This window comes from Mauremys mutica, chromosome 12, assembly GCF_020497125.1.
Source record: "Mauremys mutica isolate MM-2020 ecotype Southern chromosome 12, ASM2049712v1, whole genome shotgun sequence".
NCBI classification, from domain to species: Eukaryota; Metazoa; Chordata; order Testudines; family Geoemydidae; genus Mauremys; species Mauremys mutica.
The window spans coordinates 5,888,447-6,025,230 of record NC_059083.1 but is presented as its reverse complement, the minus strand read 5'-3'; the positions used below and the strand labels follow the sequence as shown (position 1 = coordinate 6,025,230).

The window sequence follows — 136,784 nt, the reverse complement described above, 5'->3', positions numbered from 1 at the left end:
CATAATTAAAATAACCCACCCTGAGTGACCATTTCTGTTCCTTCTGGGTAGATGGAGACACAGCAGTCTTGGTGCTGATTGTCCAGTAAATGGCAGAAGAGAGAGCTGAAGCAACAACTGATACCGGTAAATACTAAATACTTTGGCCTTAATTAAAAGGGAGCCTGCAGTGTGATTGGCAGAGGGACAAAAATAAGGAGGGTGGGTTGCCCCCTCTTTTTTTATGAGGGATAAAGACAGGAAACGAGGAGTTTTTGTTGCTCTTTGGTTCATATTTGTTTTTTATATTAGAAATTTGGGTCTTTTCCACCCTGAAGGACTCTATGGCCAACAGGAGAACTGGTGGAGTGAAAGGCTGAAAATCTGGAATACTGTGTGCACCCCATCTCAGAAAGGATATTGTAGAACTAGAGGGGTTCCGAGAGAGGTGACGAGAAGTCTCAAGGGCCTGGGAAAACTCTCCTGTGAAGAGAGCTTGAAAAGACGGAGATTGTTACCTTGGAGAGGAGATGGGTACAAGGGACAGGATAATGGATGGGATAGAGAAGGTAGATCTGTGTCTGGCACAAGCACAAAGGGGACAGTCAATGGAATGGAAAGGTGGGAACTTCAAACTGAAAAAAGGAAACAATTTTTCACGCACTGGGTAATTAGATAGTGGAACTTGCTGCTAGGTGACCTCAACCAATGATGTTAAGGCCAAGAAATTAGCAGAATTCCAAGAGGGATTGGAGATTTCTATGGAGAACACGAAGTGCCAGAGTTGTTATAATGCTAACAAAAATGTTGGCAGAGATATTATCCTCTTACCAGTCACTAGACGGGGACATGGCACACAATTTGTCAAATGCGTTGCCATCCTCTCTAATCCGCTTGGAGCCCCTCAACCAGGCCAAGGGCGGGCTGTGTGGAGTGAGCATAGCAAGATCTGGGGACTGCCAGTCACTTTGGGATACGCAGGGGGAGGGGAAGCAGTGATGGACGCATTCAAAAGGCCTGGGCTTCAGACACAGAACTGGGCCCTGCATTGAGGGGACTGTGTGATCTGACCTTAAATGACAGTTTCTTTTGCTTTTTGGTAGGTGGTGGAGTGAATGTCTCAATGCTGCCGGATCACGGACCAGTGGCAGAAAGGAGAAGAGAAGTCGGTAAATAATTATATTATTTATTAGGTATAATACGGTAGCACCTAGAGACAGCAGCTGAGCCCCATTGTGTGCTGCACAGACACACAGGGAGAGACAGTCCCTGCCCCAGCTGAGATCAGGGCCCCATCGTGCCGGGTGCTGCACAGACACAGAATGAGAGACAGTCCCTTAAGGTGCTGTTCCTTTAGCTCGAGTGGTAATGGCTTGTGCCTTTAAATCCAGAAATCAGGAGTTCAATTTCTACTGCTGATGATTTTATTCCCTTTCTAAAGGCAAGTCCTGGGATATCCTGGTAGCCCCCAAGTTAGCCCCAGTAACTCTGGGCAACCATGAAAATCTCTCTCCCAATCAACCAGCTCATGGCGGCAAGGTCCCTGATCTAGCGATCTGGGAAGTAAGAAGGTCCTCCAAAGCCGGTGAAGGGAGCTCAGTGACATTTTTTAACCTGTTTGGTTTTTTAACTGAAAAACAAATAATTTTTCACCCAGAATTGTCAGAGTTGTTCGGCTTTTTCATTTTTGGTGGAAACAAAGGTGTTTCTTGCTTTTTCTTTTTTCGTTGCTCTTTTGTGACATTTTTATTGAAAATACATTTTTAAGTTGTTTGGGAAAGTTGTAAACGTAAGAGCTGCCACACTGGGTCAGAGCAGGGTCAGCCTAGCCCCGTCTCCCGTCTGCTACAGTGGCCACTAGCAGAGCTTCGGGGAGGGGACAGGGCAGGGGAATTACTGAGCGATCCACCCCTGCCTTGGCTCCTGGCAGTCAGAGGAGCAGGGATTGCGTCCCTGACCGCCTTGGCTAATGGCCATCGATGGACCTGTCCTCCAGGAACTTAGCTCATTCTGGTTTGGAGCCTAGTTATTTTTGGCCATCACCACATCCCGTGGCAGGTGGACTATGCGCTGTGTGAAAAAGTATTTCCTCTTGTTTGTATTAACCCTGCTTCCTGCTAATTTCATCAGGGGACACCTGGTGTTTGTGTTGTGGGACGGGTAAATAACACTTCTCTGTTCACTTGTTCCACACCGTTCATTGTTTTATAGACCTCTGCCCTATCCGCCCTTACTTGTCTCTTCTCTAAGCAGAACAGCCCTAATCTTTGTTGTCTCTCCTCGTGGAAGCTGTTCCATGCCCTGGATCATCACCAACTAGATTTATCCACTCGTGGAAGCACTTAGCAAAACGTGACCATTTTCTCGCTCTGGCAGCATTTGCTGTTAATACGTTTGCCCACCTTCATCTGCTTTCATGTCATATTTTTTTTTTATTTTGCAGATTTCAGCCTAAAATGCATTAAAGATAAATGGATCCCAATTACCGTTACTGTCGTCATCACAGCTTTGATCATCACTGTAATTGCACTGGCGGGTGAGTGAAGGGTCATTACTAACCCGGCTGATTCTCATTCCCTTGTCACTGATTCTTCATTGACTGCTTGTCCTAGCCCCAAGGTCACGGTGCCCACTTGTGTGTCCCACGGCCTCTTCTCACCCCGTCTTTGCCCTGGTCTGACTCCTCCATTGAAGCACATTCCCCTTTTCAGAGGGGAAATCTCTCTGCAGACCCTTTTCCCCAAAGAGGAAGGGCCTAACCCCGTTCCCTGCCCCCTCGGAAGCAGCCCCACTAGATCCCAGGCCTGGGTAGCGGTGTAGGGATGCAGTGGGTGGGTCTCCCTATCCCACTCCCTGTGTCATCCAACGCCCAGTCTCACCTTAAATTGTTGTAGGTTTGGGTGCCACGTGTGGCCATGGCTCACTGCGCATCTCTAAAATTGTTTCCAATCCATTTATCATTGTTCTTCCTCCTCCATCCGTCATACTGTGTGTAAATGCAACTGGGAGTCTCAGGCAGAGGATTCAGTTCCCTGATCCCAACCAGTCTCTCGTGGCTTTGGGAGCATTTCTGAATTTCTTTTCTGTGCCAAAGCTCCTCCATAAAACTCACATGACACAGAGAATCTGTCACACTGAACGGATTCTTCCCATTCCTGGCTGGGTGTCGCTGGCGCAGCGGAAAGGGGTGTGTTGGGGTGTGTGCGCCCTGCCCCCGGGATTCCTTAGAGAAGACACGTGTGGTAGGGAGTGTGCGGTGACAGCTGTCAGTGCTGGAGCGAGGGGCTGGCTGCTTGGCCTCACTGGGCAAACAGACCTTCACAAGGAAATGGCTACAGGGAGGAACCCACTGGAGGGGTCGGGTTGGACTGTGTGGAGAGTGGGAGACTCTGGGCTGGATCCTTAGACCACTTTACATCACTCTGGGGACTCAAGGTAGATCCAAAGAGCCCTCTGAGAATCCCCCCAATTCAGAGGGCCTCCCCAGCTGGTGCGAAGCCGGTATATGGACTCTGCACCCAGAGTGGCCCCGGAATACAGGAAGTGCAAAGCCTGCATCTCTTCACATGTGCCAGCCATCCACCCGTGCTGTTTTGCTACAGAGCATGTGCCAGCATTTCTGCCCATAGTTAATGCGTCTGTGCATTGGGAAATCACATGGCTGGTAAAAGTTTCCATTGACCCGAACTGAAATTGTTTTCCGCATCCCTCCTGTTAGGCTCCTTTGCCCTCAGTTTTAGTGGCTGCTTCGCTCTCCTGAGTGGAAGGCCTTGGCGAGTGTGTGTGACAGGCCGGCCTATGGCCCAGCCACAGAGAATGTGAGTTGTTCTAGCCCCACCTAGGGGCTCTCGGCTCCGATATTACGGGTCTCGCTCTTAGCTCTGGAGGGCCCCAGTTCTAGCCCTGGTGTGGCAGCCATCACGTGTGCACTGAGGACGGTATGTCAAGGAGGAGTCCATGAAACCCCTCCCATTTTTCACCCCTTGCCTGGCAGAATGGGTCCACCTTTGATGGTGCCGGAAGTTAAGATGGCCGACGGGCCCATTTGGATGCATGGTTACAGTGGGTCATGACACCATCTTAGCTCCACCCCGTCCTCCCCAGCCACCCCATGCAAATGGCGGCCGTACAGCCAGGATGGGGGCTCTCTCCAAGGAGCAGGGACTCTGACAAAGGTTTGGGGGTAATGGGGGATAATCCGCTGAACACGAGCTCCCAGTGGGACGCTGTGGCCAAAGGCTCTAATGCGACTCTGGGATGTATAGCCAGGGGAATCTCCCGCAGGAGCAGGGAGGTTATTTTACCTCTGGATTTGGCCCTGCTGTGACCGCTGCTGGAATCCCGTGTCCAGTTCTGGTGCCCACAATTCAGGAAGGATGTTGATAAAATGGAGAGGGGTCAGAGTGGAGCCACAAGAAGGATTAAAACCTGCTTGATGTGATAGACTCAAAGAGCTCCAGCTATTTACAGGAGAAGGTTAAAGGGTGACTTGATACCAGTCTACAAATACCTACGTGGGGAACAAATATTTAACAATGGGCTTTCAGTCTGACACGATCCAGTGGCTGGAAGTTGAAGCTGGACAAACCGAGACTGGGAATAAGGCAGCAGCTGTTAACAGTGAGCGTTAGTCACCCTCGGAACGATTTACCAAGGGGTGCGGTGGATTCTCCATCACTGACGGTTTTGAAATCACGATGGGATGAGGACGTAAAAGCTCCGCTCCAGGGATTATTTGGGGGCAGTTCTAAGACATGTGTGATGCAGGAGGTCAGACAAGAGATTGGTCCCTTCTGTTCTTGGGATCTATGCAAAATGACAACCCAGGCCCGAGCCGTGTGGGTCTTAGTGCCCTCTCTGGCCGGGGTTTGCACGCAGAGACAGACATCCGGGATAGGTCCATCTCTCACCACTGTGCCACTTGCTTATTTTCAGCCAAGAAGCCTCCCCCCTGCCCACGCAGCCCACCCCACGTCACTGCTGCGTGCCCGGACCGCTGGGTGGGATACCAAGGGAAATGCTTCTACTTCTCAGAGATTGAAGGGAACTGGAACAACAGCCAGAGCAACTGCTCTTCCCTCAACGCCTCCCTGGCTTCCATTGATTCCCTGCCGAAGCTGGTAAGGAAGAGACACAAACCTTCATAACCACAGCTAGGGACATGCCAGAGCCTGGCGCCCCCGCCTAACGCAGCTCCTAGATTCAAGGAACTGAATCCCCTGCGGAGCTGGTTGTAAAATGGAAATTCAGGGGCAGGATTTGCCATTTTTAAATAGAAAAAAGTTGATTTTTTCCCCCCAAAAAATTTTCATTTCATTTTTAACTTCAAATGTCATTTTTGTTTGGGTTTTTTAACTCCAAAATCTCATTTTTTTTCAAAATTTGGGGTTCCCTCCCCACCCCGCCACCCTCCTTTTTTTGTTTTGTTGTTTTGTTTTGTTTTTGTTTTGGGTTTTTTTGCCTTTTTCCACATTTTATACTGGAAAAAGGGAAGGAAAGTAAAAGGTGTGGGAAAGAGGTGTGGAAACCCTCCTTTATATAGATACAGGTATTCCCCAAACTGTTTCCAGCAGGAAAACAGTGCAAAGGTTACTCTGAAAAAGAATGGAACATTTTCATCTCAACAGTATATGCCTCACTTTTATATATCTATATCTAGCCATATCTATATAATTTAACCAGCAATAAAGGCAAGTACAAAGTACTTCACCCAGGAGGGAAAAATCAAATGCATGAAGGCAAAATAGGGAATACCTGGTTTGGCAGTAGTGCTGCTGAAAAGGGTCTGGAGGTTGCAGTGGACCACAAATTAAATATGACTCGACAATGGGATGCAGCTGAGAAAAAGGCTAATCTCATCCCGGGGTGTATGAACAGGAGTGTTGTATGTAAGATTTGGGAGGTGATTGTCCCGCTCTACTTGGCACTGGTGAGGTCTCAGCTGGATGCTGTGCCCAGTTCTGGGTGCCTCACTTTAGGAAAGACGTGGACAATTTTGAGAGAGTCCAGAGAGAGCAACAAAAATGATCAAAGGTTTGAGAGGACCTGACTTATGAGCAAAGGTTTAAAAAACTGGGCGTGTTTAGTCTTGAGAAAAGAAGACTGAGCGGGGACCTGATAACAGTCTTCCAGTATGTTAAGGGCTTTTATAAAGAGGACACTGATCAGTTGTTCTCCGTGTCCACCGAAGTCAGGACAAGCAGTAATGGGCTTAATTTGCAGCAAGGGAGATGTAGGTTCGATATTAGGAAAAACGTTCTAACTCTCACAGTAGTTAGCCTCTGGAACAGGCTTCCAAGGGTGGGGGGGAATCCCCATCACTGGAGGTTTTAAAGACCAGGTTGGACAAACACCCGTCAGGGACGGTCTAGATTTATTTTGTCCTGCCTGAGCACAGGGGGGCTGGACTTGATGATCTCTTGAGGTCTCTTCCAGCCCTGTGTTCTTTGATTCCCCAAAGTTGGGAAACTGTAAGAAAATGGGAGGAAACCTCCCAGGTATGAAATGGAGGGGGAAGGGGATGCATGTGTTTTTTTTGTTTGTTGTTTTTTTAAAATAAATTTTCTGGTGGAAAAAATCATTTTGGATGAACCCCGTTGCCCTGTGTAGTTTGACTGGCAGCTCTTTGGGCGAGGGACCAGCTTTCTGTGTGTGCAGCACCCAGCGCGTGGGGGCCCTGATCCCCGTGAAGGCGGCTGTAATACAGCTAAGGATATAATGTGTGTGTTCTTATCCACAGGATTTCATGCTGCGCTATAAAGGGATCCCTTACCACTGGATTGGCCTCTGGAGGGAACCAGGCGAGGGCCAGCCGTGGAAGTGGACCAACGGTACCATATTCAACAACCTGTGCGTCCCTTTTCCTCATTTGCTTTCTCAGTATTAGGGCTCAGAGAAATGCAACAAAAAACTCTGGGCTGGGTGGAGAACAGGGATTGGAAGTGAGACCTCAGGATCTTAAAAGCCTGATCCTCTACTGCCTGAACTACAGGGCTAGTTCTGGGGAGGTTGCACCTGTAGGAGACCTGTAGACCTCTTCCATAGCGTAGGCACCAGAGGACAGAGAGCCCCACTCAATGTGGATGACACAAGTGGGACTGGTTGGAAAAATTCCAACTAAAAGTTTTCCCTTATGGAAAATCTGGTTGTGTTGAAAGAATTTCCTGCAGGGAAAGGTCACTTTGGATGAATTTTTTCCCATTGTGGAAATTCACTCAAATGTTTATTTTCAGTGAACTCAGAATAAAACATTTTCATTTTGGTTTGCCTGTGGGGCTGCTGCAGCACATCATGGGAAATTGTAGTTCTGGGTCCTTCCAGTCCCATTTGTCCCTGGTCTTTGACCAGAAAACATCTCCCATGATGCACTGCAGTGTCTCACTCATGCGTGTTCTTATGTGGTATTTTGGTGGTAGGAAAACACTGCAGTGCATCATGGGAGATGTAGTCAAGCTGGGAATCAGGGCCTATAGGAGAGAACATGGGTGGAAGAACCAAGAACTACAGTTCCCATGATGCCTGGCATCAGCCTCAGTCTAATAAAAATGTTTCATTTTGGGTCAACCTAAATCATTTTTGGGGGGGGAGAGGGGAAGAGAATTTCTGTTCTGTAGGAAATTTAAATATTTTGACTTTTTGTCCCAAAACATGAGAATTTCCCTCAGGATGGAAATTCCATTTGCCACCCACCTCTGTGTAAACGGTTCCCCCCTGAGGCATTCACGAGCACATCCCGTCGTTCGTGCACAGTGACACCCCACCGAGGGGAATCGCTATGGCTACGGGATGCGGCAGAAGATGTGGCAGCTCAGTGGGGGAGCAGCTCGGTAGCCGCGTTAGGGCCTTGCTGAGCACAGCTGGGCTCTGGCTGCCTGGGGCAGACGGGGACACAGAGGAATGGATGGGAAGTGTGGGGGAGGGCTTGGGAGACCCAGGGGGAGAAGATAATGCGAGGGGGCAGGTGAGCAGAAAAAGGATATTGGGAGAGAGAAGTTGTTGCTGGACGAGGCGAGTCTGAGAGGCAAAGCAACCCCATGCTCTGAGTGTCCCTAGCTCCAATTGCCAGAAGCTGGGAGTGGCCAACAGGTGATGGGTACTTGAGAATTGTCGTGTTCTGTTCATTCCCTCTGAAGCACCTGGCATTGGCCACTGCCAGCAGACAGGATACTGGGCTAGACGGACCATTGGTCTGACCCAGCACGGCCGTTCTTATGAGGTTTGCTTACCCTGAGGTATTGCCTGATTTCCAGTCTGGCTGCACTAATGCATCCAGTTCTGGTCACCTGTATTCAAGAAAGACGCACTGAGACTGGAACAGGTGCAGGGAAGTGCAGCTAGGATGCTCGTGGAATGGAGAGTCTCTCTTATCCGAGGAGACTGAAAGAGCTTGGCTGGTTGAGCCTAGCAAGAGGAGAGGGTATCTCCTTGCTCTGTAAATACCTCGGGGGTAGACACCTGGGAGGGAGACGAGCTACCGAAGCTACAGGACAGTGTTGGCACAAGATCACACAGGGATAAACTGGCCAGGAATTAATCTGGGGCTGGAAATTAGCAGGTTTCTGCCCATCAGAGGAGGGAGGTTCTGAAGCAGCCGCCCCATAGGAGCCGTGGGGCGACCCACCTAACTAGATAGAACACGGAGCCTGAGAAGTCTGTGAACAGGACGATATGCCGGGGTTGCCTGCCATAGCAGGGGGCTGGACGCAGTGACCCAGAAGCTCCCTTCCAGGCCTACGTCCCCTCACACACTAGAAAGACCTGCAAGAAACTTCACAACCTCTGTTTCCTGTTCTCTGTGAGCCTGATTTTCAGGCGCTCAGCGTCCACTGTGACATTTACAGCTAGAAGTGACTAGCTCAGGGTTGATTAGTAGCAAAGCCTGGTTGAGAACCCAGTTCCCCTGCGTCGTACACCACTGGACCACATCGCTTCTCCATACGTGAGCAGGAACGGGAGCCGGCTGCATCTGATAACCCCACACCGCTTCTCATTGCAGGTTTCAGGTCAGAGGGGAAGGACAGTGCGCCTACCTGGATGAATATGGGGTCAGCAGCACCAGGTGCTACTCAGAGAGACATTTCATCTGCAAGTGGCCGGATGATTGCTCTAGAAGGAAGCCAAGTGCCGCAGGAGGGGACACAATGTCTAAGATCACGTAAAGGACCAATGCAGCCTCTTCAGTGGATGCAGAACTTACACATTCATCATCTCTTGTGCAGCATCCGACTTCTCCAGCCATTGCTCCCTCCAGATCCCGGCTGAAAAAACATCTTTACAATGCTCACTGCACTAACTCTACTGCACAATAACACCATTGCCATGGAGCTACCGAACAGAGGTTTTAGGGGCTTAAATTTAATATTCCCTTAATAGGTGGAGTGGATAAATTATTTAAATTATGAAGAATCCCTGCTTTTATTTATTTAAAAAAGAGTATGTTTCTAGCTTCCTTGGTTTTGAATATACCCTGGCAAATCAGAGTCAGCAGAGAGCTTGAAACAATAACTCAGAAAAGTGCCCCGTTTAATTAATTGACTTGTTAACTCTGGAACCTAGTGATGACACCAACGTCTTTCTTTCTTTTTTCCTCTACGCTGCTTTTCCTGGTGAGGGTCGCAGCAGCAGCATGGAGAGTAGGGAGGACCAGACCTCCCTTTCCTCCACAACAGATTCCAGCTACTCCTGGGGGATTCCCAGGCCAGCTGGGAGATATAATCCCTCCAGCATGTTTTGGGTTGGCCTCCCAGTGGTACATGTTCAGTAGAGTTCCAAAGGAAGCCTACCGGGGCATCCTTATTAGCTGCCCAAACCCCCTCTGCTGGCTCCTCTCAATCCTCCTCTGATTCTGGTCATCACAAAGCTTGATCCAGTCCACCTTGCAACGCCTCACTCCATCTACAAGCTGACTCTGCCAACCGGCGTGGCATTCTGCGTTCCTTTCCCAATCATCCAGAGAGATTCCAAAGGACACTAAGCTTTGCAAGCATCCCGGGATCTGTGCAGCGGCCTGCCTCTCTTTCTAGACCCTTCGCAAGTGTCAAAGTACTGCAAACTCTTCGGGATCCTGTAATCCGGCATTCACGTGACATGACCAAGCTGCCTGAGCCCTTTCTTACTAATTAACGTTCCTGTAAATGACATGCCACCACGATTTAGCACTTCCACATTTGTCACCCCGTGTTGCTGCCATCTTTGAAGAATTTTACCCAAGCATCTGACATGGAAGCTAGTTAATCTCCTGGTATGTTTGGCGTAAGTCATCCATGTTTGAGTCCTATAGAACAGTGGATAACACACACATCTTATAAATATGGATTTTCACTTTAATTGACCATTTGTTGTTCCAGGATCTATCTTGCAAAAGACAAAAGTTCCCGGCTGCTTTGCTGATTCTGCTAGTGAGCCCAGCATCAAGATCTACATGGCTGGTAACGTTAGAGCCAAGGTAGCAAAATTGGTCCACACCATCCAGATGAATACCCCCTACGGTGATATCTGGAACTGGCTCTGGGGCGTGATAACTGTCTTCTTCAAGCTCCTTCTAGCCCAGAGATTTGGCATGAATCAGAGCACTTGGTAATAAGCTGTTGCAGGACATCAACACGGTGAGCCACAGGGGCTGCATCCTCTGCAAACAGCAAGTCCCTTCTGATGATCTCCTTCACCTTCGTCTGAGCTCTGCACTGTGCAGTGTTAAACCCCGCTTCGTCCTGCCTGGCGCTAGTACAGACACCCCCTCGGACATCATGGAACGCACGTTCAAGCGGGAGTGGGAAGTAAATACTAAACGGTGTAGGAGCCACTACGCAGCCCTGCTTCACTCCATTGGTGATGTTAAGCGATGTTAAATGACTGGGGATAAGTGTCACTTGAAATACCAATAACCAATAATACACTAACATATAACAAAGAGCTGCCCCAAAGACTTTACAATCTAGTGTAAGACAATAGTCAGGGAGAGAACCAGAGAACAACGAGAGGAGATTGTTGCAGGACTTTCATTCTAACTGTCTAAGCCAGTGGTTTCCTGTGCTCTGCGGACCCCTGGGGATCCACAGACCATGTGTAAGATTTACAGAGGGGTTCGCACCTCTATTGGAAATGCTGTAGGGCTCTGCAAATGAAGAAAGGTTGCAAACCAATGGTTTAAGCCAGGGGCTCTCAAACTGGGGGTCGGGACCCCTCAAGGGGTTGCAAGGTTATTACATGGGGCGTTGTGAGCTGTCAGCCTCCATCCCAAACCCCACCGCCAGCCTTTATAATGGTGCTAAATATATAAACAGGTGTTTTTAATTCATAAGGGGGGGGTCACACTCAGAGACTTGCTGTGGGGACGGGGTCACCGGTACAAGAGTTTGAGACCCACTGGTCTAAGCCATGGGGCTTGGGGCATTTGCATCTTTCACAGTGACCAGGGGACCCTCTCGTTCTGCTTCTCTTCTCTGGGTGACCCCTGGACTGTCCCACGATAGATGCCCAGTGTGACCCAGGGACCCCTTAGTGCCACCTGGCAAAGGGGCCAGCGAGGGTGCCTGGGACATGAGGTCTCATGTTCAAGTGTGTCACTGGTCACCACTGTCATTGTGAAACACACGTGTGGCTGCTGTGCAAGTAGTTCTGTGTAAACACCGACTGTCATGATCCCAGTGTCTGTGTCTAGGCGGATGGTCACTGGCAAAGGTGTGAACCGGGTTTTCTGTCAGACAAAGGCTGTTTGTGTCTCTCTGGCTGTCGGATGGTTCACCGTGGGGCTCCTCTCCCGCGTCTGAACCAAACGCTGAGGAAGGACGAGGGGGAACCACACGGAGAGAAAAGTAACAGGATGGAGCAGTGTCAGTTACGCTGCTTCTACCTCCATTTATAACTGGAAATTAAACCCTGTCGCTGTATCAGGAACGTAAATGGCCTGTTGCTACTGCAGTCCCTGAGTGTGTAGAAATTGGCCCCAGCTTCTGGGCAAATGCTCTGAGTGATGCATTTGGTCTGTAATAACGTGTATGTACCGTGTCTGTCTCACTTGTGTCTGAATTCTGTTTATATTTATATGTAATATATTAACCGACTTTTGTTGTTGGTGGTTGTTGTTTTTCTAAGTAGCATGGGGGGAATCTGTCTCACTTGTGGGATTTGCAGGATCTAAGGTTTTCCTAAATCTTCCTCACCCAACGAATGTGCTGTTTTGTCAGATGCTACTTCGCAGTGTGCGAATCCCCACCTGACTCCTGGGGATGGGCCTGTCCTGCACCAGTCCCTGCATTCAGAGCTGGGTGTTTATTGCCGCTGGGTGTCCCAGTGGAGCTGTGACAGCCGCTGGCTTGGCTGACCCCCCAGGAGTTCAGCCAGGGAATGTTCATGTAAGCAGAGTCAGGATGAGCTCTACCCTGACATCTGGTATCTGACATCTGACTTATGGGGAGTGTGGAAAGGAATTTCAGTTATTTGCATTGGCATTTCAGTTACTTGCATTGGCACTCCCACCCCACTTAGCATAGCCCACAGATGCCTGGGATGATTATTTTGACAGCTTTGGGATCCCCAATTTCTTTGTTATCGGGGCAGGAGGAATAAAGTGGGGTCACCCTGATTATGTGACTATGAGACGGCTTTATGACAAAGAGTCTTACCATCAATTAAGTAGCACTTGCTAGACAAGGGACATGGGTGCCAAAACCCAGTGAAGGGAGAGAGGCTGGGGACTGGTGTGTGTACTTGATGGTATGGGCCCCTTTTGAGGGCCTGGAACACCAATTGCACAGCCTCCTCTCTTCACTGTTAAAGAGCAGAGCTAATTTTGTTTCCATTAGGAGTCTATCTAGAGGCTGCTGAGCTGAATTCACATTGGGCCAGTAGTGCACCAGCACTGGGGCTCCTCTACTACAAGCTGAAATCACTAAAAGAGCTACACTTACTGAGCTGAGATCACTGAGTGCTGTGTTAACTAGTGGGGGAGGCTGAAGATCTATCGCTATCAGCTGGCAGAGCGGAGCAGTTTGCAGCGTGTTGGAGCAGCCCATGGAACAGTGAGCGGAGTGGAGCGGTTTGTGGGGACGGCTGGAGCGGCTCACGGGTCGGCTGGAGGAGCGGCACAGCTGGTGGAGTGGAGCCGGTCGTGGTGAAGGCTGCAGCAGAACTCCACAGAGAGGTGGAGCAGTCAGCCCTGGCCCATGTAAGGTGCCCCTTAACACCCTGTGTGTGTGGCGCCCCCCCCCATTTCCACCCATGCTGGGGGGCGGGGTAAAACTGCAGATAAACTTTTGAACTCTGGGGTGGCACTGACCAGAGACTTTCGGGTTGTTGGACTCTGGGGTGATTGGACTTGAGACCCTAAGGGGGAAAGGACATTGCCAAACGTACTTGGAGGTGCGTTTTTGTTGATTATGGTTTTGTGTTATAATCCTGTTTGTGGTGTTTCTTTAACGTGATGCCGCACTGTTTCCCTCCTTTATTAAAAGGATTTTGCTACACTCGGACTCCGTGCTTGCGAGTGGGGAAGTATTGCCTCCTCGAGGCGCCCGGGGGGTGGTGGTATGTAATTGTCCCAGGTCACTGGGTGGAGGCTCGAGCCGGTTTTGCATTGTGCTATTGAAACGGAACCCCTGGATACTGAACCCAGCCCTTGTTGCTGCCAACTCAGAGGGGCAGAAGGGTTACATTCAGAACAAGACGCGTGAGCTGCCCTGGGCTGGAGCTGCAGGGCCAGGCTTTGTAGCGACGGGTGTAACAGACGTCGATCCTCTGTGGAGCAGGCGCAGGCAGCGACCTGTGACCCGCACTGACCAGTGGGTTACAATCGCTAATGGATCTGGGCAGAAATTTTTCGACAGCCCGTTTTTCCTGTCAGGGAAAATGGTGATTCATCAAAAATCAAGACATTCTGCAGGGACGTGTCTATTTTGACAAAAGTTTGGATGGAAACTTACCTGCTACCCTGCCTGCCTGGCTCCTCAGCAGCCCCCCTTGTGGCCTTCTCAGGAGCCGGAGTTGTCAGACTTGCAGGTCCTCGGTATCCTAACAGGGGGGAGCTGGGTCTCCCAGCGCTTCCTGCCTGTTTGGAAGTTTGCTCCCAGTGGGATGCCAGGGAGCTGGAGAGGTGGGACTGGACGTTTTTGCAAAATTCTTCCAAAATTGAATTTTTTTAAAACAATCCCTTCCGTGTAAAGTATCACAGAGCTGACCATTAATTCCTGTTTGGAACAAACACACACACACTCACACCCCCACAAACTCTCTCTGCAGGAAACGTTTATGGTACCATGGCCGGTATGGAGCTGGCATAGGGCCCTGCACGTGCCCTGCTTCCAGCCCCTTGGTGTAGGGGCTGGATTGAGGATGTGGCCGGAATGCACTGTGCTCCACCTATTCTGTGCTACCTAAGGCCAATAGAGAACAGACTGTAGGTTAGAGCAGCCTTGAAGCTGCTCCGATCTACACCAGGCAGAGCTCTGCACAGACCCGGAATAGGGGAAGCAAAAAGGGGGCTTAAAACTACTTAAATCCCAGCCTGAGCTGAGGAACGTGGTAACGGGCTCAGGCCCTGTATCTCCAAAGGGGAGGTGTCGGCACATCCAGATCTATCTACGTATCATGGTAAATACTGACTATGTGCTGTGGTGCAGACAGCAGAGGGAGCCAGAGTTCACTTCACTGTCACCAGCTCCCCAGCTGCGGTAAATCAGCCCGAGCTCCACTGAGTCCTTAGAGTAGGGGTGGGCAAACTACGGCCCGCGGGCCACATCCGGCCTGCGGGACTGTCCTGCCCGGCCCCCGAGCTCCTGACCCAGGAGGCTCACCCTTGGCCCCTCCCTTGCTATCCCCCATCCCCCGCAGCCTCAGCTCGCTCGCTCCGCCGCTGGCGCAATGCTCTGGGCGGCGGGGCTGCGAGCTCCTGGGGCAGCGAGCTGCGGAGCCCGGCCTGACCCAGTCTCTGTGCTGCACGGTGGCGGCGGCTGCGTGGCTGTAGCGCCGCCAGCCAGTGGTGCTCCAGGCAGTGTGGTAAGGGGGCAGGGGACAGGGGGGGTTGGATAGAGGGCAGAGGAGTTCGGGGTGGTGGTCAGAGGCGGGGGTGTGGATAGGGCAGAGGTGGGCAAATTACGGACCGCGAGCCACATCTGGCCTGGGGGGCCATCCTGCCCAGCCCCTGAGCTCCCAGCTGGCCCCGGCCCCTCCCCGGCTGTCCTTCCTCCCCCACAGCCTCAGCTTGCTGTGCTGGCAGCGCGGCATCCTGGCTGGCTCCGGGGCTGGGCGGCGCGGTGCAGGGGCAGATTTACAAGTGAACACAGGGTGCCCTGGCAAAGGCCCCCCAACAACAGGGGGACCCAGGGCCGGGCACTCGGGCAACTCAACACTGGCTGCACTGAAATCATATGCAGGCGGGCGGTGCAGATGGCGGGAGCACAGGGAACGCAGGCGGAGGACTCAGGGGGAGCACTGGGAGGCCACGCAGCCGGCCAGAGAGAAGCGGCCCTTTGAAGGGGAAACCGCCGCTTCTCTCTGGCTGTGCGGCTGCCCCTGCTCCTGTTGAGTCCTCCGCCCATGTTTGCGGGGCCACATTCTGAAAGGGGCTGGGGGGGGGGGGGAAGATGGATAAGGGGTAGGGTCCTGGAAGGGGGCGGTCAGGGGCAGGGGGTCCTGGAAGGGGGTGGTCAGGGGGTGGGGGGGGTGGATGGAGGGGGGTCGGTTGGGGACAAGGAGCAGAGGGGTTGGATGGGTTTGGAGGTTCTTAGGGCACAGTCTTCCCTACCTGGCCCTCCATACTGTTTTGCAACCCCAATGTGGTCCTTGGGCCAAAAAGTTTGCCCACCCCTGCCTTAGAGCCAAATCTCCAGCTGGTAGAAGCCAAAGGAGCTGGGCCAGTTAATGCTGGCTGGGGCTAGGGCAGGGGGTCCCCAAACTTTTTCAGTCATGCACTCCTCCTGCCCCCCTTTACCTGGTCCCTGCCCCGCCGGGATTGGGGCTGTAGCTGGGGCCAGGAGCCAGTGGGGAGGGTGGGGCTGGAGCTGCAGCTGGGGGTGGGGCAGCGTGGGGCTGTGTAGCACTTCCTGCCTGCCCCACATGGGGGCTGGCCCAGGCCCCCATACATGTTCCTCTGTGCCCTCCGTAGGGGGGCCCACCCCACAGTTTGGGGAGCACTGGGCTATGGCCTGGTAATTGTAACTCTAATTCTAATGAGCATTTAAGAGACGCATTTCACACATGCCGCGGAATCCTGCCAGGAGTCTTTTGTCGCCTGAGGAAAGCGACAGCTGCTCTTTTGTGGTCAGCTGCGCTCCAGAGGTGTCGAAGATCAACTGCTAACTTTGAATCACACTTTAAGACGAGCGAGGTTTCTTTTTTAACCTGCTACCTCAGGTGGTCAGAGCTGTCTCCTTACAAAGATGTTGAAGAAATTGCAGCTTTTTCAGAGAACTACAGGGAGGATTTGGGCTCTTCTGTCAAACATGCCAGGCAGTGGGTGACATTAAAGAGGTCGTTCTACTTCGCTCATCACACACAAGGTTCGGGGGAGACTTGTTCACAGTTTGCGCGGGAAGAGGATTCTAGTCGAGATCTCGAGTCGGACACACTGAGGCAGAAGAATCCCATGGCTGGAAGGTGAAGCAAGACAAATTCAGACAGCAAATATGCTCCCCCCTCCCCCTTTTTAACAGCGAGGGGAACCGGCCATTGGAGCCACTTACCGAGGGACATGGCGGATTCGCCATCGCGTGAGTGGTTTGACTCACGAGTGGGTTGGTCTAAGAGCTGTGGCTCAGCCACGCGGATTGGGCTCTGGGCTGGCATCACCAGAGAGGAGTCTCTGGCCTGTGTTACGCAGGAGATCAGACACAATCATCGGACCGGTCCTGTCTGGCCTTAAAAATCTACGGCCTTTTTCCTTCCGTTTCTGGAATTTATAGTTATTTTGGTTACTTTGCTCATTTAACTGCACTTTGTATAACGGCCAAAATCTGCACCATAGTCCAGTGCCCCTGTTTGTGCATCATTCATATGCTGAGACGAGAACAATCATTTTTTTAAAACCACAAAAATTGGCAGGTACGGTGCTGGCTTCCTCATTTCCCTGGGGGTGCCCAACCCCCACTCCCCCCATGTCTTAAATGTAGATAGTAATGTTTGCTCTGTCCATTCAGGCTTCGATTTTCAGAGGAGCCTAAGAGTTGTATTTCATTAGGATTTGAACACCTGACACCCTTAGGGGCCTTGGAATCTCAGACTCTGATTGTAAATTCTCTGGGGCAGAGAGTGTCTCACACTGTGTCTGTGCAGCACCCGGCACAACGGGGCCCTGATCTCAGCTGGGGCAGGGACTGTCTCTCCCTGTGTGTCTGTGCAGCGCCTGGCACAACGGGGCCCTGATCTCAGCTGGGGCAGGGACTGTCTCTCCCTGTGTGTCTGTGCAGTGCCCAGCAGAAGGGGGCCCTGATCGGAGCGCTGCCATAATGCACATAACGTCATCCCAGGAATCAAATTATTTTTATACACTGAAAACAATTTTAGAAGCGAAGTGATTTTATAATTTTGTAAATCCAGAACCCTTCCAAAGAGCCTGATCCCCAGCTGGTATAAATCGGGGGAAGCTCCACTGGAGTCAATGAGGCCAGACCCCCGCTGGCTGAAATCAGCCATAGCTCCATTTGAATGAGTGGGCCCAGGCCCCTGGCTGGTGTGAATCAGTCTTGCCCCACTGACTTTACTGGAGTGGTCCAGATTTCCCCCAGCTGAGAATTTGTTAGTGGTAATAAAGACAGACACACAATATTTTGCATTCCACCTCTTCAAACAGAGTCCCCAATCCAGCCGGTTAAATGAGCACAGCTTCCTTTTGGCAAATCCATTTATAGTCAGTGTTGCAGATTTCAGACTTGATCTGAGTCTTCTTGACTGCAGCACAGCTGTTCTCTTCCGCAGGACCCGATACCGTGAATCTAAGGAGTGAAGGAGACAGTCACTATCAGTGTGTTCAGAGGTGGAGCAGGGCAGCTTTTCTCCTTCCTCCCAGGGTGCTGGGGTTCCAGCCGTCTTTCCCTAGGTAGGTTAATACGTAAAGCAAGTTGGTATGTTTTGGAGAGATGTGCATGGTACAGAAACGTGCAGCGAAGTTAACGCGGGTGCTCCTTCAGAGAGGCCAACCTTCAGAACCCTGCAAATCTTCCGCTTTTGAAACGTACATGCAAAGTTGAGTCAGTTTCAAATGTCAGTTTAAAACATGGGGAAGTTTTGATGAAATTTGTGTGACTTTTTTTCTAGGATTGGGGTTTTTTTGACCAGCTATTGAGGTAGTTGGAACTTTCTCAGTTTTGAAACTGATCAGCTTTGGAATTCTGAAATCTCAAATGTTGATAAAAAACAAGAAAAGACTTAAAAAATTGTTTCCCCGGTTTTGCAATCAGTCCCGGGGCTGTAGCACCTATGGAAAAAAAATAGTGGGTGCTCAGCATCCACCAGCCACCCGCCAATCAGCTGTTCAGCGCCAGGCAGGAGATGCTGAGGGGATGGGGCGGAGCCTGGGCAGGAAGAGATGGAGTGGGGGTGGGGCTATGGGGGAGGGGGCAGGCCCTCAGGGTAGAGCAAGGGTGGAACACCCACCCAGAAAGAAGGAAGTGACCACTTTTGCCAAGGACCAATGAGCCTAGGGTTGCCAACCCTCCAAGATTGCCCTGGCATCTTCAAGAATTAAAGATGTCATGTGATGAGACCTCCAGGAATTCATCCAACCAAAGTTGGTAACCCTAGATGAGCCCAGGCAAACAGAGACCCTGATTCATTTATGTATTCGCTTAGCTTCCCTCCCCTGGGTACTGCCATTCACTGCAATGAGACAGTCAAACCCACGTATGTTTGCCAGATTGAGGCCTTTACACTGTAAAATTAATGGATGAAATCCTTCAACAGCAGATTTACCGTTGACTTTAATGGGGATTTCACTCTATATACTTATTGCAGACTGATGTCAAATACTAATCAGGAAACACTCACAGTGTTTGATTTAACGGGGAACCATCCACCCAGGTCCACTTCCTCCCTGGGGAGGTGATGTTGAGTCCAATCCACGCCGGAATACGATTTCCTGTAAGATTCTGTGTGAACTCCTGTGAAATGGACATAGGGTCAGAGAGAACAGAACATGGTGGATTCTCTGGCTCCTTTGCTCACGATGCAAATGAGACCTGATCTCTAGTTTGGGTTTTGATCATTAATATCAGTGACAAATCAGGACTAGCTGAAACGCCAATTGAAAGTGCTGTAAACATAACAAATAACTTACACTACTAATTAACAACTGAGTCAGTCCTGTTCCCCTCCACCAGGATTTTGATTAATTTTATTTCAAATTTTCAATGAACTTCAGTAAACATTCTCAATTTTTTGGAATGAAAAAATTTACAATTTTTTTTGTGCTGGCTTTTTTTAACACAGCTCTAATGAATAATTAGTAACATTTCAGCCCTGGGCAAACTCTCCACTGTTATCCAGCTACTGCGCCTCTTTCCATATAGGGCATGATTCTGTACTGAGTGAACAAACCCTGTGCAACACTGTTATACAGCTGTTACCCAGCTGCCCCACCCCAGAGGTAGCCGCATCCCAGTGATAGCTGAACAATCCTTGTCTCCAGTTTGCACTTCATCATTTTAGGACCGTAAAATGCTTTGGGATCTACTATTAATGTATTTATGTAATATATTTAGGCCTGGAAAGATTAGATTTTTATTGGTAAATGTCAAATTCACTGTAGACACACAAACCGATGAAAAAATATTTCCATGGATGATGATAATTTACAGAGAGGTAAAGTAAGAAAAACCCTGGTTGAGACATTAGCATTTGATTTAAGGAGTTTTACTTTGTATATTTTGATGGTTACAAAACGTGACCATTTTGAATCTCAACAGCTACTGTCATTAAATAGTTATGGTCGGACCTCTCTGCCCAGTGTCTGCCCCCGCCCCGTGATTTCCCACAACTGTGGAAATATAAAGCAATAAAAATAGATAAAAAATACTTATAACCCATAATTTTGCACCACTGAAAATATAAATTTAAAAGATATCTGTCAAAATTCTGAAAAAGATGAATAGCTCTTTTCACTGTAAAATTTTCCAGTGAAAAAATAGAAAAATTGTGAATGAAAATTTTGCTTTCAAAAGTTTGTTGATAGAAAAATAAAAGAGGGTTTCTTGACCTGCGCTCATTAACAAGGACACAAATATGTTAGGTGAAGTTTAGCACATTCTTTACCAGCTCCTCCCGGTCCTGGATCATGAGCAGGTGAGATCCCCTCCGTGAGCAGTCATCACGGCCCCAGCTCCAGTACTGATTCTCTTCCGACAGCCAGTAGCACTTGTCCATGTGCGGCACCCAGTGCCTGGGGCAGAGTTTGCACCCGGAGCCCTCTGGAGGGGGAAATGGAACAGTTCTCAATAACGAGTCTAATCATGCTACCAGCTCTGACCAGCTTCCCCCGCAGAGTCGCCCGGAGCCTTCCCACTCAGTGTGTTAGTGAGACAACGTGCAGCGCGTTGGCACAGCTCTGGGGAGCGTGGCAACATCATACCAGCATTGGGTGCTCTGTGTCAGTGCTGACCCCAATACCTCTGTGTGGTGCAGGTTAGTGGAACGGGGGGCTCAGTAGGGGGCATTCTCCCTTCACAGCCATTACTGGCTCCAATGCCCCAATGTGGCACTGGGGGGCGCTGTGCTAGGCCATCAGAGGCTCAATAGGGGGCGCTCTCACCTTGCAGCCACTGCTGACCCCAATGCACCAGTGCAGTGCTAGGGGGCGCTATGCTGCAGGGCTCAGTAGGGAGTATGCTAATGTCAGTCAATGCTGGCCCTGATCTCAGCTGGGGCAGGGACTGTCTCTCGCCGTGTGTCTGTGCAGCCCGGCACAACGGGGCCCTGATCTCAGCTGGGGCAGGGACTGTCTCTCCCTGTGGGTCCGTGCAGCACCTGGCACAGTGTGATCCTGATCTCAGTTAGTGCCTCTAGGTACTACACATGTAATACACCTATCAACCAAAGAACTATAAAATCTTATTACGCTATTATGGCTCCAGCTGCCTGTCCAGGGCTCTGACCATCCTGACTGGCCACGAGCTGTCACAGCTGAGGCTGTAGATTCCTGGCAATACTATAGGCAGGGGTTGGCAACCTTTCAGAAGTGCTGTGCCAAGTCTTTATTTAGTCACTCTGATTTAAGATTTCGCGTGTCGGTCATACATTGTAACGTTTTTAGAAGGGCTCTTTCTATAAGTCTATAATATAGAACTAAACGATTGTATGTAAAGTAAACAAGAGCCCTCCGGACTAGTGACCAGGACCTGGGCAGTGTGAGTGCCACTGAAAATCAGCTCGCGTGCCGCCTTCGGCACACGTGCCATAGGTTGCCTACCCCTGTTATAGAGGCTTATGAAAGGAGGGATGGGATAGAGGGGGTGGGAACAAAGATGTCTCGGCTTTATGTATGTAAGCAGAGTCAGGATGAGCTCTACCCTGACATCTGGTGGTAAATTATGAGGAGTGGGAAAAGGAATTCCAAGCATTTGCATTGGAGCGGGAAAAGGAATTTCAGGAATTTACATTGGCACACCCACCCCACTTAGCATAGCACACAGCAGCCTGGGATGGTTATTTTGACAGCTGTGGGATCCCCAATTTCTTTGTTATTGGGGCAGGAGGAATAAAGTGCTGTCACCCTAATTATGTGAATGAGGAACTATGAGACTGCTTTATGACAGGAATGACTCAACCTAAATTAAATAGCACTTGCTAGACAAGGGACATGGGTGCCAAAACCCACTGAATTGAGAGAGGTTGGGGACTGCTTATGGTAGGGGCCCCTTTTGAGGGCCTGGATCACCCACTGCACATCCTCCTCTCTCCACTGTCAAAAGAGCAGAGCTAATTTTGGTTCCCTTAGGAGTCCATCTAGAGGCTGCTAAGCTGAATTCACGTTGGACCAGTAGCCAGCACTGGAGCTCCCCTACTAAGAACTGAAAGAGCTGAACTTACTGAGCTGAGATCCCTGAGTGCTGTGTTAACTAGTGGGGGAGCCTAAAGATCTATCGCCAAGCAGAGCGGAGCAGTTTGCAGCGTGCTGGAGCAGCTCATGGCACAGTGAGCAGAGTGGAGCGGCTCGTGGGGACGGCTGGAGGAGCGGCACAGCTGGTGGAGTGGAGCCGGTCGTGGTGAAGGCTGCAGCAGAACTCCACGGAGAGGCGGAGCAGTTGGCCCTGGCCCACGTAAGGTGCCCCTTAACACCCTGTGTGTACCCCCCATTTCCACCCATGCTGGCGGGGGGGGGGAACTCTGCAGATAAACTTTTGAACTCTGGGGTGGCACTGACCAGAGACTTTTGGGTTGTTGGACTTTGAGGTGATTGGACTTAAGACCCTAAGGGGGAAAGGACATTGCCAAATGTACTTGGAGGTGCGTTTTTGTCGCTTATGGTTTGTGTTATAATCCTGTTTGTGGTGTTTCTTCAACGTGATGCCGCATTGTTTCCCTCCTTTATTAAAAGGATTTTGCTACACTCGGACTCCGTGCTTGCGAGAGGGGAAGTATTGCCTCCTAGAGGCGCCCGGGGGGGTGGTAGGTAATTGTCCCAGGTCACTGGGTGGGGGCTCGAGCCGGTTTTGCCATGTGTTATTGAAACAGAACCCCTGGATACTGAACCCGGCCCTTGTTGCTGCCAGCTCAGAGGGGCAGAAGGGTTACATGTAAAAATCTGGGTGTGTAACAGTGAGAGTGAGTGACTGGTCGGATACAGGATGTGGGGGGAACGGGGGGGGTGTTACCTGCTGAGCTGTTTTCCACCCCACACAAATTCCGCTTCAGGCAAGATCGGAAACCCTCCAATGTATGGTTGCACGCTGGTGTGTTTTCATTGATCTCACATGAATTGCTCTGCTGAGCGGTCTGCTGGACGACGGCTGCTGTTGGGCGAGTCTGGGATGGGCACTGACCAACTGCAAGATAAATAGAAGCGAAAAATTGGAAAAGACAAAGCCAGATTCCAGCTGGGGTAGATCAGCCGTATCTCCATCCCCAGGCGCTGATTTCTGGATTTCCCAGAGGGTGATACACCCCCGCTCTGTCCTGAGGCCCCGCCCCTGCACTACCTCTCCCCCAAAGCCCCGCCCTCACTATGCCTCTCCCCCCGAGGCCCCGTCCTTGCTACGTTCTTCTTGCCCCCACTCCACCCCCCTTCCTCCAAAATCCCCTTTCCCATCCCATCCCCTTCTCTTCCCCCTGTCCCCTCCCCCTGCCCTCCGAACAGCTGATCAGCAGCCAGCCCTGGGGCCAGGCCGAACCACTGTGGCTGGTGGGTGCTGAACCCCTATTATTTGTCTGTGGGTGCCTGAGGCCTAGAGCACCCCTGCCATAGGTGCCTATGGCTCCATCGGAGTCAATGGGCCAGATCCCAGCTGGTGTGACTCAGCCATAGCTCCATAGGAGTTGATGGGCAGATCCCCAGGCAGTGTAAATCAATGACCCTAAGGCAATTTATTGCAACTGAGAACCTGGCACAGTTGTCCCAGAAGCACAACGTTCAAGGCTAGAAGAGACCATTTGGCTCATCTAGTCTGAGCTCCTGTATCACCCAGGCCAGAGGCCGCCGCTCAGCGATTCTCGCATTGAGCCCCAACAAGGTGTGTTGAGTTCCCGGAGCGTTGCTGGGCCGCAGCCCAAAACCCACAGCCGGGGGCTACTCACCCAGGACAGCCAGCGCTATCACAGCTCCCAGCAGGACGATGTTCCCGGCCCAGCCCACCCGCAGAGCGATCCGATGCCAAAGCGGGCACTGCGGACAAGCTGCAAGAATCAATGGGGGAAATGCAGAGCCAGTTTGCATGCACTGGGGGAGATAACTGCCTGTGGTGCACCCACACCCATTGACATCTGCAAGGCAACATCTCTGCCCTTTAACGCTCTGGCCTGGCCTGTTTGCAGTTCTCACCTGTCGGTGGAAAGAAGCCCCCTTGTTTGACTGTGGCTAGCTGAGCAAATTTCCTGCAAAAGTCTCTGAGAAGGAGGTGGATCAGACACTGCTCTTCTCAGCTCAGCAGATCAGGAAACCCACTGCCGGAAGTGTGTGAGGGGGGAGGTGAACGTGTGTTAATGATCATACAGAGAGACAGTAAACTAGTGTAAACCATCAGCTCTGAGTGGATCTAGGGAGGTGGTGGAATCTCCTTCCTTAGAGGTTTTTAAGGTCAGGCTTGACAAAGCCCTGGCTGGGATGATTTAGTTTGGTTTGGTCCTGCTTTGAGCAGGGGGTTGGACTAGATGACCTCCTGAGGTCCCTTCCAACCTTGAGATTCTATGATTCTATGATCTCTAAACTGAGGCTGGACGGGACGATTCCAACCATCTCAACCCATCTCCTGCAACAGCCGGGGCTGGGAATTTCACCCAGGATTTCCTGCCTCCAGCCCAGCAATACGTGGTGGGATGAAAGCGAGACGCAGAACACATCGCTCAGTGACACACCTTGCAGAAGGTGTCATCTCCTAGGGATCCCTTTGTGCTGCGAGCCCGATTCAGAGAGGGGGAGGAGCTGTCAGACCCAGCACAGAGAGACCAACACTCGTCTTGGTTGTGAAGCCCACAAAAAAACTTGACAATGGCTAGGCTGAGGGTGCAGCCACCACAGCTCGTCACAGCGACTGTTATGGGCTCGTCGTTCTCCCCATCGTCTGTCTGTAACCGTCTGTCGTCTCCTGCCTTAGGCCCAGATTGGAAATGCCATAGGGCAGGGCACTGCCTTTTTATCCCGGGTTTGTGCAGCACCCAGCACAACGGCGTCCTGGTAAACGACTGGGGCTGCTAGAGGCCACGATAATATAGATGTAAGCAGAGTCAGGATGAGCTCTACCCTGACATCTGGTGGTAAATTATGAGGAGTGGGCAAAGGAATTTCAAGCATTTGCATTGGAGTGGGGAAAGGAATTTCAGGAATGTGCATTTGCATTGGCAAACTCACTCCACTTAGCATAGCGCACAGCAGCCTGGGATGGTTATTTTCACAGCTGTGGGATCCCCAATTTCTTTGTTATTGAGGCAGGAGGAATAAAATGTTGTCACCCTGATTAAGTAAATGAGGAACTACAAAACTGTCTTATGATAAAGGGTTTCATTATCAAGCCTGGGAGGGGGCCGGCATGCTCAGCGGAGGAGGCGGAGCCGAGGTGAGCTGGGGTGGGCTCCCCAGGCAGGGTTAGCTGCTGCTGGGGGAGGGGGAGGGAGTCTCCCCAGACGAGGTTAGCTTCCATGGGGGGAGGTCTCCCTGGTGGGGTTAGCTGCAGAGGGGGGTAGCTGCTGCAGGGAGGGGGCTCCCGGGGGGGGGTTCCCCAGCTGGGGGGCTGGGTTATCTGGTGGGGGGATGGTGCAAGGTGGAAGTTTCGCCTAGGGCGTGAAACTTCCTTGCACCGGCCCTGCCTCTGGGTGGTGACTCAGCGAAAGCCCTGCTCCCGGGGCCGTAGCTGATTGGTTTAGGGACTAAAAATTCGTTGCTGTGTTTTATCCCCTCCAGGAGTCAGCCCGACTCTAGAAGGAACTGGGGTCGGTAACAGAATTCTGCCCTCCCAAGGAACTCACCTGGCTCTGTTTCTGTAGTTTCTGGGCTGTGATGGTTCCTCACAATATTTACCCTCTCTGCTCTGCTCTAAGTCCCTCTGAAGCCAACTTGCTCAGGCACCTAAGTACCTGTGGGGGTCTGACCCTACGTGCCCGGCTCAAGGCGACACAGGGAGTGTGCAGAAAAGGACCTAACCCCAGGTCCTCCAAGCTCTGGGCAAGTGTCCTTCCCCCCGGGCCTCCCTGCTCCAACGTGACGGCACAGGAGGGCAGAGCTGTGCAATATACTGTGACCAACTGGGTGTTGCTCTCACTACGCCCACAGCCTGCATGAAATCGTTTTCTGTGCAAAGCAAAGCACATTTTCCTCACCACCCCCAATCCGGGCTTGATGGCTCAGGACACAGCTTTCCAGATGGCCCCAGTCCAACAGCACCTCCGGCTGTGGGGTCTATGGGCAGATTTCCAGAGATTAGCACCCAATGCGCTGGGCTCCCCTGGAACCTAGCCACTGAGCTGGGTGCCCACCCGAAAGCCGAGAGCCCCTGCAAATTTGGTCCCCGTTGTGGTGCTGAGCATTGTGGGAAAATGAATAAATAAATCCAGGCATAAAGGCCAGATGCTCAGCTGGTACAAATCAGTGAAGCCCTGTAGACGCCGGTGGCGTCACCGCAATTTACACCGGGGCCAACCTGGCTCTTAGACTGTCGCTGGCTTGGAAGAGTTCACAGACTGTCACTGGCTTGGAAGAGTTCAGAGTCACTGTCTCATTTACCTGTGCAGAAGCGAGTCAAAGCCTTACGCTGAGCTTCTCCTACGGGCTAGAGGAACCTAAACCCAGACCCCAGCTGGTGCAAAGCTGCTGAAAGGCCACCACAGTCTACAGAGCTGTTGATTCTCTGGCCTTGCATAATGATGCCCAGACAAAAATCTGTGTGAAGGTGGCGTGTAATTTAATGGCAAAAGCTTTCCAGGGGTGTTAGAATCCTCCTACCACCAAGCACTGCCCCAAAATTGAGAGTTAAGGTTACTGTGAAAAGGAATCCAGGTCTGGAAATGCACAATTAAGGCGACCACACAACTTAAGAATGCCCTGTAGCGATGCCATGAAATACAGATACAATTTTAGCGTTTTGGATGCTGGGTTTGATGAAGCTGATTTGAAAGAGACATTCAATGGTCTTCAGGTTATTTTCTTTCATAGAATCAGGGCTGATTTCAGATCTCAGTGACCCTGTGCCAAATCCGGACTGACTCCACTGCAATGAATTGTGTCTGGGCTGGATTCAGATCTCAGTTACCTTGTTCCAAATCCAGAGTGACTCCACAGCAACGAATGGGGTCAGGGCTGGATTTTGAGCTCAGTGACCAGAGGTAAATCCAGAGCAACCCCACTGAAGTCATTGGAGTTAGGACCAAATTCTGATCTCTGTGACCCTGGTGTAAATCCGGAGTTAATGCACTGAAATCAGTGAAGCTGTGCCTACCTACACCAGATGGGGATCTGACCCCTCGTGCATTGCTAGACCTGCTATTTATCAACATTACAGCAGCAAAAATGGACTCCCAGCCTCCCAAAATCCACCCCCCTGAAAAAACGCCACAAAGTGAAGTGCACTCACTGTGATGCTGATCCGGGGCCGACCTGTCGCTGGGCAGGGAGCCTGCCGGGTGGGTTAGATAAGTGTAGATCGCTCCCCCCTCAGCCATAGCCAGCAAAGGTGACAGGCAGGGAGCTGGGTGTGAAGGCACCGTCCTTGTGTCTGAGGTAAAATGACCGACACCTCTTCTATCAGGAAATATTGTCTCCGTTGAACTATATCCACTTCTGACCACTGCATGGGCTTTGGCGAATGGCTGAATAATTTGCACCTTCTGCCCCAGCTGCTCTCTTTTTTTTGGAAAAGTGTCAGGAGAGTTGGGTGCTCGACCCGACTCCGATTCAGTGCAGATCCTAACTCAGTTAGGCAGCAAATTCCAATCTGGAGCCAGGCAGAGCCAGTGCAAGTGGCCTTGTGTCTAGATCCTGCCCCTCTGCTTTTGTCTGTGCTCGGAGAATAAAGGGTCTATGAGTGGGCTGCCCATGGTGGTTAGCGGTCGAAAGCCTGTGTAGCTATTTTAGCTGAAGAGGCGGAAATGAGCACGAAAAGAGGGCGTGTGGGGGGGGGGGGGGCAGTTTTCCATCAAAATGTTTCACTAACATGAATTTTTTTATTTTTTGTCAGAAAAGTTTGGAATGTTTGTCCCCCAACTAAATATCCCCCAACCCAGAAAGAAAAGGTTGCAATTGAGGGGTGGGTGGCAAAAGATTGTGTGTGGGGAGGATGCACATAAAGAGGAAAGTTTCCACTGAAAATGTTGATTTAAAATGGTGGCACAAAAATCGCTTCCCATTAACATTTTCTGTGGGGAGGCGGGAAGAGGGGCGGGGGAACCAGCATTTCCCAACGTTTGAAATCCAACTTCTCTGGCCTGGTTTAACTGCGTGGTCCAAGGGGCGGGAAGTTGGTGTTTTTATTATTAATTATTTGCCTTGGGGCAGTTGTTTCGTTCTATGTGTAGCTAGACAGACTTTCCCTCCCTTAGCACCCTAAAAATGGCAGCGTGGGTGTTGGCTCAGGCTCGCAGCTCACAGCCAGGCCTGTCGCCTGCCTTCCTCCCGGTCTGAGCTCAGGGCATTAGCCTAAGTCACAGCACCGTCCCAGCCACCCTGCCAGTTTTCGCATGCTAGCGCCGGCGACACTAGCCCAAATCTTTTCACAAGTAGCCCTGCTACGTGAGAGCAGAGCGTGGTGTAAAGGAAAATTTGGGTGGGGCCCTTAGGACTCTAGTCAAGCTTACAGGCCTAGGCCTGACCGAGCCTGTTTTTGTCTGGAAAGTCCCCAAAGCAGAACAATGGCTTTGTTGTGTATAAAGGCTTGAGGGGACAGAGTGAAAAAGCATAATTTGCCATGGCCGGGCTTATGTAATATATAACCGCAACAGTTGTGTTAGAAAGACTGCAAAAGAACAGACAGTGAGTAACAGAAGGGGCCTAGCGGGGGGGACGCCTGTTTTTCCTTTTGGCCTGTATTGATTTTGCAATGTATTCCAAATAAGGTAATTAATATGGAAATATGTGTAATTTGTCTGTGGTTTTAGGCTTTAAAAAGCTTGTGTGTTCCTGGACTCGGGGGCGGCTACTTAGAGCTGTTACCCCCCTGTGCTTGTAATCAATAAAAGTGCCTCAGGCTGATCTGATCCAAAATCAATCGTGTGGTCGATGTTCCACAACAATTTGGAGGCTCATCTGGGATCCACAGAAGACTTCCCCGGATCGGAGGACTGTGGACCGTTCCCCACCGTACCCGGGCCCATCTGAAAGGTAAGAGATCCTTTTAAAATCTCTGTATTGGGTTCCAGTGGAGGACTGCCCATAGGGTCTGGGTTTGGGTGAGTTGCACGCTGGATCTGAACCTTTTTGCTACCAGATAAGCCTGACGCCCTTCTGTTCTGTTCCCTGGGAAGAGCCTCTGGGTGTGGCTAAATAGGCCTCTGTACTGCTTCTGTGTGCCAGTGTGAAAGTGAAGGTCAGTAGACTGGTGTGAGTGGGGGCCACAGGAAGACGCCCTGAGCTCGTGACCAGAGATGCCTCGAACACAAGTCCTGTGATCGCACCTTGGTGGGTCGGTAAAAGGCCCTGACCAGGATAAGGCTTCCTCTGCATGGCATGACCGGCGAGGGGCCTGTCTGGGTCGAGGATTGTGTGATCCTGTCCTCTACCATCTGTGAACGGTCTGGTTTCCTCACTCTCTTTCCCTCTGATTCCCCTCCTCCGCCAGTAAAAGGCAGTCTGAGGAGCCACTGACGGGTCCCAACGCCCCACCAAAGCAATAGAGTGAGCGGTGTCGTTCTCTCTGAGGCTAGTCGACGCTCTTTGCTGGACGGGGTTGTAGACAGTCGTGGACGTACCTAAACAAGCCTTTCCGGTGTGAAAGTATTGGGTTCTAGGGCGGCAGGCTCAACGGGAGCGCCACCCCGCCAGGAAAGTCAGGATACTGGGGGCCGGAGGATCCAAGGTGATCCTCGTCTCGCCGGGAAAGCTGTAAAAAAAAATGGGGCGGTGTGGGATCACCATCTCACCAAAAGGGCACACCTGGCTTGTGTTTGTCTGTGTCTGTCTGTGTATAAATTGTCCATAAAAATATGGGGGCCGGTGAGTCAAAAGGAATCACCGTCCCGCCAGCAGTGTACATGTACCTAAATTGTAGTCCTTTTACTTGCAAGTTTCTGAAAAAATGGAATTGGTATACCAGGGATAATCCAAACTTACAATTTCCCTTAGAAGGAAGCTTCGACCTTGACAAGATTGTGCACCTCAGAGGCGCACTTCTTGCCAACAAAGTCGGACAAGGTCAGTTTGATGCATACTTTTATTGGTATCAGGGCCGGCTCCAGACCCCAGCGCGCCAAGCACGCGCTTGGGGCGGCGTCCCACGGGAGGGCGGCAAGCAGCTCTGGTGGACCTCCCGCAGGCATGCCTGCGGAAGGTCCGCTGGTCCTGTGGCTCCGGTGGACCTCCCTCAGACGTGCCTGCGGAGGGTCCACTGTTCCCGTGGCTTTGGTGGAGCATCCGCAGGCACGTCTGCGGGAGGTCCACTGGAGCCACGGGACCGGCGACCGCCAGAGCGCCCCCCCACGGCGTCCTGCCCTGCTTTGGGCGTTGGAAATCCTAGAGCCGCCCCTGATTGGTGTAAGGAAACAGTAAAACAGCGCCATAAATCTCAAGTAGGGAGACCCAAGGACTCCCAAGAAAAGCTTAAAACCCAACTAAAAAGGACAAAAAGGAAATTGACTCTTTCCCGTAACCCCGCTGGCCAGCAGATATTCCTCTACCCATCAAGACCCCTTCAGGAGGCAAAGCCCCTCTGGAGTATCCCCTCCGCCCCTCCTGACGATCTTATAGACCTGTTCCTAGAACGCAGGCAGTTTGCTGCTCCAGCACAGCCTATGCAAGCAGCTGCTGGAGCACCTCACCCAGACGGAACTGGAAGACCCAAAGAGTCTGTTCTGCCACTGGAAATTTTACCTGTACTGAAAATTATTCCCGTAACTAATTATTTATCCTGTACCCTATTGCAATATACCCCTTCCTTTGCCATTGATGCTTCTCTGCCCTTTGTGAAGGTGTTTGGCCAACAGATGTGGTATAATACTTCGCAGAGGAGAGATGTGTTAGGACATCGGTGGACTGTAATTAATGCTACATTAGGGACCATGAAATTTACACTGTCCTTATCCAGTTTTTAAATTACCTCTACATATCCAAATTGCTCTAAAGGAGCTGCCGTTTGGCTAGCTCAGCAAAAGACCTGGATTTCCCCTAAAAAGAGAAGAGACTTGGCTGGACACCTATGGGATGGTGCAAATGGCGTAGCTGCAATCTGGAGTATCCATAAAGGCCGGCAACATGAAAAGTAATTAGGACAGTTGGAAAAAGCCACAGGTCTTATTCCTGGAGCACAATTGACCCAAGTCCAGGCTGGTGTTGGTGAATTACATGTTGTTTCTGCCTTTAGTCCAATGACTCGCAAGCTGCCGGCAGAGATGGTATTAAGTACCAGCAAGTCTGGGAAGGCATTGCAGTGGGATCTGGCTTGTTCAGAAGTTCGGGATTTTCTGAGTGACCAGCTCACGGCCATTCAGAGCAATCTGAAACATCGGGGGTGGCCTACTGCCCTTACAGACTCTTCGGAAGTACCATCTAATCTGTGGTTATGAAAACATACTTGGAAATTTTCTGGGTGGGAGTGCAGACGTTCACAGTGCTCCTTCCAAGCATACAGACTGGTAGGAGGGATGTGGGCTCCCACATGCCAGGTCCATAAGGAGGATACATATGGAATTGAGTAATTCACCAAGACATTTGGGAAATTAAACAAACCGGTATGCCTAACCAATTTATAGTCAGTGCTTCTGAAATAACGCCTGATATCTGGATAGGAATAAAAAATCAGTGGACACTCTGGTCATTAAAACCCCCACACCTTCAGTGTACACGTAAACTGAAGCCAGGAGAAGTTGTCTCAATTTATAACAGCATTTGTTGAGAGGGTGTAAAACAAGAAACTACCATGACAGGACACCTTATCTTTAAAGCTAATAACAGCTGTGTGTTTGTCAAGGCTACCATTTTGCAGAATGTACATTTAAATCTTACCACTTCTGCAGGAAGCCATATCATATATTGGCCTGCAGATAGAATTTGGCAATCGGCCCTTCAACCTCAAATACCCTTTATTTGAAGTACCCTAGTACCTGACCGCTTCCCAAATCTGCTTTCAATTTTACCAAAAGTCCAAAAAATTTCCAGCCTACAGGGACAAATACCCATCCTCCAAAATATCTATCAAATTGAAAAAAAATACTTTTCATGCCGCCCATAGAGTATCTACATTATGTACTAAACCTGATGCAGTGTGTTTTGTGACTAAAGCTATTCAACAATCTCAACCTCACTATTGTGTTAACATAGGAATGTTAGTGTTTTTATTGTTTAGTGTAGGACTATGTTATTGTTGCTGTAATAAATGTGTGTATCATTGCCTGCCCGGCTCTAGACCTGTTAAGCTTAATGTAAAAGAAAAAGTAGCGTTAACGGTTGTCAATGAACTTTATACTAACAGATGGCCAGGAACAGTAATGAACGTTTATAAAAAAAAAAATGCAGGTAGAGGGTGTAAGCTAAGGTGATGCCGAAGAGGCAACAAAGGAGGGATTGTAAAGGAAAATTTAGAGGGGGCCCTTAGGACTCTGGTCAAGTTTACAGGCCTAAAGAGTTGACCGAGCCTGTTTTTGTATGGAAAATCCCCAAAGCAGAGCAATGGCTTTGTGTGTTGTAGCAGGGAGGATCCTTGCTCCTGCCCTGAAGGGATTAAAAATAGCCCTGGGAAGGGGCGGTGGCTGGAGAAAGCAGCCTTTAGGCTGGGCTGACTGGGGGAAGTGGCTGCAGCTGGGGCCACATGCCCCAAACTGAGCAACAGGGCCTTATAAAAAGGCCAGGGACGCCAGAAGCCCAAGGAGTCTCTCTCTAGCTGTAGAGCTGGACCTGGCTGCAGGGAGCTGGACACAGGGTACCTGATGGGAGCAGGGCTGGGGAAAGGCTGAGGAGCTGGGGAGCTCCAGCCTGGAAAGCCCCAGGCTGTGGCCTAGCACAAGGCCAACAGGTACTGGGGGTTGCAGAGGCAGCCCAGGGGTAGGCCAAGGCAGCAGGTCCAAACCCTCCTTGCCAGTGCTGAGTGGCTGATACTGCAGCCTGCCCCGGGGCATGGGGCTAGACAATGACTGGCAGTGGTCATACACTGAGGTGAGGTGGGGATAGAGGGTGGGGGTTCCTGGGGAGGGGAGACCCTGAGAGAAAGGGGTTACTGACAGGGGGTACTGACAGCACCCCATGTGAAAGGGCACCGGGTCCAGAGAGGGCCCCGGGGGCCAGAGCACAGGTGTCCTCATTTTGGGCCACACGGGACCCCTAGGTCATCTAGCCTGAAATCCGGTACAATGCAATATCCAGAGACGTGCCGATAGTGGAGGGAGCAGAGCGAGGGCGGCGGCTTCGGCAGACATTACTGAGCATGCTCAGTTATCAGATCATAAGAACGGCCATAGTGGGTCAGACTAAAGGTCCATCTAGCCCAATGTCCCGTCTTCCAACAGTGGCCAGTGCCAGGTGCTTCAGAGGGAAAGAACGGAACCGGTAACCATCCAGTGATCCAGCCCCAGTCTGTGTGAGCATGCTCAGTACAAACCGAGCAGCAAATCTGGGGATGGGGGCACGTAACCCCGCATGCCCCCACCCATGCATCATCTCTGGTAATATCTTTTATTGGATCTGTTGGGGAGAGAGACAAGCCTTTGAGGTCCACCGAGCTCTGCTGCCTGTCTGGGAAAGGTCCTCAGAGTGTCACAGCTCAAAACAAGGTGGAAGAGATGGTGAAGCATAAGAAGTTACCAAGAAACCACTCCAAATAACACAGGCCAGAGAATCTCACGCTGTTACCCCTGTACTGAGCCCAGTGACTTGTGTCTGACTAAAAGCCTCTTTCCGAAAAGCAGCAAGAGATGGAGCATCTACCACTTCCCTTGGGGGTTTCTTCCAATGATTAATCACCCTCACATGTGCCTTGTTTCTAACTGGGATTTGGCTCTTGTTCTGCCTTTCTTGGCTACGTTAAAGCACCTTCAGTGCCCAGTATTTTCTCCCCATGAAGATATTCAGTTAGTATCTATTTAATGCCAGGTTCAGCCTGTTAGAGCCAGTCAGGAAACGGAGGAGGAGGGATTCTGAGGAATAATTTTGACAACAATGAAAAAAAATCTATTAGCAGAGTTTTCCGAGGAGAACTGAAGACTGGTTTTCTTAGCGCAAAACCAAAACTTTCAAGAAATGTGACCATTTAAAAAAGGTTGGCATAACGATGACACCGTAACCTCATAGCTTAGATGCAACCTATGCCAGTGCATGGAGTTTTTCCATTGTAGGAACTCCACACTGTGAGGTTAGCTACACTGATGGATGCATTCTTCCGTCGTCTTCGCTATGTCTGCAATAATGGTTCGGCTGGAATAGCTGTGTCAGTCAGGGATGTGTGCTCGTCAGAAGAATGGCCACACTGGGTCAGACCAAAGGCCCATCTAGCCTCAGTATCCTGTTGTCTGACAGGGCCCAGTGCCAGATGCTTCAGAGGGAATGAACAGAACAGGGCAATTTAGTGAATGATCCATCCCGTCGTCCAGTCCCAGCTTCTGGCAGTCAGAGCTAGGGACACCCAGAGCACGGGGTTGCATCCCGGACCATCTTGGCTATGGAGAGACCTATCCACCATGAGATTATCTCATTCTAGTTTTTCACACCTCTTAACTGATGTAGCTACACCAGCCTGAATTTATGAGCTAGTTTACACTAGTGGGTTCGAGTAGAGGTGGGGATAGAAATCAGGATAGAAATTTCCCCATCGCTAAATCCTATGTAAAGTGCTTTGAGCCCTATAGCTAGAAATTAGCCTGAAATGCAAGGAGATGACTGTCCAGTGGTGTTGTTCCTAAATCTGTTAAATCGCTCTCTCCGTGAACAAAAGAGGAATCGAACTGGGGATAGTGACCAGGCGCTGGCTTCAGGAGTTCCAGTCATTGCACAGACTAAAAAGGTTAAATACATCATAGCTGCTTCTGTTTACACACCAGTATGGTTGTGTATTTCATTACAACGCTGGCCATGCTCCCTCCATTGGTGCAGAGTCAGACCCTGCCCCCTAGGGGTGACAAGCAGATAAAACAGTGAACGAATCCTGCAGGTGATTCGCTCCAGTGGAGGTAAAGCTGAATTGTCCTGCTCTGAGTTTTGTGCTATACAATGTGCTTAGTGAATTTTCTTGTCACTTTAGCATGTGGCTGGGGGTGGGGAGGAGGGGAAGGGATGGAGAAATGGAACGACATTTGCTGGGGTTTGAAATGACACTACTATAAATACATCTTTTTAAAAAATGTTTGGCCTAAATTTTTTTTTCCAGGGAAGAACAGCTTTTCAACCAAATCAAACATGTTCCCAGCAATTTTTTGCCTTGGTCAACACTTTCTGGCTTTTCATTGAAACGACAGAAAACAAAAGCCAGTTTCCCACAAAAATTGTTTTTTTTCCCCTTGAAAGAGTGGAAATCAGACATTTTTTGGAAAACTTTTCCATTTTCAATAAAAATGTTCAATTTTCTACCACAAAGAAAGTTCAGATTCAAGAGAATCAATTTTTTTTTCTGAAAATGGAAAACATTTTTACAGAAGAAAAATTCTGTTCCTGAGCAGGGACTGTCTCTCGCTGTGTGTCTGTGCAGCACCCGGCACAATGGGGCCCTGATCTCAGCTGGGGCAGGGACTGTCTCTCCCTGTGTGTCTGTGCAGCGCCTGGCACAACAGGGCCCTGATCTCAGCTGGGGCAGGGACTGTCTCTCCCTGTGTGTCTGTGCAGCGCCTGGCACAACAGGGCCCTGATCTCAGCTGGGGCAGGGACTGTCTCTCCCTGTGTGTCTGTGCAGCGCCCGGCACAACGGGGCCCTGATCTCAGCTGGGGCAGGGGCTGCCTTTCCCTGTGTGTCTGTGCAGCGCCCGGCACGACGGGGCCCTGATCTCAGCTGGGGCCTCTAGGTGTTACCATCATGTATACAATAATGTCCCAGGAATCTTTTAATACTCTGAAGACAATATTAGAAGCACTGTGAAAAAAATTATAGATTTATTTATCTTTTAAATAATCAAAGGGCCAGATTCCCAGCTGGTGTGAACTGGCCGTAACTCCATTGCAGGCAATTGGCCCAGACCCGCAATGGGTGTAAATCAGCATTGCGCCATTCACTTTATAGGCATTACCCGGATTTACGCTGCTTGAGGCTTTGTTAGCTGAAACAGAGATGAGAACCCAGGATGTTCTGCATTCCATATATGCAGACAGAGTCCCCAATCCAGCCATTTAAATGAGCACAGCTTCCTTTTGGCAAATCCATTTATATTGAGTGTTGCAGATTTCAGACTTGATCTGACTCTTCTTGACTGCAGCACAGCTGTTCTCTTCCGCAGGACCCGAAACCGTAAACCTGTGAGAGGAGTGAAGGAGACAGTCACAATCAGTGGGTTTAGAGGTGGAGAAAAGCAGCTTTTCTCCTTCCTTCCAGCATGCTGGGGTTCCAGCGTCATCTCTAGTCCTTCCCCAGATAGGCTAATACATGAAACAAGTTGATATGTTAAGCCCAGACCTGGTGGAGAGGTGCACAAACTGCACATGGTACAGAAACTTGCAGCAAAGTGATTGATCAGAGTGCTAGTGCAGAGAGGCCAATCTTTAGAACGGATGCAAATGTTCCGTTTTTGAAACTTACATGAAAAGTTGAGTCAATGTCAAATTTCAGTGAAAAAATGGGCAAGTTTTGATGAATTTTAAGTGGCTTTCTGATCTAGTTTTTGGACCAACTATGGAGGCAGTTGGGACTTTCTCAGTTTTGAAACTTAACAGCTTTTGAATTCTGAAATCTCAGATGTTGACAAAAAACAAGAAAAGATTGAAAAAAATCCCGTTTCTCCCCATTTTGTAACTAGCTGTGCCCAGGAGTGTGGGGCCGAGCAAACAGAGACCCGGATCCTGCAAACCTTTATGCACTTGCTTTGATTTCCTGCCATGCATACTGCCATTCACTTCAATGAGACTTACCCCAGGTGTGTCTGCAGGATTGAGGCCCTTACACTGTAAGATGTAATGGATGAAATCCTTGCCCCATGGAGGTCAACAGCAGATTTGCCATTGACTTTAATGGGGCCCAGGGTTTCACACTACGTATTTATTGCAGATTCATGTCAAATACTAATCAGGAAACACTCACAGCGTTTGATTTAACGGGGAACCATCCACCCAGGTCCACTTCCTCCCTGCGGAGGTGATGTTGAGTCCAATCCACACCGGACTTTGATTTCCTGTAAGATTCTGTGTGAACTCCTGTGAAATGGGCACGGGGTCAGAGAGAACAGAACATGGTGGAATTCTCTGGCTCCTTTGCTCACGATGCAAATGAGACCTGATCTCTAGTTTGGGTTTTGATCATTAATATCAGTGACAAATCAGGACTAGCTGAACGCCAATTGAAAGTGCTGTAAACATAACAAATAACTTACACTACTAATTAACAACGGAGTCAGACCTGTTCCCTCCATCATGATTTTGATGAATTTTGTTTAAAATTTTCAATGAACTTCAGTAAATATTCTCAAGTTTTTTGAATGAAAATTTGTTTAAAATTTTTTTGTGCTGGCTTTTTTAACACAGCTCTAATGAATAATTAGTAACGTTTCAGCCCTGGGCAAACTCTCCACTGTTATCCAGCTACTGCACCTCTTTCCATATAGGGCATGATTCTGTACTGAGTGACCAAACCCTGTGCAACGTTGTTATAAAGCTGTCACCCAACTGCCCCACCCCAGAGGTAGCCGCATCCCAGTGATAGCAGAACAATCCCTGTCTCCAGTTTGCACTTCATCATTTTAAGACTGTAAAATGCTTTGGGATCTACTATTAATGTATTTATTTCAATATATTTAGGCCTGGAAAGATTAGATTTTTATCAGTAAATGACTTCACCGTACACACACAACCTCATGAAAAAATATTTCCATGGATGATGATAAAAATTTACAGAGAGGTAAAGTAAGAAAAACCCTGGTTGAGAAGTTACAAGGTGATTTAAGGATTCTTACTTTGTATATTTTGGTGGTTACAAAACTTGACTATTTTGAATCTCAACAGCTACTGTCATAAAATAGTTATGGTCAGACCTCCCTGCCCAGTGTCTGACCTCGCCCCAATGATTTCCCACAACTATGAACATTTAAATACATAAAAATTGATAACAAATGCTTAAAACTCATAATTTTACACAACTGAAAATTGTGATAGATACTTTTTAAAAATGCTTTAGAATAAACAGATAATGTCTCTCAAAATTATTTAAAAATATATAAGCCTAAATCTATATTTGTATGGAGTTTTGTCTATTATCTAGGTTTTTATATTTGGTCTCTGTGATATCACTGCACCTAATGTTAATCCAGCTAGAGTTCAGGATAATGTTCTCAGAAAGTAAAGGTAATATTTACAATAAAGCCAGTGGAAAATTTTCAGTCAAAACGTATTTTTTTCAGTGGAATTTTCCTCCTCCTTGTTTAAGAACATAAGATCGGCCATACTGGGTCAGATCAATGGTCCATCTAGCCCAGTATCTCATCTTCCAACACTGGCCAATGCCAGATGCTTCTGGTGTTTGGAAGTTAAGGGACGCCCACAGCTTCTTGACTAATAGTCATCGCTGGACCTATCCTCCATGAATTTACCTAATTCTTTTTTGAACCCAGTTATACGTTTGACCTTCACAACATCCTCAGGCAAGGAGTTCCACAGGTTGACTGTGCATTGTATGAAGAAATACTTCCTTTTGTTTGCTGTAAACCTGCTGCCTATTAATTTCATTGGGTGACCCCTAGTTCTTGTGATAGGAGAAGGAGTAAATAACACTTCTTTATTCGGTTTCTCTGCATGATTTTATAGACCTCTATCATATACATCCTCAGTTGTCTCTTTTCTACACAGAACAATGTCAGTCTTTTTAATCTCTCCTTTTATGGAAGCTGGTTCATACCCTTAAGCTTTTCCATTGACCATCTCTGAACCTTTTCCAATTTTAATATATCTTTTTTTGAGATGAGGCAACCAGAACTGCATGCAGTATTCAAGATGTGGGCATACCATGGATTTACATAGTGGTATTATAATATTTTCTGTTTTATTATCTAACACTTTCCTAATGGTTCCTATCACGCTGTTATCTTTTGTGACTGCCGCTGCACATTGCATGGATGTTTTCAGAGAAATATCCACAGTGACTGCAAGATCGCTCTCTTGAGTGGTAACAGCTGATTTAGAACAAAATATTTCCTTTTGCCTCTCTGAAGTTGAGGACATTTTGAAAAGTTCCCTTTTTTCTGCTGAGAATATGGAATAAATGGAAAAATATCATTATTCATCCCATCGGATTCAGTGGTCAAAAAAAGGGGGGTGAGAAAAGTTTGAAGTTTTAAAAAGAAGTTTGGTTTCCAAAAATCAAAGTGAACATCTCATTTCACTCTCAAATTTTCCAGTGAAAAATAGAAAAATTGTGAATGAAAATTTTGCTTTCAAAAGTTTGTTAATAGACATAAGAGGAGGGATTCTTGACCTGCGCTCATTAACAAGGACACAAATATGTTAGGTGAAGTTTAGCACGTTCTTTACCAGCTCCTCCCGGTCCTGGATCACGAGCAGGTGAGATCTCCTCCGTGAGCAGTCATCACGGCCCCAGCTCCAGTACTGATTCTCTTCCGCCAGCCAGTAGCACTTGTCCCTGTGCGGCACCCAGTGCCTGGGGCAGAGTTTGCACCCGGAGCCCTCTGGAGGGGGAAACGAAACAAAGACGTCGTTCAGGGGGTTGATTGTTCTGAACAGGGCTGACCCCCGCTACAGAGATACTGGAGACTTCACACTCTGTGTCATGCAGGCCGGACGGAAATACAAAAGGGTGCTCTGCCTCGATGACACTGATACCCCAGTCTGCCGCTAGGGGGTGCTGTGCTGCTGGGAGTAGGTAGGGGACTCAATAAGGGGTCTCCTCTCTACACCGTTAATGCTGGCCCCTGTGTGGCACTAGGGGGTGCTGCAAGGAACAGTGTGGGGGGCTCAGTAGGGGGCGCTCTCCCCTGGCAGTCAGGGCTGACCCCAGTGCCCCAGCATGGCACTAGAGGGCGCTGTGCTGCCAGATGTTTCATCTCTCTCAGGACGTCAAACCAAGGTCCTAACCCCTCCTAGTAACGAGAGATCCCCTAGCAGGTTCCCCATGAGCTGGAAAGGTTAACCCCGATCTCCTGGCTTAATCCAACCTCAGGTGATTCCATTTTGCCTCCAAAAATCCCCCCCTGGAAACTTCAGCTGGATGATGAATCCTTCACTCCCTGGCCTAAACCTGTGCACTGTTGAGGAGATGTCGCCACCCACCCCAGAGGTGGCTGCATTTCAGTGCTGGGTGGCTTGATCCCCACAGGCAGTTTGGCAGGTACTTTGGGCCTGAAATGCTCCGAGTAGGAGATTATTATCCTGTGTCATGATGACGCTAGTTCAGCTTAGACCTTCCCGGGCTGGTCACTAGATGTTGCTGCTTCAAAACCACAGCTGTTTCTCGACATCCCCAAAGTGCACAGCAGCTCAGAGGCAGCGGGAGCTGAGGTTACCTGCTGAGCTGCTCTGCGGCAGCCCACACAGACTCTGTCTCAGGTGAGAGCGGAAATCCTGCAGGCTGTAGCTGCATTCTGTTCCATTTCCTGATCTCTGGGCATCGCCAACATCCTCTGCGCCACGCGAGGCCAGCATGGTCTGATGTTCCTGGGAGTAGCCCTGGAAACCTTCCAAAGAGTATCTGCATTAATGGGAGTTAGGAACCAACCTGGCAGTGTCTGAGTGGGACACCGCATGGAAGGACACAGCTCAGATGCAGGGGACTTTTTGAGCAGGGGGTTGGACTAGATACCTCCTGAGGTCTCTTCCAACCCTGATAGTCTATGATTCTATGACTCAAGGGCAGACGGGGATGCGGGGGGATCTGGATTCCCCAACACATGGCACAAGTTGCAAGCCAACGGGGTTTCACAGTGAGGAATTGTCACATCCCTATAGAAAATTCCATGTTCAATCTTTTCTATTGCAGGCAAATTCTGCACCCACGTCCCCGTCCTGCTCCGATTGCTGCCATTGACAAAACGTGCCACCAGCTCTAGTGGAAGCATCGACACTGCTCAGGCAAACCTGCCCCGATAGCCAGGAATCGTTCATGGCTGTAGCAGCCACCTCCCGCAAGAGGGTTGTTGTGAAGAGCTGGGAAGTTTGCACCTCTGTGCTAGACAAGTCCGTAGTTAACTTGGGCTCCCCTGCTGCCTGGATGTGGAATTGCAAAGCAACAGAGCTGGGCAAAAATTTTGAAGTTGTTTCCATTTTTGCAGGGTACAAAATGGACCCAATTTTCAAATTTTTATGAAATGTTTGTTCCTTGTAGTTTCTCTACAAGGGGTTGAGGGGCAAAGGTCTTCCTTTGTTTTCGCTGGGGTATTCTGTATTTTGGGATTTTTTTGTTACTCATTTTTTTTTGGTTGGTTAATTTTTTCTCCTTTGTTTTTAGATATTTGGGGGGAGATTTGGAGAGGGTCAAGGTTTTTTTTGTTTGTTTACTTAATTTTTTGAGAGAGGGTTGATTTGTGTTTTGTGGAGGAGTTGCTCGGAGGCTTTTGGTTTTTTTCATTCTATCGATTTGAAAGTGTTTTTAAAGGGCTTTTGTGGTTTTATTTTAATTTGCCATTTTGTATTTTGGTGCTTCTGTTTTTCTTTTTTCCCATATATTTCATTCCCCATCTTTCCCTTTTTGCACGTCATTTCCAAAAAGAAACAGGGATTTTTTAAAAAAAGGGGGGGAGTATTGAGAAATTATATTAAAAAGGAAAATAAGGAAAAAGTGATAAACAATAAAAGAAAAAATTCCAAAAATATTTTGATAAAAAGTTTTGCCAAAAGTTTCAGTTTAGAAAACAGGCCATTTTTCTATTAAAATACTTATTTCCTGGAAACATGTAAACCAGAGAGCACCAACACCAATCCTGCTGGGTGCTGCATTAACCGACCGAGAAGTGAAGTATGTGGAACACGCCCCTGTCAGAGTGAAAAATCTCACCCCTGGATGCTCTGAGTCTCTCACCAGCGTTGATGGCTGGATCCGGTGTATGGGACACTTCCCCAGGCCGTGACGCGGGCGTGCGACCAGTGATTACAGGGGACGCTGGGGGAGTACAGATCACACAGGGCCCGATCCTGCGTTCCTCAGGCAAAACTCGAGGCGGGGGTGTGGGGCGCACCAGATTGGGGGTAATCTCTAGGCCCAGAGACTGGGACGCAGGGAGTCTGTTCCCAGGCACTTACCCACACGGCTCAGCACGATCACAGCCAAGGTCAGAGTGACCCACCCGGCGCCCAGCGCCACTAAGTAGTGTCTGTGCCTGCAGGGAGCTGGAACAGAGAGACGTGGGGACGCAGGGTCGGCAGCTGCGGGGGGAGGATCATGGTGGTTTATTTCACTGCTAGCATTAGAGGCAGATCCTCAGCTGCTGTCAACCGACCATGCTCCACAGATACACATTTCCTAGCCTAAAACACTCCTTGCCAGATCACAGTTGCTGTCAACCAGCTGTAGCCCCACTGCAGTCCATGGGACCAGATCCCAGCTGAGAGAAATACTCCGAGTGCATTGACTTCGAGAGAATTTCTCCTGATTTACACCACGTGCAGATCTGCCTCTTTTAAATTGCAGGGGGGAAACAAATCCCATTATTACAACAATGAGAGACCCCAGCTGAGATCAGGGCCCCATCGTGCCGGGCGCTGCCCAGACACACAGCGAGAGACAGTCCCTGCCCCAGCTGAGATCAGGGCCCCGTTGTGCCGGGCGCTGCACAGACACAGGGAGAGACAGTCCCTGCCCCAGCTGAGATCAGGGCCCCATTGTGTCGGGAACTGCACAGACACACAGGGAGAGACAGTCCCTACCCCTGGCCTTGCACAAACTGGCTAGATGAAGGAAGGATCTTTACCCCCATTTTACAGATATGGATCTGGAGTCCTGAGAAATGAAGAGACTTGGCCCAAGGTCACCCGGGGTGTGTGGCTCAGCCAGAAAGGCACCTGTAAGTCCTGGCCTTGTGCTCTAACCACTAATCTTCCCTTCCACACACACAGCTGCTCATCGGCCATGAACTCAGGCTAGTTCTGCAGTCCCCACAAACAGCACCCCAAGTCTCACACCTCTGGATCCCAGGATCCTGCAGCCCTGACTCCTGGGAGTGATCCCGCTAATTTCAATAGTGAGAGCTGGTGGGAGGAGTGGGATCTAGTGGGTAGAATTGGAGGAGCCGGGGGGGGCTGCGTTTTATCCCACCTCTGGGGGAGGTGTGGGGTGCAGTGGGTTAGAGCAGGGAGGGCTGGGGGGCAGGAGCTCAGAGGGGAGCTGGGATCAGTAGGATCAAACCCCATAATATCCCAGCTCCATACAGACCCTCCTGCCCCCTCACCCTGCGACCCCCCCTTGGGGTGGCAGCCCAGCCCTGCCCCTGCTGCTGGGACACAGATCCCATGGTGGGGAGGGAAGACGCGGGGAGGGGGTTACAGTCACTACCTTGGTTCCCAGCTGCAGACAGGCTGCCCTCGTGGGGCCGGGGGGCCAGCCCCATGTCGCCCTCCTCATCCTGCATCGTCCCCAGGCAGAGCAGCAATCGAGCTCCCCCGACAGCAGTGGTGGGGCAGGGCTGCCTTTCTGCTGGAGCCGAAGTGTCCACACCTCTGAGAGGGGCCCAAGTGTGAGACTACACAGGAAACTGAGTCACTGCCCCGGACACGTGTGGGCGGCAGGGGGCCGGTCAGCCCCACCGGCCTCAGCTCCGCCCCCCTGCTCGGAAGGATACTGCTCAGCCACACCAGCGCTCCCAGCCAGCCACGGATGCCCCACCCCCCTTCAGCTGCAGCCGCCCTGATACCGGGGTGAGGGGCACAGTCTGTCTAGGGGCTTATCTGGGGTCGTCACTAAAGCCTCTGAGCCCATCCCCCCACAGCAATGGCCTGCGCCTCTGCCACCCAGGGAGGGATCCTCGGCCCCGTTACACAGCAGCGGGGCAGATTGTCTCACGGCAGCCCCCCCACATCCCGAAATCTGCCCTGTCCGAGTCCTGCGCCTTTCAGAAACCTCCTTACGGTGGAGCGGAGGGTTGCTGGTGCCCCCAAAGCCTGACCGTGCTCAGTGCAGCTGCCCCCACAAGGGTGTTAACGTGGCCAGGAAAGCAATGCCCAGACCTCCAAAGGTTGGAGGGTGTAACCAGGCGTCCCGTGTGGCCCCGAGCCCAGGGCCCCAGCTCCTGTGGGCCATTAGCGCCTCAGCCTGCGGCGAGCCTGAGCCAGTCACCCTGACAGGTGTGAGCTGCCCCGAGCGGAACTGAGCCAGCAACGCTGCCTGAGTCTGCCGAGAGCCTGAGCCAGTGGCCCTGACAGGTGTGAGCTGCCCCGAGTGGAACTGAGCCAGCAACGCTGCCTGAGTCTGCCGAGAGCCTGAGCCAGTCGCCCTGACAGGTGTGAGCTGCCCCGAGCGGAACTGACCCAGCAACGCTGCCTGAGTCTGCCGAGAGCCTGAGAGAACAGCGCCGAGAGGGGGCAGCTGCCCCATTGTTCCAGTAGGAGTCTATCCCCCGCTCAGGGAGGGGAGTGGGGGGTCTAGTGACTCAGAGCTGGGGGGATGGGTTGTCTCCTTGCTCTACGCAAGGGGTGGGGGATTAGAGCAGGGGGACTGGGAGTCTAGTGTTGGGAGCATAATTCCTAGCTCTGCCACTGACTCTCTGTGCAACTCTCCCCAGGTCAATTCTGCTATCGGTGCCTCAGTTTCCCCATCCATGCGGTGGGGATGATGAGTGTGGCTGAGCGCTGGGAGGTGCTTTGAGGTCCTCACATGACAGGCGCTAGATAACGTGTCAAAGCTCACTCGTGATGCTTTTATTGATGAAAGGCTCCTTGCCATTATTAACGGGCCACAGATGCCCCGCTCAGAGCGGGACGGCGTCTCTCTGGCAAATCCACCGACGTACAGAGCTGCAGGTGTCAGAACGAATCCGATTCCTGTTCACCACCCCACAGCTGTTCTCCTCAGCCGGGCCTGACACCGGGAACCTGCCGGACAAAGGGGAGGGCCCCTGTCAGCGCGGTTGGTTCCAACGGGATCCGCAGCCGTCATCTCCTCCAGCCAGAGATGGCTCCAGACCCCAGCACGCCAAGCACGTGCTTGGGGCAGCATGCCGCGGGGGGGCGCTCTGCCGGTCCCGGGAGGGTGGCAGGTGGCTCCGGTGGGCCTCCCACAGGCGTGCCTGCGGAGGGTTCGCTGGTCCCGCGGATCCGGTGGAGCATCCGCAGGCACATCTGTGGGACTGGCGACCGAGAGAGCGCCTCCCACGGCGTGCCGCTGTGCTTGGGGCGGCGAAATTGCTAGAGCCACCCCTGCCTCCAGCTCTGCCCTGGGGCCTGCTCCCTCTCCCCACTGGCAGGCCCTGGCCAGGGTCTCGAACGGCCTTTCCCTGCCCAGAGCCCAGGGACCTGCTCCAGCCTCCTCCTCCCTGCCGGGCTAGACCCTGTCCAGCTCCCTCCCCTGCTCCGCGTCTCCTCCCCACCGGGCTGGGCCGACGCTGCCCCCTCCTGGTCCCCTCCTGCCTCTGGCTGCTCTGTGTCTCCCCCTCCCCCCTGCCCCATTGTCTGGGGGGTCCCCAGGGCTCTGGCCTGGCCCCTTTGCTCTTCTCCCTCCACATCCCGTCTCTGGGCCACCTCCCCCACCCCCAGGGCTCCAGCCACCATCTCTGTGCTGGGGGATGGGCAAATCTCTCCCTGCCCCATGGCCCTGTCTGCTCCCACCCAGCCCCCCTCTCAGCCGGGCTCCCCAGCCCCCCTCCTGGGGTCTCAGCATCGTCTGACCACGGCCGGCTCTAGCTTTTTGCCGCCCCAAGCAAAAAAAAATTTGCTGCCCCCCTCGTCCCAGCCCTGGGCTCCCGCCCGCCACACCTGCACTCTCCCGCCGCAGCCCTGGGTCACTGGTAACTCCTCCCAGGGCAGGTCATTCAGCAGGAATTTTGGATGTGCACAGAACACAGACAGGATTGGTTCCCATATGGTTACAGAGCTGCAGTAAAGTGGAACAATTTTCAGCTGGTGTGATTGGAGGATATCTGATCCATATTGTAAGACTGTCCTCCATAAATGAGGAAAAGTTGAGGTGCCTTTATTATTCTTCTGTTCCACTCTTTCTTTCTCTGGGGAATTTGCCAATGCAATATCACTGTCTTCCTTTTAAACAAACAAACAAACAAAAGGCAATGGCTTTTGAAAATAGCAATTCCTGTCCTAAAAACCACTGGGAAGCATTTCTTGCTCAATTTTATCCTACTTTTCCTACAGCAAGTTACAGTGGATCAGTATATTTGATTTGGGAGAAATGAAGTAACAGCTGCCCAAACTGAGCTTGAGCCCTCCTGAACTTTGAGGTGGTCAAATCTGGAAGGCAGGTGCTGGGTGGGTGTGTGTGTTGGGGGGGCTGTGGGCTCCACGGGGGAGCACGGCAGCATGTATGCAGCAGCGTGTCTGGTGCTGCACGGAGCCAGACACGCTGGTCTGAGTGGCACGGTAAGGGGGCTGGGGGGTTGGAGCAGGGGTAGGGGGTTCCGGGGGGGCAGTCAAGGGACAGGGAGAAGAGGGGTAGGATGGGTCAGGGGTTCGAGGGGACAGGCAGCAGTTGGATAGGCTGGGAGTCCCAGAGGTTTGTCAGGGGACAGGTAGGGGGTGGGGTCCTGGGGGGCAGTTAGGGGCAGGGGTCCTGGGAGGGGGTGATCAGGGAGCCGGGGAGGGGGGGTTGGACGGGTTGGGGTTTCTGTGTGGGGCAGTCGGAGGGAGTGGATGGTGGCAGGTTCGGGCTTCCCTCCCCCTGGAGTGTCCTGTTTTTTTAATGTTAAAATATGGTCTCCCTACCATTCACAGCACGCTGCCGCATGAGGTCCTCCCCTTCCTTTCCAGTGGGTAGTGGCCAAGGGAATGCTGGGAAATGTAGTTCTTTCCCTTCTCCAGGGCTGGCTCTATAGGCAGGGAGCTAACCAAGGAACTACAGCTCCCAGGGCCCCCTGTTGGTTCTCAGCTCCCAGGCTGGATCCCTGCCGCCCCTGCAAATGGGCTGCCCCAAGCAGGTGCTTGCTTTGCTGGTGCCTAGAGCCGCCCCTGCATCTGACACTGAACACGGGTCCCCCTGAGCTCCCGACCTGCCCCCCAAACCTCCCCCAGCCCTGGCCCTGGCCCCCTCTGCCCACGGAGGGGAGGGAAAGGGTTTACTCAAGGAATCACTCACTCGGTCTGATCCAGCCAGGAGCCGTCCAGCCAGGTCCAGGCCTTCTCCGGGGTGGACACGGACAGTCCGACCCAGAACTGATTTGAGTCTTGTGTCAGGTCCTGTAGGGACTCCTGCAGTGAGTGTGGGACAGGCAGCTGGTGACCAGATGTGCGGTCGGGCTCTTTTCTTCCAAATCCGGGTTGTCAGCAACTTCAGGACCAGAATGTCTGTCTGTCTGTCTGTCCATCTATCCCTATACACACCCAGTATCCAGCCCCATACATCTATCCCAATACACACCCATCTATCTACCCCCCATAGATACGGCTCTCTCCATCCATCCATCCCCATCTATCCCCTGACTCTCTGTAGCCCCCATCCTCAACACCCCCAGCCCCTCTCTCCAGCTGAGCTGTGTCGGGCACACCCCAGAAGGGGGAGGTGCCGGTGGCTTTAAGCTGCCTTTGTGTGCCCCTGATCCTGGGGCTAGTGATTTAGGCTGGGATTGTCAAAGCTGCCTAGGGGGTTTGGACACCCTTTTATTAACAATGCAAACAGGGTGTCCAAATCCCCTAAGCAGCATTGAAAATTTCAGCCCTACCATGTAGCCTATACGCCCTTAGACTCTGCACCCAGGGCCCAGCCCTGCAGGGGCAGCTCCAGCAGGAAGGTATCGTCCCCTTTACCAGCTCCTCCCGGTCCCGGATCACCAGCAGCTGGGAGCCCCTCGCTGAGCAGTCGGCGTGGCTCTTGCTCCACAATTCACCTGTTCTGGAGACCCAGTAGCACTTGTCCCCGCGCAGCTGCCAGTCCGTGGGGCAGAGTTTGCACCCGGAGCCCCCTGCAGAGAGACGGGCGTCATTAATGCTCTGAGCCCTCTGGGCCTCATTCCTGGCTACTCCCAGCCTGCGACTGGGGCAGGAACGGGGTTCAAATGGGTTTGAGTCCCCTTTGTGCTCCCTGAAATCTGGGGCTGGGTCAGGCTCTGCCTGGCTCCTGGCATAAGTTACAGCAGCCTCGGGGCTGCTCTGCCTTATCCAGTGCTCCCATATGGGCCCATGGTAGCAGAGAACACCCATAACGCACTGCACTCTAGCCACACCACCAATCTGCCCCCCATTTTGGGGGTTGGGAGAAAGGCCGGGTGATCCCAGCTCCACACTAGCCAGAGAGGCCCCCCAGGACAGGGGAGATTCTCAGTGGCCTATGGACCCACCTTAAGGCCCCTTTACAAGGCCAGAATGGCCTAGACGGGCCCTGGAGGAACTGGGGGGAAGGGGTGGTGTTAAGCTGGGAACAGGACGGGAGGCTGGGACCCAGGGGCGATGGGGACTGGGAGGGGACATGGGGCCCAGATGCCAGGGAACGGGAGGGGTGGGACCATAAGACAATCTCACTAATAAGAGGTGAAACACCCCCCCACACACACACACACAGAAAAAAAATTGGACAGCTTTGTATTACATTGTGTCAAGTATCAGGGGTAGCCATGTTAATCTGTATGCACAAAAACAACGTGGAGTCCGGTGGCACCTTAAAGACTAACAGATTTATTTGGGCATAAGCTTTTGTGGGTAAAAACCCCACTTCTTCAGATGCATGGAGTGAAAGTTACAGGTGCAGCACTGTTATACTGACACAGGAAGAGAAGGGAGTTACCTCGCAAGTGGAGACTCAGTGTTGACAGGGTCAATTCGATCAGGGTGGATGTGGTCCATTCCCAATAATAGATGAGGAGGTGTCAATTCCAGGAGAGGCAAAGCTGTTTCTGTAATGAGCCAGCCACTCCCAGTCCCTATTCAACCCCAAATTAATGGTGTTAAATTTGCAAATGAATTTTAGTTCTGCTGTTTCTCTTTGAAGTCTGTTTCTGAAGTTTTTTTTGTTGCAGGTTGGCTACTTTTCAAAATGTCCAGGGAGATTGACGGGTTCTCCGACTGGCTTTGTATGTTACCATTCCTGATGTCTAATTTGTGTTCATTAATTCTTTTGCATAGAGACTGTCCGGTTTGGGCAATGTACATGGCAGAGGGGCATTGCTGGCACATGATGGTGTATATCACATTGGTAGATGTGCAAGTGAATGAGCTCTTGATGGTGTGACTGATGTGGTTGGGTCCTCTGATGGTGTCGCCAGAGTAGATATGGGGACAGAGAAGGCAACAAGGTTTGTTAAAGGGATTAGTTCCTGAGTTAGTGTTTTTGTTGTGTGGTGTGTGGTTGCTGGTGAGTATTTGCTTCAGGTTGGGGGGCTGTCTGTAAGTGAGGCCTGGCCTGTCTCCCAAGGTCTGGGAGATTGAGGGATCATTTTCCAGGATAGGTTGTAGAGCATTGATGATGTTCTGGAGAGGTTTTAGCTGGGGGCTGTACGTGATGGCCAGTGGCGTTCTGTTATTTTCCTTGTTGGGCCTGTCCTGTAGTAGGTGACTTCTGGGTACCCGTCTGGCTCTGTCAATCTGTTTCCTCACTTCCCCAGGTGGGTATTGTATTTTAAGAACACTTGATAGAGATCTTGTAGGTGTTTGTCTCTGTCTGAGACATTGGAGCAAATTTGGTTGTATCTTAGAGCTTGGCTAAATTTGGTTGTATCAGACAGGGCCTGATTGAATTGGCATTGTCAATGCCTTGAGGTAACTCCCTTCTCTCCATGTGTCAGTATAACAATGCTGCATCTGTAATTTTCACTCCATGCATCTGAAGAAGTGGGTTTTCTACCCATGAAAGCTTTTGCCCAAATAAATCTGTTAATCTTTGAGGTGCCACCAGACTCCTCGTTGTTTTTTTGTATGACATTGTTATTAAAACCTTCGTGGCTGGGTATTACCCTGAACGGCCACTAGATGTCGCTTCCCCAGGCCCGGTCCCAGCTGAGGCAGGTACATTCACGGCCTGGCACCGAGCGGGGCTGGTGGCAGATCGGTGCAGCCAGCAGGGGGCGGCGTGTCCCTGCCCTGCAGGATCCCCAGGGGCTGGGACGGCAGCTGGGTTCCCACTGGCCGTGCCCGGGGCGGAGGGCGGTTCAGAGACACACGCGCTGGGGTTACCTGCTGGGCCGGGCGGGGCCGGGGGGCACAGTTGGGATCGGAAACGCTCCAGGCAGGCGCTGCATTCTGCTGTGCTGGGGTCTCTGCTCCCGGCTCCGTCGCTCCCAGGGGGTGTCGCTGTATCTCTGCTCCCGGCTCCGTCGCTCCCAGGGGCTGCCGGGGTCTGGCCCTTCTCGGACACCAAGTGGGAAACTGCAAAACAGCGTCGGTGGGAGTGAGGGCGACCGGTCAATGTTGTGGGAGTTGCTGGTAAAAGCACCAGCACCGAGCGCTGGGGACACACAGGGGCTGCCCCAAAGCCTGTTCTGCCCCATCGCCACTGACTCCAATGAGCTTCGGCGCAGCCCGAAAGGGACACAGTCTGATAAGTGCCCGAGATTGAAAATCACTGGGAATTAGGTGCCTAAATCCCTTGGGCTTCTTTGCAAACCCAGCCCGTGTTTCCACCCATTCTCACCCTCAAAACATCCCCCAAAACTGGCTGCATGGGGCTGGCCAGACTGAGTCAGACCTGGGGCCCATCTAACCCGCTCTCCCATCTCCAAGGGTGGACAGACCCAGCTACCTCTGAGCGAGGAGCACGACGCCCCCTAGTGGACACTCAGAACTTGTCCCCCACGTCAGACCCTTCCTGCCCCTCAGTTAGGGGTTGATTGATGCCCTGAAGCAGGAGGGTTTGTAGCCTCTGCCAAAGCACTTGGTACTTCCTGGCCCTCTGCCTGGTCTCGTTCTCATAAATGAGTCCTGAACCTTCACTGAGCCCTGCTAAGCTCATGGCCCCAGTGAGATCCTGTGGCAGGGAGTTCCACAGGCTCATTGTGACTAAGCATCCGTTTTCAATGTGCTTTCTCTCAATGTCCCTGCCCCGGTGTCACATCCATGCCACAGACTGACGCACCCGGACAGATAAAGCTACAGCCTTTGGTGACTCACCACACACTGCCAGCAATAGCACAGCCACTGCCAGGATGAGATTCCCACCCCCTAGAGCGACCTGAAGCCAGCCAGGACACTGACGGGAACCTGTAAGGAAACACAAGCAGAGCCAGGCTGAATTAAGGCCCAGCCACTCTAGATCCTGGCCTCAGGCCCCAGCTCCAGGCGTCAAGTGATTGTACCAGGATCTCAGCTTTCATTTAGAAGAGAAAGGCAGTTTTCAGCCCTCATGGTAGGGGAGAAAAGATTGAAAATGTGACCCCCCAAGTGTTACTGATACAGCAACACTGCCTGAGGTTGCAGAGAGCCTGCACCAACAGTCAGAGCAGAAGGGGCTGGCACCTAGGACACCTGGGCTCTATTCCCAGCTCAGGGAGGGGAATGGGGTGCAGTGGGTGTGTCCTTGTGAAAGATTTCCCCCGATCTGTGCCTCAGTTTCCCCCATTTGACCCCCCTTTTTGGCTTCCAGAGGGGGAAGCTCCCCAGTCTCGCCCCCACTCTCGCTCTGTCACTTGGGGGCTCCCCCAGGCTCTTTACCTCTGTCCGCAGCGCTACCCCACCCTGTGATAGAAGCACATGGCCAGACTCTGCCGCCCCCTGGTCCATCTCTGGGGTCCCAGCCCGGCTCTGCCCCTGCTGCCAGGACATGGAGCCCGTAGGTGGGAGGAGGGGGCTGAAATCGTTACCTGGGTTCCCGGCTGGGGACAGGCCGCCCGAGCCGCCCCACTTAGGCCGCAGGTTCAAAGCCGTGTAGCCCTCCTCGTCCTCCATCGTGCCCGAGTGAGAGGCGCTGGCGAAGGCGCAGGCAGGGGGTGAGGGGCTGGGCTGAGATCGCACAGGAAGCTGAGCCGCTGGGCTGCAGCCGCGTGGTCGGTGGGGTCACAGTCAGAGGCTTCGGCCTGAATTTCCTCTCTCTGCTCTGGCAGATGTTGGCTCAGTCACACAAAAGCTTCCAGACAACCCCGAATGCCCCCATCCTCCACTCCCTGAGGGGGCTCGGCTAGGGTGACCAGACAGCAAGTGTGAAAAATCGGGACGGGGGTGGGAGGTAATTGGAGCCTATATAAGAAAAAGACCCAAAAATCGGGACTGTCCCTATAAAAACGGGACATCTGGTCACCCGAGGCTCGGCTGCCCTGACACCAGGGTGAGGGGCGCAGTGTCAAAAATCTGAGCTCTGTGAACAGGGTCAGAGCCTCGGCAGGTGCCGCTCAGAATCAGTCCCACTGATCCACCCCAGGCCGGGATCGGGCCCAGCGAGTGCCTGAAAACCCCTTATAGCCAGAGGGAAACAGCTCAGAGCGCTGGGGTGAGCCCGATCCCCTCCTGGGCCTGCAGTTCCCAGCTCCGCCCCTAGGTGGCAGCCAGCCGTGGGGAAGGGGAGAGCACGGGGTGTGCGGCTCCGGTGTGACAATTCGCATGGGATCCCGGCGCCAAACGCCACCCGCCGGTCAGGGGGCCATGACACCTCCCTGCATCACCAAGTGAAATGACCAGGGCCAGAATAGCCGTAGCCAGGCTGTGCCCATCACCCTGGCATCAGGGCAGCTGCAGGCTGCATTAGGGTGGGACGGGGGCGCCCATCATGGGCTGTGACCAGCCCCTGCCTGCCTGAGCCGACTGCTGCAGCAGCGAGCCCCTGAGGCCGGACGCTCTGAGCCTCATCCCTCCCCCACACCCCCAGCTGCAGCTTCCTCTGTGATCTCACACCACAGCCCCTCGCTGCCCTCCCCCCAGCACCTGCCCCCCAGCTCCTGGCTGCCCCCCCCCGCCGTCTCCTCTCTCTCTGGCATGAGGCAGGACAAGGAGGGTCCCCAGCACTGAACCTGTGGCCCCAGAAGGGGCACGCGGACGTCCTGTCCCCAGCCTGGAACCAAGGAATCAAAATCCACCCCCTCACCCCCACGGGCTCGTGTCACAGCAAAGGGGCAGGGTGGGGGCTGCCACCCCAGGGCGGGGAACCGGGGGGAGAATCTGGCTGGAGCCGGGATAGCACTGGAGATGGGCCAGCCAGGGCCGGGGGAGGGGGAGCGGCTGATTCTACAGACCCCTGCCCCGGGGCGTGACCTGACTCCAGATCCCAGCTGGGGGGAACTGGCCGTAGCTCCACTGGGGTCAATGGGGCAGGATCCCAGCTGGGGGGAACTGGCCGTAGCTCCACTGGGGTCAAGGGGGCCGATCCCGGCTGTGGGGAACTGGCCGTAGCTCCACTGGGGTCAAGGGGGCAGATCCCGGCTGTGGGGAACTGGCCGTAGCGCCACTGGGGTCAAGGGGGCAGATCCCGGCTGTGGGGAACTGGCCGTAGCGCCACTGGGGTCAAGGGGGCAGATCCCGGCTGTGGGGAACTGGCCGTAGCTCCACTGGGGTCAATGGGGCAGATCCCAGCTGGAGGGAACTGGCCGTAGCTCCACTGGGGTCAATGGGGCAGATCCCAGCTGGGGGAACTGGCCGTAGCTCCACTGGGGTCAAGGGGGCAGATCCCGGCTGTGGGGAACTGGCCGTAGCTCCACTGGGGTCAAGGGGGCAGATCCCGGCTGTGGGGAACTGGCCGTAGCTCCACTGGGGTCAAGGGGGCAGATCCCGGCTGTGGGGAACTGGCCGTAGCTCCACTGGGGTCAAGGGGTGTGTGTAATGCAAACCTGCTTTTATTTCTTTTCCCCTAAGGGTTTCTGCTGCGCTCTAAAGGTCCCTCTGACCAATGCATCGGCCTCCGGGCCAGTCCTGGAAATGAGCCAACGGCACCACGTTCAGCAACTGGGGGGGTCCCTTTGCTTCTATTAACTCAGTAAATTGAAAACAGGACACTGGCCTTCTGGTTACCGCCCGGGGCTCTGATTTGGGAAATCGGGGCTCAGTGCCTGACTCTGCCATAGATTTGCCGTGTGACCTGGGGTGAATCGCTCGGGGCTGGATTTTCACGGCTAGTCGAAGCTGCTCTAACAGTTGTCGGGTTTTTATTACTTGTTGCTGTTGCAGGTTCCCAATAGCGGCAGAAGGACCATGTGCGTTTCTGAACCACAAGGGTATTGCCAGTTCAGGCTGCTCCAGGGAGGGACACTGGATCTGCAGCAAAGCAGCGGAGAAACCAGAAAGCAGAGCAAAGTGCCTGTGCCCTGGATGCAGCAGGCGCTGTCCCTTTAACGGGGCTAGCCCAGGTCTCTAGCACCCATGGGCCCATTTTGGAAGATTTACATAACGTGGTGTCTCCTTTGGCTCCTTTCCAGCAACCCCACCCTGCCCACCCTGAACTGGGAGTGGGCACCTGGTCTGCTGGAGGCGTCAGGGCTGCCCCATCGGGGGTCAGGCAGGAATTTTTTCTTCTGTATGAGCAGTTAGAGGGAAGAGACCTGGGATTTTGCTGATGGGCCTTGGGCTCCCGGGATGGGGTGAGGCACCGTGGCCCTCCCAGGCTGAGGGCAGCCCCTGTGTTCAGGTTTAATAACATCTGGCGCCTGCCACGTAAAATCCAGCCATGGGCCTGTGCTTCCTTGGCTGCTGTGTCCTCATCAGTGTTCCTTCTCCTGCCCACACGCAGCTACCCCCGGCCTGAGTGACCCCTCGGAACCGAGCCAACAGCCCATAACAGTCACACGGATGGAACATACAATGGCCATAGGGCAGCACAGGCAGCTGCCATGTCGGTCACAAGCAGCCTGGTGTGACAGGCGGCAGCCAGGCCTGCTGGGAGAGGAAGGGAGATATAAAACCCAGGCTCCGTCTATGGCACAGAGAAGGAAGCTTTCGACTTGGAAACCGGAAGGGGAGCAGCCAGACCTGTCAGATGCCCCGGGCAGGAGCCGGCGAAGGGCTGGGGCTAGACACCCGGGATGTGCTGGGGCCGTCGGGAGGTGCTGCCGCCCCTGCAGCCGTGGGGCGAAGGGGCCGGGGTGACCCCTGCCGCCTGGGCAAGGACTCGAACTCCTGCTGTAGGGCGAGAAGGGCTGGTCTGCAGGCCCTGCTGCGAGGGCTGGGGAGCGTGAGGAGACGCCGCGGCCAGGAGGGGATGGCTGGGACGCGCTAGGACAGACACGTGTAGCTACACACAATTATTTTGTTATACTCTAATACAATTATTTATATAAAATAATAAACCAGCTCCCAGCAGAGAAACTATTATTTTGTAACCCGTAAACCCCCATGTGACTGGCTCCTCCCACCCCAGCAGGGAAACTGAGGCAGCCGCTGCATCCTGCCAACAGGGCTGTGAGCGCCCCTCCCACCAAGGACTAACGAACCGAGGACAGTGTGTGTCTCCCGTGTCTCTCTCCTTTTTCTGCCCGATCCTCTTCACCTTCCCCTCTGCCTGCCAAGGGGGGATGTGCTCTCGGGGGAGGGCTTTTCCCCAGACTCTGCCTATAGAGGACAGGGCTCAACCTGGTGTCTCTTCCCTGGGAAGGAACATGTCTGCCATGAGCACAGTGGAGAGAGAGAGAGAGAGAGTGTGATATCAAACAGCCGGGCTGTTCTCTGTCTGGCCATGCACAATCTCCAGGAACCATTTCTGATAGACAAATTGCGAACAGTGACACACGTACCCTCACCACCATGCTAAGCATCAGGTATCACATCAGCGGTTAGAGACTCCAGCTGAGATCAGGGCCCCGTTGTGCCGGGTGCTGCACAGACACAGGGAGAGACAGGCCCTGCCCCAGCTGAGATCAGGGCCCCGTTGTGCCGGGCGCTGCACAGACACACAGGGAGAGACAGTCCCTGCCCCAGCTGAGATCAGGGCCCCGTTGTGCCGGGCGCTGCACAGACACAGGGAGAGACAGTCCCTGCCCCAGCTGAGATCAGGGCCCCGTTGTGCCGGGCGCTGCACAGACACACAGGGAGAGACAGGCCCTGCCCCAGCTGAGATCAGGGCCCCGTTGTGCCGGGCGCTGCACAGACACACAGCGAGAGACAGGCCCTGCCCCAGCTGAGATCAGGACTGTATTTTGGTCCCTTCACCATCTGTGGGAGAGGAAACTGAGGCACAGATTGGGCAAGTGACTTGTCTAAAGTCAGATCCAGAGGTGAAAGGAAATTAGTCACGGGTGAAATACAGGGGAAAGCCCAGATCCCCGCCTGGTGTGAACCAGTTCTGCTCCATTGGACACACTGGATCTGTGCTGATTTACGTGACCTGGGGCAGACTCTTCTCCCCCAGCCCTGAGGGGATGAGGGATAAATTGCCCCAGGGCTGTGCAGAGCCTGACACCCACAGCCCAAGCCCAGCCCCCACAGCGCTCTCCAGCCCCTGCTGGAACATGTGAAGCCAGAGCTTGGAATCGCTCTTCTCTAAGCTGAGGTAGGACTGGGAGCCAGGACTCCTGGGTTCTTCCCAGCACTGGGTGAAGGGGAGGGGCTGGGAGCCAGGACTCCTAGGTTCTATTCCCAGCTCTGGGGGAGGGGCTAGAGGGAGGGGGACTGGGAGCCAGGACTCCCACTTTGCCAGTAATTCTCGGTGTAATTTGGGCAGGTCAGTGTCTGCAGCTCAGTTTCCCCATGTGTGACATGGAGATAACGGTGCCGCGCTCTGAGGTCTCCCCTGTACCCTGCTCAGAGCGGGACGGCGTCTCTCTGGCAAATCCACTGAAATCCTGAGTCACATGTGTCAGAACGAATCCGATTCCCCTCCACTACCCCACAGCTGTTCCCCTCAGCCGGGCCTGACGCCGGGAACCTGCTGGACAAAGGAGAGAGTCTGAGGGCCCCTGTCAGCGCGTGTGGGTCCATCACACGCAGTCGGTTGCGGCTCTTCCCTCTTCCAACGGGATCCGCAGCCGTCGTCTCCTCCAGCTCTGCCCTGGGGGCTGCCCCCTCTCCCCACTGTCAGGCCCTGGCCAGGGTCTCGAACGGCCTCTCCCTGCCCAGAGCCCAGGGACCTGCTCCAGCCTCCTCCTCCCTGCCGGGCTAGACCCTGACCAGCTCCCTCCCCTGCTCCGCGTCTCCTCCCCACCGGGCTGGGCCCACGCTGCCCCCTCCTGGTCCCCTCCTGCCTCTGGCTGCTCTGTGTCTCCCCCTCCCCCTGCCCCGTTGTCTGGGGGTCCCCAGGGCTCTGGCCTGGCCCCTTTGCTCCTCTCCCTCCAAACCCCGACTCTGGGTGACCTCCCCCACCCCCAGGGCTCCAGCTTCACCTCCTCTGGGGAGGGGGAAGCGGCGGGGGGGGGGAGGGGAGGGTGTCTTTGTCATCACCTTACACTGAAAATGATTCCCCAAAACTCCTGACCTTCCCCCAAACATCCCCTCCCCCCACATCTCTGTCACTGGCCCCTGCTGCGCACGGAGGGGAGGGAAAGGGTTTGACTCAAGGAATCACTCACTGGGTCTGATCCAGCCGGGAGCCGTCCAGCCAGGTCCAGGCCTTCTCCGGGGAGGGGACGGACAGTCCGACCCAGAACTGAGACGTGCCTCCTGTCAGGGCCTGTAGGGACTCCTGCAGGGAGTGTGGGACAGGCAGGTGGGGACCAGAACCTGCTGTCGGCTCTTTTCTTGCAAATCTAAGTTCTCAACAACTTTCGCACCAGAACGACTGGCTGTTCATCCATCCCTATACACACCTATCCATCCCCCCACACACCTGTCTGTCTCTCCAACTGTTCCCCATGTGTCCTCTTCTGTCCAACCATCCCCACACCTACCCCCTCTCGCTGTAGCCCTCAGTACCCATAACTCTCTCTCTCTCTGTGTCTCACACACACACACACACACACACACACACACACAGCCCCTCTCTCCAGTTCATGTGCACCACCATTGTGTGTCCCTGTTCTCAGGGCTGGTGATTTAGGCTGGGATTTGTTAACGCTGCCTAGGGGATTTGGACACCCTGTTATTAACAATTAATGGGAATGGGGTGTCCAAGTCCTTCAGGCAGCATTGACAATCCCAGCTCTACCATGTAGCCTATATGAGTCCTCAGACTCTGCACCCAGGGCCCAGCCCTGCAGGGGCAGCTCCAGCAGGAAGGTATCGTCCCCTTTACCAGCTCCTCCCGGTCCCGGATCACCAGCAGCTGGGAGCCCCTCGCTGAGCAGTCGGCGCGGCTCTCGCTCCACGTTTTACTTCCTCTGGAGACCCAGTAGCACTTGTCCCCGTCCAGCCGCCAGTCTGTGGGGCAGAGTTTGCACCCGGAGCCCCCTGCAGACAAACAGGCGTCATTAATGCTCTGAGCCCTCTGGGCCTCATTCCCGGCTACTCCCAGCCTGCAACTGGGGCAGGAACGGGGTTAAAATGTGTTTGAGTCCCCTTTGTGCTCCCTGAAATCTGGGGCTGGATCAGGCCCTGCCTGGCTCCTGGCATCAGTTACAGCAGCCTCGGGGCTGCTCTGCCTTATCCAGTGCTCCCACATGGGCCCTGGGGAGCAGAGAACACCCATAGCGCACTGCACTCTGAGTAGCCACACTACCAATCTGCTCCCTACTTTGCGGGCTGGGAACAGCAGGGCCGGCTTTAGTAAATGCGGGGCCCCATTCCTGGGGCTTGTACTCACTGGGCCGCACTTTGGATTGCTCTCCGGGAGAGCGGGGTTGTGGGGCTTGCGGCTCTCTGGCCGGGGTCGCGGAGCCATGGGGCTGCCACACTCCGGCCGGAGCTCTGGCCAGGGGAGCGGGGGCCCCCAAGGACCCCGGAGCGGACCGCCGCCGCCGCCGCCCGCCGGGGTGAGTAAAAAAAAATTAAAAGGTGCCTAAGGCGGTGGGCCCGATTCTGGGGAATCGGGCGAATCAGCCTAAAGCCGGCCCTGGGGAACAGAGTGTGTGAGGGGCTCTTACCGCAGCTCCACACCAGGCAGGGAGGTCTCCAGGGCAGAGGGGATCTCATGGGGCTATTTGCATCCATTTTAAGGCTCCATTATTCTGCCAGAGTGGCCTAGAAGGGGCTTAGGACAGCTGAAGACGTGTTGGGGGCTGGTTAGTGGAAATCTAGCAGGATATGGGCGGGGAGGTGGTAACTGGGGAGAACAGGAGAGGAGGTGGGGTCCCAGGGCTGGCTGGGAATGGGAGGGGGTGAGTCCATGAGACCATCTCTCTGCTGGGCTCTGTCCCTGCTCTGCAAACATTTGGCCATCCTGGTATTAGATTAGTGTAAGGGCAGGTCTACACTAAGGGCGGGGTCGAACTAGGGTTCGCAAGTTCAGCTACGTGAATAGCGTAGCTGAATTCGAAGTACCCTAGTTTGAACTACTTACCCGTCCAGACGCCGCGGGATCGATGTCCGCGGCTCCAAGGTCGACTCCGCCACCGCCGTTTGCAGTGGTGGAGTACCGGAGTCGACCGGAGCGCGCGGGGAGTTCGAACTATCATGTCCAGATTAGACGCGATAGTTCAAACTCCGAGAAGTCGAACTCACCGCGTCGACCCGGCAGGTAAGTGTAGACTAGCCCTAAGACCCTCTTTGAGCAGTACCGGGCATGGCCACTAGATGTCGCTCCCCCAGTCTCAGCAGAGCCCCCACACCCGGTCCCAGCTGAGGCAGGTACATTCACGGCCTGGCACCGAGCGGGGCTGGTGGCAGATCGGTGCAGCCAGCAGGGGGCGGCGTGTCCCTGCCCTGCAGGATCCCCAGGGGCTGGGACGGCAGCTGGGTTCCCACTGGCCGTGCCCGGGGCGGAGGGCGGCTCAGAGACACACACGCTGGGGTTACCTGCTGGGCCGGCCGGGGCCGGGGGGCATAGCTGGGATCGGAAACGCTCCAGGCGGGCGCTGCATTCTGCTGTGCTGGGGTCTCTGCTCCCGGCTCCGTCGCTCCCAGGGGGTGTCGCTGTATCTCTGCTCCCGGCTCTGTCGCTCCCAGCGGCTGCCGGGGTCTGTCCCTTCTCAGATACCAAGTGGGAAACTGAAAAGCAACATCAAAGGCAGTGAGCGCGACCGGTGAAAGTTACAGGGGGTTCCTGTCGAGATCCAGGAACGCCGCCCACTGCTAAAGGTGTGAGGTCACAGAGAGAAATGAAGGGACCTGACAGGGACACCGAGCAGAGGACCCCGGACAGCACCCACTGCTCCTCGCAGGCGTCAAGGGAGCCAGCGGAACTCCGCCCGGATGCGTGAGCGGACGGAGGATCGGAAATAGGCCCCCCAGCCGCAGGAAACCCCTCAGCCGACCGCCTCTCCCTGGCCGCGGAGATGGCCACTTTAGCCAGGGCGAGGAGGAGGTTGACCAGGAGGTCCCACGACTTTGCGGGGCCACGGATGGGGAGTGCATAGATATGGAGGTGAGGGGAAAAGTGAGGCCCAGAACGTAGCAGGATATCTAAGAGGAGCCGGAATAGGGGCTGCAACCTGGTGCACTCCAGATACACGGGCGCCAGGGTCTCCCTCGCCCCGCAAAAGGGCAGGTGTCCAGGGCCGGGATGAACCGCGCCAGGAACAAGTCCCGGGCCTGGATTCCCTGCAGTGTCACTTCAGGATCAGGGGCAGAACCAGCCTCTTGGGGGGGAGGGAGGCCTTAGCCCCGCCCCATGGCCATCAGGCCCCGCCCTCTGCTCCTCCTCACCCCCCACGAGGCCCCATCCCTCCACCTGCCCTGGGCAATGTACCCCAGGGTGGGGACACGGGCTGGGGGCTGCTCTTGGGTTCCCCGGCCTCTGCCCAGGGCAGGTGGAGGATCCAGGCTCCCTGCAGCAGCCTGGGCTCCCTGGAGGGCTCTTACGCAGCCTGGCCGGGGGCCGGGGCCATGGAGGGGGGGAGGGGCTCCCACGTGTGTTCTGCTTTTGCCTTCTGAAAAGCTGCTCACCCTACCGAAAGCTGCAGAGAAGCACGTAGGCCCAGCTCCTCAAAGTATTGAGGGGGTCTAACTCCCTGGGCCCTAGGTGCCTAATTCCCATTGGCCTCAAGGGCCTTAGGCACCTCAGTGCTTTTTTTTTTTTAAAGGACAGGGGACGGAATTGTGATAAAAAAGAAAGCCTGGGGGGGGGCGGCTGGTGGTGGAATTGATAAACAAGAAAAGAAACATTTCCAAAATGATTTTGATAAACAGTTTTGTGTCAAATTTCAAGGTAGAAAAAAGGCCACTTTTCTACTACACGATGTTTTGTTTAGAAAAATATTTCTCCCAGCTCGAGAGACAGACAGGACAGTCTGGTGCTACATTAACAGACCGAGACGTGAATTACGTGGAACTTGGCCCTATCAGAGTGAAGGATCTCACACCTGGATCTATCTCCGGAGCTGATGGCTGGATCCGGTGTATGGGACACTTCCCCAGGCCGTGACGGGGGCGTGCGACCAGTGATTACAGGGGACGCTGGGGGAGTACAGATCACACAGGGCCCGATCCTGCGTTCCTCAGGCAGAACTCGAGGCAGGGGGTGTGGGGTGCACCGGATCGGGGGTAATCTCTAGGCCCAGAGACTGGGACGCAGGGAGTCTGTTTCCAGGCACTTACCCACACGGCTCAGCACGATCACAGCCAAGGTCAGAGAGATACACCCGGCGCCCAGCGCCACTAAGCAGTGTCTGTGCCTGCAGGGAGCTGGAACAGGGAGAGTTGGGGGCTCAGGGTCAGCAGCTGCAGGGGAAGGATCAGGGGTTATTTCACTGATAGTATTGGAGGCAGATCCTCAGCTGGTGTCACCCGACCCTGCTCCACGGAGCTCAAAACAGGCAGATCAATTGTCACCGACACACATTTTCTATCCTTAAATGCTCCTGGGCAGATCTCTGCTGCTCTCAATCAGCCATAGCCCCACTGCAGTCCATGGGGCCAGATCCCAGCTGGTGAGAATTACTCCAAGTGCATTAATTTCAGCAGAATTTATCCTGATTTATACCAGTTGCAGATCTGTCCCTTTGAACTTGCAGGGAAAAACAAACTCCATTATTGCAACAGTAGTGGCAAGAGACCCCAGCTGAGATCCAGGCCCCGTTGTGCCGGGTGCTGCACAGACACACAGCGAGAGACAGTCCCTGCCCCAGCTGAGATCAGGGCCCCGTTGTGCCGGGCGCTGCACAGACACACAGGGAGAGACAGGCCCTGCCCCAGCTGAGATCAGGGCCCCGTTGTGCCGGGCGCTGCACAGACACACAGGGAGAGACAGTCCCTGCCCCAGCTGAGATCAGGGCCCCGTTGTGCCGGGCGCTGCACAGACACACAGGGAGAGACAGGCCCTGCCCCAGCTGAGATCAGGGCCCCGTTGTGCCGGGCGCTGCACAGACACACAGGGAGAGACAGTCCCTGCCCCAGCTGAGATCAGGGCCCCGTCGTGCCGGGTGCTGCACAGACACACAGGGAGAGACAGTCCCTGCCCCAGCTGAGATCAGGGCCCCGTTGTGCCGGGCGCTGCACAGACACACAGGGAGAGACAGTCCCTGCCCCAGCTGAGATCAGGGCCGTGCCCCAGCTGAGATCAGGGCCCCGTTGTGCCGGGCGCTGCACAGACACACAGGGAGAGACAGTCCCTGCCCCAGCTGAGATCAGGGCCCCATTGTGCCGGGCGCTGCACAGACACACAGCGAGAGACAGTCCCTGCCCCAGCTGAGATCAGGGCCCCGTTGTGCCGGGCGCTGCACAGACACACAGAGAGAGACAGTCCCTGCCCCAGCTGAGATCAGGGCCCCGTTGTGCCGGGCGCTGCACAGACTCACAGGGAGAGACAGGCCCTGACCCAGTTGGGGGACAGACCCGATCCCATGGGTGGGCGGGCAGGGGAGAGGAGGGGAGGGGGTTACAGTCACTACCTTGGTTCCCAGCTGCAAACAGGCTGCCCTTGTGGAGCTGTGGGTCTAGCCCCACGTCGCCCTCCTCGTCCTGCATCGTCCCCAGGCAGAGCAGCAGTCGAGCTCCCCCGACAGCAGGGGTGGGGCAGGGCTGACCTCCTGCTGGAGCGGAAGCGTCCACACCTCTGAGAGGGGCCCAGGTGTGACACTGCACAGGAAACTGAGTCACTGCCCCGGAGACGTGTGGGCGGCAGGGGGCCGGTCAGCCCCACCGGCCTCAGCTCCGCCCCCCTGCTCGGGAGGATGCTGCTCAGCCACAACAGTGCTCCCAGCCAGCCACGGACGCCCCACCCCGCTTCAGCTGCAGCCAGCCTGATACCGGGGTGAGGGGCACAGTCTGTCCAGGGGCTTATCTGGGGCCGTAACTAGAGCCTCTGAGCCCATCCCCCCACAGCAATGGCCTGCGCCTCTGCCACCCAGGGAGGGATCCTCGTCCCCGTTACACAGCAGCAGGGGCTATTTCATGCTCTGTCCCAGGCAGATTGTCACACGGCAGCCCCCCCGCACCCCGAAATCTGCCCTGTCCGAGTCCTGCGCCTGTCAGAAACCTCCTTACGGTGGAGATGAGGTTGCTGGTGCCCCCAAAGCCTGACCGTGCTCAGTGCAGCTGCCCCCACAAGGGCCCCAGGAAGGCCAGGCCCAGACCTCCAAAGGTCGGAGGGTGTAACCAGGCCTCCTGTGTGGCCCCGAGCCCAGGGCCCCAGCTCCTGTGGGCCATTAGCACCTCAGTCTGCAGCGAGCCTGAGCCAGTCGCCCTGACAGATGTGAGCTGCCCCGAGCGGACCTGAGCTGGCAACGCTGCCTGAGTCTGCCGAGAGCCTGAGCCAGTCGCCCTGACAGGTGTGAGCTGCCCCGAGCGGAACTGAGCCAGCAACGCTGCCTGAGTCTGCCGAGAGCCGAGAGGGGGCAGCTGCCCCATTGCTCCGGCAGGAGTCTATCCCCTGCTGTGGGAGGGGAGTGGGGTCTAGTGAGTCAGAGCTGGGGGGATGGGTTGTCTCCTAGCTCTACGCAAGGGGTTGGGGCTAGAGCAGGGGGGCTGGGAGTCCAGTGTTGGGAGCATAATTCCTAGCTCTGCCACTGACTCTCTGTGCAGCCCTCCCCGGGTCAATTCTGCTATCGGTGCCTCAGTTTCCCCATCCATGCAGTGGAGATGATGAGTCTGACTGAGTGCTGGGAGGTGCTTTGAGGTCCTCACATGACAGGCGCTAGATAACGTGTCAAAGCTCACTCGTGATGCTTTTATTGAAGAAAGGCTCCTTGCCATTACTAACGGGCCACGGATGCCCCGCTCAGAGCGGGACGGCGTCTCTCTGGCAAATCCACTGAAATCCAGAGCTGCAGGTTTCAGAATGAAGCTGTTTCCCTGCCAGCACCCCACAGCTGCTCCCCTCAGCCGGGCCTGACACCGGGAGCCTGTGGGACAAAGCAGAGGGCCCCTGTCAGCGCGTGTGGGTCCATCACACGCAGTCGGTAGCGGCTCTTCCCTGTTCCAACGGGATCCGCAGCCGTCGTCTCCTCCAGCTCTGCCCTGGGGGCTGCCCCCTCTCCCCACTGGCAGGGCCCTGGCCAGGGTCTCGAACGGCCTCTCCCTGCCCAGAGCCCAGGGACCTGCTCCAGCCTCCTCCTCCCTGCTGGGCTAGACCCTGCCCAGCTCCCTCCCCTGCTCCGCGTCTCCTCCCCACCGGGCTGGGCCGACGCTGCCCCCTCCTGGTCCCCTCCTGCCTCTGGCTGCTCTGTGTCTCCCCCTCCCCCCTGCCCCATTGTCTGGGGGGTCCCCAGGGCTCTGGCCTGGCCCCTTTGCTCTTCTCCCTCCACACCCCGACTCTGGGCCACCTCCCTCGGCTCCAGGGCTCCAGCTTCACCTCCTCTGTTTGGTGGGGGAAAATGACTTCCCCAAAACTCCTGACCTTCCCCCAAACATCCCCTCCCCCCACATCTCTGTCACTGGCCCCTGCTGCCCACGGAGGGGAGGGAAAGGGTTTGACTCAAGGAATCACTCACTGGGTCTGATCCAGCCGGGAGCCGTCCAGCCAGGTCCAGACCTTCTCCGGGGAGGGGACGGACAGTCCGACCCAGAACTGAGACGTGCCTCCTGTCAGGGCCTGTAGGGACTCCTGCAGGGAGCATGGGACAGGCAGGTGGGGACCAGAACCTGCTGTCGGCTCTTTTCTTGCAAATCCAAGTTCTCAACAACTTTAGCACCAGAACTACTGTCTGGCTGTTCATCCCTCTACACACCTATCCATCCCCACACACACCTGTCTGTCTCTCCAACTGTTCCCCATGTGTCCTCTTCTGTCCACCCATCCCCACACCTACCCCCTCTCGCTGTAGCCCTCAGTCCCCATAACTCTCCCTCTCTCTCTGTGTCACACACACACAGACACACAGACACACACACACAGCCCCTCTCTCCAGCTGAATTGTGCTGGGCACATCCCAGAAGGGGGAAGGTACCAGTAGCTTTAAGTCACCATTGTGTGTCCCTGTTCTCAGTGCTGGTGATTTAGGCTTGGATTTGTTAACGCTGCCTAGGGGATTTGGACACCCTGTTATTAACCATTAATTGGAATGGGGTGTCCAAGTCCTTTAGGCAGCATTGACAATCCCAGCTCTACCATGTAGCCTATACGAGTCCTCAGACTCTGCACCCAGGGCCCAGCCCTGCAGGGGCAGCTCCAGCAGGAAGGTATCGTCCCCTTTACCAGCTCCTCCCGGTCCCGGATTACCAGCAGCTGGGAGCCCCTCGCTGAGCAGTCGGCGCGGCTCTCGCTCCACGTTTTACTTCCTCTGCCGACCCAGTAGCACTTGTTCCCGTCCAGCCGCCAGTCCGTGGGGCAGAGTTTGCACCTGGAGCCCCCTGCAGAGAGACGGGCGTCATTAATGCTCTGAGACCACTGGGCCTCATTCCCGGCTACTCCCAGCCTGCGACTGGGGCAGGAACGGGGTTCAAATGGGTTTGAGTCCCCTTTGTGCTCCCTGAAATCTGGGGCTGGATCAGGCCCTGCCTGGCTCCTGGCATCAGTTACAGCAGCCTCGGGGCTGCTCTGCCTTATCCAGTGCTCCCACATGGGCCCTGGGTAGCAGAGAACACCCATAGCGCACTGCACTCTGAGTAGCCACACTGCCAATCTGCCCCCCATTTTGAGGGGTTGGGAACAGCAGGGCCGGCTTTAGCAAGTGCGGGGCCCCATTCCTGGGGCTTGTACTCACTGGGCCGCACTTTGGATTGCCGGCCAGGAGAGCGGGGTTGTGGGGTTTGCGGCGCTCTGGCCGGGGTCACAGAGCCATGGGGCAGCCGTGCTCCGGCCGGGGTCGCAGAGCCATTGGGCTGCCACACTCCGGCCGGGGTCGCAGAGCCATGGGACTGCCACACTCCGGCCGGAGCTCTGGCCAGGGGAGCGAGGGCCACCAAAGACCCTGGAGCAGACCGCCGCCGCCCACCGGGGTGAGTAAAAAAAATTTAAAAGGTGTCTAAGGCGCAGGGCCCGATTCTCGGGAATCGGGCGAATCAGCCTAAAGCCGGCCCTGGGGAACAGAGTGTGTGAGGGGATCTTACTCCAGCTCCACACCAGGCAGGGAGGTCTCCGGGGCAGAGGGGAACTCCTGGGGCTATTTGCATCCATTTTAAGGCTCCATTATTCTGCCAGAGTGTCCTAGAAGGGGCTTAGGCCAGCTGAAGACGTGTTGGCGGCTGGTTAGTGGAAATCTAGCAGGATATGGGCGGGGAGGTGGTAACTGGGGAGAACAGGAGAGGAGGTGGGATCCTAGGGCTGGCTGGGAATGGGAGGGGGTGAGTCCATGAGACCATCTCTCTGCTGGGCTCTGTCCCTGCTCTGCAAACATTTGGCCATCCTGGTATTAGATTAGTGTAAGGGCAGGTCTACACTAAGGGCGGGGGTCGAACTAGGGTACGCAAGTTCAGCTACGTGAATAGCGTAGCTGAATTCGAAGTACCCTAGTTCGAACTACTTACCCGTCCAGACGCCGCGGAATCGATGTCCGCGGCTCCAAGGTCGACTCCGCCACCGCCGTTTGCAGTGGTGGAGTACCGGAGTCGACCGGAGCGCGCGGGGAGTTCGAACTATCGTGTCCAGATTAGACGCGATAGTTCAAACTCCGAGAAGTCGAACTCACCGCGTCGACCCGGCAGGTAAGTGTAGACTAGCCCTAAGACCCTCTTTGAGCAGTACCGGGCATGGCCACTAGATGTCGCTCCCCCGGTCTCAGCAGAGCCCCCACACCCGGTCCCAGCTGAGGCAGGTACATTCATGGCCCGGCACCGAGTGGGGCTGGTGTCAGATCGGTGCAGCCAGCAGGGGGCGGCGTGTCCCTGCCCTGCAGGATCCCCACGGCCTGGGACGGCAGCTGGGTTCCCACTGGCCGTGCCCGGGGCGGAGGGCGGCTCAGAGACACACACGCTGGGGTTACCTGCTGGGCTGGGCGGGGCCGGGGGGCAGAGCTGGGATCGGAAACGCTCTAGGCAGGTGCTGCATTCTGCTGTGCTGGGGTCTCTGCTCCCGGCTCTGTCGCTCCCAGGGGCTGCCGGGGTCTGTCCCTTCTCAGATACCAAGTGGGAAACTGCAAAGCAACATCAAAGGCAGTGAGCGCGACCGGTGAAAGTTACAGGGGGTTCCTGTCGAGATCCAGGAACGCCGCCCACTGCTAAAGGTGTGAGGTCACAGAGAGAAATGAAGGGACCTGACAGGGACACCGAGCAGAGGACCCCGGACAGCACCCACTGCTCCTCGCAGGCGTCAAGGGAGCCAGGGGAACTCCGCCCGGATGCGTGAGCGGACGGAGGATCGGAAATAGGCCCCCCAGCCGCAGGAAACCCCTCAGCCGACCGCCTCTCCCTGGCCGCGGAGATGGCCACTTTAGCCAGGGCGAGGAGGAGGCTGACCAGGAGGTCCCGCGACTTTGTGGGGCCACGGATGGGGAGTGCGTAGATATGGAGGTGAGGGGAAAAGTGAGGCCCAGAACGTGGCAGGATATCTAAGAGGAGCCGGAATAGGGGCTGCAACCTGGTGCACTCCAGATACACGGGCGCCAGGGTCTCCCTCGCCCCGCAAAAGGGGCAGGTGTCCAGGGCCGGAGTGAACCGCGCCGAGAACAAGTCCCGGGCCTGGATTCCCTGCAGTGTCACTTGAGGCTCAGGGGCAGAACCAGCCTCTTTGGGAGGGGAGGGAGGCCTTAGCCCCGCCCCATGGCCATCAGGCCCCGCCCTCTGCTCCTCCTCCTCCCCCACGAGGCCCCGTCCCTCCACCTGCCCTGGGCAATGTACCCCAGGGTGGGGACACGGGCTGGGGGCTGCTCTTGGGTTCCCCGGCCTCTGCCCAGGGCAGGTGGAGGATCCAGGCTCCCTGCAGCAGCCTGGGCTCCCTGGATGGCTCTTACGCAGCCTGGCCGGGGGCCGGGGCCATGGAGGGGGGGAGGGGCTCCCACGTGTGTTCTGCTTTTGCCTTCTGAAAAGCTGCTCACCCTACCGAAAGCTGCAGAGAAGCACGTAGGCCCAGCTCCTCAAAGTATTGAGGGCGTCTAACTCCCTGGGCCCTAGGTGCCTAATTCCCATTGGCCTCAAGGGCCTTAGGCACCTCAGTGCTTTTTTTTTTTTAAAGGAGGACAGGGGAAGAAATTGTGATAAAAAAGAAAGCCTGGGGGTGGGGGAATTTATAAACAAGAAAAGAAACTTTTCCAAAATGATTTTGATAAACAGTTTTGCGTCAAATTTCAAGGTAGAAAAAAGGCCACTTTTCTACTACACGATGTTTTGTTTAGAAAAATATTTCTCCCAGCTCGAGAGACAGACAGGACAGTCTGGTGCTACATTAACAGACCGAGACGTGAATTACGTGGAACTTGGCCCTATCAGAGTGAAGGATCTCACACCTGGATCTATCTCCGGAGCTGATGGCTGGATCCGGTGTATGGGACACTTCCCCAGGCTGTGACGGGGTGTGGGACCAGTGATTACAGGGGACGCTGGGGGAGTACAGATCACACAGGGCCCGATCCTGCGTTCCTCAGGCAGAACTCGAGGCAGGGGGAGTGGGGTGCACCGGATCGGGGGTAATCTCTAGGCCCGGAGACTGGGACGCAGGGAGTCTGTTTCCAGGCACTTACCCACACGGCTCAGCACGATCACAGCCAAGGTCAGAGAGATACACCCGGCGCCCAGCGCCACTAAGCAGTGTCTGTGCCTGCAGGGAGCTGGAACAGGGAGAGTTGGGGGCTCAGGGTCAGCAGCTGCAGGGGAAGGATCAGGGGTTATTTCACTGATAGTATTGGAGGCAGATCCTCAGCTGGTGTCACCCGACCCTGCTCCACGGAGCTCAAAACAGGCAGATCAATTGTCACCGACACACATTTTCTATCCTTAAATGCTCCTGGGCAGATCTCTGCTGCTCTCAATCAGCCATAGCCCCACTGCAGTCCATGGGGCCAGATCCCAGCTGGTGAGAATTACTCCAAGTGCATTAATTTCAGCAGAATTTATCCTGATTTATACCAGTTGCAGATCTGTCCCTTTGAACTTGCAGGGAAAAACAAACTCCATTATTGCAACAGTAGTGGCAAGAGACCCCAGCTGAGATCCAGGCCCCGTTGTGCCGGGTGCTGCACAGACACACAGGGAGAGACAGTCCCTGCCCCAGCTGAGATCAGGGCCCCGTTGTGCCGGGCGCTGCACAGACACACAGGGAGAGACAGTCCCTGCCCCAGCTGAGATCAGGGCCCCGTTGTGCCGGGCGCTGCACAGACACACAGGGAGAGACAGGCCCTGCCCCAGCTGAGATCAGGGCCCCGTTGTGCCGGGCGCTGCACAGACACACAGGGAGAGACAGGCCCTGCCCCAGCTGAGATCCGGGCCCCGTTGTGCCGGGCGCTGCACAGACACACAGGGAGAGACAGTCCCTGCCCCAGCTGAGATCAGGGCCCCGTTGTGCCGGGCGCTGCACAGACACACAGGGAGAGACAGGCCCTGCCCCAGCTGAGATCAGGGCCCCGTTGTGCCGGGCGCTGCACAGACACACAGGGAGAGACAGTCCCTGCCCCAGCTGAGATCAGGGCCCCGTTGTGCCGGGCGCTGCACAGACACACAGCGAGAGACAGTCCCTGCCCCAGCTGAGATCAGGGCCCCGTTGTGCCGGGCGCTGCACAGACACACAGGGAGAGACAGTCCCTGCCCCCGCTGAGATCAGGGCCCCGTTGTGCCGGGCACTGCACAGACACACAGAGAGACAGGCCCTGGCCCAGTTGGGGGACAGACCCGATCCCATGGGTGGGCGGGCAGGGGAGAGGAGGGGAGGGGGTTACAGTCACTACCTTGGTTCCCAGCTGCAAACAGGCTGCCCTTGTGGAGCTGTGGGTCTAGCCCCACGTCGCCCTCCTCGTCCTGCATCGTCCCCAGGCAGAGCAGCAGTCGAGCTCCCCCGACAGCAGTGGTGGGGCAGGGCTGCCTTTCTGCTGGAGCGGAAGCGTCCACACCTCTGAGAGGGGCCCAGCTGTGACACTGCACAGGAAACTGGGTCACTGCCCTGGACACGTGTGGGCGGCAGGGGGCCGGTCAGCCCCACCGGCCTCAGCTCCGCCCCCCTGCTCGGGAGGATGCTGCTCAGCCACAACAGCGCTCACAGCCAGCCACGGACGCCCCACCCCCCTTCAGCTGCAGCTGCCCTGATACCAGGGTGAGGGGCACAGTCTGTCTAGGGGCTTACCTGGGGCCCGTCACTAGAGCCTCTGAGCCCATCCCCCCACAGCAATGGCCTGCGCCTCTGCCACCCAGGGAGGGATCCTTGTCCCCTTTACACAGCAGCAGGGGCTATTTCATGCTCTGTCCCAGGCAGATTGTCACACGGCAGCCCCCCCACGTCCCGAAATCTGCCCTGTCCGAGTCCTGCGCCTGTCAGAAACCTCCTTACGGTGGAGCTGAGGTTGCTGGTGCCCCCAAAGCCTGACCGTGCTCAGTGCAGCTGCCCCCACAAGGGTGTTAACGTGGCCAGGAAAGCAAGGCCCAGACCTCCAAAGGTCGGAGGGTGTAACCAGGCCTCCCATGTGGCCCCGAGCCCAGGGCCCCTGCTCCTGTGGGCCATTAGCACCTCAGTCTGCGGCGAGCCTGAGCCAGTCGCCCTGACAGGTGTGAGCTGCCCCGAGCGGAACTGAGCCAGCAACGCTGCCTGAGTCTGCCGAGAGCCTGAGCCAGTGGCCCTGACAGGTGTGAGCTGCCCCGAGTGGAACTGAGCCAGCAACGCTGCCTGAGTCTGCCGAGAGCCTGAGCCAGTCGCCCTGACAGGTGTGAGCTGCCCCGAGCGGAACTGAGCCAGCAACGCTGCCTGAGTCTGCCGAGAGCCTGAGCCAACTGTGCTGAGAGGGGGCAGCTGCCCCATTGTTCCAGTAGGAGTCTATCCCCCGCTCTGGGAGGCGAGTGGGGTCTAGTAAGTCAGAGCTGGGGGGATGGGTTGTCTCCTAGCTCTACGCAAGGGGTGGGGGCTAGAGCAGGGGGGCTGGGAGTCCAGTGTTGGGAGCATAATTCCTAGCTCTGCCACTGAATCTCTGTGCAACCCTCCACGGGTCAATTCTGCTATCGGTGCCTCAGTTTCCCCATCCATGCGGTGGGGATGATAAGTCTGACTGAGCGCTGGGAGGTGGTTTGAGTTTGAGGTCCTCACATGACAGGCACTAGATAACGTGTCAAAGCTCACTCGTGATGCTTTTATTGATGAAAGGCTCCTCGCCATTACTAATGGGCCATGGATGCCCCGCTCAGAGCGGGACGGCGTCTCTCTGGCAAATCCACTGAAATCCGGAGCTGCAGGTGTCAGAATGAAGCTGTTTCCCTGCCAGCGCCCCACAGCTGTTCCCCTCAGCCGGGCCTGACACCGGGAACCTGCGGGACGAAGGAGAGGGCCCCTGTCAGCGCGGGTGGGTCCATCACACTCAGTTGGTAGCTGCTCTTCCCTGTTCCAACGGGATCCGCAGCCGTCGTCTCCTCCAGCTCTGCCCTGGGGGCTGCCCCCTCTCCCCACTGTCAGGGCCCTGGCCAGGGTCTCGAACGGCCTCTCCCTGCCCAGAGCCCAGGGACCTGCTCCAGCCTCCTCCTCCCTGCCGGGCTAGACCCTGACCAGCTCCCTCCCCTGCTCCGCGTCTCCTCCCCACCGGGCTGGGCCGACGCTGCCCCCTCCTGGTCCCCTCCTGCCTCTGGCTGCTCTGTGTCTCCCCCTCCCCCCTGCCCCATTGTCTGGGGGGGTCCCCAGGGCTCTGGCCTGGGCCCTTTGCTCTCCCTCCACACCGCGCCTCTGAGCCACCTCCCTCGGCCCCAGGGCTCCAGCTTCACCTCCTCTGTTTGGGGGGGGAAGGGGGAGGGGAGGGTGTCTTTGTCATCACCTTACACTGAAAATGATTCCCCAAAACTCCTGACCTTCCCCCAAACATCCCCTCCCCCCATCTCTGTCACTGGCCCCTTCTGCCCACGGAGGGGAGGGAAAGGGTTTGACTCAAGGAATCACTCACTGGGTCTGATCCAGCCGGGAGCCGTCCAGCCAGGTCCAGGCCTTCTCCGGGGAGGGGACGGACAGTCCGACCCAGAACTGGGACGTGCCTCCTGTCAGGGCCTGTAGGAACTCCTGCAGGGAGCATGGGACAGGCAGGTGGGGACCAGAACCTGCTGTCGGCTCTTTTCTTGCAAATCCAAGTTCTCAACAACTTTAGCACCAGAACGACTGGCTGGGTGTTCATCCATCCCTCTACACACCTATCCATCCCCACACACACCTGTCTATCTCGCCAACTGTTCCCCATGTGTCCTCTTCTGTCCACCCATCCCCACACCTACCCCCTCTCGCTGTAGCCCTCAGTCCCCATAACTCTCCCTCTCTCTCTCTGTGTCACACAGACAGACAGACACACACACACAGCCCCTCTCTCCAGCTGAATTGTGCTGGGCAGATCCCAGAAGGGGGAGGGTACCAGTAGCTTTACCCACCATTGTGTGTCCCTGTTCTCAGGGCTGGTGATTTAGGCTGGGATTTGTTAACGCTGCCTAAAGGACTTGGACACCCTGTTATTAACCATTAATGGGAATGGGGTGTCCAAGTCCTTTAGGCAGCATTGACAATCCCAGCTCTACCATGTAGCCTATACAAGTCCTTAGACTCTGCACCCAGGGCCCAGCCCTGCAGGGGCAGCTCCAGCAGGAAGGTATCGTCCCCTTTACCAGCTCCTCCCGGTCCCGGATCACCAGCAGCTGGGAGCCCCTCGCTGAGCAGTCGGCGCGGCTCTCGCTCCACGTTTTGCTTCCTCTGCCGACCCAGTAGCACTTGTCCCCGCGCAGCTGCCAGTCCGTGGGGCAGAGTTTGCACCCGGAGCCCCCTGCAGAGAGACAGGCATCATTAATGCTCTGAGCCCTCTGGGCCTCATTCCCGGCTACTCCCTTCCTGTGACTGGGACTGGGATGGGGTAAAATGTGTTTGAGTCCCCTTTGTGCTCCCTGAAATCTGGGGCTGGGTCAGGCCCTGCCTGGCTCCTGGCGTCAGTTACAGCAGCCTTGGGGCTGCTCTGCCTTATCCAGTGCTCCCACATGGGCCCTGGGGAGCAGAGAACACCCATAGCGCACTGCACTCTAGCAACACCACCAATCTGCTCCCTACTTTGCGGGTTGGGAACAGCAGGGCCGGCTTTAGCAAGTGCGGGGCCCGATTCCTGGGGCTTGTACTCACTGGGCCGCACTTTGAATTGCCAGCCGGGGTCGCGGAGCCATGGGGCTGCCACACTCCAGCCGGAGCTCTGGCCAGGGGAGCGGGGGCCACCAAAGACCCTGGAGCAGACCGCCACCACCCGCTGGGGTGAGTAAAAAAAAATTAAAAGGTGCCTAAGGCGGTGGGCCCGATTCTGGGGAATCGGGCGAATCAGCCTAAAGCCGGCCCTGGGGAACAGAGTGTGTGAGGGGCTCTTACTGCAGCTCCACACTAGGCAGGGAGGTCTCCGGGGCAGAGGGGATCTCATGGGGCTATTTGCATCCATTTTAAGGCTCCATTATTCTGCCAGAGTGGCCTAGAAGGGGCTTAGGACAGCTGAAGACGTGTTGGGGGCTGGTTAGTGGAAATCTAGCAGGATATGGGCGGGGAGGTGGTAACTGGGGAGAACAGGAGAGGAGGTGGGGTCCCAGGGCTGGCTGGGAATGGGAGGGGGTGAGTCCATGAGACCATCTCTCTGCTGGGCTCTGTCCCTGCTCTGCAAACATTTGGCCATCCTGGTATTAGATTAGTGTAAGACCCTCTTTGAGCAGTACCGGGCATGGCCACTAGATGTCGCTTCCCCCAGTCTCAGCAGAGCCCCCACACCCGGTCCCAGCTGAGGCAGGTACATTCGTAGCCTGGCACCGAGCGGGGCTGGTGGCAGATCGGTGCAGCCAGCAGGGGGCGGCGTGTCCCTGCCCTGCAGGATCCCCAGGGGCTGGGACGGCAGCTGGGTTCCCACTGGCCGTGCCCGGGGCGGAGGGCGGCTCAGAGACACACGCGCTGGGGTTACCTGCTGGGCCGGGCGGGGCCGGGGGGCACAGCTGGGATCGGAAACGCTCCAGGCGGGTGCTGCATTCTGCTGTGCTGGGGTCTGCGCTCCCAGAGGGTGTCGCTGTATCTCTGCTCCCGGCTCCGTCGCTCCCAGGGGCTGCCGGGGTCTGTCCCTTCTCGGACACCAAGTGGGAAACTGCAAAGCAGCGTCGGTGGGAGTGAGGTGACGGGTTAATGTGATGGGGAGTTGCTGGGTAAAAGCACCGGCAGAGACACAGGGCCTGGCCCGAAGCCCGTTCAGCCCCATCTCCACTGACTGCCAGGGGCTTCAGAACAGCCCTAAAGGGCCACAGTCCTAAAGAGCGGCTTGGGATTGAAAATCAGTGGGAGCTGGGTGCCTAAATCCCTTGGGCCTCTTTGCAAACCCAGCCAGTGTTTGCATCTAAGTTATCCAGCCCCCATCAAAGCAGTATCAGAACAGCTCAGAGTCTTTGCTGGATTTCGCCTCCCAACCCCACTCTGTGAGGCAGGGCACAGGGCTGTTAACCCCTGTGATTCAAGGGGTTTAGATACTTAAAGTTGCACAGAGGCCCTGAGAGGTTCTTCAGAAGCACCTAGGCCCAGATCCTCAACAGGATTTAGGTGCCTAACTCCCTTGGGTGTTGGGCACCTAAATACATTTGAGAACCTGGGCCCTAGGAGCCCAATTCCCATTGACTTCAATAGGCGTTAGGCACCTACTGGGTTGGTTTTAGGTGCCAAGAGGCATTGTTAGGTACCTAAACCCCTGTGGAATTCCAGCCTTAAGGGACCAGCCCAGGGTCACACGGGGAATCAGTGGCAGAACCAGGAACTGGTCCCAGAGCTCCTGAGTCCCAGATTAGCACCAAGACCAGTGGGCAGCCTTCCTCTCGGGATGCCTGTGAGCTCCCGCCCAGTCCCCCATCCTGCAGCGAACAGCCAGCTCCGTCTGACAGAGCCAGCGATGGGAACACGCCATCCGGGGGGAACATTCCCAGCGTTTTGGGGACGTCCTTTCTCCATTTATCCACCAGCTACATTTCCTCTCGATTACGTGTTGAGGACAGTTGTATTGAAACGCCCAAGGCTGATGAAAAGCTGGGGGGACACTAGGACATTTCCCCCTGCCCAGCTGGGGCAGGGCCTGTCTCTCCCTGTGTGTCTGTGCAGCGCCCGGCACAACGGGGCCTGATCTCAGCTGGGGCAGGGCCTGTCTCTCCCTGTGTGTCTGTGCAGCGCCCGGCACAACGGGGCCCTGATCTCAGCTGGGGCAGGGACTGTCTCTCCCTGTGTGTCTGTGCAGCGCCCGGCACAACGGGGCCCTGATCTCAGCTGGGGCAGGGACTGTCTCTCCCTGTGTGTCTGTGCAGCACCCGGCACAACGGGGCCCTGATCTCAGCTGGGGCAGGGACTGTCTCTCCCTGTGTGTCTGTGCAGCGCCCGGCACAACGGGGCCCTGATCTCAGCTGGGGCAGGGACTGTCTCTCCCTGTGTGTCTGTGCAGCGCCCGGCACAACGGGGCCCTGATCTCAGCTGGGCATCTAGCTACTAGTGCAGGGTTAATAAAACTTTCCATTGACTTAGATCCCTTTGAAGCTGAATCGCCCCCTCGCTGCCCAGACCCAGCTCCTGTCCTCATTTCACTTCCTCTCCCACACCACAGAGAGAAACCATCAGTGTCTCCCCGGCCGCCCACGTAAACAAGGTTACAAACAGGGACAGGGCAGCAAACGGCATCTTCTGCCCAGAGCCCAGCTGGCTCCTTACAGCCCAGCACAGACACATTCTAGGCTGCAAATAGGCCGTAGGCCCTTGGACCAGCCTCTGTTATTGTTATTGTATCTAGTGCTGTGGAGCCCAGACACACAGCGAGAGACAGGCCCTGCCCCGGCTGGGTGGCACAGCTGGGGTTGGAAACACTCCAGGCGGACAGTGCAAAAGTGACTGGGATTGGAAAAAAAAATCACTGGGAATTAGGTGCCTAAATTCCTTGGGTTTCTTTGCAAACCCTGCCCGTGTTTCCACCTATTCTCACCGTCAAAACGTCCCCCAAAACTGGCTGCATGGGGCTGGCCAGACTGAGTCAGACCTGGGGCCCATCTAACCCGCTATCCCACCTCCAAGAGTGGACAGACCCAGCTACCTCTGAGCGAGGAGCACGACGCCCCCTAGTGGACACTCAGAACCTGTCCCCCACATCAGACCCTGCCTGCCCCTCAGTTAGGGGTTGATTGATGCCCTGAAGCAGGAGGGTTTATAGCCCCTGCCAAAGCACTTGGTACTTCCTGGCCCTCTGCCCGGTCTTGTTCCTCTCATACGTGTCCTGATCCTTCACTGAGCCCTGCTAAGCTCATGGCCCCAGTGAGATCCTGTGGCAGGGAGTTCCACAGCCTCATTGTGACTAAGCATCCGTTTTCAATGTGCTTCCTCTCAATGTCCCTCCCCCAGTATCGCATCCACGCTGCAGACTGACACACCCGGACAGATAAAGCTACAGCCTTTGGTGACTCACCACAAACCGCCAGCAATAGCACAGCCACTGCCTGGATGAGATTCCCAGCCCCTAGAGCGACCTGAAGCCAGCCAGGACACTGACGGGAACCTGTAAGGAAACACAAGCAGAGCTGGGCTGAATTAAGGCCCAGCCACTCTAGATCCTGGCCTCAGGCCCCAGCTCCAGGAGTCAGGTGATTGTACTGGGATCTCAGCTTTCATTTAAAAGAGAAAGGCAGTTTTCAGCCCTCACAGAAGGGGAGAAAAAAATGAAAATGTGACTCCAAGCGTTACTGATACAGCAATACTGCCTGAGTTTGCAGAGAGCCTGCACCAATTGCTCTGAGAGCAGGGCTCTGCTCCATGAATTGCAAGAATGACCATTTTGGAAGCTCTGCAAACCCCACCTGAAACCCTGGCTTCTATTACCAGATATGGGCAGGAAATGAGGTCTAGTAGATTGGAGCAGTAGGGCTGGGAGCCAGGATGCCTGGGTTCAATTCCTGGCTCTGGGAGAGGAGTGAGGGTTAATGGGGTTAGAGCAGTGGGGGTTGGGAGCCAGGATGCCTGGGTTCTATCCCTGCTCTGGGAGGGGAGTGGGGTTTAGTGGTTAGAGCAGGATGTGTCTGGGAGCTCGGACTCCTACGTTATAGATTCAACCCAGGGAGGGCAGTGGGGGTCTGGTGGGTCAGAGCAGGGGGGGCTGGGAGCCAGGATACCTGGGCTCTATTCCCAGCTCAGGGAGGGGAATGGGGTGCAGTGGGTGTGTCCTTGTGAAAGAGTTTTTCCCTGGTCTGTGCCTCAGTTTCCCCCATTTGACCCCCCCCCCTTTTTGGCTTCCAGAGGGGAAAGCTCCCCAGTCTCTCCCCCACTCTTGCTCTGTCACTTGGGGGCTCTCCCAGGCTCTTTACCTCTGTCCGCGGCGCTGCCCCACCCTGTGATAGAACCACATGGCCAGACTCTGCCGTCCCCTGGCCCATCTCTGGGGTCCCAGCCCGGCTCTGCCCCTGCTGCCAGGACATGGAGCCCGTAGGAGGGAGGAGGGGGGTGAAATTGCTACCTTGGTTCCCGGCTGGGGACGGGCCGCCCGAGCCGCCCCGCTTGGGCCGCAGGTTCAAAGCCGTGTAGCCCTCCTCGTCCTCCATCGTGCCCGAGTGAGAGGCGCTGGCGAAGGCGCAGGCAGGGGGTGAGGGGCTGGGCTGAGATCGCACAGGAAGCTGAGCCGCTGGGCTGCAGCCGCGTGGTTTGTGGGGCGACGGTCAGAGGCTCCGGCCTGAATTTCCTCTCTCTGCTCTGGCAGATGTTGACTCTGTCACGCGAAAGCTCCCAGCCAGCCCCGGACACCCCCCATCCTCCACTCCCTGAGGGGGCTCGGCTGCCCTGACACCAGGGTGAGGGGCGCAGTGTCAAAAACTGAGCTCTGTGAACAGGGTCAGAGCCTCAGCAGGTGCCGCTCAGAATCAGTCCCACTGATCCACCCCAGGCCAGGATCGGGGCCAGCGAGTGCCTGAAAACCCCTTACAGCCTGAGGGAAACAGCTCAGAGCGCTGGGGTGAGACCCATCCCCTCCTGGGCCTGCAATTCCCAGCTCCGCCCCTAGGTGGCAGCCAGCCACGGGGAAGGGGAGAGCACGGGGTGTGCGGCTCCGGTGTGACAATTCTCATGGGATCCCAGCGCCAAACGCCACCCGCTGGTCAGGGGGCCATGACACCTCCCTGCGTCACCGAGTGAAATGACCGGGGCCAGAATAGCCGTAGCCAGGCTGTGCCCCTCACCCTGGCATCAGGGCAGGGCCGGCTCCAGGCCCCGGCCTATGAAGCAGGTGCTTGGGGCGGCTAATAGATACGGGCGGCACGTCCGGGTCTGCGGCGGCAATTCAGCGGCGGGTCCCTCAGTCTCTCTTGACCTCTTTGAGCTGGCGCCGAAGTGCCACCAATCGGCTTGTTTTTTCTTTTTCTGCTGCTGCTTGGGGCAGCAGAAAACCTGGAGCCGGCCCTGGCGCTGGTCCACACGGCTCCGGGCACGCGGCTCTGGGTGGGATCGTGCTGAGCTGGGTGGGGAAGCGCCTGGGGAGAGACCCCCCCACACACCAAACTCCCCACGGCTGGGGCCCTCTGCCTAGGATCCTGCCCCCCCAGCCCCACTGACTCCAAGGGGCCGTGGCCTGCGCAGGAAATGCAGGTTTGGGCCTTGTACATTTCACCCCTTTAGCCACCTGGGCCCCCCAGTCACGGCGAGGAGAAGGGGCTCGCAGAGCAGATCCGTCTGCGCCATGTGTCCGTCTGGCCGCCTGGTGCGTGGGGGCCCCCGTGTCAGAAACAAATCCCAGGCCGTGTTCTCCTGGGCTAGGGGCACCGGGCGCGGCTCCCCCCTCTGCCTGCCCCGCTCAATGCGATGGGCTCCCTGCTGGCGCTGCGGGGACAGGAACGGGGCCCAGGGTTTGTGCCATTCCGGCTGGTGCAGGGAAGATCCAGGGGTCGTGTCCGGGGCTGAAGAAGACAGTTCCCCAATTGCCCTCGATCCCCTTGGGTCTCAGCCGCATTGTCCCCCCCCAGGTAGGCTCCTAACCCCCCTGGACACCGATGCTCTTTGGGAGCGATCTCAGGCCGCCCCCAGGAATGGCAGAGCCGGGTCTGATCGGAGGGTGAGGGGTCGATCAGGCAGCTGGAAACAGATGCAGCTGCACCACTGGGCTGGGGGTCTTGAGGATCTACCTGAACAGTCTGCGTGGCCGAGTCATCAGCTCCCCGTGTCCCCCTGACCCAGCCCCTGGGAGAGCTCCCGCTGGCCCCCTCGCATTGCAAACTTTCTGCGCCTTTCGGAAACCTCCTTATGGTGGAGCTGAGGTTACTGGTGTCCCCAAAGCCTGACCGTGCTCAGTGCAGCTGCCCCCACAAGGGTGTTAACGTGGCCAGGAAGGCCAGGCCCAGACCCTTAAAGGTCAGAGGATGTAACCAGGCCTCCCGTGTGGCCCCGAGCCCAGGGCCCCAGCTCCTGTGGGCCATTAGCACCTCAGCCTGCGGCGAGCCTGAGCCAGTCGCCCTGACAGGTGTGAGCTGCCCCGAGCGGAACTGAGCCAGCAACACTGCCTGAGTCTGCCGAGAGCCTGAGCCAGTCGCCTTGACAGGTGTGAGCTGCCCCGAGCAGAACTGAGCCAGCAACGCTGCCTGAGTCTGCCGAGAGCCTGAGCCAGTCGCCCTGACAGGTGTGAGCTGCCCCGAGCGGAACTGAGCCAGCAACGCTGCCTGAGTCTGCCGAGAGCCTGAGCCAGTCGCCCTGACAGGTGTGAGCTGCCCCGAGCGGAACTGAGCCAGCAACGCTGCCTGAGTCTGCCGAGAGCCGAGAGGGGGCAGCTGCCCCATTGCTCCAGTAGGAGTCTATGCCCCGCTCTGGGAGGGGAGTGGGGTCTAGTGAGTCAGAGCTGGGGGGATGGGTTGTCTCCTAGCTCTACACAAGGAGTGGGGGCTAGAGCAGGGGGGCTGGGAGTTCGGTGCTGGGAGCACAATTCCTAGCTCTGCCACTGACTCTCTGTGCAACCCTCCCCGGGTCAATTCTGCTATCGGTGCCTCAGTTTCCCCATCCATGCGGTGGGGATGATGAGTCTGACTGAGCGCTGGGAGGTGCTTTGAGGTCCTCACATGACAGGCGCTAGATAACGTGTCAAAGCTCACTCGTGATGCTTTTATTGATGAAAGCTCCTTGCCATTATTAACGGGCCACGGATGCCCCGCTCAGAGCGGGACGGCGTCTCTCTGGCAAATCCACGGAAATCCAGAGCTGCAGGTGTCAGATTGAATCCAATTCCCCCACAGCTTCCCACAGCGGTTCCGGTCATCCCAGCCTGACACCGGGAGCCTGCAGGACAAAGGAGAGGGGCCCTGTCAGCGCGTCTGGGTCCATCGCACTCAGTCTGTTCCCTGTTCAAAGTTCTAACGGGATCCGCGGCCGTCGTCTCCTCCAGCTCTGCCCTGGGGGCTGCCCCCTCTCCCCACTGGCAGGCCCTGGCCAGGGTCTCGAACGGCCTCTCCCTGCCCAGAGCCCAGGGACCTGCTCCAGCCTCCTCCTCCCTGCCGGGCTAGACCCTGTCCAGCTCCCTCCCCTGCTCCGCGTCTCCTCCCCACCGGGCTGGGCCGACGCTGCCCCCTCCTGGTCCCCTCCTGCCTCTGGCTGCTCTGTGTCTCCCCCTCCCCCCTGCCCCATTGTCTGGGGGGTCCCCAGGGCTCTGGCCTGGCCCCTTTGCTCTTCTCCCTCCACACCCCGACTCTGGGCCACCTCCCCCACCCCCAGGGCTCCAGCCACCATCTCTGTGCTGGGGGATGGGCAAATCTCTCCCTGCCCCATGGCCCTGTCTGCTCCCCAGGGCCGGCTCCAGACCCCAGCGTGCCAAGCGCGTGCTTGGGGCGGCATTTTGCCGGCAGGGCGGCAGGCGGCTCCGGCGGACATTCCACAGTCATGCCTCCCGGAGGTCCACCGGAGCCGCGGGACCGGCGACCAGCAGCGCGCCCCATGCAGCATGCCACCCTGCTGGGGCGGCCGGATTCCTAGAGCCGCCCCTGCTGCTCCCATCCAGCCCCCCACTCATCCAGGCTCCCCAGCCCCCTCCCTGGGGTCTCAGCATCATCTGACACTGAACACGGCTCCCCCTGAGCTCCCGACCTTCCCCCCAAACCTCCCCCAGCCCTGGCCCTGGCCCCCTCTGCCCACGGAGGGGAGGGAAAGGGTTTGACTCGAGGAATCACTCACTGGGTGTGATCCAGCCGGGAGCCGTCCAGCCAGGTCCAGGCCTTCTCCGGGGAGGGGACAGACAGTCCGACCCAGAACTGATTTGAATCTTGTGTCAGGGCCTTTAGGAACTCCTGCAGGGAGTGTGGGACAGGCAGCTGGTGACCAGACGTGCGGTCGGGCTCTTTTCTTCCAAATCCAGGTTGTCAACAATTTCAGGACCAGAACGTCTGTCTGTCCATCTATCCCTATACACACCCAGTATCCAGCCCCATACATCTAGCCCGATACACACTCATCTGTCTAGCTCAGTGGTTTGAGCATTGGCCTGCTAAACCCAGGGTTGCGAGTTCAGCCCTTGAGGGGGCCACTTAGGGATCTGGGGCAAAAAAATTGGTCCTGCTAGTGAAGGCAGGGGGCTGGACTCGATGACCCTTTGAGGTCCCTTCCAGCTCTAGGAGATTGATTGGTATATCTATCCCATAGACACCCCTCTATCCATCCATCCCCTGTCTCTCTGTAGCCCCCCTCCTCACACACACCCAGCCCCTCTCTCCAGCTGAGCTGTGTTGGGCACACCCCAGAAGGGGGGAGGGTACTGGTGGCTTTAAGCCTCCTTTGTGTGCCCCTAATCCTGGGGCTAGGGAGTTAGGCTGGGATTGTCAAAGCTGCCTGGGGGGAAGGGGTGTTGGACACCCCATTACTAACAATTAATGGGAAGATGGTGTCCAAATCCCCTAGGCAGCTTTGAAAATCCCAGCCCTACCATGAGCCCTTAGACTCTGCACCCAGGGCCCAGCCCCTTTACCAGCTCCTCGGGGTCCCGGATCACCAGCAGCTGGGAGCCCCTCGCTGAGCAGTCGGCGCGGCTCTCGCGCCACGTTTTACGTCCTCTGGAGACCCAGTAGCACTTGTCCCCGCGCAGCTGCCAGTCCGTGGGGCAGAGTTTGCACCCGGAGCCCCCTGCAGAGAGACAGGCGCCATTAATGCTCTGAGCCCTCTGGGCCTCATTCCCGGCTACTCCCAGCCTGCGACTGGGGCAGGAACGGGGTTCAAATGGGTCTGAGTCCCCTTTGTGCTCCCTGAAATCTGGGGCTGGACCAGGCTCTGCCTGGCTCCTGGCGTCAGTTAGAGCAGCCTTGGGGCTGCTCTGCCTTATCCAGTGCTCCCACATGGGCCCTGGGGAGCAGAGAACACCCATAGGGCACTGCACTCTAGCCACACTGCCAATCTGCCCCCCATTTGGGGGGTTGGGAACAGGGTGGGGGAGGGCCCTTACCCCAGCTCCACACCAGCTGGAGAGGCCCCCCCTGGGACAGGGGAGATTCTCAGGGACCTATGGACCCACTTTAAGGCCCCTTTACGTGGCCAGAATGGCCTAGAAGGGTCTTGGAGGTACTGGGGGGGAGGGGTGGTGTTAAGCTGGGAACAGGAGGGGAGGCTGGGACCCAGGGGTGATGGGGACTGGGAGGGGACATGGGGCCCAGATGACAGGGAACGGGAGGGGTGGGCCCATAAGACAATCTCACTAATAAGAGGTGAAACCCTCGCACGCGCTCACTGAACAAAATTAGAAGCTTTGTGTGACATTGTTATGAACATCTTCATGGCTGGGTACTACCCTGAACGGCCACTAGATGTCGCTGCCCCAGGCCCAGTCCCAGCTGAGGCAGGTACATTCGTAGCCCGGCACCGAGCGGGGCTGGTGGCAGATCGGTGCAGCCAGCAGGGGGCGGCGTGTCCCTGCCCTGCAGGATCCCCAGGGGCTGGGACGGCAGCTGGGTTCCCGCTGGCCGTGCCCGGGGCGGAGGGCGGCTCAGAGACACACGCGCTGGGGTTACCTGCTGGGCCGGGCGGGGCCGGGGGACACAGCTGGGATCGGAAACGCTCCAGGCGGGCGCTGCATTCTGCTGTGCTGGGGTCTCTGCTCCTGGCTCCGTCGCTCCCAGGGGCTGCCGGGGTCTGGCCCTTCTCGGACACCAAGTGGGAAACTGCAAAGCAGCGTCGGTGGGAGTGAGGGCGACCGGTCAATGTTGTGTGAGTTGCTGGTAAAAGCACCAGCACAGAGCCATGCGGAGACACAGGGCCTGCCCCAAAGCCCGTTCTGCCCCATCGCCACTGACTCCAATGGACTTCGGAGCAGCCCCAAAGGGACACGGTCTGAAAAAGTGTCTGGGATTGAAAATCACTAGGAATTAGGTGCCTAAATCCCTTGGGCTTCTTTGCAAACCCAGCCCGTGTTTCCACCCATTCTCATCCTCAAAACACCCCCCAAAACTGGCTGCATGGGGCTGGCCAGACGGAGTCAGACCTGGGGCCCATCTAACCCGCTCTCCCACCTCCAAGGGTGGACAGACCCAGCTACCTCTGAGCGAGGAGCACGACGCCCCCTAGTGGACACTCAGAACCTGTCCCCCAAGTCAGACCCTTCCTGCCCCTCAGTTAGGGGTTGACTGATGCCCTGAAGCAGGAGGGTTTATAGCCCCTGCCAAAGCACTTGGTACTTCCTGGCCCTCTGCCTGGTCTCGTTCCTCTTATACGTGTCCTGATCCTTCACTGAGCCCTGCTAAGCTCATGGCCCCAGTGAGATCCTGTGGCAGGGAGTTCCACAGCCTCATTGTGACTAAGCATCCGTTTTCAATGTGCTTCCTCTCAATGTCCCTCCCTCAGTGTCTCATCCATGCCACAGACTGACACACCCGGACAGATAAAGCTACAGCCTTTGGTGACTCACCACAAACCGCCAGCAATAGCACAGCCACTGCCTGGATGAGATTCCCAGCCCCTAGAGCGACCTGAAGCCAGCCAGGACACTGACGGGAGCCTGTAATGAAACACAAGCAGAGCTGGGCTGAATTAAGGCCCAGCCACTCTAGATCCTGGCCCCAGCCCCCAGCTCCAGGAGTCAGGTGATTGTACTGGGATCTCAGCTTTCATTTAAAAGAGAAACGCAGTTTTCAGCTTTCCTGGAGGGGGAGAAAATATTGAAAATGTGACCCCCCCCCCAAGTGTTACTGATACAGCAACATTGTCCAAGTTTGCGGAGAGCCTGCACCAACTGCTTTGAGAGCAGGGCTCTGCTCCACGAATCGCAAGAACCTCAGTTCTGGAAGCTCTGCAAACCCCACCTGAAACCCCGGTTTCTATTACCAGATATGGGCAGGAAACGAGGTCTAGCAGGTTGGAGCAGTAGGGCTGGGGACCAGGATGCCTGGGTTCTATCCCTTGCTCTGGGAGGGGAGTGCGGTTCAGTGGTTAGAGCAGGATGTGTCTGGGAGCTTGCACTCCTATGTTATAGTCTCAACCCTGGGAGGGCAGTGGGGGTCTGGGGGGTCAGAGCAGGGTGTGCAGGGAGCCAGGACACCTGGGCTCTATTGCCAGCTCGGGGAGGGGAATGGGGTGCAGTGGGTGTGTCCTTGTGAAAGATTTTTTCCCTGATCTGTGCCTCAGTTTCCCCCATTCACTCACCTTTTTGGCTTCCAGAGGGGAAAGCTCCCCAGTGTCACCCCCACTCTCGCTCTGTCACTTGGGGGCTCCCCCAGGCTCTTTACCTCTGTCCGCGGCGCTACCCCACCCTGTGATATAACCACATGGCCAGACCCTGCCGCCCCCTGGCCCGTCTCTGGGGTCCCAGCCCCGGCTCTGCCCCTGCTGCCAGGACACGGAGCCCGTAGGTGGGAGGAGGGGGCTGAAATCGTTACCTGGGTTCCCGGGTGAGGACAGGCCGCCCGAGCAGCCCCACTTGGGCCGCAGGTTCAATACCGTGTATCCTTCCTCGTCCTCCATCATGCCCGAGTGAGAGGATGCAGGGAAGGCGCGGGCAGGGGGTGAGTGGCTGGGCTGAGATCACACAGGAAGCTGAGATGCTGGGCTGCAGCCTTGTGGTTGATGGGGCGACGGTCAGAGGATCCGTCCTGAATTTCCTCTCTCTGCTCTGGCAGATGTTGGCTCTGTCGCAAAAGTTCCCAGCCAGCCCCGGACGCCCCCATCCTCCACGCCCTGAGGGGGGTCAGCTGCCCTGACACCAGGGTGAGGGGCGCAGTGTCAAAATCTGAGCTCTGTGAACAGGGTCAGAGCCTCAGCAGGTGCCGCTCAGAATCAGTCCCACTGATCGACCCAGCCCGGGATCGGGCCCAGCGTGTGCGAGAGCGAGTCGATTTCCACAGGGCTCGACCCCAGGCCGGGATCGGGCCCAGCGAGTGCCTGAAAACCCCTTATAGCCAGAGGGAAACAGCTCAGAGCGCTGGGGTGAGACCCATCCCCTCCTGGGCCTGCAGTTCCCGGCTGCGCCCCTAGGTGGCAGCCAGTCACGGGGAAGGGGAGAGCACGGGGTGTGCGGCTCCAGTGTGACAATTTGCATTGACACCGGACACCTGACAATTGCCCTCGATCCCCTTGGGTCTCAGCCATATTGTCCCCCCAGGTAGGCTCCTAACCCCCCTGGACACCTATGCTCTTTGGGAGCGATCTCAGGCCGCCCCCAGGAATGGCAGAGCCGGGTCTGATCGGAGGGTGAGGGGTCGATCAGGCAGCTGGAAACGGATGCAGCTGCACCACCGGGCTGGGGGTCTTGAGGATCTACCTGAACAGTCTGCGTGGTCGAGTCATCAGCTCCCTGTGTCCCCCTGACCCAGCCCCTGGGAGAGCTCCCGTCGGCCCCCTCGCATGGCAAACCCCGCTGCAGGCTGGGATTTCCTGGGCACACATGGGCCAGCAACCGACAGGCCGGAGCCAAAGGCGGCCGAGGTGGGTGTAGAGGAAACACTATTTACCTCTCTGCATTCTGAAAACTGATCATTTATTCCTACCCTTTGGTTCCTGTCTCTTACCCAGTTACTGATCCATGAGAGAACCTTCCCTCTTATCCCATGACAGCTTCCTTTGCTTAAGAGCCCTTGGTGAGGGACCTCGTCAGAGGCTTTCTGAAAATCTAAATACACTATATCCACTGGATCCCCCTTGTCCACATGCTCGCTGCCCCCCTCAAAGAATCCTAGTAGATTGGTGAGGCGTGATTTCCCGCTACAAAATCCACGTTGACTCTTCCCCAACAAATTATGTTCCTCTACGTGTCTGACCATTTTGTTCTTTTCTGTAGTTCCAACCAGTTTGCCCGGTACTGAAGTCAGGCACTGAGCACTGATGTGCTTTGAGATCCTCATGTGACTGGCACCACATGAAGTGTTAAGGATCATTCATGATGGTTTTATTGATGAAAGGCCCTGGATGCCCCATTCAGAGCGGGACGGCGTCTCTCCGGCAAATCCAGTGAAGTACAGAGCTGCAGGCGTCAGAATGAATCCATTTCCCCCACACCGCCCCACAGCTGTTCTCAACCGGGCCTGACACCAGAAACCTGTGGGATGAAGGAGAGGGGCCCTGTCAGCGCGTCTGGGTCCATCACACGCAGTCGGTAGCGGCTCTTCCCTGTTCCAATGGGATCCGCAGCCGTCGTCTCCTCCAGCTCTGCCCTGGGGGCTGCCCCCTCTCCCCACTGGCAGGGCCCTGGCCAGGGTCTCGAACGGCCTCTCCCTGCCCAGAGCCCAGGGACCTGCTCCAGCCTCCTCCTCCCTGCCGGGCTAGACCCTGTCCAGCTCCCTCCCCTGCTCCGCGTCTCCTCCCCACCGGGCTGGGCCGACGCTGCCCCCTCCTGGTCCCCTCCTGCCTCTGGCTGCTCTGTGTCTCCCCCTCCCCCCTGCCCCATTGTCTGGGGGGTCCCCAGGGCTCTGGCCTGGCCCCTTTGCTCTTCTCCCTCCACACCCCGACTCTGGGCCACCTCCCCCACCCCCAGGGCTCCAGCCACCATCTCTGTGCTGGGGGATGGGCAAATCTCTCCCTGCCCCATGGCCCTGTCTGCTCCCACCCAGCCCCCCTCTCAGCCGGGCTCCCCAGCCCCCCTCCTGGGGTCTCAGCATCGTCTGACACTGAACACGGCTCCCCCTGAGCTCCCGACCTTCCCCCCAAACCTCCCCCAGCCCTGGCCCTGGCCCCCGCTGCCCACGGAGGGGAGGGAAAGGGTTTGACTCAAGGAATCACTCACTGGGTCTGATCCAGCCGGGAGCCGTCCAGCCAGGTCCAGGCCTTCTCCGCGGAGGGGACGGACAGTCCGACCCAGAACAGATGTGAATGTTTTGTCAGGTCCTTTATGAACTCCTGCAGTGAGCGTGGGACAGGCAGCTGGTGACCAGATGTGCTGTTGGACTCTTGTCTTGTGAATCCAGGTTGCCAACAACTTCAGTACCAGAACATCTGTAGGTCTGTTCATCTATCCCTATACACACCCAGTATCCAGCCCCATACATCTATCCCCATAGACATCCATCCATCTATCCAACTATCCCCCATAGACACCCCTCTATCCAGCCATCTATCCCCATCCAGCCCCTGTCTCTCTGTAGCCCCCGTCCTCACACCCCCAGCCCCTCTCTCCAGCTGAGCTGTGCTGGGCACACCCCAGAAGGGGGAGGTACCGGTGGCTTTAAGCTGCCTTTGTCTGCTCCTGATCCTGGGGCTAGTGAGTTAAGTTGGGATTGTCAAAGCTGCCTAGGGGGTTTGGACACCCCATTATCAATAATTAATGGGAACAGGGTATCCAAATCCCCTAGGCAACTTTGAAAATCCTAGCCCTACCATGTAGCCTATGTGCCCCTGGACTCTGCACCCAGGGCCCAGCCCCTTTACCAGCTCCTCGGGGTCCCGGATCACCAGCAGCTGGGAGCCTCTCGCTGAGCAGTCGGCGTGGCTCTCGCTCCACATTTTACGTCCTCTGGAGACCCAGTAGCACTTGTCCCCGCGCAGCTGCCAGTCCGTGGGGCAGAGTTTGCACCCGGAGCCCCCTGCAGAGAGACAGGCGTCATTAATGCTCTGAGCCCTCTGGGCCTCGTTCCCGGCTACTCCCAGCCTGCGACTGGGGCAGGAACGGGGTTCAAATGGGTTTGAGTCCCCTTTGTGCTCCCTGAAATCTGGGGCTGGGCCAGGCTCTGCCCGGCTCCTGGCATCAGTTACAGCAGCCTCGGGGCTGCTCTGCCTTATCCCGTGCTCCCACATGGGCCCTGGGGAGCAGAGAACACCCATAGCGCACTGCACTCTGAGTAGCCACACTACCAATCTGCCCCCCATTTTGGGGGTTGGGAATGGGATGGGGGAGGGTCCTTACCCCAGCTCCACACCAGCTGGAGAGCCCCCCCCCAGGACAGGGGAGATTCTCAGGGGCCTATGGACCCACTTTAAGGCCCCTTTACACGGCCAGAATGGCCTAGAAGGGTCTTGGAGGAACTGGGGGGAAGGGGTGGTGTTAAGCTGGGAACAGGACGGGAGGCTGGGACCCAGGGGCGATGGGGACTGGGAGGGGACATGGGGCCCAGATGCCAGGGAACGGGAGGGGGTGGGACCATAAGACAATCTCACTAATAAGAGGTGAAACACCCCCCCCACACACACACACACTTAACAATTGGACAGCTTTGTATGACACTGTTATTCAAATCTTCATGGCTGGGTACTACCCTGAACAGCCACTAGATGTCGCTGCCCCAGGCCTGGTCCCAGCTGAGGCAGGTACATTCATGGCCTGGCACCGAGCGGGGCTGGTGGCAGATCGGTGCAGCCAGCAGGGGGCGGCGTGTCCCTGCCCTGCAGGATCCCCAGGGGCTGGGACGGCAGCAGGGGTGGCTCCAGGCCCCAGCACCCCAACCGGGTGCCTGGGGCGGCAAGCCACGGGGGGTGCTCTGCCGGTGGCCGCGACGGCAGCAGGCAGGCTGCCTTCGGCGGTTTGCCTGCGGAGGGTCTGCTGGTCCCACTGCTTCGGCGGACCTCCCGCAGGTGGGCCGCCAAATCCACGGGACCGGGGGCCTCCCACAGGCAAGCCACCGAAGGCAGCCTGCCTGCCGCGCTTGGGGTGGCAAAATACCTAGAGCCACCCCTGGACGGCAGCTGGGTTCCCACTGGCCGTGCCCGGGGCGGAGGGCGGCTCAGAGGCACACACGCTGGGGTTACCTGCTAAGCCGGCCGGGGCCGGGGGGCACAGCTGGGATCGGAAATGCTCCAGGTGGGCGCTGCATTCTGCTGTGCTGGGGTCTGTGCTCCCGGCTCCATCGCTGCCAGGGGGTGTCACTGTATCTCTGCTCCTGGCTCCGTCGCTCCCAGGGGGTGTCGCTGTATCTCTGCTCCCGGCTCCGTCGCTCCCAGGGGGTGTCACTGTATCTCTGCTCCTGGCTCCGTCGCTCCCAGGGGGTGTCACTGTATCTCTGCTCCTGGCTCCGTCGCTCCCAGGGGGTGTCGCTGTACCTCTGCTCCCGGCTCCGTCGCTCCCAGGGGGTGTCGCTGTACCTCTGCTCCCGGCTCCGTCGCTCCCAGGGGGTGTCGCTGTATCTCTGCTCCCGGCTCCGTCGCTCCCAGGGGGTGTCACTGTACCTCTGCTCCCGGCTCCATTGCTCCCAGGGGGTGTCACTGTACCTCTGCTCCTGGCTCTGTCGCTCCCAGGGGGTGTCACTGTATCTCTGGTCCCGGCTCCATCACTCCCAGGGGGTGTCACTGTACCTCTGCTCCCGGCTCCGTTGCTCCCAGGGGGTGTCACTGTATCTCTGCTCCCGGCTCCATCACTCCCAGGGGGTGTCACTGTACCTCTGCTCCTGGCTCCGTCGCTCCCAGGGGGTGTCACTGTACCTCTGCTCCTGGCTCCATCGCTCCCAGGGGGTGTCACTGTATCTCTGGTCCCGGCTCCGTCACTCCCAGGGGGTGTCACTGTATCTCTGCTCCCAGCTCCGTCGCTCCCACGGGGTGTCACTGTATCTCTGCTCCAAGCTCCTTCGCAATCAGGGGCTGCCGGGGTCTGTCCCTTCTCAGACACCAAGTGGGAAACTGCAAAGCAGCGTCAGTGGGAGTGAGGTGACGGGTCAATGTGACGAGGGGGTTGCTGGTAAAAGCACCAGCACAGAGCCGTGCGGAGACACAGGGCCTGCCCCAGACCCTGTTCAGCCCCATCGCCACTGACTCCAATGGACTTCAGAGCAGCCCCAAAAGTGTCCGGGATTGAAAATCACTAGGAATTAGGTGCCTAAATCCCTTGGGCTTCTTTGCCAACCCAGCCCATGTTTCCACCCATTTGCACCAACAAAACACCCCAGAACTGGCTGCGTGGGGCTGGCCAGACTGAATCAGCCCTCGGGCACACAGCTCAGGGGTTTGAGCATGGTGTGGGGAACTGGGACTGTTCTTAATGTTTTCTCTGAATACGGTGTTGGTGCCTCAGTGTCCCCTAGGCAGTTCTTAGTAGCTAGGTGGTGGATCAGGGTGTGTGGTTGCTGCAGAGCAAAGGGCCAGTGCACCTAAATGCCCGACACTCTGTCTCCTAGCAACTGATGGCCTGGGCCCCTCCTCTGCAAAGGTGCCAACTGAAGGTGTTGGAGAACAAAGAGGTCAGGTGGCCTCCTGGCCTGGGAAAGGGGCTGAGCAGAGAGGAGGGGCTGGAGGGGGTTTCAGTCTGGAGCTGGCTGGGGACGAGGAGTGAGGGCAGACGTGGGGGTCTGGCTCACTGCTCCCCAGAATGGACCCAGCTGAAGGGTCCCGTTCGCTGTACCTACAAGCTCTGGTTTAGACCCTGTTCCTGTCATCGAATAAACCTCTGTGTTCCTGGCTGGCTGAGAGTCACGTCTGACTGCGCAGTGGGGGGGCAGGACCCTGTGGCCCCCCCAGGACCCCGCCTGGGCGGACTCGCGGTGGGAAGCGCACGGAGGGGCAGAGGATGCTGAATGCTCCAAGGAGAGACCCAGGAGGTGAAGCCGTGGGAGCTTCTTGCCCTGCAGACAGGCTGCTCCGAGGGAGAGGAGGCTCCCCAGAGTCCTGCCTGGCTTGGTGGGGAGCAGTTCCAGAGCATCGCCCAGGCCTGCTAAACCCAGGGTTGTGAGTTCAGTCCTTGAGGGAGCCATTTAGAGATCTGGGGCAAAAATCTGTCTGGGAATTAGTCCTGCTTTGAGCAGGGGGGTGGACTAGACACCTCCTGAGGTCCCTTCCAACCCTGATAGTCTGTGATTCTATGAACCCGCGATCCCACCTCCAAGGGTGGACAGACCCAGCTACCTCTGAGCGAGGAGCACAACGCCCCCTAGTGGACACTCAGAACCTGTCCCCCAAGTCAGACCCTTCCTGCCCCTCAGTTAGGGGTTGATTGATGCCCTGAAGCAGGAGGGTTTATAGCCCCTGCCAAAGCACTTGGTACTTCCTGGCCCTCCGGCTGGTCTCGTTCCTCTTATACGTGTCCTGATCCTTCACTGAGCCCTGCTAAGCTCATGGCCCCAGTGAGATCCTGTGGCAGGGAGTTCCACAGGCTCTTTGTCAATAAGCATCTGTTTTAAATGTGCCGCCTCTCAATGTTACTGGCCGTCCCTCCCTCAGTATCGCATCCACGCTGCAGACTGACGCACCGGGACAGATAAAGCTACAGCCTTTGGTGACTCACCACAAACCGCCAGCAATAGCACAGTCACTGCCTGGATGAGATTCCCAGCCCCTAGAGCAACCTGAAGCCAGCCAGGACACTGACGGGAGCCTGTAATGAAACACAAGCAGAGCCAGGCTGAATTAAGGTGCAGCCACTCTAAATCCTGGCCTTAGGTCCCAGCTCCAGGAGTCAGGCGATTGTACTGGGATCTCAGCTTTCATTTAGAAGAGAAAGGCAGTTTTCAGCCCCCATGGCTGGGGAGAAAAGATTGAAAATGTGACCCTCCCGAAGTGTTACTGATACAGTAACACTGCCTGAGTTTGCAGAGAGCCTGCACCAATTGCGCTGAGACCAGGGCTCTGCTCCACGAATCGCAAGAACCACTGTTCTGGAAGCTCTGCAAACCCCACCTGAAACCCTGGTTTCTATTACCAGATATGGGCAGGAAACGAGGCCTAGTGGGAAGGAAGTGAGTGTTAATGAGTTAAAACAGCAGGGGCTGAGGGTCAGGACTCCTGGGTTCTAGCCCCAACTCTTGGAAGGGAGTGAGGGTTAATGGGTTAGAGCAGTGGGGGTTGGGGGCCAGGATACCTGGGTTCTCTCTCTGGCTCTGGGAAGGGAGTGAGGTTTAGTGGTTAGAGCAGGATGTGTCTGGGAGCTAGGACTCCTATGTTATAGTCTCAACCCTGGGAGGGCAGTGGGGTCTAGGGGGTCGGGCGGGGGGGCTGGGAGCCAGGACGCCTGGACTATATTTCCATCCGGGGGAGGGGAATGGGGTGTAGTGGGTGTGGCCTTGTGAAAGATTTTTTCCGGATCTGTGCCTCAGTTTCCCCCATTTGACCCACCTTTTTGGCTCCCAGAGGGGGATGCTCCCCAGTCTTGCCCCCACTCTCGCTCTGTCACTTGGGGGATCCCCCACACTCTTTATCTCCATCTGCAGCACTACCCCACCCTGTGATTTAACCACATGACCAGACCCTGCCGCCCCCGGCCCGTCTCTGGGGTCCCGGCTGAGGCAGGTACATTCATGGCCTGGCACCCGTAGGGCGGGAGGAGGGGGATGAAATCACTACCTTGGTTCCCAGCTGGGGATGGGCCACCGGAGCCGTCTTGCTTGGGCCGCAGGTTGAATGGCGTGTAGCCCTCCTCATCCTCCATCGTGCCCGAGTGAGAGGCGCTGGCGAAGGCACGGGCAGGGGGTGAGGGGCTGGGCTGAGATCGCACAGGAAGCTGAGCTGCTGGGCTGCAGCCGCGTGGTTTGTGGGGGAACGGTCAGAGGATCCGTCCTGAATTTCCTCTCTCTGCTCTGGCAGATGTTGGCTCTGTCACGTGAAAGCTCCCAGCCAGCCCCGGACACCCCCCATCCTCCACTCCCTGAGGGGGATCAGCTGCCCTGACACCAGGGTGAGGGGCGCAGTGTCAAAAATCTGAGCTCTGTGAACAGGGTCAGAGCCTCAGCAGGTGCCGCTCAGAATCAGTCCCACTGATCCACCCCAGGCCGGGATCGGGCCCAGCGAGTGCCTGAAAACCCCTTATAGCCAGAGGGAAACAGCTCAGAGCGCTGGGGTGAGACCCATCCCCTCTTGGGCCTGCAGTTCCCAGCTGCACCCCTAGGTGGCAGCCAGCCATGGGGAAGGGGAGAGCACGGGGTGTGCGGCTCCGCTGGGACAATTTGCCATGATACCGCCCTGCGTCCCCAAGTGAAATGACCAGGGCCGGAATAGCCGTAGCCAGGCTGTGCCCCTCACCCTGGCATCAGGGCAGCTGCAGGCTGCATTAGGGCGGGACGGGCAGGGCCACCCAGAGGATTCCGGGGGCCCGGGGTCTTCGGCAACGGGGGGCCCTTCCGTTCCGGGACCCGCCGCCGAAGTGCCCCGAAGACCCGCGGCGGGGGCCCCCCCCTGCCACTCCCGGTCTTCGCCGGCGGGGGCGGTCCTTGCGCTGCAGGGCGGAAGGCCCCCCCCACTGGTGAATTACCGCCAAAGCGGGACCCGCCGCTGAAGTGCAGCCCGGTCTTCGGCGGTAATTCGGCAGCGGGGGGCCCCGCCGCGGGTCTTCGGGGCACTTCGGCGGTGGGTCCCGGAAGGGAAGGGCCCCCCGCCGCCGAATTACCGCCGAAGACCGAGCTGAACTTCGGTGGCGGGTCCTGCTCCGTCTTCGGCGGTAATTCGCCAGTGGGGGGGGGGGCTTCCGCCCCGGAGCGCAAGGACCCCCCCCCCCCCGCCAGCGAAGACCGGGAGCGAAGAAGCTCCAGGGGCCTGGGCCCCGCAAGAGTCTTCTGGGCCCCCCAGAGCCAGTGAAGGACCCCGCTCCAGGGGCCCCGAAAAACTCTCGTGGGGGCCCCTGTGGGGCCCGGGGCCTGGGGCAAATTGCCCCTCTTGCCCCCCCCCCGGGTGGCCCTGCCCACGGGACGACCATCACTGGCTGTGACCAGCTCCTGCCTGCCTGAGCCGACTGCTGCAGCAGCAGCGAGCCCCTGAGGCCGGACGCTCTGACCAGTATCTCTCCCCTGCCCCCCCCACCAGCTGCAGCTTCCTCTGTGATCTCACACCACAGCCCTTCACTGCCCCCCCCAGCACCTGCCCCCCAGCTCCAGGCTGCCCCCCCCCGTCTCCTCTCTGCAGCACGATGCAGCACGAGGAGGGTCCCCAGCACTGAACCTGTGGCCCCAGAAGGGGCACGTGGGATCGTGCTGAGCCGGGTGGGGAAGCGCCTGGGGAGAGACCCCCCACACCAAACTCCCCACGGCTGGGGCCCTCTGCCTAGGATCCTGCCCCCCCCCCAGCCCCACTGACTCCAAGGGGCCGTGGCCTGCGCAGGAAATGCAGGTTTGGGCCTTGTACATGTCACCCCTTTAGTCACCTGGGCCCCCCAGTCACGGCGAGGAGAAGGGGCTCGCAGAGCAGATCCGGCTGCGCCATGTGTCCGTCCGGCCGCCTGGCGCGTGGGGGCCCCCGTGTCAGAAACAAATCCCAGGCCGTGTTCTCGTGGGCTGGGGGCACCGGGCGCGGCTCCCCCTCTGCCTGCCCCGCTCAATGCGACGGGCTCCCTGCTGGCGCCGCAGGGACAGGAACGGGGCCCAGGGTTTGTGCCATTCCGGCTGGTGCAGGGAAGATCCAGGGGTCGTGTCCGGGGCTGAAGAAGCCGGTTCCCCAATTGCCCTCGATCCCCTTGGGTCTCAGCCGTATTGTCCCCCCCAGGTAGGCTCCTAACCCCCCTGGACACCGATGCTCATTGGGTGGTTTCCCAGGCCGCTCCCAGGAATGGCAGAGCCGGGTGGGATCAGTGGGTGAGGGGTCGATCTGACGGCCGGAAAGGGACGCAGATGCAGGGCCGGGCTGAGGGTCTCGGGGAGCTGCCTGAAACAGTCTGCATGGCCCAGTCATCAGCTCCCCGTGTCCCCCTTACTCAGCCCCTGGGAGAGCTCCCGCCGGCCCCCTCGCATTGCAAACCCCGCTGCAGGCTGGGATTTCCCAGGCACACATGGGCCAGCAACCGACAGGCCAGAGCCAAAGGCGGCTGATGTGGGGGGTGTAAGAAACCTGGAGCTGGTCGCCAGGCCTTGAACCCATCTCTAGTGCTGTGGGAAACTGAGTCACTTCTGAGGCAAACTCAGCTGGGGCTTGGCAGAGCAGAAGTGCCACCTAGTGGCCAGTTCGGGGACTCCCGGGGAGCGAATACAGTCAGCTTTACAAACCACCTGGCGTCTGGGCGTTTAGCCAGACCACCGGCACTTCCCCCAGGCCTCTGCTGCGCTGGGTGCTGCGCAGACACTGTGAGTCCCTGCCCCAGAGATGATCCTCCGGATAGACAAAGGGTGGGTTGGTATCCCCATTACACAGATGGGGAAATTGAGGCACAGAAATTCTCAGACCAGGGCCAGCTAATCCAGTGGGTTTTGACCTTTTTAAATTTGCGGACCCCTAATTTTTTTTCAAATGGAGGTGCAGAGCCCTGGGCAAATCTTACACATAGTCTGCGGATTCCAGGTTGAAAACCACTGACCTAATTAATCTCTGGCAGGGCTTAACATACAGATTAAGTGATTTGCCCAGGGTCACCCGGCAGGCTGTGGCAGAGTTGAGAATTGAACCCAGATCACTGAATCCCAGTGCTTTACGGTCCTCTTCCCGTCCTCTTTTCAGCCCAAATGACCCCAACGTACAAGGAGGAAGGAGATCTATAGAATTCACTGCATCCAGCCCTGAAATACAGCCACCTCTGGGGTGGGTCGTGGCAGCTGTTCACCAGCACACAGCAATGCCGAGGTGGAGAGGAATCCTGTATCCGCCTGAAACTGCCAGGGGAATTTTGGGAGGCAGAAAGGAAACCCACTGGCGATTCACCCCCACCCCCCGTGCCTGCCTAGCTGTAGCTCAGCACTGATCCAGAGGAACTTTCCGTCCACTTAACGCTGGTTCTCCCATTTCCTCCAGCGGATGGATCCGGGTGCAGATGCAGCCCACTTCACCGGCTGCCACCCGGGAGCAAACACTACTGGTTTTCCCAGGCCATGTCTCCTGCCCAGCTCGCGATCCAGGAGCGGGAGAGTGGAGCAGCTGGAAGAATTCGGGGGGGGCAGATCAAAGGGGTTGCATGAACATGGACTCGTCCAGCCTACTAAGTTCTTGGCCTCCGTGATTTCTTGTGACAGTGAGTTCCGCAGTCTCATGCCATGTTAGAGGTACAGATATTTCCTTGGATCCAGTCTGAATGTACTTATGAGTTTCATTGACTGTCCTCCGGTTCTTGGGACAGAGAGAATAATTCCCGCTCTCCCTTCTCCATCCCATTCGTTAGACGTTTATCCTGTCCCCCTGTCCCCGTCTCCTCTCTAGGACAGCAATGCCAGTCTGTTTAATCGCTCTTCGCGGGAGGGTTTTTTCAGGCCGTTGATCGGTCTCGCTGCCTGTCTGTTAGAAAAGGGCTGTGATTTTCATGTAGTGACACACACCGCCCGTATGGTCCTGCCTCACAAATGAAAATGCCACAGACACCGAATAGCTGATCTCAGAGACCCCAGCGTCAATCCGGAGTGACCCCGCTGCAGGGCCGGAGGCTGAGCTCAGTGACCCCGGTATAACCCCCCGCCCCCTGAAAATCAAAGGAATCGTGGCTGGATTCTGATCTCCGTGACCCTGGTGGAAAATACAGAGTGACCGCTCTCCAGTTCCACCCGTTTACACTGCTTGGGAATCTACTCCACTGATTCCGATTTGCTACAGCTGGGGATCTGGCCGCGCTAGGAGCTGTGGCCTATTGACACCAGCTGTGGTGGGGGAGTCCGGGGGGACTGGAACTTGCCCATCTGGCCACCCTGAGTTGCGGCCACGCTCCGTGCCCGGTGACTGCCCTGCCCGATGACGCAGGAGCAGCTGCTCAGCATGTGACCGAGGTCTGAGGTTTGCCTGGCTGACACCCTCAGTCACAAGATGAGGCATTTCGAGGAGGGCACTGGCGGTTCTGGGAAGTCAAACCTCTTTCCTGCAGCCACCACAAGCTGCCTGGCCCAGGCTCGTCAAAGAATTGAGGATCGGGACCCCTGTGCTGCCCAGCCCTGCAAAACCCCATTCCCACCCCGATCGGGAATGGGTTTAGAGGGGGGTCGGACACTGGTATGGAGAAGGAGACTTCTCAGCTCACTGCCAGTGTAAATTTGAGCCCAACCCGCTCCCCGCAGGAATGATGGGGAGTCATAGAATCATAGAATCATAGAATCTCAGGGTTGGAAGGGACCTCAGGAAGTATCTAGTCCAACCCCCTGCTCAAAGCAGGACCAAACCCAACTAAATCATCCCAGCCAGGGCTTTGTCAAGTCCTGACCCTGTGGCACAGCTGACCTCCCTGTGTGCTGCATTTCCCCAAAGTCACGTTGACACCGTGCCTGGAAACCGTAGCTTCACCAGGAGCTCGCGCTGCAAAACCACTGAGAGGTGCAAAGCTTGTGGGAAGGAAGCGAGAAAGGAGATTAAAGAGCCTCACGACCACAGGCGCTCAGGGCTGCATCCTCCTTCTATCCATCTGCAGAGGCTTTGCTGAGTCAAAACTCAGGCAACCACATCGTTTCAAGACACACCGATCAGACCAGGTGAGCATGTCACCCGGTCTCCTCTGGCCGGTGACAACTCCTCCAGAGGATGAGTCAAGGAATCCTGCAGCGATTTGGCTAACCTGCCCCCAGGGAAAAATTTCTCCCTGACCACAATATTAAAGAGGTTGAGTTCCGCCTTGAAGCATGAGAGTTATTTAATATTTAATATATATTTAACAGTGGGCTTTTCAATCGAGCAGAGAAAGGTCTAACACGATCCAGTGGCTGGAAGTTGACGCTAGACAAATTCAGGCTGGAAATAAGGTGTACATGTTTAACGGTGAGCGTAATTAACCATTGGGACAATTTACCAAGGATTGTGGTGGATTCTCCATCACTGACCATTTGAAAATGAAGACTGGATGTTTTTCTATACGATCTGCTCGTTTGGGCAAGTTCTCTGGCCTGTGTTATCCAGGAAGTCAGATTAGATGATCATAATGGTCCCTTCTGGCCTTAGAAACTATGAATGTGGAGACAGACTGTGGAACTCTCTGCCACAAGATCTCACTGGGGCCACAACCTGGCAGCGTTTAGAGGAGGCTCACACCTTGATTTGGAGAATGAGACTCTCCAGAGTTCTAACAGGGAGGGGTTCACAATCGCTGTGGTTGGCAGGGCTAGAAACTTTCCTGCATCTGGGCAGAAACCAACCTGTGACCATGAGGTGTCAGGCTGCAGCCCATAACCCACAGCCACTGACTTCAACTCCCAGTCCCTGGCTTCTCGTCGCATTCACCCTCCCTCTTCCCCTCCTTCCTTCCACTCCCTCTGCCCGCCCCGGCTCTGAGGACGAGGAACCGGTGTTTCCTCTCCGCCCCAGCCAGCGAGGGCTCACGGGACGGCTGGCGGTTTGCGTTTCACACACACGTTTCTCCTTTCCCAGCCGGGCAGGCCGACAACCCCACTGAGTCACCCCCCAGGCACCCCCTGCGTGCCCGGCTCAGCCACCCCCACAGCCGGTTGTCCCGTTACCCAATTTCTAGGGCCTGAAACACCCCCAGCCATTGGGCTCCCTTAGGGGGAGGATTTCCCAAGAACCCCCCCCCCGTCTCCTCCATTCCCCAGCCCTTCCCCCTCTGGCTCAGGGCCTTCGTCCCATCAACCCGGCTAGGAGGTCTCTGGCCGTGTGAGGCCAATGGGAGCTTTGGATCAGAGTCTTGCTCTGCAGATCTGAGCTCAAACAGCCTCAATCCCTGACCACTAGGCCCCAAAGCCACCACCCCAACCCCCTGCCCCTGGGAGGCAGGTCAGTGCAAGGCAGACCCGCTCCCTGGCTGACGGAGCCCCGGGGCTCGGCAGTTCCTGGGTATCTCGGTGGAGGAGAGGGGAGACTCTGTGGGGGGGCTACAAAGGGGGATCCTGATCCTAATTCTGAGGGATCCCCACACCCCAATCCCTTGGGGAGGGGGATTCTGCATGCTGCCTGATTTGGGGTTGGAGGGGGCAAGAGGGGGCTTATTCTCAATGCTGGGGTCTCGGTCAATTTACACCCCAATTTCCTGGGGAAGGCATTGAAGCAGGGTGACCTCCCTGAGTCTGTGTTTGGGGGGACGACCCCAGATTGGGCCCCCATCCCAGCTCTGCAGGGTTCCCCCATGTCTGTGTCTGGGGGCACCTCCTCCTTGAGATGTTGTGTCCAGAGTGCACCCTGATAAACGCTGGGGAGCTGGCTGAACCCCTAATTGTGGGGTAGCTTTCCTGGGGTGCATCACCCCTTGGCTGCAGGATGGGGGCTCTGTGGGGTTCGTCCCCCCCGATTTCAGGGTAGGGAAGCCGTCCAGAGGTCGGCACCCTAGAGCCGGCTGCGAGAGATGAAACCAAATTTCATCCCCAAATTCCAAACTGATGTCACCTCGCGGTTTTCCAACTCAGCGAATTATTGGGGATTTTGTTTTTAATTTGAAAAAAATATAGAGACATCAAAGGGTTTCCCTCCCTGGTTGCAAAATGGGCCAATTTCCAAAGTGGCAGAAAGGAGGAAACACAATTTCCAGCCATCTCTTAAATGGGAAAAAGGCAAAGGAAATAAAGAAAAGGAAGGACCAAAAAAAATTTAGAAATACCCCCACAAAAAAGTAGGAAAAGCCCAAATATACTCCAGAAAGGTAAGAACAGAAGAAAGAAAAAGAAAGAAAGAAAGAAAGATATAATCTGATGCCGGCAATAAATCAATAAATAAATAAAATGAAGAACTCAGAAACTTGCGAGGGGGAGGAGGAAAAGAAACAAACAAACCCGTGAAAATATGAAAAGAGGTAGGTAAAAAATGGGAAAAACTCAGAAATCTGAAAAAAAAAAAAAAAGAAAAACCCTGAAACTTGAGAAAATGGAAGAATGGAAGTAGGGGGGAGGGGGGATGGGAGACCAGCCTGAAAACATAAACAAGCAGATGAGTGAAAAAGCAAACCAAGCTACCCCACATTTCATCTGCACAAAACTAAACCTGTGAAACCAAGACAGCTGGACTATAGTAAGTTTCCTGTGTTGCCCGTGGGGGCTTTTTGCTCAGACACACAGAGAGAGACAGTCCCTGACCCAGCTGAGATCCGGGCCCCGTTGTGCCGGGCGCTGCACAGACACACAGGGAGAGACAGTCCCTGCCCCAGCTGAGATCAGGGCCCCGTTGTGCCGGGCGCTGCACAGACACAGGGAGAGACAGTCCCTGCCCCAGATGAGATCAGGGCCCCGTTGTGCCGGGTGCTGCACAGACACACAGGGAGAGACAGTCCCTGCCCCAGCTGAGATCAGGGCCCCGTTGTGCCGGGTGCTGCACAGACACACAGGGAGAGACAGTCCCTGCCCCAGCTGAGATCAGGGCCCCGTTGTGCCAGGCGCTGCACAGACACATAGGGAGAGACAGTCCCTGCCCCAGCTGAGATCAGGGCCCCATTGTGCCGGGCGCTGCACAGACACAGGGAGAGACAGTCCCTGCCCTAGCTGAGATCAGGGCCCCGTTGTGCCAGGAAGGCCTGGAGCCTGGCGTGTGGACTTTCTGCCCTTGGCCTCACTGAAATCTTGTGGCAGAGAGTTCCGCAGGCTACCTGCACCCTTTGATCCGGTTTCAAGTCCCTTCCTTTCCACACCATCGACTGTCCCGTGGGTTCTTGTGCCCTGAGACAAGGTCAATCACAGAACCCCATCGACCTCCCCTAAACCCACCCGTTGTTTTGGGACCCTCTGCCATGGTATTGGCCACGATTAAATGGCCCCTGGCAAGCAGAAATCTTCTTCCCCGTGTTGGGTCTTATAGACTGTGATCCAGCCACCTCTTATCCGGGCTGTGGGTGAGCTAAACGGATCAGGCGCTGGAAGGCAGCTCTCCCAGACCTCGAGCCCTTTGTGTGGGTCTTATCTGAGCCCTTTCCCACTTGGCAAGAGCCTGCGTGAATGACGGACGCCAGAGAGTCTCCAGTAAGGGTCTCCCCAAGGCTGTGGACACTGGATCTCGTTAACCCCACCTCGTTAACCCTGCCTCCAGTGAGAGGGAGTCTTGCTTATGGGAGCTACCATGTAACTTTCAGCCCCGTGGTTAAAGCATTCTGCTGGGAGGTGGGTTGTATAAGCCAGCAGATCAAGGGACGTGATCATTCCCCTCCATTCGGCATTGGTGAGGCCTCATCTGGAGTCCGGTTTTGGGCCCCACACTACAAGAAGGAGGTGGAAAAATTGGAAAGAGTCCAGCGGAGGGCAACAAAAATGATTAGGGGGCTGGAGCACATGACTTATGAGGAGAGGCTGAGGGAACTGGGATTGTTTGATCCGCAGAAGAGAAGAATGAGGGGGGATTTGATAGCTGCTTTCAACTACCTGAAAGGAGGTTCTAAAGAGGATGGAGCTCGGCTGTTCGCCGTGGTGGCAGATGACAGAACAAGGAGCAATGGTCTCAAGTTGCAGTGGGGGAGGTCTAGGTTGGATATTAGGAAACACTATTTCCCTAGGAGGGTGGTGAAGCACTGGAATGGGTGACCTAGGGAGGTGGTGGAATCTGCATCCTTAGAGGTTTTTAAGGCCCGGCTTGACAAAGCCCTGGCTGGGGTGATTTAGTTGGGGTTGGTCCTGCTTTGAGCAGGGGGTGGGACTAGATACCTCCTGAGGTCCCTTCCAACCCTGAGATTCTATGAGTTCAATTCCCCCCACCCAGTTCACTAACCACTAGGCTGCATGGTCATTCGCCAGCTTGCTCCCTCTCTGGCCCAATGAGTCTTTCATTAGTGGAACAGCATCAGTAGAGGAGAAGGTGGGTGCCCCGTGCTAGACTCTCCCGTAGGCCAGCGCTTAGGGCGCCCCCCCTGCCAGGAAGCAGATCCAGGGGTGCTGGAACCGGGGGGCCAGGGGATCGCCTGTTGGCTCCCTCACCTCACCAGCCTTTCCGCTTCTCAAGCCCCCTCCTCTGGACCCCGCCAGTCCTGTCTCTGGCTTGCAGGTTAACAATAGGCAGACCCCAGTCCCCCCTCCCTTTGCAGTGCTCCCGGGTGACATCCAGCCCTGACGCTGGCCACTCACAGAGATCCCCTCTGTCCCCGTTGACCAGTTTCCCTTGACGTCACCGCTCCCAGAAACCACGCAAAGAATCACAAGTGAGTTTGTTTCAGGAAGAACGGAGATTCCACTAGAAAGAAGAGAGCGGGATGGAAACCCACGGTTACCACACAAAACCACAACGCGCAAACCAGGGATTGCACTTACCCCTAGTTCCCTTCCCCAGCGAGGACAGGCGAGTCCCCCCCTCCCCTACATTCAGTTTGTTGCAGAGCTAACTGGCTTCAGGATCCGACTCTGCCCAGAACACCCCCGTTCACCGTGGCACCCCCATGGGTGGGTTCGAAGCCCCCTCTGAGTTATGCTGAAACAGTCGGTTGTCTTCACCCATAGAGCGGGCGATCCCGGTCTGCTGTAATGTTCCTTTTATGCCTTGTTTGCCGTTACCTGTGATGGTTTTCCCTTGACTTCACGATCGGGGCAAAGGCAGCCAATTGAGCCTTATACGACATCGCCGGCTGGCCAGGGAGGGGTGGCCACTAGCCCCCTGCACTGACAAGCCCTGCAGACGCCTTCTGAACTGAAGACCATGAGGGCATATATGTCAACACAGTTACAATGGTCCTTAAAAGCTACCTGTGCGCATCTCGCTGTGATCCTGAACACGCCTAATTTCAGTAGAGACCTTACACGTTACCCTGGATGGACAAACACCCTGTGAGCAAGGCATTTGATGGCGTGAGTTTGCCGGGTCTGAGACGAGCGTTGCTGGCTTTCCCAAGAGGTCTTTGTGTCACTGACACCACATCCCTACCCCTGCTCTTAGCGACGACTGAAGTGCCAACATAAGAGGTTGGGTTGAGGTCTAAAACCCTCATGCTTCAGGGCATCACTCAATCTCTTTGCAGTGGTCAGGAAGAAATGCTCCCTGTGGGCAGTGTCATGGAGTTCACGCACCGTTTGGGTGCCTCCTGCTGGCTGCTCTGGAGATTAGCTCTTGCCAGATCCGGCGTTTCCTTCGGACACTCGTCCGCACACCCAGCCACCTCTCGCTGCGGCTCAGGGTTCTCGTTCTTCACGGCTTAGTCTCCTCCTGGGGTCCCACTGGACGACCGTCCTAGACAGGCTTCTGCCCCACTGCCTGGGCCACTGCCCCCGTGGCTGGTAGGGGAACCCGGGCCCACCCTTTACTCCAGGTCAGTCCAGGGACCCCACAGCCAGCAGCCGAGGTCTGCACAGCCCCTTACCTTGTTATGGTTTCCCCGGGCTGCTTCCCACTGCTTCCTTCTCCACCCTCCTCTGGGTACGTCCTTCCCTCAGGGCAGGACCCCAGGGCTTCTCATCTCCCCCTGGTTCCTCCTCTCCCAGTCCATGGCTGGAGAATCACCCAAGGCCTCCGCGCTGCAGCCCCTTCTGCCGCCAGCTTCCTGGAGTCCTGCCTGTTCCTTCTCAGCTGGGCTCCATTCCCAAATCCGGGGTTGCTTATCCCACCTCATTCCCTCTCAAGTTAATCCGCCCCCTTCTCAGCCTCCTTTACCCGATCCCAGCCGGTGTGGGGTGAACATCCTGTCAGGGCAAGTTGTCTAGTCCCTGTGTGGTGCTTTGAGCAACCCCGAGTGCCTCTGCGGTTTCCAGGATGTGTGATGTCCTTCTGGCCTAGCAGCTTTGCAGCGCATGGTGGTTTTGCAGCACCCGCTCATTGCAGAGCTGCGGTTTGCGAGCGGAGCAGCCATGTGACAAAGGGGAAAATCCACCGCCGGGAGCATAAATAGCTCCCCTCCCGCCGCAGGGCCTGGACCCAGAATTGCCCCGCAGGCCGAGGGTTGGGATCCAGCCTCCGTCAGCAGCGAGGGGAGGGAAATCGCTGAGAAGCCGGGTCACTGAGCAGGTGAGTAGCTACCTGGGGGAGGCTGGGTGTCTTTGGAGATCAGCTGCCGTTTCACTGCTAGGTCCTGCTTGGAGCATCCCCATCCAGAATCCAGGGAGAATGGTGTCCCCGCTCTCAGGGATTCCCCATCTGGGGATGGCAGGGAAGAGTCCAGTTCCCCGCTGGTTAGTTACGCTGGGTTCATCTCTCTGGCTCACATCCAAGGCATTGCTTTGAGGAGGGTGTCTCTCGACTCCTGGCTGCGTGAATTTCCTCCCTGATGTCAGGGCCGGCTCCCTGTGCAAAGTCTCCCCTACTCTGAGTCTAGAAAAGCAGCTTTGTAAGGAAACCTTGTTCCCCTTCCCGATTTCAGTCCGAAGGTGCCTTGATTCTGGATAGCACAGGCTCAGAAACTGAGCTGGTCCCTTTCTTTTCGCTGGGAGCATTGGGATGAAAAATACAGTTTCATCAGCGTCCGGTTGTTTTGTGGGACCACGCTGATTCTGGTGGCCTTCTCCATGGGCAAAAGTCAAAATGTTTCATTTCAACGTTAGAGAGGCAAGGTGGATGTGGTAATATCGTGTATAGGACCAACCTCTAGGAGAGCCACGGCTACCACAGCATTTCAACGTTATCGTTTTATTTGGACGTGTATATTATAGTAAAATATTCATTTTCATGTTATTATATTTTAGATATTCTCTTTACTATTATGTATATAACGTAATCTGGTTACGAATAAGTAGAATAGAAAGATCAGAGGATAAAGTCAAAATGAAACTTGACAGCGGCTTTGAAATAAAACATCTTGACTGGAGCTGCTGAAATTTCTGTGCAAAATATTTTTCTGGTGGAAAATGCAGCTGCGGTGACCCCAAGACATGTAAGGAATTTGTGTCCATTTGGTTAAATTGTTGGGGGGCAGGGGAGAAAACCCTTCACCGGTTTTTGAAACAAATCAAAATGTTTACGTTGGATATTTTTGAAACGAAAATATTTGGCTGTTGGTTTTTTTGGTTTGAAACAACTTTTCATTTAGAGAGTCCCTGTGGTTTTGTTTTGACAAACCAAACCCTTGAAGAAGGGCCCAAAGTGGAATGAAACATTTCATTTCAGGGCAAACCAAATGTTTCGCTGGCCTCAAAATAATTAGCCTGACGCTTATTTACTTGATGACGTGCTAGAAATGTTACAAACTGCATTTTTCATTCAGCCCAAAATAAATCCCCCTCCCCCAATTTTTCAGAATTGTCAGCAACCGGAAAAAAAATCATTATTTACCCAGGTCTAGTTTTGACACTTTTGAAACAAAATAATTCGATGGCCCCGAGCTGAAATATCTCGACATTTTCATTTTGCAGGAAATTTTGGCTTTTGGTTCCAATTCAGAACAAAATGTCGGGATTTCCCACGGAATGGAAACACCCCATTCCCACCCAGCTCTAGTGGAATAAGGGCCAAATTCTGACCTCTGAATCCAATGTAAATCCAGAGTGACCCCACTGATGTCAATGGAGTCAGGATTCTGATCTCAGTGACCCTGGTGTAAATCCAGAGTGACCCCACTGATATCAATGGAGTCAGGATTCTGATCTCAGTGACCTCAGTGTAAATCCAGAGTGACCCCATTGATATCAATGGCATCTGGGCTATATTCTGATCCCAGTGACTCTGGTGTAAATCCGGAGTGACCCCACTGATGTCGATGGAGTCAGGGCTGGATTCTGATCTCAGTGACCCCTGTGTAAATCCAGACAGACACCACTGATATCAATGGAGTCAGGGCTGGATTCTGATCTCAGTGACCCCAGTGTAAATCCAGAGTGACCTCAATGGAGTCAGGGCTCGATTTGGATCGAGGGTCAATATGGAGTGACGCTATCTCCCTGCATTCCCGCTAGAGGTTTCCTGTGTATCTCTCTATCATCTGTCTCTCACACTCTTCCCATCCCTCACTCCCAGGAGGGCTCCCTCTCTCAATAATCTCCTCCTCCCAGGCTCTCTCCTCGCTCTATCTGTCTATCTGCCTCCCATCCCATCTCGCTCTTTATCCATCTCACCGGGTTTCCTCTCCCAGGTTTGGCCTCTGCAGATGCGCTGATACTACACGTTGCGATGGCTCCCAGGCTCGCAGGGCATCTCTGGAGGACAGCGGGACGTGGTTGCCTTCTCCTTCTGCTGATTTCCAGGGCTGTTACCTCCACCCAATGCCAACCTGAGCCATCAGGTAACCGAGAAGCCTATTACTCTGTTGAAACTTTCAACTTTCTGCCAGCAAATTTATGATTGATATAACTAGCCCATCAACACAGATCGCCAGCAGGATCTGAACTTAGGACCTCCAGCAGAGCCTTTTACCACTTGAGCTAAAAGAGCTACTCCATTTGATAGCGGAAGTAGTAGGTTGTTATCCTCTATATGAGGATATGCTATGCTAACCCAGTGTGGCCCTCTGGCTCCCTCTAGTGGCTGAACTGCATAGCGGTTGATAAATCAGCTACAGGATTTGGCGTTACACAAATGGCTCTTTTAGCTCAGGCATTACAGGTGCATGCTCTCCACAGAGCTGGGGAGAGAACCCAGGAGTCCTGGCGCTCAGCCCCTCCCCTGCTCTAACCCACCAGCCCCCACTTCCCTCCCAGAGCCGGGAAGAGAACCGAGGAGTCCTGGCGCCCCAGCCCCCTTGCTCTAACCACTAGACTCCACTCCCTGCGCAAATCTGGGGGTGGAGCTTGGGTATTCTGCATGCGTCGCCAGTCCACGGGGCTGCCCAGAGGATTCAGGAGGCCTGGGGCAAAGTAATTTTGGGGGCCTCTTCCATAAAAAAGAGTTGCAATACTATAGAATACTGTATTCTCGCGGGGGCCTCTGTGGGCCCCGGGGCCTGGGAAAAATGGCTCCACTTGCCCCCCCCTGGGCGGCCCTACATCACATTCCCATTCATCGTTCCACAGTCCTACCACCTCGCGCTCTCCTATCTCACGCGCCGGTCCCTGTCTGCTCCCCCGTCTAGGCGCTGGCGATTGTCCTCACACCCGCTGTTCTGTGTCCAGCGGGGGCTCCTTGCGCGTCCCACTTCACCTGCCCGCCACCCTGGACCTGTACAAGATGCACAATTCCACGCTGACGTGGGACCACGTCTACACCTTCATCAACGGGACGTCACACCAGCTGCTGCGTTCCTTCCAAGGGCGGGTCTCCGTGTCCGGGGGCGACTTCACGGTGCAGGACGTGCGCCGCGGGGACGGGGGAGTCTACATGTTCCAAGATCTGGATGCGACGTGCCTGGCCTGGCTCCATCTGACGGTGCTGGGTAAATTCAGCCTGGGGGTGGCTCAGCATCACTGTTTGCTTGGAGGGTTTGGTGAGGGGTGGGGGAATTTTCCAGCTCAGTCACAGGCAAAGCAATCCAACCCACGCCCTTGAATGGAAACGTAAAACACCCCCCACCTATTCATCCCGAAACTTCTGTGAGGGCCAGGGTGCTACTAGGGTGACCAGACGGCAAGTGTGAAAAATCGGGATGGAGGTGGGGGGTAATAGGAGCCTATATAAGAAAAAGACCCAAAAATCGGGACATCTGGTCACCCTAGATGCTACTAGAGCAAACTGCCGATGCCTCGAAACTTTTCAGAGAAATGTATCAATGGACAACAATGATCAGGAGCTGGGGGCCTCGGTGCGAGATGGAATTTCTTGGAGGAGGAGCAAGAACTCCGAGTAGCCAATAGGGCTGGAGGTTAGGGCATGCACCATGAGATGCAAATTAACTTTTTCTGTAAAAGAACCCCCACCCCCACCCCCAGGAGCCAACCTCGGAACAAACGTCCTTCCTTTCTCTGTTTGCAGAGCCCGTGGACCGGCGATGGTACCTGCTCCTTCTCATTCCAGTTTCGCTGGTTCTGGCCCTTGTGGGCTGGAAGCTGAAGGACTCGTGTCCGCGAGGCTAGCCGTGGGCGACCAAGGAGATGGAGACAGAAGGCTGTGGATGTGACCAGGGTGCCCCCAAAATCAGCCTGTCACTGTGTGTGTGTTTGGGACACAAAGATCTCCCCACAACTTCCTTAAGTATCCACACAGCTGAAGGCTGGTCTCCATAGGAGTTCTACCTGGGTGACACACGCAGTGGTGAAACCACAGCTGTGTGCGCATAGTCACACACTTCCAGTAGCGCTGGTGCAAGCGGCCTCATCTCTGAGCCGCGCCTCCGTGCATGGCGCATTGCATTGTGGGTAGCTAACCCAGGCGCTCCATGGCCCACTGAATTCTGGGTAAATTTTGCACTAGATTGTGGGATCGTTCCAGGAAGCCAGGGGGAGTTGCCTCCGCGCTGTATCCCAGAATTTACCTCAGTAATTTTTGCAGTGCATTGTGGGACACTTCCCAGAGGCCCGGAGCACTTGTGAGAAGAAGGATCAAAGGACCACCATTTCCCCCTGCCCGCATTCCCCATATCCCAGAATTCACTTGGTGTGCATGCCACTTCCAAACTGATATCTGAACATGGAGCTCCAGGTCCTACTGAAACAGTAAACCAGTGCTGGCATAGTGGGTGGGGTGGTGGTCTTTGGAGTCATGCAAGCCAAAATACCCGTTGGGGTGTTGACTCTGAGCCCTAATGATGATACTTGGGGCTGGTAAACTTCATTTGAGAGGGAGGCTGACCTTGTGGTGACAGGACTGTAGTCCATCCCCAGCTCTGCCATAGCCTCCCTGTGTAGCCATGGGTAGTCACTGCATTGCTCAGTGCCTCAGTTTCCCTCTCTGTAAAATGAGGATAATAAGCCTTTCGTGTATTTAGATTATAAGTCTTGCAGGGTAAAGACTGTCAGTAATGTTTTATGGCATCTGGTGCAATGGCTGATCTTGGTTGGCATGACCGTAATATAAATAATAAGGGAGAGGGAGCATTGTCATCACAGAAGATATAAATTGCCCCTAAATGGGACCTGGCCACCACGCTGCCCTGCTCAGATCAGCTGGTGATGCAGAGGGTGACGTTGCACTCCTTATAATTTTATAAAAATATGCTAATGAGTGTGACTATAATGTTACTGGAATATGCTTCATGCAAAAGGTCTCATTACAAAGCTTATAATTTACTGAGTGTGGTCATCCTATTTGTATGACGGTATCATTCTTGTATCTTAAACGAGACATATGAAATATAACTCTGAGGGCCGATTGTAATTATGGGCCATTAATGGTGGCTTGGAATCTTGATGGCTCCCATTAACCAGGACAATTGACTGTGGATGGCTCTGTTTGCTTGCAGGCCTTCCTGTGAGTCAGGCCGGGGAGAATGGAGGCTTGGGGGGGTCTCACAGGACATGTGATCATGTCACCTGGTACTGGAATCCTTAAACCTGGGGCTTTCCATTTAGAAGGAGGGGGTGGGGACCCAGAGAGACACAGGATTCCCGCCTTGTGCCAAAGGTATATAAGGGGGTGGAACAGAACAAAGGAGGCTGCCAGTCCTGAGAAATCCCCTAGCTACCACCTGAGCTGGAACAAGGGCTGTACCGGGGGAAAGGATTGTGCCCAGACTAGGAAGGAGTCTAGTCTGTGAGAGAAGCTTATTGGAACATCTCTGAGGGTGAGATTATTATCTGTATTCAGTTTCCTACTGTATTAGGCTTAGACTTGCATGTTTTTGTTGAATTTTGCTTGGTATCTTACTTTGTTCCATCTGTTATTACTTGGAACCACTTAAATCCTACTTTTAATACGTAATAAAATCACTTTTGCTTATTAATTGACCCAGAGTAAGTAATTAATGCCTTCAGGAGCAAACAGCTGTGCATATCTCTCTATCAGTGTTATAGAGGGAGGACAATTTATGAGTTTACCCTGTATAAGCTTTATACAGAGTAAAACAGATTTATTGGGGGGTTCGATCTCATTGGGAACTGGGTATCTGGGTGCTGGAGACAGGAATACCTGCTAAGTGGCTTTCAGTTAAAGCCTGCAGCTTTGGGGGACATGGTTCAGACCTGGGTCTGTGTTGCAGCAGGCTGGCGTGTCTGGCTCAACAAGGCAGGGTGCTGGAGTCCCAAGCTGGCAGGGGAAATGGGCTCAGACGTAGTCTCAGCACATCAGGTGGCAGTTCCAAGGGGGTTTCTGTGACCCAAGCCGTCACACAAAGCATTTCAAAGGATGTGACTGCAACATGTATTTATTATGCACTGAGGAGTAAAGAAAAGTCTGTGTCATAAAGTCATTAAGACCAACTACTGAAATTCAGTGTCACTTATGTATACAGTCATATGCAATCTTGCTTGATGTATACCGCCCAGTCTGCAAACAGAACAAATGCTGAGAATAAAGGAAATTCCATTTGAGAGATGTTCTACTAAGGATCAGATAAATGCTTGCTGCCAGTGGGTTGAAGATAACAAACACACTTCCCGCTATGAACATAGCCCTAGACGTTTCAACCAGCGTAAAACGCAGGAATGCTTTCAAAGATGTTAGAGATTATTGTAGTTCAGGTGCATTGTTGGTTGGTTGGCTGCGGGTGATGTGATGCGTGCGCACATGTCATGTGTGTAAACACGTGTGAGAGGGGTGTGCACACGTGTGATGGGTATGTACATGCACTGGGGAGGGGCGGTTCCCCAGAAAATGTCAAGTTTGGGGCCAAAAAAAATCAAAAACTGAAATATTTCTGTTTGGAAATGTCACCCCGGTGCCACATGGGGGTTGTAGTTCTGAAGCCTCATGTTGCTCATCTATAGTCCGAACACCTGGATCGGACAACACCTCTGTGACATTCTATACCTTGGGGCAGGGGGTGCGCTGTAACCCCCATACTCCTCATTTTCATATAATCGTGACCTCACAGGTAAAGCAGGCCTGGTGAGGTATCAGGGGAAAAGTCATGACCTGCTGAAAGTCGTTTCTCTAGCCATAGATGTGCATCATTCATGCATATGAAGTGATGAGAATTGTGTTGTATGGTGGTCACTAAAACATGCTGTAAGTTGGGGATATTAGCTCCCCAGAGACAACAGCAAGGAAAGTAACCTACGCCCGGGCGGGGTGTGAAACAACCCCCAGCAGCCATTGTCCAGCAAGGGAGCTGCAATGCGATGACTCACCTGCATGAGGCCACACCAGGAGAATTGCTCGGCCTTGCTTGGAGAGACTCAGCAATGGCCCCCCGGGATGCCTGGACGTGTGCTCCCCAAACACATGGACCGAGGGTATAAAACAGGCAGGGTGGACACAGACTGGGCCCTTCTCTGGCCCCCACCTATGCTGCAAGCAACCAAGACACTGAGAAGACGACAAGACTCCAACAGAGGAGACTGGCCCAGGTTTAAGGAACAAACCTGTATATTAAGGACTGCAATATCCAGTGGGGTGAGAAAAACCGCTTCATCTAAATGTTGCCCAGTCTAATGGGGTTGAGAGGTTAGACTGCGTGCTTAGGTTTTCTTTTCTTTTCACCAAATCCGACTTCTTGGGCTTTGACTTATAATCACTTAACATCTATCTTTGTAGTTAATAAATCTGTTTGTTTATTCTATGTGAAGCAGTGTGTTTGGTTTGACATGTCAGAGCCTCCCCTTGGGATAACAAGCCTGGTACATATCCATTTGACAAACTCATATAAGCTTGCAGTGTCCAGCGGGCATAACTGGACGCTGCAAGACAGAGGTTCCTAGGGTTGTGTCTGGGACCAGAGATATTGGCTAGTGTCATTTGGTTGCACAATCCAAGGAGCAGCTGACATGCCAGAGGCTGTGCGTGAACAGCCCAGGAGTGGGGGTTCTCACAGCAGAGCAGGGTCAGGCTGGCTCCCAGAGTCAAGGATTGGAGTGACCTAGCAGATCACCGGTCCGGATAACACCAGATGAAACGTCACAATCTCCCATGATGTACCATGGTCTTCCCTCTTGGTGAGGGAGTGCTGGGCATCACAGCAGTCGCTGCATCATGGGAGATGAAGTTCGACTAGAAAGCCCAGTCTATAGAGGAGAATGGCTGTGTGATGCACCTGAACTACAACTCCCATGAGGCACCACTGCAGCAGCATTCCAGAATGAAAATATTTCATTTGGGGGGCTCTTGGGTTTTTCAAGGAAAAGCTAAGTTTTTGGCAGAAAACAGACACTGTTTGCGAAAAATTTCCTTTTGTCGAAAGCCCAATTTCACTCCAGAAAACAACGCCAATGGAAAATTTTCGACCAACCCTTACCATTAGGCGAAAGTGCAATTAATTATCTTGGTTACACCTGGCCACTGCTGCATGATTTCAGAGCTCATTGTTATTGTAATGGGCTGAAAACACGCTTTTCAAGAAACGAAGCATTTCTAGAATTGTTTTGAGTCAAACCTCAATAACATTTTAGTTCAAATATCGGTGAAAAGGGTTATGGAAAATTTTGCCAAATACCATTTTCCGCAAAAAGTATCATTTTCTTTAAAAAGACCAATTTGCAGAGATAAAAGCTTGTCGTTCAAAAAATAGCCAACTCTAATTGTGCCTGTGTAATCTGCTCTAGGACAAGGTTTAGCTTTGTTCTCATTCAGGGACTAATACATGATAAAAACCTAATAATTTAACCAGCTAGTGGAGTTCCAGCTTTACCTTAAGCAATGAAGGTCCATTGAGGCCTCATTCCCCCTCGACTTGCACCTTGTGTTGTTATTTACATTAGTGCAAAATGCGTGTGGAACGCTGGCAATGTGTTACACCTATTGGTGTAAATTAGTGCGAGGCAAAAATTTTCAACCAAAACTTTTTTCGGTGAAAAAACCACAGAATTGGCTCAACCGAAACATTTCGTGGTTTTTTGTCAATTTTGGCCAATTGTTTCAGTCACAAACCAAAACCAAAACCTCAACCACAACAAAAATCTGAAAAAGGTGAATTGTTAGATTGTGACAATTTCATAGAGCCAGAAATTAGTCGATTCCAAGATTTCATAGATCCAGAAATTCACACATTCCAAGGCCAGGTGGTGATAATCCATGCTGATTTCCTGCATAACGCAGCCTAGAGCACTTCCCTGAATGAATTCCTGTTTAAACGCGCGCAGATCTCGTTCAGACCCGAATGACGTTTTTTTCCCAACTTTTTGATTCAATGGATATATTGCAACATTTCACATTCAAAGCCCTAAACAATGTTTCCCCCGATTTTCTGACTTGGCACTGTCCTGAAAAATCAATTGTTTGCCCAGTTCTGGTGCAAATGACAACACAAGGTGTTGGAGAACCATAGATTTTAAGGCCAGAAGGGAAAATGAAGTCATCTAGTGTAACCCGGGCCCAAGAATTCCTCGCAGTGGCTATCAGAGGGGACTTTTGTCTGGTCTCTGGATCCAAATCTCATTGGTGACGCAAACAGGATGACTACGAAATGCAAGAAGCTCCCATGTGATATTATGCTTAAAGCTTGGGCAGCTTTAATCTGCAGTGGGAAATGCGAGGGGGGAAACGAAAAGGAGGAAGAAAGTATTGGCTAATGTATCACGCTCTTCTCTTCTGTAATAAAAGCGAAGGAGGGCAGGGGAGGGGAATTCCAGCTTCGGTGGATCCACTGGTCTGAGCTAGCTTCAGCGACATGACACCAAGTAACACCAGCTGGGAATCCAGTGCGTTTGTCTCTAACGGAGCAATATTCATTCACAGCTGCGGGGATCTGGCCGCACTGACTCCAACAAAGCGACACACATTTACACCGGCTGGGGCTCTAACCTGGGAGCTTGACGTCTGCTCTTTCTCGTCTCATCAGCCCCTTCCAATCTTAAACGAAAGACCGTTCAGGCAGAGAGCATGCAGGCTTGCACTGGACTTTGCCACAGTGTCTCAGGTTACTAAGCAGCATGGCCGCGACCGGTGGAACTCACCGCTGCAGGAGCACAATTCCAGCTAATGATGATGGTGAGTGCGGGTTTCAGAGGAGAAACGGCAGCACGTGTGTGCAATCATACAGCAGGATCAGAAACTTAGGCTGGCATATAATTCCTCTGAGGCATCTGGAATGGGCATCTCTTGGAGGACGTATATCGTCGACAGTGTAGTGATGGTTGCAGCAGCATCTGGGGGTGAATCTGTCCCCGGGGTGTCCTTGTTTCTTATGGACAGAACATACTGGAGAAGGGAATCACAGTGTGAAGTTAAGTCTGATCATTCGGCGAGCGACAGGGAGTATTTCCAAGTAGAAGCCCAGTTGGTGGGTATGGTAGGGGCGTTAAGGGGCAGAGGCCGTGTTAAGCTACCTTTCCACTCATAGATACGAGGACGGACACACCCAGAGAGAATCCAGTGCGATTCACGAGGGCAAATGGGGTGTGAGACATTCCCTCCAGCAGGGGGCGGTGTTATTTCTCTCACTCACACACACATACGTGCACACACACACACACAGTTCAAGGCATGTATAACATATTTCCTCCAGCAGGGGGCAGCGTTCACACACACACACACACACACACACACAGCGTTCAAGGCATGTATAACATATTTCCTCCAGCAGGGGGCAGCATTCACACACACACACACACACACACACACACAGAGTTCAAGGCATGTATAACATATTTCCTGCAGCAGGGGGCAGCGTTCACACACACACACACACACACACAGAGAAGGGGAGAACCCGCTCACCTCGCCCGTGATCAGCGCCAGGAGGCAGAGAACCAGGCCCGCTAGGCCCAGCCGGACAGCATTGGACACCACAGCTCCCCCTCCATCCAGCGTGGCCCATACCGGGGCGAGGGGCGGCTCCGTGTCCCCTGCAGACAGGAAACCGAATTCAGAGCCCAGCTCAACAGCACAGCCCTAGGACTCACTGATGCATCCCCCCCCGCTCCCCCATACACCTGCCTGTTGCGGGATTGGGGGGTGGGCATCAAGCATGGATCACCCCGGGCCCTCAATGTCATGACGCCGCACAGGAGAGCTGGGATCTAAGCCGAGAAGCCTGGATCATGACCCACCCGATCAGGATTGTTTTGCAGTGCGGACAGGGCTCAGGCCCCGAGACAGAAGGTCTGCACAGCGCGGGGCAGCCGCGTGAGCACGGCTGGGAGCCTCGTGGCCAACCACCTTAAGGCCAGATGGGGCAGGCAACTCCCAGGCCGCAAGCCCCGGGGCCCACAGATCCGGGTTTACAGTGCAGGGTCGACGTACGTAAGAGGGGCCGGAGCAGAGAGCCGGGATGCAGGGCCCCAGGGGGCGAAGCCGGGAACCGGAGGCCTGCGGAAAGAATCATAGAATCATAGAGTATCAGGGTTGGAAGGGAGCTCAGGAGGTATCTAGTCCCACCCCCTGCTCAAAGCAGGACCAAACCCAACTAAATCATCCCAGCCAGGGCTTTGTCAAGCCTGACCTTAAAAACCTCTAAGGAAGGAGATTCCACCACCTCCCTAGGGAACCCATTCCAGTGCTTCACCACCCTCCTAGGGAAATAGTGTTTCCTAATATCCAACCTAGACCTCCCCCACTGCAACTTGAGACCATTGCTCCTTGTTCTGTCATCTGCCGCCACTGAGAACAGTCTAGATCCATCCTCTTTGGAACCCCCTTCAGGTAGGTGAAAGCAGCTGTCAAATCCCATACTCTAGATGAGGCCTCAGCAATGCTGAATAGAGGGGAATGATCACGTCCCTCGATCTGCTGGCAATGCCCCTGCTTATACAGCCCAAAATGCCGTTAGCCTTCTTGGCAACAAGGGCGCACTGCTGACTCATATACACTGTAACCCCCAGGTCCTTTTCTGCAGAACTGCTGCCCAGCCATTCGGTCCCTAGTCTGTAGCAGCACATGGGATTCTTCCGTCCTAAGTGCAGGACTCTGCACTTGTCCTTGTTTCTTTTGGCCAAATCCTCTAACTTGTCTAGGTCCCTCTGTAGCCTATCTCTACCCTCCAGCGTATCTGCCACTCCTCCCAGTTTAGTGTCATCTGCAAACTTGCTGAGGGAGCAGTCCACACCATCCTCCAGATCATTAATGAAGATATTGAACAAAACCGGCCCCAGCACCGACCCTTGGGGCACGCTGCTTGATACCGGCTGCCAGCTAGACATGGAGCCGTTGATCACTACCCGCTGAGCCCGACCATCTAGCCAGCTTTCTATCCACCTTACCGTCCATTCATCCAGCCCAGACTTCTTTACCTTGCCGGCAAGAATACTGTGGGACGTGACACAGAGCCAGGAACAGAGCCGAAATCCCGAGTCCCAGCTCGGTGCTGTAACCCCGAGACCTGCCCCCCTGCCCTCCCACGGTGCCCTTCCGTCCTCTTTCCTCACCCTGCGGTTCGGTGCTGTTGGCAGGTGCTGGCGCGGTGGGAGGCAGGACGATGGTGGGGTCTGCAGGGAGACAAGCCGGAGCAGGGTGGGTGAGGGGGGCGGCTGGGGGGAGGGATCCCCTGCCGGGCTCGGAGTTCAGCTCTGCGCTGGCCAGGCCTCCCCAGGGAGCGGACTAGAGGCCGGGGCCGAAGGAGCTGTGACTGGGGGGCGGGGGGCAGCGCCCTGGGGCAGCGGCTGCCTGCTGGCCGGGGCAGGAGAGTAGGGTGGGGTGGCAGCTTCGCAGTGGGGTCCGTGGGGACAGCTGGGATGTCAGATCCCTGGCGGGGGTGTGATCCCCGTGCGGGGAGGGAGCGGGGACACAGGATCCCTGGTAGGGAGTGGGATCCCCATGGGGGAGTGGGGATGCCGGATCCCTGGTGGGGGGCAGGATCCCCGTATTATGTGGGGGAACAAGGTTACAGGATCCCACAGGGGATGGGGGTGAGGATGGGAAGCAGGGAATGGGGGAGGGGCTGGAACGGGGGATCCCACAGGGGCTGGAGGCAGAGATGGGCAGCGGCAGATGAGGCAGGGATTGGGCCATGGGGGAGGGGTTGGAACACAGGGGATGGGGGAGGGGCTGGGCTGTGGGATCCCATGGGGGAGGGGTTGGGCTGCAGGGGATGGGGGAGGGGTTGGGACGTGGGATCCCACGGAGGATGGGGGAGGGGTTGGAATGCAGGGGCTGGGGGAGGGGCTGGGCTGCAGGGGATGGGGCAGAGGTTGGGCTGTGGGGGATGGGGGAGGGGGTGGGATGTGGGCTCCCATGGAGGATGGGGGAGGGGTTGGGCTGCAGGGGATGGGGCAGAGGTTGGGCTGTGGGGGATGGGGGAGGGGGTGGGATGTGGGCTCCCATGGAGGATGGGGGAAGCGTTGGAACCCAGGGGCTGGGGGAGGGGCTGGGCTGTGGGGGATGGGGCGGGGGTTGGGCCGGGGGCTCCCCCCCCCGGACCGGTTACCTGCGGCGGGGCCGGGGGTGGGGGCGGGGGCGGGGGCCAGGGTCAGGTTGACCTCGGCCGAGGCCGTCACGTCCAGGCCCAGCAGGCTGACGCGGTAGGTGCCGGCGTCCTCGGGGCCGGCGTCCCGCAGCAGCAGCGCGGCCTCGCGGGGGCCCAGGCCGGCCCGGCTCTCGTAGCCCCGGCCGTGCTCCAGGGCCAGGCGGCAGGACCGGCGCCAGGGGGCCGCCCCGCTGCAGTCCTGGGCCGCCAGCAGCAGCACCAGGCGGCCCGTGGCCAGGAAGCGCCAGCGCACCTGGAAGAAAGGGGGCGGCGGGGCCGGGAGCCGCAGGGCGGCGGGGAGCAGGGCCGTGCCCCCGGGAACCACGGCCACGGGCGCAGCTGGCACCGCCAGCGAGAGCGGGGAGCAGCGGCCTGCCGGGAGACGCAGCGGGAGTGTCATAGGGCTGGGGGCAACGGGGGGCGCTGTGCGGGCCGCCTGCACCCCCACACTGGGCCCCCCACGTCCCCCACACCCAGTCCCCCACTGCTGCATCCGCACCCTCGCACTGTGCCCCCCACATCCCCTATAATGCAGCTCCCCACTGCCCCACCCCCCCCAGCCCCCCGCTGCCCCACCTGCACCCCCACACTGCATCCCCCACACCCAGACCCCCGCTGCCTCACCTGCACCCTCACACTGTGCCCCCCACCCACAGAGCCTTTCACTGCCCCACCCACCCATTCACACTGTGCCCCCTACAGCACCACCACAGCCCCACACACTGAGCACCCTGCACCCCACCTCCCCACCACACACAGCCCCCCCCCCCAACATGCCCAACCATACCCTGGTACTGTGCCCCCACTTCTTTCTTGAAGTAACCAAAATATTTTTCTCTTTCACACTCCTCCCTTTTTTCCTTCCCATCTTCCCCCAGCCTCTCCCCCAGCCATCTCTCTCCCTCCCCTGTAGAAGCAGCAGGCCCCCCCAAAAAACCCTTTTGCTCACCCACAAAGACCCAGAGCAGGAACACCCCGACCATCTCGCCGGGGGCCAGCTCCCTGCACCACCACAACCCAACACCACCACTAACCTTCCCCGTCTCCTCGCCGGTCCACAAAACCCGCCTCGACTCTCTCACATCCTCCCAGGCACGAGGAGACTCCTGGAGCCTGGGCAGGCTGGATGGAGCCAGGGCTTCCGCTGGGTGGCTCTTCTCCACCCCATGTTCTCCCGTCTCGTGCTCCTTTCAAATGTGGAAATGAATTATACCCCCACCCCGGGCTGGACAGCGGCACTGACTGGGCTCCGGGGGAAGCACCCGGGTTCAACAGGCAACAGTGACCTGAAAGCACAAGGTCGCTCACCCGATGAGGCTGGTTCTGCTTCCAGTATGATTGGGCAGTTATTGGTGGCAGCAGTGGGGAACCACTTGCCTGAGCCATCCTCAGCTGCAGCCACTAGGGGGCAGCAGGGTAGCACCCCCCTCAGGGGCTCTGATATTCCACCCAGTAGATGGTGTGAAATTTAGAACTGGCGCCCTCTAAAGGGGAAAACCCTGTATCCCATTCTCCGCCTCTCTGAGATCGCCAGTTCCCCGCATCCCGCCCAGGGCTGGATCAGAACTGGCGACCGCTAGAGGGGAGAGATCCCAGGTCCCACTCCCGGGGCATCTCAGTCAAGATATTCCCTGGCTGTGCCCCTGCCACAGCTGCATCCCAGACGTGGTATTGGATGATGCAGCTCAGGCAGCGGCCACTAGGGGGCGAGATCCAGTGGTTGGAACCTGCTGCCACATCTGTTCTGCGCGGAGCATAGAACCCGATGCACCCAGCCATTATGACCCTCCGGCAATAGAACCAGCACCCCCAGTACCCACACCCCAAGCCAGGCTGGGAGCACCCGGGTGGTCAGGATGTGGGGGTGTGGGACACAGCTGCAGGGAGGCTCTAGGGGGGACTGGGTGCGGCAGAGTGGGGGTTATGGGGCCATGCTGCTCATTCTGGGGGGGCTCTACCCAGGCGGGGGCATGGCGGCGCGGGCGCTGCCCTATGCTGGGAAGGCGGCAGGTAAGGGGGTGGCTATACAGGGATGTATTAGGATGTCTAGGCAGGATATTGGGGGGGTACAGGTGTATTGGGGTGGGAATAGCCAGGGGAATCAGGGGCTGTATTGGGGTCTGCCAGAGTGCTATGGGGGCTACAGAGAACGTATTAAAATATAAAGGAGGATGGGAGATGGGGCCTTTCCCCTGTAGGGGGCGCTGGCTGTGATCTGACCCCACAGCAGGGGACCAGCTGGCTCAGGGGGCAGGGAATGGGAGATGGGGTCTTTCCCCTCTAGGGGGCACTGGCTGTGATCTGACCCCATGGTGGGGGGACTGGCTGGCTCAGGGGGCAGGGACTGGGATATGGGGCCTTTCCCCTGTAGGTGGCGCTGGCTGTGATCTGACCCCATGGTGGAGGACTGGCTGGCTCAGGGGGCAGGGAATGGGAGATGGGGTCTTTCCCCTCTGGGGGGCGCTGGCTGTGATCTGACCCCATGGCGGGGGACTGGCTGGCTCAGGGGGCAGGGAATGGGAGATGGGGCCTTTCCCCTGTAGGGGGCGCTGGCTGTGATCTGACCCCATGGCGGGGGACTGGCTGGCTCAGGGGGCAGGGAATGGGAGATGGGGTCTTTCCCCTCTAGGGGGCGCTGGCTGTGATCTGACCCCATGGCGGGGGACTGGCTAGCTCAGGGGGCAGGGAATGGGATATGGGGTCTTTCCCCTCTAGGGGGCGCTGGCTGTGATCTGACCCCATGGCGGGGACTGGCTGGCTCAGGGGGCAGGGAATGGGAGATGGGGCCTCTCCCCTCTAGGGGGCACTGGCTGTGATCTGACCCCATGGCGGGGGACTGGCTGGCTCAGGGGGCAGGGAATGGGAGATGGGGTCTTTCCCCTCTAGGGGGCACTGGCTGTGATCTGACCCCATGGCGGGGGACTGGCTGGCTCAGGGGGCAGGGAATGGGAGATGGGGCCTTTCCCCTGTAGGGGGCGCTGGCTGTGATCTGACCCCACAGCAGGGGACTGGCTGGCTCAGGGGGCAGGGAATGGGAGATGGGGTCTTTCCCCTCTAGGGGGCGCTGGCTGTGATCTGACCCCATGGCGGGGGACTGGCTGGCTCAGGGGGCAGGGAATGGGAGATGGGGTCTTTCCCCTCTAGGGGGCACTGGCTGTGATCTGACCCCATGGCGGGGGACTGGCTGGCTCAGGGGGCAGGGAATGGGAGATGGGGCCTTTCCCCTGTAGGGGGCGCTGGCTGTGATCTGACCCCACAGCAGGGGACTGGCTGGCTCAGGGGGCAGGGAATGGGAGATGGGGTCTTTCCCCTCTAGGGGGCGCTGGCTGTGATCTGACCCCACAGCAGGGGACTGGCTGGCTCAAGGGGCAGGGAATGGGATATGGGTTTTTTCTCTATGGGTCACTGGTTCTGATCCAGCCCCAGGGTGGGGCAATGGCTGGCTTGTGGGTGGGGAATGATACATGGGACTTTTCCCTGCTAATCAGTTCTAATCTCATATCAGCAGCAGGGTAGAACCATCCCCCCCGTCCCCGGTGGTGCATATAGGACCCTATCACCCCCTAGTGGCTGCAGATAATCAATGGCACAAACCCTCCTCCTGGGGTCCCGCTATGAGTTACTCACCCGGAGTCTTTCCCCAGCTCCCAGCGCCTGCCCCCTGCTGCATCGCTTTGTCGCCCGCGGCTTGACGGCCGTCATCCCGCTCCGGCTGCCCCGGAGGAGCCTCGCCCTGTGCAAGGTGAATGCCCGCGGCCCCCGCTGCGACTGGGTGATGGTGCTGATCCAGGGACGCCTCTACTACTTCCTGCGGGCCTTCAAGGGCCGCCTCATCCTCCACGCGTCGGGCCTGGTGGTGCAGGAGATGAAGGGAGACCTGGAGGGGGAGTACTGGGTCCTCTCGGGGCAGAACAGGACCTGCCTGGCCCGCATCCTGTTGACGGCTGTGGGTGAGTCTCCCTCTAGGGGGCGCTGGTTCTGCTCCAGGCTGGGGGGAGGGGGCAGGGGGCGACTGGCTGGTTCAGGACATGGGCCATGGGGCCCTTCCCCTCTAGGGGGCGCCGGCTCTGATCCGGCCCAGATCAAGTCGTGACATGAAGAGGTGTGATATCAGTGGGTGGGTCTGAGTCCAGAGCCCTGGTATCCAGACCACAGCTATTCCCAGGCTGGCAGCCCCAGTAGTGAGGTCGAGGATGGGGCACGGAGACATAGAGCCTTGGGCAATGGCTGTAGATGCCTGGGTTGAAGGCCCTGATCTGCCACGTGGCCTGGTGAAAGTCCCCTCCTTGGCCTCAGTTTCCCCTTCCATTCTGTGTCTGTTTAGACTGTGTAGCAGGGACTGTCTCTCGCTGTGTGTCTGTGCAGCGCCCGGCACAACGGGGCCCTGATCTCAGCTGGGGCAGGGCCTGTCTCTCGCTGTGTGTTTGTGCAGCGCCCGGCATGACGGGGCCCTGATCTCAGCTGGGGCAGGGCCTGTCTCTCCCTGTGTGTCTGTGCAGCGCCCGGCACAACGGGGCCCTGATCTCAGCTGGGGCAGGGACTGTCTCTCGCTGTGTGTCTGGGCAGCGCCCGGCACAACGGGGCCCTGATCTCAGCTGGGGCAGGGACTGTCTCTCACTGTGTGTCTGGGCAGCGCCCGGCACAACGGGGCCCTGATCTCAGCTGGGGCAGGGACTGTCTCTCGCTGTGTGTCTGGGCAGCGCCCGGCACAACGGGGCCCTGATCTCAGCTGGGGCAGGGCCTGTCTCTCGCTGTGTGTTTGTGCAGCGCCCGGCACAACGGGGCCCTGATCTCAGCTGGGGCAGGGCCTGTCTCTCCCTGTGTGTCTGTGCAGCGCCCGGCAGGGTGCTTGTAATAGCGATTCCCCAACTGGCCATCAGAGGGCAACAAACACACACTGAGCTAGAACAAGGTGAGCTGACATCGCCCTTAACCCGCTGCTCCTGCAATTCCAGGGCCGCTGTTTTTCTACCGGTTTCTCCTGGTCATCCCGGGCCTGCTGTTCGTGGCGGTGCTAGTGCTGATGTGGGATTGGCTCATCAAGGTCCGTGCTCACCCATTCACCACTGAGGGGCAAAGACACGGGCCGGTGATCGTTGATTCGTAGCTGGACGTAACCCCAGCAAGACGGCCGCGTGAAACACACCAGCACAGCCTGATAATCGAGAGCCGCACCCACCACCCATCCAGCCAGAGGCCTCTCTTATGACTCCAAATAGGCTCCTACCTCTTCCACCCCATGTTCAGTCGCTTGTAAATACCTCACCTTGTCAATGTTTAGGATAGTTGATTTTTAAAATACTGAATCAGTAACCACTTGGTTGGTTTGTTTCTTGGTCCGATTTTTTTTAAATAAAGTCTTTGCTTTTAAATACCTGGAAAAAATAAAAAGGTTGTAAAAAGTTTGTACTGGCGGAACTCCATGCCACAAGATTAGCTTGACAGATAGATTTGGAGAAATTGGATGGCTGGATGGAATGGGATGTACCTGGATTAGAGGGAGGGGTGTGTGATCGTGGATGGATGGCAGCATATGGGTTGGAGGGATGGATAGGGAGCTATATCTGAGGATTGATGGATGGATGGATGGATGGATGGGAAGAAAGGTGACAGGTGGCAGGATGTACATATGGGTGGAGAGAGGGCGAGGTATGGATGGGGATGGATGGATTGATATATGTGAGGTGGGGTGGATGTGTATGGACGGGTGGGTTGATGGATGGATGGATGGACAGGGTAGGTATCTAGGCTGTTAGATGCATGGATGGATGGGGTGGATGGAGGGAGAGGTATGAATGGGGATGGATGGATGGATGGATGGATGGATATCTGTGGGGATGGCTGTCTATGGATTGGGAGGGAGTGTATGCAGATGGATGGAGGAATGGGGATGTGATGGGGATCCCCAGGGTGCAGCCTGGGACTGTGGGACTGCAGTGCCCCCTGAACTGTCTCCAGCCTGGTCTGTCTCTCACAATGCCTTGCTAGTGACCAGCAGCAAACCCCTCCAGGTGCTGTGATCACTCAGCACAAGCACATGTGGCGACCCAACACCCAGCTAGAGTGCGTGAATGCTCCCCAGAGCCACTCATGAATCACACAGAGAAAGTCACTAGCCAAATCCCCAACTCCCAGCACTGTACCCCAGGAATATACCGTCTGGCGCTGCTCAAGATGAGCAGTGCAGATTTGTTAATTGGTTCACCACTTCATCAATGGAAAGTGGACATACACCAGCCTGTATAAAACCTGAGCAGATTTACCACACACTTCAGTTAAACTCGCTGATAAAGATAAACAGTAGAACTAATGTATTGACTACAAAAGATAGATTTGAAGTGATATTAAGTAAAAGACAAAAGCCAGAGGTAGTTACCAAAAGAAAAGGAGATATAAGCAGGGGTGAGCTGCAGACGGTTCGCACCGGTTCGCGCGAACCGTTTGCTAAAATTAGATGCCGGACAGAGAACCGGATGTTAAGAGTCAGGCAGGTAGGAGAACAACTCTGGTCTGCTGGCCGGATGTGACCAGCAGGACCCCCCTGTCTCCCCCCTGAGCAGCTCCCAGGATTCCCTGCCCCCTACCCCCGCAGAGCCGCATGGTGGTCAGCCGCCGCCAGCTCAGCTGAGCTCCAGTTTCATGCTGATGATTTGAGCGGCCGCCAAAAGGTAAGAGGGGACTGGGTGCTTCAGGGCCGCCTGGGGGCAAGTGGGGCAATTTGCCCCGGGCCCTGCAGCGGCCCCCCGCCCCACGAGGATGCCCCCCCGGCCCCCCCTCCCTCCGCAGAGCCGCAGTGAACAGCCGCAGCTTTGTCCTGCTGCTTGGAGCGGTGGCCAAGGTAAGGGGGGGCTGCGAGCTCCAGGGCCGCCTGGGGGCAAGTGGGGCAATTTGCCCCGGGCTCTGCAGGGCCCCCTGTCCCACGAGGATGCCCCCCCGCCCTCTCCCCCCGCAGAGCCCAGCCGCAGGCAGCTGGGCAGCTCAGCGGAGCTCCAGCTTGTCCTGCTGCTTTGAGCGGCTGGCAAAGGGGGGGCTGCGAGCTCCAGGGTCGCCCAGGGGGCAAGTGGGGCAATTTTCCCCGGCCCCTGCAGGGGCCCCCCGCCCCACGAGGATGCCCCCCGCCCCCTTCCCCCCGCAGAGCCGCAGTGAACAGCCGCAGGCAGCTGGGCAGCTCAGCGGAGCTCCAGCTTGTCCTGCAGCTTTGAGCGGCCACCACAGTAAGGGGGGGCTGCGAGCTTCGGGGCCCACCTGGGGTGGGGAGAGTGAGTGGGGCAATTTGCCCCAGGCCCTATAGGGGCCCCCTTCCCCATGAGGATGTCCCCCCCCTTGACTCCACCTTCCCCCATCCATCCCCCGGCTCAGAGCATTGTGCATTTTTTAGTTAGGGGAGTGCTGTAGTGGGGACCACCTGTGTATAGTGTGTGTGCCAGACAGAGCTGTGTGTTGTAGGGCGGCTGGGAGAAGGTCTGCACAGTAGTGGGTGAGGGCTGGGGGTTGTGCACTGAGGAGGGATGTATAATACTTGGGCTTGTGCAGTTCAGGTCACTTATGGTGTGTATGGGAGGAGGAGGAGGGCTGTGTACAGTGTGTTGTGTTGCTGGGGTGCTGTATGCTCTGCGGGGACTGCACAGGGTTCTTGCAGCACCACGGATTGTTTCTTGAGTGTGGTGTAGATGGGGGTTGTTGTGCAGTGGTTGTGTAGCTGGCGTACCTTGGGTTGGCTGCTTAGGGCTCCTGGCAGCCAGCAGCTTGTTTGCTGAGCTGTAATTTATAAACCTCCCAATGCAGCTCCTGGAGGAGCCTGTGTGATGAGGGAAGGATGGACCCAGGACAGGGTGTGTATGGGGGGGGGCTCCTTTTATCCTCCAGGGGAGAGTCATCCCCCAGTTCTGCCTCTGGGTGGGTTCAGATCTCTCCTGCAGTAGCATTTGGTAAGGCGAGCGGTGGCTTGCGGGGCAGGGGCCGTGGTCCTGGGTTAGGGTGACCAGATGTCTCGATTTTGGGGTTTATTTTCTTATATAGGCTCCTATTACCCCCCCCCCCCGTCCCGATTTTTCACATTTGCCGTCTGGTCATCCTACCCCGGGTAAGCCAAATGGAGCAGCCTGTGCCCGGGTAGCACCTGGCAGTGCTGTGCCCGGCAGCCGTCTGGGGTGGGCTGGCAGCAACTCGCTGTGGAGTTTGCAGACAGTTGCTGCAGTCGTCCAAGTATCTGCACCCACATTCTGTCTAGGTCACTTTCTGCAAACAAGCTGCCTGTTGCAGTTCTCAGAGCCCCAAGCAGACCCCAAAGAACCCGCCGAAGACCCGGAGCGCCGCTGGGTAAGTAAAAATTAAAAAGGCACCTCTAGGAGGCTCTAGCCAGGGAAGGGAGCCCGATTCAGGGGAATCGGTGGAATCGGCCTAAAGCCGGCCCTGCCAATGTTTGCTCACCCCAGTCTAGTTTATTATTTTATTAACAGGGTCGCACTTGCCTCGTTCGTTAAGTTGATATACACATGTGAGTCAAATGTCATCGCTCCCAAAGTTCGTCTTGTTGAGAGAGAGAGAGAGACAACGTCTTGTTTCTGGTGTTAATTAATTGTAGCCTCACTTGCCTTGTTCGTGCACTTGTGCAACTGTTTCTACACGACCAGTCATAGTCGGTCTGTTTGTTTTTAGTAAATTGCGTGTGATATTTCAGTGTGTAATACTAACTGGACTGTTATTCGAAGATTAAAGTTTTCTATTCAATATTATTTACCCTTCGTAATGAAACGCCAGAAAAGCATTAGTGATTGGTTTTCCAGTAAAATGACAAAATCATTAGTCAGTAGTTCGAGTAGTGAAAATAATGATTTAATTACCGAAAACGCCGATGACAATTTTGGTGATGAAAATATCTTAAAAGTTCAATCATCTGAAAAGGTGTCCCCAATGGAAGAGGATTTACATGATTGTGAAAATGTACTACCCGGTTGTTGGACTTCCGAGCAGGCACAATATTTTTTAAATAAATATAATGGCTTAATAATTGAAGGCAAAAAACTTGGCTGTTCCCACTGTGCAAAGGCATCACATTTGGGGGTCCTTGGAGGAAAATCTTTACACGTTTCTTCAGAATGGCAAAAGTGTACTATTAAAGCATCTGGAACCGATAAAAAAGTTCAGGAAGCATCATTAAGAAAAAAAATGAAGGAACATTTCGAATCAAGCTGTCATTTGAGAGTTATAAATATTTTAAATGAATCTAAAAAAGAACCTCTCACTACAGTGATTGATAAACTTACTGAACAAAATATTGCAATAACCAGCAAAATTTTCAACATCATCGTTTACAGCTTAGTAAAAAGAAACCGACCAATGTCAGATATGGAGGATGAAGTAGAGTTACAAATTAAGAATGAAACTGATTTAGGGAACTGCCTACATTCTCGATTTTCGGCCATCAGAATCGTAGAACATATTGCTGAATTAATAAAAAAACAAATTTTTAGTAAAATCATTGAAGACTATTCAAAGATTTGTATTATTATTGATGAAGCTTCTACAATTTCAAGTAAAACTGTGCTTGTAATTCTTCTAAAATGTGAACTACAAGATTCTTCACCAACAATTTTTCTCGATTTGGTGGAATTAGAATCAACAAAAGCAGAAAATATTTATAATGCTTTGAGACATACATTAACTGATACAGGATTTGACACAGAATATTTAAAGAAAAATTTATCGGATTTTGTTCTGATGGCGCGAGCACCATGCTTGGACATAAATCAGGAGTTGCTACAAGACTAATTGAAGATTTTCCAAACGTTATAATTTGGCATTGTTTGAATCATCGGCTACAACTGGCTTTAGATGATGCTATAAATGATATCAATGAAATAAGCCATTTCAAGATTTTTTTGGACAAGATTTATGCAATTTTTCATCAGTCAAATAAAAGTCAGTTTGAACTTAAACAAGTTTCTGAAGAACTGTATATTGCAATAATCAAAATAGGCCGTGTTTTTGGTCCACGATGGGCTTCTTGTAGCCTTAGAGCTGTCAAAGCGGTCTGGAGAGCGTATCCAGCTCTTTATATTTACTTTTCCAAAACTCAGAAATTTTCTGGCATGGCAAAAAGATTAAAAAACAAAGAATTTTTAAAAGACTTGGCATTAATGATTGACATTTTGGATGAATTTGCATTATTATCAAATGCACTGCAAGCAAGACAATTGAGTTTAACAAAGGCAGATAAACTAATCAAACGAACGATTGGTTTTTTCATACAATTAAAAGATAGTTTTGGTATACACGAAAATAAAATTAATGAAATGATAGAAAGTGATGCTTTTAAATGCATAGAGTTTGAAGATAATGTAAAGTTTAGATCACTGCCATGAGACAAAGTAATAGAGTGCATTATTGAAAAAATGAAGGCAAGATTATTAAACGAAAAGCACATTAAATATAAAGAAGACAATTTAGGTCATTCTCGTAATACACCTAAAATAGTTGAATTATTCAATGTTATGGATCCCACTTCATGGAATATTGAATTCAGATTACCTTGGAAATCAGGAGAAGAAAAAGTGCATGAATTAAATAAATTCATAAAATTTGTAGTCGATTTAAATGATTTTCGTGACTATGTAGACAATAACATTCAATCAAAAAATCTTCCTGATCCGGAAACAATAAGGAAAGCAAAGCAAATTATGAACACAATTGCAATTAGTTCTGCAGAAGCAGAAAGAGCTTTTTCGTTGATGAATATTATTTGTAGTGATAAAAGGGCAAATTTAACAATTAAACATATCTCAAGCTTTATGACCATCAATTTGTTGGGAAAACCACTAAGTTCCTGGAACCCAATACCATATGTTAAATCATGGATGAGAAGTCATCGATCTGCATTAGATACCAGAGTTCGTGTATCCAACACCAAAGATTATGGAGAAGATCAAGAAGCCATTTGGAAATTACTACCTAATTCGTAATAAATGTACTTAAATATTCTTTAAAATGTTGTTTGTTGTTGCATTGTATACTTCAACATAAATATATTACTTTTTTAATAACTTAAGTAGTTCACATGTAATATTTTAAAATACAAGAAAAGGCATTTAATTCTTTATTATTGTTTGCTTACTCATACATGTTTATATATTTTTTCTTTTCAAATGTATTTTAAATTCATGTAATAAAGCAATACTTTGTTTCTATTGTAATAAACTTATAAAAATGTTTTTTTATTCTTAAGTATGACTTCCAATGATTCAATGCATTGCCATTTCTTATGGAGAAAAGGTACAAAAATACATACTGTGGATGAACATCCCTTAACTCAGAACTTTTTATAGGGAACCGGTTGTTAAATCAGAACTTTTTATAGGGTACCGGTTGTTAAGATTTTGGCAGCTCATCACTGGATGTGCCCTCTCTCTCCCGCCACGGCAGCCCCCGAGCTGGTGTTGGGAAGGAGGGCGGGTCTCTCCCCGGCAGCCGCAGCCCTGAAGCTGGGGAAAGTCGCCTCTTTCTCTGGCCACTGCAGCCCAGCACATCTCAAATTCCCCCCACCCCCTCTTCTCACCCCACTGTCCCCTCCCACTTACCCCCATCCCCCCCAAGGCCACCACCTCACCTTACCTGTGCATCTTCTTCAGAGTCCAGGCACCTAATTAGTGGAGCCAGGCCTGTGCGGTTCCACTAATTAGGTGGGTGGCCCTTCATTCTCTCGTGTGCGGCCGCCCAGGCACGCACCTTAGAGGGAACGATCCACGGACCACCCGAATGGAGCTCGCGGACCCTGGTGGTCCACAAACCACAGTTTGAGAACATCTGGTAAAACTCTCAACCCTATTAGACTGGCCAACATCTAGATTAAGCCCTTTTTCTCACCGCGCTGGATATTGCTGGAGATCCCTAGAATACAAGATTTCACCCTTGAAATCTGGGCCAGTCCCCTGCGTTGGAGTCTTCAGAGTGTCCCGGTTGCTTGCAGCGTAGGTGGGGCCAGGAGCAAAGGCCAATCCTGTCCCCCACCCCCCATTTTGTTTTATACCCTCGGTCCATGTGCTTGTAGAACACAAGTCCAGGCATGTCTGGGGCCATTGCTGAGTCTCCAGGCAAGGTTGAGCAATTCCCCTGGTGGGGCCTCATGCAGGTGAGTCATTGCATTGCAGCTCCCTTGCTGGACAATGGCTGCTGGAGGTTGTTTCACACCCCGCCCGGGTGTTGGTTGCTTTCCTTGCTGTGGCCTCTGGGGAGCTAATATCTGGCTGATTCCCCAACGTACAGGCTGCTTTAGCAACCACCGTACAACACAATTCTCATCAATTCATATGCACGAACGATGCACATCCATGCCTAGAGAAACGACCTTCAGCAGCTCAGAACTTTCCCCTGATAGCTCACCAGGCCTGCTTTACCTGTGAGGTCACGATTAGCTATAAATGAGGAATATGGAGGTTACAAGACGCTCCCCCGAGGTACAGTATCTCATGGAGGAGGGAGTGTTTGGGGGTGACTAGGTAAATTTAACAAGCAAAGAAACGTCTCTAGACAGAAGCCAGAATTTTAAAAAAATATTTTCCTTAGATGGAGTTTAGCACCAGCTTGGGGCTGCATTGCCAAGCAACCCGACTCCAAGAAGACCCAGTCCCGGTGCGCCGGGGGCCGCTACCGGCCTCACACCAGCCACGGGCACTTCTTAACGGTTTCCCACCCTCTTGAGCTCTCCTTAGAACTGCCCTTAGTTTTCGCCTCCTGCTTGGATTTTGCCCATTTCGCTGGAGAGGAATGAAGAGCTGGTGGGACCTGGCCTGTGGGTGGGAAGGTGACAATTTCTATGCCCAGATGTGGCCCTCAGGCCAACAAGTTTGCCCAGCCCCGTATTATACCAACGTAACAACGTCTCTTTAGGAAGCTAAAGTGATTTCGCTCCTGAGTCTCTCACTACACGGCAGGTTTTCCAGATCTCATCTCATTACTGTAGCTCCTTCTGAACCCTTTCCAGTGTGTCAACATCCTTGGTCGGGTGTGGGCCCTAGAAATGGTGTCACCTGCGCCATGTGCAGAGATGATCCCACATCCCTGCTCCTACTAGGTATCCCCCTGCTTCTCCATCCAAGGGTCACGTTTACCCTCCTGGCTGCACCATTGCACGGGCTGTATCTGGAGTAACATAGGGAAGGATCAGACCCCCTTGTGTCTGATTCTTCTTGAATCTAAGGCCCCTTTGCATCTCTCCAGCCGCGTGAAGGGGTCGCAGAGAACTGGAGCTAGTTGAAATTTTTCCGTTGAGAATATCGTATGTGAAGAAAAAGCATTAATAATATTCCTCAACAAAAGGGGGTTTTCCTAGACTTTTCCATTTTTTTCTACAAAATCCCCCATTTTTTTTTTCAGTTTTTCTTCCCCTCCTTTTTCTGCAGCAATAAAAAGGAGGTGGGGGAAGCGAGCTGGGGGAGAAGGAGGAATTGTAATGGGGGGGAAAAGAAAAACAGAAAAAAACTAAAATTTTCATAACCATCAATTCTCTGTGAAAAAAATATCAGAGAACCTGCTAACAAATTGGAAGCGTCAATATTTTGCGTGAACTGGTTTTTCTGCTTTCCAACCAGCTTCAGCGTGAACATTTTGTCTCTTACAAACATCCCCACCCTCCTTTTAGTGTTTTATGATTTGTCTTGCAGTATATCCCAGTCATGGGCCAGGGCCACCAGAACAAAGGCAGAAGATTGACGGGAAAGGTGTGTCTCTCTATTTCCTGGGCCCAGGGCCCGGCACCTGCAGGTTAAATGAACTAATTCGGTGGAAGTCACTCCCTGTCGTGAAATAACACATTCTGGGTTGACTCAGGGTATCTCTGCTCGCTGGGAACTGGCCCCAGGTGAGCGAATGGAGGCGGCGATCTGAGGCATGGACTATCTTCTGCTGCTGTTGGCAGAAATCCATTCACCCCTAGGGGCAGTGACTCGGCGGCTCTGTTGACCCCACCTCTGCCACAAAGCTAAGCAGATAAAACAACACGAGGGTTTTCAAAGAATGAATTTCCTAGGACCTATGGGATAGCGCAGGGGCCGGCAAACTTTTTGGCCTGAGGGTGGCATCGGGTTTCGGAAATTGTATGGAGGGCCGGTTAGGGGGGGCTGTGCCTCCCCAAACAGCCAGGCATGGCCCGGCCCCCGCCCCCCACTTCTTGCCCCCTGATGCCCCCCCGGGACTCCTGCCCCATCCAACACCCCCCCCCATTCCCTGACAGCCCCCCCAGCACTCCTGCCCCATCCACCCCCCTGCTCCCTGTCCCCTGAGCATTGTGCCGGCGGCGCAGTGAGCTGAGGCTGCAGGGGAGAGGTACAGTGGGGCAGGGGCCAGGGGCGAGCCTCCTGGGCCAGGAGCCAGGCAGGAGGGTCCCGTGGGCCGGACATGGCCCACGGGCCATAATTTGCCCACCTCTGGGCTAGCGGGTGATTGGTTTTGGGTAGTCAGGGGCATGGCTGAAGGTCATCTTGGTCAGTACACAACTGAGCAATGAGACGTCATCCCAAACACTTCCCCGAGGATGGCGGACGGGGCCCAAACAGAATCTTTTAGCGCGGTCAGGGCCAGGCCTTGAATGAAAATCTTCAGCTCCCAGCCTAATGTCTTAAGCACGCGCCTGGTCCCCCTCTCTTGACCTTACAGCCTTGGGCTGGGACTCAGGAGATCTGGGCTCAGTTCCCAGCTCTGCCACTGATGCCTCGTGTGATCTTGGGTAAGTCATTGCATTTCTGTGGGCCTCAGTTTCCCTATCTGTACAATACAGACTAACATGAGGCTTCCTTCACACTCACTGCTCTTTGTGAACTTTTACTCACTTTCTCACAGCTGGGCTCCCAATTAGGATACATGTGTAGGCCCAGTTATGGCAACCAACCGCACTCGCCACCCAGAACAGACTCCAGGAGACCTAACTCCAAGCCCCCACTGCTGTGATCCATGAGACCCCCCCTCTTTTCTCAGAACTGGGTCTAGCCCCCAGAGATCTGGAGCCCCAGCCCTCGCTGTAACGTCCTCGATCCAGCCTCCCATTCCAACAGCTAGAAATACAACCCAGGAGTCCTTCCTTAGAGCCCCCTCTGCTCTACCCACTAAGCCCCACTCCCTTCCCAGAGCCCAGGATGTAACCTAGGTGCCCTGACTCCGCTGGCACTAGCCTAGTAGCCATCACTGCGCTCGTAGGCCCAGGGCTCGGTTACAGACGTAACTGTCCTGCTCTGCTCAGCCTGGGGGGACCTCAGCTGGAGGATGGTGTTGGGGGACAGCTAAGAAAACAAAGGGCCTCAGAATCTGTAACAAGAAAAGAAACTCACTGACAAGATTCGGCAATAAACAGATGCAGGTTTTGGACTCAGAAACAAAACGTCCCTGACAAAGCTGAGCTTGCAGAAGATAAAGAAATGTTATTATTCAAAAATTACACTGTGCGCTCCAAAGCCCCCCTTCCAATAGATTAAAGGGTCGAACGGGGAAACGTACATATCCTGTAAGAACAATGGAGGTTTGCTGAATTATAAGGAAGGAAGAGATTTGATGGTTACATCTCTGATAAGGTGCAATATTGAGTGGCGATAAGGAAAGACCAGAGTGTTTTTGCCAATTCTTCTTTGATATCGAATTGCTGACTTACGATGCTATTAGTGCTGTCGCGATGAGCAATGTGCCGGCTGGAAGATGGAAGTAACAGGTACCCAAACAGAATAATAAATAAAAACCCCTTTTCTGGGAAGGCTGAGAAACAGGGCGCCCGGGATAACTCGGCCCAGAAAACAGTAGACGTTAGAGAACTGAAACTCGTATATACGTATTCCATGCGCTGTGTGAAAATCAGTGCGTCCGGTGCTAAATGCTAATAGGAGCAAAGCTGAACAATGGGGAATGTGAAACGGCGCAAGAATCCAAGGGAACATAGCCCCAAAACTGGCAAAGCACCAGGCCGGAAGCTGAAGGATGGGACCGAAGGAGCAGACCAGGAGATCCTGCGAGGCCATGACTGTCATGGAAGGTGGAACGGTTTCTCCGTGTCCCGGAACGTGGTAACAGACCCATTTACCTGTTTCATCCTGTCTGTCATTAGTCATCTGGCATCAATGCATGTCCAGACACGACAATAATTCTACCTGAGAGACAAGATGCGGGAGGTCATCTTCTGCTGGTGTCCAATGCAAGATATGGCCTCCCCCACCTCATCTGTCGAATCGCCTGGGCAAAATCTGATGAAGCCTAACGTGGGTAGAGTTATGACTCCGTTCCCCGCCTCACGGGCCCAACAGTGTCCAGTTCTGGACGTCACCCTCTAGGAAAGAGGCGGCCAAGTCGAAGAGAGTCCAGAGGGGAGCGACGGAAACGATCAAAGGTGGAGAAAACCTGACTTAGGGGGAAAGGTTAAAGGGTGACGTCTCGAGGGCCCTTCTAGCCCGAGATGTCTATGATTCTATGAAGAATGATTCGAGGTCTGGAAGACGGAGGTGCGCAGTCCGTTTGGTTGACCCAAGAGAAGGTTAAGCGGTGGCTTGATCACGGGGAGAGGATCTCTGGTCCTACAGGGGAGAGGATCTCTGCTAGCTGAGGGCTCCTTCATCTAGCGGACAAAGGCCCAATGAGTTCCCAGCGGCTGGAAGGAGAAGCGAGCGGTGACCACTGGGAGCCCCCCAGGAACCTTCTACTGCTGCAGTGCGAGGGGAGCTCCTCCGTTCACTGACACGGGCAGAGCCCTGTGCGTCGGCAGCTGCAAGGCACAGGGTTCACAGCCTCCCTCCACCACGTCCCACGTGGCACTCCCCAGTGGCAGCACCACAGGCCCCCCTGCCGTGGGACGCTCCGTTGGGGGGAAGGGTCGAGCCCTGTGCTGGGGCAAGCAGAGTTCAAACTCCGGCTCCCCAGGTGCGTCTGTGCTCTAATGAGTCAGCGCCGGTGTTATCTCTGGCTGGGAGAGACGCCAGCAATCGGCCAGCGCCCGGGCTCGGGAGACGGGGAGGGGTTTTCTAGGCAAGTGGGACCGGTTACCTAACGAGAGGCTGGACTTGAACGAGAGCCAGATGCAAGGCGACATTAAGTGACTGTCCCCGTGCAGGACCGGACAGAGAGAGACGAGAAACGAGGGTGCAGCTGTCATCCTCTGGAGGTAGGTTCCCCCCTGCCCCTCAGGTTGGGGGGTGGAGAGACTCCTAGAGCAAGAAGATGAAAAAATTAGGGGGCTAAAGTGGGGAGGGGGGCTGGGAGCCAGGACTTCTGGGTTCTATCCCCAGCTCAGGGAGGAGAGGGGGTTAAATCAGCAGGGGCTGGGATCCAGGACTCCTGGGTTCTATCCCCAGCTCGGGGAGGAGAGGGGGTTAAAGCAGCGGGGGTGGGAGCCAGGACTCCTGGGTTCTATCCCCAGCTCGGGGAGGAGAGGGGGTTAAAGCAGCGGGGCTGGGAGCCAGGACTCCGGGGTTCTATCCCCAGCTCGGGGAGGAGAGGGGGTTAAAGCAGCGGGGGCTGGGATCCAGGACTCCTGGGTTCTATCCCCAGCTCAAGGAGGAGAGTGGTGCCTAGGGGTTAAAGCAGCGGGGCTGGGAGCCAGGACTCCCTAGTTCCTACTCCCAGCTGAGGGACAGGGGAGGGACCTGGTGGTCGGAGCACAGGACTTGGGGGAGGCTGAAGAGATGGGTTCTCAGCTCAGCACTGCCCTGGCCTTGTGCCCATCCGTCCAGTGCAGCGCGCGGCGCTTTTGAGGCTTACCTACTCCCCGTTTTTGAAGAGCTGGAGAGTCTCCGAAGAGCGCAGGAAAAGCTGGAGAAAGGGCGGCCGCTCTCCTCACTCCCTGTGCACAGCTCCGAATACCGGCCTTAGCGACCATAGAGCTGTGGCGACGTAGGACTAGAGAGATCGTCTAGCCCGGTCCCCTGCACTGAGGCAGGACTAAGCATTATCTAACCCCGGGGTCGGCAACCCACAGTACACGTGCCGAAGGCGGCACGCGAGCTGATTTTCAGTGGCACTCACACTGCCTAGGTCCTGCCCGGTGGTCCGGGGGGCTCTGCATTTTAATTTAATGTTAAATGAAGCTTCTTAAACAGTTTAAAAACCTTATTTACTTTACATACAACAATAGGTTAGTTCTATATTGTAGACGGATACGTTACAATGTATCACTGGCACGTGAAACCTTAAATCAGAGTGACTAAATGAGGACTCGGCCCAGCACTGCTGAAAGGCTGCCGACCCCGATCTAGCCCATCCCTGACAGGTGTTCGTCCGACCTGCTCTTAAAAATCCCCAATGATGGAGATTCCACAACCTCCCTCGGCAATTTATCCCAGTGCTTCACCACCCTGACAGTTAGAAGTGTGTCCTAATGTCCAACCTAAACCGCCCTGGCGGCAATTTAAGCCCATTGCTTCTTGTCCTGGCCTCAGAGGTTAAGGAGAACAATTTATCACCATCCTCTTTACAACAACTTTTTACATACGCAAAGACTGGTATCACGTCCCCCCTCGGTCTTCTCCTCTCCAGACTAAACACACCCAGTGTCTTCAACCTTCCCTCGTAGCTCATGTTTTCTAGACCTTTCATCATTGTTGTTGCTCTTCTCGGGACTTTCTCCAGTTTGTCCACATCTTTCCCAAAGTGGGGCACCCAGAACTGGACACAATCCTCCAGCTGAGGCCTAATCAGCGTAGAGCAGAGCGGGAGAATTACTGCTCATGTCTTGCTTACAACACTCCTGCTAATGCAGCCCAGAAGGATGTTCTCTCTTTTTTGCAGCAGCAGCGTTACACTGTTGACTCAGATTTAGCTTGTGGTCCACTCTGACCCCCAGATCCCTTTCCGCAGTGCCCCTTCCTAGGCGGCATCGCCCATTCTCCCAAGGGGAGCACTTTGCATTTCCAAAGCACTTGCAACCCCTCCCAGCCTGGTATCGTCCGCAAACTTTACAAGTGTGATCTCTGTGCCATTATCCAGATCATTTATGAAGATATTGAACAGAACCAGACCCAGAACAGATGCCTGCGAGACTCTGCTCAATATGCCCTTCCAGCTCGATTATCTAATCTATCTACACAGCCCCAAACACCCCATCTAACTATCTACCTAGCCCCAAACAC

General features: G+C 55.2%; 9 protein-coding genes across 13 annotated transcripts in view; 1 reads left to right on the top strand and 8 right to left on the bottom strand.

Moving 5' to 3' along the window:
• The window catches only part of LOC123346027 (C-type lectin domain family 2 member D-like), a 12,294-nt gene extending 259 nt beyond the window's left edge, over positions 1-12,035 (top strand). The window contains exons 1-7 of one of the 3 annotated variants that reach the window (XR_006572902.1): positions 1-126; positions 1,083-1,148; positions 2,423-2,515; positions 4,915-5,099; positions 6,719-6,828; positions 8,975-10,219; positions 10,326-12,035. The exon at positions 1-126 is cut by the window's left edge and continues 257 nt beyond it. Coding sequence is in view for 2 of the 3 variants with exons in the window: in XM_044983221.1 (XP_044839156.1) it covers positions 90-126; positions 1,083-1,148; positions 2,423-2,515; positions 4,915-5,099; positions 6,719-6,828; positions 8,975-9,137 (654 nt within the window). In the remaining variant the exon portion in view is untranslated. Of the gene's footprint in view, positions 127-1,082; positions 1,149-2,422; positions 2,516-4,914; positions 5,100-6,718; positions 6,829-8,974 lie in introns of all 3 variants that reach the window. The other 2 variants (XM_044983221.1, XM_044983222.1) reach the window with 2 other exon arrangements.
• Positions 12,036-17,700: 5,665 nt separating this feature from the next.
• Positions 17,701-27,267, bottom strand: LOC123346021 (killer cell lectin-like receptor subfamily B member 1B allele C). The gene is made up of 6 exons (XM_044983213.1): positions 27,180-27,267; positions 23,695-23,793; positions 22,776-22,946; positions 20,218-20,372; positions 18,955-19,067; positions 17,701-17,903 (listed from the first exon to the last, which is right to left on the bottom strand). The coding sequence occupies exons 1-6, from the start codon at positions 27,265-27,267 to the stop codon at positions 17,780-17,782; spliced, it is 750 nt and encodes a 249-aa protein (XP_044839148.1). The 3' UTR covers positions 17,701-17,779.
• An 8,768-nt stretch (positions 27,268-36,035) lies between these two features.
• LOC123345836 (killer cell lectin-like receptor subfamily F member 1) lies at positions 36,036-43,443 on the bottom strand. The gene is made up of 6 exons (XM_044982894.1): positions 43,368-43,443; positions 42,119-42,205; positions 40,387-40,557; positions 39,398-39,552; positions 36,960-37,072; positions 36,036-36,179 (listed from the first exon to the last, which is right to left on the bottom strand). Exons 1-6 carry the CDS (start codon positions 43,441-43,443, stop codon positions 36,056-36,058), a joined length of 726 nt encoding a protein of 241 aa, XP_044838829.1. The 3' UTR covers positions 36,036-36,055.
• Positions 43,444-44,778: 1,335 nt separating this feature from the next.
• On the bottom strand, positions 44,779-51,974 carry LOC123346019 (killer cell lectin-like receptor subfamily B member 1). The gene is made up of 6 exons (XM_044983211.1): positions 51,760-51,974; positions 51,071-51,160; positions 50,138-50,329; positions 47,780-47,934; positions 47,112-47,224; positions 44,779-44,902 (listed from the first exon to the last, which is right to left on the bottom strand). Exons 1-6 carry the CDS (start codon positions 51,842-51,844, stop codon positions 44,779-44,781), a joined length of 759 nt encoding a protein of 252 aa, XP_044839146.1. The 5' UTR covers positions 51,845-51,974.
• A 4,640-nt stretch (positions 51,975-56,614) lies between these two features.
• On the bottom strand, positions 56,615-62,841 carry LOC123346017 (killer cell lectin-like receptor subfamily B member 1A). The gene is made up of 6 exons (XM_044983209.1): positions 62,731-62,841; positions 61,439-61,561; positions 59,699-59,890; positions 58,041-58,195; positions 57,379-57,491; positions 56,615-56,738 (listed from the first exon to the last, which is right to left on the bottom strand). The coding sequence occupies exons 1-6, from the start codon at positions 62,804-62,806 to the stop codon at positions 56,615-56,617; spliced, it is 783 nt and encodes a 260-aa protein (XP_044839144.1). The 5' UTR covers positions 62,807-62,841.
• Positions 62,842-64,030: 1,189 nt separating this feature from the next.
• Positions 64,031-70,205, bottom strand: LOC123346022 (killer cell lectin-like receptor subfamily B member 1). The gene is made up of 6 exons (XM_044983214.1): positions 70,093-70,205; positions 68,893-69,015; positions 67,201-67,350; positions 65,475-65,629; positions 64,771-64,883; positions 64,031-64,182 (listed from the first exon to the last, which is right to left on the bottom strand). Exons 1-6 carry the CDS (start codon positions 70,166-70,168, stop codon positions 64,059-64,061), a joined length of 741 nt encoding a protein of 246 aa, XP_044839149.1. The 5' UTR covers positions 70,169-70,205; the 3' UTR covers positions 64,031-64,058.
• A 1,324-nt stretch (positions 70,206-71,529) lies between these two features.
• Positions 71,530-93,146, bottom strand: LOC123346016 (killer cell lectin-like receptor subfamily B member 1). The gene is made up of 6 exons (XM_044983208.1): positions 93,021-93,146; positions 76,807-76,896; positions 74,293-74,469; positions 72,980-73,134; positions 72,277-72,389; positions 71,530-71,653 (listed from the first exon to the last, which is right to left on the bottom strand). Exons 1-6 carry the CDS (start codon positions 93,103-93,105, stop codon positions 71,530-71,532), a joined length of 744 nt encoding a protein of 247 aa, XP_044839143.1. The 5' UTR covers positions 93,106-93,146.
• Positions 80,507-86,328, bottom strand: LOC123346018 (killer cell lectin-like receptor subfamily B member 1). Its single transcript, XM_044983210.1, has 6 exons — positions 85,211-86,328; positions 84,244-84,333; positions 83,351-83,500; positions 82,318-82,472; positions 81,531-81,643; positions 80,507-80,642 (listed from the first exon to the last, which is right to left on the bottom strand). Exons 1-6 carry the CDS (start codon positions 85,296-85,298, stop codon positions 80,519-80,521), a joined length of 720 nt encoding a protein of 239 aa, XP_044839145.1. The 5' UTR covers positions 85,299-86,328; the 3' UTR covers positions 80,507-80,518.
• Positions 93,147-112,113: 18,967 nt separating the features above from the next.
• Positions 112,114-119,404, bottom strand: LOC123346147. 3 transcript variants are annotated; one of them, XM_044983382.1, is made up of 6 exons: positions 118,728-119,404; positions 117,655-118,065; positions 116,657-116,716; positions 115,536-115,601; positions 115,011-115,138; positions 112,114-114,491 (listed from the first exon to the last, which is right to left on the bottom strand). In XM_044983382.1, exons 1-6 carry the CDS (start codon positions 119,077-119,079, stop codon positions 114,339-114,341), a joined length of 1,170 nt encoding a protein of 389 aa, XP_044839317.1. In that variant the 5' UTR covers positions 119,080-119,404; the 3' UTR covers positions 112,114-114,338. The 3 variants fall into 3 exon arrangements, with proteins under 3 accessions (XP_044839317.1, XP_044839318.1, XP_044839319.1); XM_044983383.1 differs by lacking the exon at positions 118,728-119,404 and adding an exon at positions 118,643-118,714; XM_044983384.1 differs by lacking the exon at positions 117,655-118,065.
• Positions 119,405-136,784: the final 17,380 nt, after the last annotated feature.

Excerpts from the sequence above, each read along its gene's own strand:
- LOC123346019 (XM_044983211.1), bottom strand. The coding sequence starts at position 51,844 with ATGGAGGACGAGGAGGGCTACACGGCTTTGAACCTGCGGCCTAAGTGG. Across the intron at positions 50,330-51,070 it reads GCTATTGCTGGCAGTGTGTG|TTTCCCACTTGGTGTCCGAG; the intron begins GTGAGTCACCAA and ends GCTGTTTTGCAG. Across the intron at positions 47,935-50,137 it reads GGCCCCGCCCGGCCCAGCAG|GGGGCTCCGGGTGCAAACTC; the intron begins GTAACCCCAGCG and ends GTCTCTCTGCAG.
- LOC123345836 (XM_044982894.1), bottom strand. The coding sequence starts at position 43,443 with ATGCAGGATGAGGAGGGCGACATGGGGCTGGCCCCCCGGCCCCACGAG. Across the intron at positions 39,553-40,386 it reads GCCGCAGAGCAGCTCAGCAG|AGGGCTCCGGGTGCAAACTC; the intron begins GTAACCTCAGCT and ends TTCCCCCTCCAG. Across the intron at positions 37,073-39,397 it reads TCCAGGACCGGGAGGAGCTG|GAGTTCACACAGAATCTTAC; the intron begins GTAAAGAACGTG and ends CCCATTTCACAG.
- LOC123346022 (XM_044983214.1), bottom strand. The coding sequence starts at position 70,168 with ATGCAGGACGAGGAGGGCGACGTGGGGCTAGACCCACAGCTCCACAAG. Across the intron at positions 64,884-65,474 it reads TCCGGGACCGGGAGGAGCTG|GAGTCCCTACAGGCCCTGAC; the intron begins GTAAAGGGGACG and ends TGCTCCCTGCAG. Across the intron at positions 64,183-64,770 it reads TCCCGGCTGGATCAGACCCA|GCTCCCGGTGTCAGGCCCGG; the intron begins GTGAGTGATTCC and ends TTTGTCCCACAG.
- LOC123346016 (XM_044983208.1), bottom strand. The coding sequence starts at position 93,105 with ATGGAGGATGAGGAGGGCTACACGCCATTCAACCTGCGGCCCAAGCAA. Across the intron at positions 72,390-72,979 it reads TCCGGGACCGGGAGGAGCTG|GAGTTCCTACAGGCCCTGAC; the intron begins GTAAAGGGGACG and ends TGCTCCCTGCAG. Across the intron at positions 71,654-72,276 it reads TCCCGGCTGGATCAGACCCA|GTTCCCGGTGTCAGGCCCGG; the intron begins GTGAGTGATTCC and ends TTCGTCCCGCAG.
- LOC123346021 (XM_044983213.1), bottom strand. The coding sequence starts at position 27,267 with ATGGCTGAGGGGGGAGCGATCTACACTTATCTAACCCACCCGGCAGGC. Across the intron at positions 23,794-27,179 it reads GGCCCCGGATCAGCATCACA|CTTGTCCGCAGTGCCCGCTT; the intron begins GTGAGTGCACTT and ends TGATTCTTGCAG. Across the intron at positions 22,947-23,694 it reads GATAGCGCTGGCTGTCCTGG|TTGGTCAGTGCCCATCCCAG; the intron begins GTGAGTAGCCCC and ends TTTATCTTGCAG.
- LOC123346017 (XM_044983209.1), bottom strand. The coding sequence starts at position 62,806 with ATGCAGGACGAGGAGGGCGACGTGGGGCTAGACCCACAGCTCCACAAG. Across the intron at positions 58,196-59,698 it reads GGCCCCGGCCGGCCCAGCAG|GGGGCTCCGGGTGCAAACTC; the intron begins GTAACCCCAGCG and ends GTTTGTCTGCAG. Across the intron at positions 57,492-58,040 it reads TCCGGGACCGGGAGGAGCTG|GAGTCCCTACAGGCCCTGAC; the intron begins GTAAAGGGGACG and ends CACTCCCTGCAG.
- LOC123346147 (XM_044983382.1), bottom strand. The coding sequence starts at position 119,079 with ATGGCTCAGGCAAGTGGTTCCCCACTGCTGCCACCAATAACTGCCCAA. Across the intron at positions 118,066-118,727 it reads CCGGCGAGGAGACGGGGAAG|GCCGCTGCTCCCCGCTCTCG; the intron begins GTTAGTGGTGGT and ends GTCTCCCGGCAG. Across the intron at positions 116,717-117,654 it reads CACCCCCGGCCCCGCCGCAG|ACCCCACCATCGTCCTGCCT; the intron begins GTAACCGGTCCG and ends GTCTCCCTGCAG.
- LOC123346018 (XM_044983210.1), bottom strand. The coding sequence starts at position 85,298 with ATGATGGAGGACGAGGAAGGATACACGGTATTGAACCTGCGGCCCAAG. Across the intron at positions 82,473-83,350 it reads GGCCCCGCCCGGCCCAGCAG|GGGGCTCCGGGTGCAAACTC; the intron begins GTAACCCCAGCG and ends GTCTCTCTGCAG. Across the intron at positions 80,643-81,530 it reads TCCCGGCTGGATCACACCCA|GCTCCCGGTGTCAGGCTGGG; the intron begins GTGAGTGATTCC and ends TTTGTCCTGCAG.